Consider the following 144,179-nt stretch of genomic DNA (forward strand, 5'->3'; position numbering starts at 1 on the left):
TCTCTTGAAGCTGACAAATCAGTAAGCATATGGCCTGCCTATTAAGTTATTATAAGTGAAGCTTCTTGAAAAATGTTTTGCCCCGGTATAACATGACATGGATTGCCATCTTTTCTGCTTCTGCTAACAGTTTCCTTTCTTCCCACAAGTGGTTTGCCAAGTCAGTGCCAAGTCAGTGGCTTAACAAATAAACACATTAATATAGTTCAGTTCTCATTCCATAGTGCAATACAAGAATGAGGGTGGAGCGGGGCAACTCTCCTTCCTGTAGTCAAGAAGCATCTAAGCTCACAGAAATTCCATTATGTTCAATAGATAACTTCCAATGTTTCCCTCAGCATCAACATCCATCCAGCTAGGAGGACAAAATATAGATGATCACAAAGGATGTTTTAGGAGCCAGGCCTGTTTCAGTCACTTTCTTGTTGCTAGCATAGACTTATCTAACACCTACCACTTAAAGAAGGAGAGGTTTATTTGGCTCACAGTTTCCAGGGAGCTTAGTCTAAAGTTGGCTGGCTTCTAAGGCAGAAATGGCATGGTGTAAGGGTATGGTGGAGGACAGCTGCTTACTCTATAGTAGCCAGGAAGCAGACAGAGAAGGGAAGAAGACAGGGACAAAACTATGCTTTTCCAGCTCAAGCCCACAGAGACCCACCTCCAACCAGGTCCTACCTCCCAAGAGCATATTCACCTACTGAACTCAACAATGGGTGAATCCACTGACGAAGATAGCACCTCAGTGAGCCAATCAACCTCCAAACATATGAGACATTTGGGGGACATTTTAGAGCTAAGTCATAACAAGGTCTATGAGTAGCATGTCATTTCTGCACACATTTTTGTTTGTTTGTTTGTTTTGGTACCGGGGATCAAACTCGGGTCCTTGCGCTTGCACAGCAGGCGGGGAAACCACTGAGCTAAAATCCCCGGCCCTCTGCACACACTTTTTTTTGCCAGAAGTCAATTAAGGCAATACTAATCTCAGAGGACAATGTGAAATTTAGTTTTATATTTAAGAAGGAAATGAAATGGGTTTAATGAAAACCCAGCACCATTTGTCCCAACATGGATACTATTAACTGGGTATATTTATTTTTTACCATTTAGCCAGTAATAACTGCAGGTAAGAATCATCATCAATGGATGTTAAAATTGGTAGGACAAAGAATAATAAGGAACAAGATACTGTATAAGTTTTCAAAGTATCTCCACACAAGACACTTAACTACCAATTAAAAAGAGAGTAAGAGTAACTCTATATTGGAGAAACCAGGTGCCACCATAATCAAGCAGTCAAAGTTAAAATCACTGGTAATGAGATGTATCAGTCATGTGATCCCTCAAATGATGTACTTAGGGCACAGTGCATCACTTCTGAGGTATTTTATATGAAACACACAACCTGAATTTAGTCTTGAGAACATCAGCTATGCCACTTTAAAAATATAAAGTTTTTATATTAGTTAAGATACAAAGTTAATTTCCTATTTTCATAATTGTACTATTTGTATGTAAGATGTGAACAGTTGGGAAGTTGGTGAAGGATACACAAGAACTGGTTTTTGTTTTGTGTTGATGGAGTTTTTTATATCTTTTTTATAGGTCTGAAGTTATTTTAAATGAAAAGTTAAAAAAGCTTATCTCCTAGTTTATTAAAGTTGCTTACATATTAAAATACTGTCTGAATTTCAAAAATAGATGGAGTCTAAGTACCTCTCCACCAGCTTTCTCATCTGCTCTGCATTCCCTCTTCTGCTTCTCTGTAGTAGGCTGCCATGTTCCTCTGTCCTTAGTGCCAGGCTCAACAGCAACCAGATTTGAACTGGAGAGCTATTTATACCTTAAATAGCATACATTTATATATTCATTATGAAAATTTCTGGCAAATAAAAGAAAAATGTTTTGTGCTAATAACATCATTGTATTTTGATAGTTTATGAAAGTAAAATCCCCCGCCTCCCACTATACCAGGGAACTAACTCAGGACCTTGTGCTTGCAAGACAGGCGAGGCACAACTGAGCTAAATCCCTGGCCCTGAAAGTAAAATCTCTTGAGGAGAGGCTTTTAAAAAACATTCACAGCAATCTTGATTGAAATCCCAACAGTATATTTCACAGAACCAGAGAAAACAATCCAAAAATTCATTTGGAACTAGAAGAGACCTAGAATAGCAAAAGCAATTCTGGGCAACAGAGACATGGCAAGGGGTGTCACAATCCACAACTTGAAACTATACTACAAAGCCACTGTGATAAAAACAGCATGGTACTGGCAAAGAAACAGACCCAAGGATCAGTGGAATGGATTAGAAGTTGCAGAAACAACTCCAGACATACTCAGCTACGTCATCTTTAACAAAGGAGCCAACCATCCTCACTGGAGGAAAGATAGCCTATTTAATAAAAGGTGTTGGAAAAACTGGATTTCAATTTGCCAAATATTAAAACTAGACCTCTATCTTTCACCATGCACTAAACTAAAATTGAAGTGGATTAAAGATCTAAATATTAAAACAGAAACACTAAACTTGCTGGAAGATAAGTCAGGTAGAACTCTCAAAGACATTGGCATAGGAAAAGACTTTCTGAACAAATCTGCAGTAGCATGGGAACTAACACAAAGAATCAACAACTAGGATCTCATCTTATTAAAAACCTTCTGCACTGCAAGAGAAACCAACAGCAGAGCTAAGAGACAACCTACAATGTGGGAAAAAAATTTTTCCCAGCTGTTCCTCAAAGGTCTAATATCTAGAATATATAAAGAACTAAAAAAAAATCAGACCCCCCCCCCAAATATAAAGACCCAATTCAAAACTGGCATCTGAAATGAACAGAGATTTCTCAGACAAAGGAGTATAAGTAGCAAATAAAGATATGAAAAAATGTTCAACATAACTGGTCATTGGAGAGATGCAGATAAAAACAACACTGAGATTCCACCTCACCCCAGAAAGAATGGCTGCTATCAAGAAATCAACCAGTAACAAATGCTGGCAGGATTGTTGGGAGAAAGGAATCCTTTCTTTATTGTTGGTGGAAGTGCAGACTGGTGCAACCACTGTGGAAATCAATACGGAGACACCTCAAACAACTAGGATTAAAAGTCCCATTTAACCCAGCTATTCCCCTGCTGGGTATCTTCCCAAAAGAACTAAAAGAATTGGGCAGGGGATTTAGCTCAGTGGTTCCAATGCCCGCCTTGAAAGTGCAAGGTCCTGAGTTTGATCCCCAGTAACAACAACAACAACAAAAAGGAATCATACCACAGTGATATATGCTCACCCATGTTTATAGCAGCACGGTTTATAATAGCTAAAACTTGGAAACACCCCAATTGCCCATCAACTGGAGACTGGATAAAGAAGATGTGGGTTTTTTTTTTTTTAATAAAATGAAGTACTACTCAGTCATGAAGCATGAGAAACTAGAGATATTTATAGCTAAATGGATGCATATTGAGGCCATACTCTTAAGTGAAATAAATAGGACACACATGTGTAAATACTAAATAGTTTCTCTGGTGTGAAAAACTAAAAGTGTAAATAAGGATCAAAATGTATAATGGATATTGTGAAATAGGAAGAAAAGGTTTAAGGGAGTAGGGGAAGTGGGAGGGGTAGGGAAAAGGAAAGAAGGGAAAAGGAAAAATACGAGAAAAGGAAAAAAGTGGAAACAAAGTCTTTGTAAATAGGGAAGGGTGGAGGGGGTAAAGGGAGAGCAGGGGAATGGGAAAAAAAAAAAGAACCAAGATATATCATGTACAGGTACAAGATCCCAATGATGAATGTAACTGTACTGTATACCTAAAATGTACCAATAAACTTAATGGAAAAAAAAAAACATTCACATAGGGCTGGGGATTTAGCTCAGCAGCACCTCACCTGCCTGGCAAGTGTGAGGTCCTGAGTTTGATCCCTGGAACCAAAAAACAAAGAAACAAAAAACATTCACAGAAGACAACTGTGTGTGGGCTGACAGTAGTCCTACATTCCATCCCCTCCAAAGCCACCACTGAGATATAACCGCTTATTCTTTTAGATTAGATGTAGTCACAGGCTATCTCCTGGCAAGAAAGGATAACTTCTTTACCCATTCCTCTTTCAGCAAAGGAATGGAAGACTTCTCTCAGATTTTTACAATATCCTGAGGAGTAATATTCCCACATTGGTTGTGGGATATTGACCAGCCAATGTTTATAAAGCAACATAGCAGTAGCTGTTGTTAGACCTCAGAGTTGTTAAAGAGACCCAAGTTCTCACACTTTAACCAAAGTTTCCTGAACAGAAAAGGAGAATTATATCAGATAGGATGGTTTGGGCTATAAATTATAAAATTCAGCTCAAGTTAGTTTAAATAATGAAATTTGTTAACAGACCGTCCAGACTTTAGAAGGTTCTAGGCTTAATGGTATAAAGGCTTCACTGTATTTCTTCGATATTCTCTTGGTGTGGTCATCTTTTAAGTGTACCAGCTTCATCTCCAGACTAAGGAGCTGTTAAGAAATGGGTTTCAGTAGCAAATGGGATACATTTACTTATTCATGGTATACAAGAAAACTTCCATATAACCATACACAGAAAACTTTCCCTTCAGTCTGATGGCCAGCTTAGGTCACATGCCAGCTCCTCTACTAGTAACACTCCTCAGGGGAAAGGCATACATGAATGAAGTACGAATTCTGACAGCATTCACTGACAAGGTGGGGGGATTACTGCAAGTTGTGTAGAGTAAGCAATTTATACTCCCGAAGCTGGAGGTGAGTTTCAATTCTTTCGAGTCATAAGCTCTCTGAAGAAGAGTGGACACCTATAGAAAACGAGCTTTATCAGGGAAAGGAATGGGAGCAATATAAGTTGAGAAAGTAAATTCCTTTCCTTCTGATATAGTGTTGGTCCAACATAACCCCCTACAAGCAGGATATTTCTTTGACATCTCTTTCTCTCTCTTTTTAAAAAGTATGTTATATTATTACTGAAAACAGTATATAAGTTCTTTAAAAAACTGAAAATAAAACTGTATGATAGAACAATTCTACTTCTGAGTATATTTCCAAAATAATTGAAAAGAAGTTCTTAAAGAGGTATTTGTCCCACACATGATCATCATGGTTTGCTATTCACAATAGCAAAGAAGTAGAAGCAATCCAACTATCCATTAACAGGTGAACAGATAAACCACATGTGGAACATATATACGATGGGATAGTATAAAAGGAAGGAAGTCCTGCCACATGCTAAAAAATCCTGAGGACACTGTGCTAAATGGAGTAAGTTAGTTATAAGGAGACAAATAGTGTCTAGTTCCACTTACATGAAGTACTTATATGAATAGTTGCTCATCTGAGGAGGACATCTTCTAAGACTCTCAATAGATGTTTAAAACTACAGATAATATTTGTTTGGGTTTAGAACGTAAGTGTTCCCCAAAGGCCCATATGCTAAAGGCTTGGTTGCCAGCCTGTGGCACTACTGAGAGATGGTGGAATCTTTAAGAGATAGGAGGGGAACTGTGGAGTTAGATCACTGAGGGCATGTCCTTGAAGTGGATATTGGGACCCTGACTTCTTCCTCTTTGCTTCCTGGCTGCCATGAAGTGCATGGACCTTCCCTGGTACCTGCTCTTCCACGATGTACTGTGCCACCACAAGCCCAAAGTAATAGAAAGCTAACTAACACAGTACTGAACCCATAAAACATAAACAAAGGATACACATAATTAAATAGAGCATGTGAATAAATATGCAGTCCTAGAAATTCACAGTGAAAGCAAGACAAGGTTTAATTTGTTATATATTCATAGACATTGCTTTCTTATGTGTACATACAAAAAATGTAAAATAAGTATTACAAATGATCACTGCATAGTTTTACCAATATAAGTAACATCTATATTTCACAACTATATCAACAAAATCACATTCTTTTCTGTCAGGAACAATTCTACATAAATTTTTGGGAAAAATCATTTCACAATTATGATTAGGCCTAGTTTTCCTGCCTTCAGGCCAGATATAATATGCCAAAACATAACTTCAATTTTGCTTCCGTCACAGCTAAAACCTCAGTGGTCCCATGATGCTGTGACACTCTAAGGCAAGATTATATCAGCTGAAGACATCCTGGTTCCTTGAGAACCAAGTAGTAAGAGAAATGTTTCACCTGGGAAGGGACAAATTCCTAATCAACATAAGTTCTTCATCAACCTAGGATCTTCATCAGCATAAGTTCCTCACCATCCTAGGATTATCACCACCCTCTGAGTCATCTGTTATCCCCCATGAACTGAATTAAAGTGTGGCAAGCTCGGGGTGCCTTTGTCTTTGCTGCCCAGAGCGGCACTGGTCAGGCCCAAAGCTTAGCTTCTCTAAAACTCATTTCCTGTCTTGATTCATTAATTTGCCTTCCGCTGTTGTGGCTTACAGGAGACCAGGATTCACTGTAGGGGTTCTGGTAACATCTCCTTTTCCTGTTCACTACACTTTTCAATCACATTTCAGCTTTAAAAATACTTTTCTGGCCAAATAAAAATTCATGTACATTTCTTTTCAAATAAATCGTGTAATTTCTAATTCTATATGATGATATGTCTAGGTTGGATTTATTTCAGAAGGAATCTCTTCTTTTAATTTTCTGGAAAATTGATCACTCTAAAATAGATAGCCTATAGAATGCAGAAATTCTTCGCACTTAGCCATATACACAATATCAAATGGAAAGGCAGGGTACAGGAATCAAAAAATCCTTTTGTTTCTAATAACAGAGGATTAATTAGTGAATAATGAAGATATATGATTTAAAAGGATCATGAAGAGTTAATTTTTAAAATAGTAAAGTACTTATTTTACAATACTAAGTAAAAAGGAAAACAATGCCTATAAATACTGACTATAAGTATAAAAGAAACAGGCAACAACAATAATAGTGAAAATTTGGAATATGTGTGTATGTACGAAAATTCTTCAAAAGAAATCAATCAAAATATTAACGCAAGCCTTAAGGTGATAAATCTGGAAAATTTTTCTTTGCACTTTCAATTTTCCTTGTTTTCATATTTTCTGTGATCTGGCTTGTCGGGAGCAATGCTACATAATTTTAGGGAAAAACCATTTGATTAGGCCTAGTTCTCCTGCCTACAGGCCAGCTATGGCATTTTGAGACATAATTCCATTTTGGCCTCTGATCACAACTGAGACCTCAATGATCCGGTGATGCTGTGATGCACCAGGACAAGATAACAACAGCTGAAGACATCCTGGGAGGAACAAAATCTTCATCTACTCAGTTCCTCATTGTTCTTGGATCGTTACACTTTGTTCATGCTGATGTACTGAACTCTCTGCAAGTCATTTGTTACATCTTGTTTATCCCTATGTACTGAACTCTCGGCAAATCATTTGTTACATTTGTTTCTCCCCATGTACTGCGGTAAACTGGGAGCTTTCCTTTTTGCTGCCCAGAGCAGCACTGATCAGACCCAAAGTTCAGCTTCTTCTCAAAGTCTCATTTTTTCTACCTTTCCTGTATAATAAATTAATTCGCCTTGTGCTGCTGTGGCTTGCAGACTGGGAATTACTGCAGAGGTCCTAGTAACATCCCCTTTCCCTGTTCCCTACACTGGCTGAAGGGTTTACTACAGGAAAAGTGAAGTGAGTAAACAAAATGCACGTGAGTCCAAAAATCTGAATTTTATAACCCCTTATTTTGGTTTTTCAGGGGATTCATTCTATCTTCTCCATTTTTTTTCCAAATAATGTGTATCTTTAACAGGTCAATATAAAAATACTTTTATAAACATAAAAATAAAGATGGCTCCAAAACTAAGTTTTCCCACTGGTTTAACTCCTTAGCTATTTAAAATTTTATTACTAAGTAATCAAATCAATACTGGCATTATAATAAACTAATTTAGAGCAAAAGGAAGCTCTTAGTTGTTGGAAATAAGGTTTTTTTTTTGTTTTTGTTTTTTAGGATTTTTAAGAGCTTTCAGCCAGGCCTGGTAGTAAATGGCTGTAATCTCAGCTCTTGGGAGGCTGAGGCAGGAGGACTGCTGCAAGTTAAAGGCCAAACTAGGTTACATAGTGAATTCAAGGCCAGTTTGAACTGCATAGCAAGACCTTGCCCCAAAATAGAAAAGAAAAGCTTTCTATCTGGAAATGTGAAATTAGGCTTAAAAAGGATAAAATTCAAAATTCTCCTGAAACTATACCTATGTGAAAAAGTCACTTCATTTTACCTCTACTTTACTTTTATTGCAATGAGATGGTGCCTGATTTTTCCCTTTCAACACTCTTTAATAATGTTGTCCTTCTGTTTCTGGCAAATACAGCTTTACATAACCATAAATCATATGGACATTCCAGGATTAGATTTTTGTCCTTGGGACACACTGTATGTATCTAGTATAAGATGATGGAATGTCTTGCTGTAGATTGCTGTGGGCCAAGCCTGAAGATGGTCCTTCACCCCCTCCCTATTCCCTTCTCCTCCATAGACAAGTCAAGATTGTAGATCCTGGATGGCACAGGCCCAGGAGATACTTACATTATGTATCCTTCTTCCTTGTTCCCTTTCTGCGCATGCCCTGATTATGAGACAATCACTACTTTCAGCCTAGGCCATGTAGGCCATGTTGCACTAGTTGCCCCGCCTTCTCTTCCTGTTTGTCTTACACTATAAATAAAGAGCGCACTGGACTCCAGGCAGCCATTAGCTCCCAAAAGCCTATGGGTCCACCCAGCTTTCAAGCATAATCTTGGTATATATCCTTCTTTCTCGTTTTTCAATTTTTCTTCATCTCCCACCGCTCTCCCCGGCTTTGAACTCTGCACCACACAGGTCATGGCAGTAGGTGAGTGAGACAGTTCTGTCTTTGGACTACAAACCTTGGTAAGGCTCAAGTCCCTGAGTCCCACCCATAGAATTTGTAATCCCTGCTAGTGTGTGCACAGAGCAAATCATCTAAAATGTACAGCTGCTGCTCTCTACAGCCTAAGAGCACCTGTCCTGCAACAACTAGAGCTTGATCTGCACATTAATTTCTATTTAGGCGGTGTGAATAATAGGAATAGTGTTTGTGAATCCTATCTTTCCTGCTTATTGAAGCACTGGATCAGTTATTGTACTTAATTTTTGTGGCAGGAAAACTTTTTGAGATATTATTTTATATTCTCCATAGTTGTTGCTCATTCACTACTGCTTTTCTAAAAATTTCATATTTTTCTTGCCTCGTGTGTGTGTGTGTGTGTTTGTGTTGTTGGGGATCAAACCCTGGGTCTCACACATGCTGACATATTCCCTACTACTCACTGCATTACACCCTCACCCCCATGTTTCAGGGATTTTGAAAAAAGAGGGCAGTAAGTGCTATGAACTGTTTTTATTCTAAAAAAGCTCAAAATGATTTTAGTAGGTATCCTGAGAAGAAGAGGAGAAAAGGAAACACACTGAGGGGAAAAAAGAAGTAAGAAACAAATCTTCACCACTAAAAAGTAGGTGACTAGGGTGAGAGTGAGGCAGGAGATTAGGGCATGGCAAGGAGGCTCCACAATAGGGTGTGACCGATCAATCACGGAGAATTGGAAAAAAGGCTGGCCAACAGGGTGTGACCGGCCATCACAAAGAGCTGTCAAATCCTGGTGCAGAACAATGCTGGGTTATCTGACATCAGAGGAGAAATATAAAAGACGGGGACCACTGTCTTCTTACACTTCCAGTGACCTGCTCTGCATTCAGGGTGTATTTTCTCTGTTCCTTCCTTCAGAGCTTTTCAGAGCACTTCTTTTCTTCTTTTTTATAGCACTTCTTTTTTTTCAAAACATTACTTCTCCCTACTTTTCTTCCTGTAATACCTCTAATGTCTGCAGTGAATGTTAAACTTTCATGTTCATTGGTTGTCTGATTCAATACTTTGAACAGACAGCAAGAGTCTGGAAAGAACTACTGGCCCCCAAACTGTCTGGCAACAAGAAGATTCCTGAGGTTTTGAGTGCGGTGGCCAGAAGTGGAAGCTAGTGCTCAGAGAGAATGTCTGTGTGTTGGGGTGTATCTTTCAAATTTTAGGGACTGGGACCCTAATCTCTCAAAGATCCTGCCATTACTATCTTACTGAAGCCATGGAGTGGCTCTGTTTAGAGTATGCTTTCCTGGACATTGGCAGAATTGTGTAGATGGAAGAGAGATGACAGGATAGGCTCTTCTCATGCTTTAAGGCCCTAGGAAAGACCCCAAAACCTTGATTCAAGTCTTGGTAGGGAAGCCCCAGATGGCTGAGATGTAATGTTCTGCCATTTCAGTGGAATTGTGCCAGGACTTGGTTTTAATTAAAATTTAATTTTAATTAAATTTAAGGAACTAGAATAACTGGCTATTTCTTACTCATTTGAATTTGTGCATATTCTTTCTGGGCCTGTCTGAGCCTCTATTCTCTCCTTATATCCTGTATATCAAAACATTTACCTCTTAGGGTCATTGTGAGGATTAAGCAAGATGATATGTAGGGTCTGGTAGAGACCTTAGACATATTTAATAGTTGCTCTGTTGTCATTTGTTCTTCAAAACAAATTTTTTTTTAATTCCCTAAGGCATGACTGCCAGACTGGGTGGCAGAATTTGGAGTAAGGACTTAGGGAGACATAAAGCCTCATGTTTTAATAGTAATAAAGATAGCTGCTATTTACTAAAAACTTACTAGGGGTTGGGCATTTAGCCCAATGGTAGAGCCCTAGCCTAGCCCTGGGTTTGATCCCCAATGTTGGGAAAAAGAAAAGAAAAGAACCCATTAGAGTAGATACTCCTGAGCTGTATATCATGCCAGTGGTTCCTAAAACTAGTCCACAGCATTCTAATCTTCTGATTTGTAGTAGAAAGCAAAGAAGAGCACAAGCCCTTCATGCTCAGGGCTGCCTCCTCTACTCCGGCCAGATCACTTTATTCTTATCTGTTTACTATGGTGATCTTCTACACAATATTTTACCTGAGAAGTAATATGTACGTTAACAACATGTCTGTTGGATGCCTAGTAAAACACACACACACTCACACACTGGATTAAGATGGCAACATAAACACATGTTCATCTAGCCTTCCTCTGATTGAAACCATAAACTAAATTAAAAGAGCTATCTCTATAGATACACATACACACAAACACACAGATTTTTGAAAATCACGCTGATTTACAAGATGAGTTGTTTTAATTGGATCAGAAATTCTGGGGAAACAGCTGAAAGACAGAAAACAGAATTGGTATAATGATGAAGAAAGAAATCATTGCTTAAAATTCATGAAGTGGGGGCCTGAAAAAATTATGAGATAAGCTTCAGTATTGTTCCAAACTTTGGGGAAAATGGATATGGGGACCAAGAGGCAGCCTTGAATCAATGTCAGTTGATTTTGTAGTATTGCAGTAGCAGAAAACAACTAAGCAGTTCCTCCTTTATCCTTCCACTGTGCTATACAACAAACAGCACAAACAATTCCAATGAACGGTAACACTTGGGCATTACAAGCAGGGTAGTATTGAAGAAGGTGTGTGAACACCAAAAGGAAATGAGAGTTCCCATGCCCAGATATGCTACTGACCCACTCAGCCTGGTAATGTGTCTGACTCCCCTACTCCCCCACCCCCCCAGAACCACAGGAAATGGAATACAACAAGTAAATAAGCACTAACAGACAGATTAACGGGAAACTGAAAATGTAAACATAAGGACACAATCAAGAATCACTAAACATTTGAGAAAAATTGAAGACTTCCAGAAAAAGAGAATAGTGGATATGGAAGTTATGGAATATTCAAAGAACAGGATAAAATAAATCTCATGGCCAATTAAAAACATGAAACTTGCAGTGAAAGACTCCATGAATATTACTTAGAATGAGTTGAAAACAAATTTTAAAAAGTCAGATCACAGGCCAGGGATTAACTCAGTGGTGCTGCACCTGCCTTGCAAGCTCAAGGCCCTGAGTTTGATCCTGGTACCAAAAAAAAACAAGAAACAAAAAACAAAAAAAGTCAGATCACACCTAGACAATTGCTTGTAAAATTTCAGAAAACTAAGGATAAAGAGAAAATATCTAATATTTCTAAAACAAAACAAAGTAAAAATAGATTACTTAACAAAGAAATGAAAACTCTGAAGATGGTGCAACAATATTCTCAAAATAAAAACATAAAATGAAGACAGTTTGAGACATGCCAACATCTGGAGAGTTAACACCCACAAACACCACTGAAAGAAAACTAAATAGGATCAAAGGATCTTTGATCTTTACAACCTTGAGTGTAAGACAGAAAATAAAAGTTATTTAAAACTCATACCTGAGGGCCAGGGAGCCAGCCTAAGATTTAAAATTGTGAGTTGATCCCCCTTACCAAAAAAACCAAACCAAAACAAACCAAAAACAACTCATACCTAGGCTTGGTGGTGCATGCCTATAATCCCAGAACTTGGGAGGCTGAGCTAGGAAGATTGCCCTTGAGTTCAAGGCCAGCCTGAGCTACACAGTGAGACACGGTCTCAAAAAACCACATCAAACCAAACCAAACCAAAACTAGAAACCTCCTACAGTTACACTGAATTCCAAAGGTGGTGGTGATATAATATACATCAATAAGAAATCAATCTTTATTCTGATCTTCTGTTCTCAGGGCCTGGAGAATGGAGAAAAGACTAAAATTATGAAGGCTCTGCTGGTTCCACTGGGCTGCCAAAGGGAGGGACCAGGAAGAGAGTACAACCTTTGTTTCAACATTAATAAGTTTTTTGAGGGACAAAGGTAGGTCCCCAGTTAATATGTAGAACGACAAATTACTCTGTATAAACTGAGAAGTATGAGCATGGGGAAGGATGGAGGGAAGATGAGAAGCTTGGAGTGAAATGGGTCTGTGTACCATGGCTGGAGCTTTGGGCCTGTAGAGAACAGAGGCTAGGAAGGAGTGATTCCTTTTAGATAGGGTGGCTGAAAGGTATGTCATTAAAACAAATCAAAACAAAATTTCTTAACTTTTTATCTTGAGCAAACTTTAGGTGTATGGAAAAGATGCAAAAATATTATAGTTTCCATATTTCTTTTACCCAGCTTCCCTATAATGTTAACATCTTTTATAACCATAGTAGTGTTACTAGAACCAGGAAATTGGCACTGGTATAATACTATTTACTACAGACTTGCTGTGTCATCAGTTTTTCCACTTATGTTCTTTTTCTGCTCTAGAATTCTATTCAGGATCCTAAATTGCATTTAGTTTTTCATTCTTCTTAATTTCCTAGAATTTACAATAGTTCCTAAGTTCATCCTTCTTTCATGACCTTGATACCTTTAAAGGTATCAAGTACCTGATCAGTTATTTGTTGAATTTCTCTCAAAGTGGATTTTCTCATGATTCAATCAAGTATGCACATTTAGCAAGAATACTACAAAAATGATAATGTGTCCCTCTTAGTGCATCACATAATGGAATTCATGATGATTTTTATTACTGGTGATGTCGAACTATTACTTAAGGAAGTTTCTGCTATTTTCCTCTGTAAAGTTATTTTTTTCTTTTGATAGTTATATATCTATGGGAGATAATTTTATATGCAGTGTTTCTCCATAAATTTTAGCTAATTTAGCATACCTAAATATATTCTGTTTGCTGCAGTTATCACTATATTTACTTAATGATGATTTTCTATTTGTTTCTCTCCTACACTGATTAATTACAACTCTACTATAAGGAAGAGCTCCCCTCCTCTTATTTACTAAATCAATTATTTTTAACTACATGGTCTCAGGGATATTTCTTTTCCCATATGGGTTATAATCCAAGATGACCATTATTCATTTTGCTGCTCAGATTGTTCTAGGTTCTGCCATTAGGAGGCTCTTTATGTTGAATCCTATGTATCTTTTACAAATCTCATGTTTTTTCCCTCACCACAAGATATTCAGGCTCGGGCTGGGGATTTAGCTCAGTGGTTTCACCGCCTGCTGCGCAACTGCAAGGACCCGAGTTCGATCCCCGGTACCAAAAAAAAGAAGATATTCAGGCTCATCTTCTTCTCTTCCTGCTCTTCTTGAGATTAATCACTTTTATTAGGAATCCTGGCACCTTATATTGGAGAATGGTAATTAGAAAACAAAACTTGAATCTAAGTATGCTTATTACTATTGAGGATCTTGCTTCTAAGCTGTCTCAAACATATATGAATATACACTGACTCATGCATGTATACTCATTGATATTTCTGTATCTACCCACATACAGATGTTATAAGACACTGAGTTCATACTAATACATTGGATTCCAAATCCAACATCACAGGGTTCATTTCAACTGGACTCTTAAAGACAGTAATGTCTAAAGCTAAGTGCCTGGTCTATGTACTCTCTCCATCATCACAGTCTTTTCACTGCAACTGCTATACAAATGGCTGGTGTGTGAGTATGTAAAGAAAAAGGGGTCCTGCCTGGTGCAACACAATGCAGAAAAAGGATTCAAGATTATGACATCACCTGTAAACTAAACTAATTCAGCAAAAGCAGCAGGTCTGAACTAAAGATGAGTGGGAGCATCTGACTCCACTGGGGCTAGATACTGTTTTGTCATTTCGACTGTACTTTCTGCACCAATGGCAGACATCAACAGGTGATTACCACACACTGACTGACTAAGCCAGGACATGGATCCAAATTCTCAAACTTGCATTCAGGCAGCCCCTGCCTATCAACTAGAATTCAAATCCTAGGTAATACTTATCCCCAAGTAAAGAAATGAACAGCTGACATAAAGCATATTATATGGGGAAGGAAGAGCATCATCAGAATTTTGTAAAAAGTACAGAAAAAAACCTGATATAACATGGTAAATGAGGACCAAAAATTACATTATGTAAGACCAATTTGTAGGGTCCAGTTTACCATACAAAATTTAGTATCACCTGGTGGTTTATTGTTCATTTTGGCTTAAATATCAGGCAGACTTTTAATTGCCTGGCTGAGATTTCTATGGCAGTACAGTGATTCTAGGCATCTCCACTAATTGGCACTTGGCTCAATCACTCATTCCATGGGATTGGACAGAATAATATTGAGGACACAGGACTAACCTCCACATTTCTACTTACCAACATGGAGTTGTTGCTGTTTCCCTCCCTGCTGAGATTCCCCCTTCCATATCAAGCCTCTTTCTGTCCAATTTTAGCTCACCCCAACTGAAGAACAGTACTGAGTGGAGACAGGGAGCTAATCACCAGTTAGATTATTTATGAATTCACATGATGGTGACAGCTTCCTATACTTTATGAGAATAGCCAGCAGACAGCTAGAGCATGAACAAAAGAGATATAACAGGGACAATTATAATGGATGAATAGAGAGGATAATAGAAAAGGCTCGTCTTGGGCCGGGGATTCAGCTCAGTGGTTCTGGTGCCTGCCTTGAAAGTGAAAGGACCTGAGTTCCATCCCCGGTACCAAAATAAATAAATAAATAAATAAATAAATAAATAAATAAATAAATAAATTTAAAAAAAAGAAAAGGCTGGTCTTGTGGAGGGGCTGCAAGAATAATGTTCACTCCAGGGTCTGCAAGTAACAAGTTCAGAAAGAAGATAAGTTGAATGCAATGTAGAGATCTGTTTTTTTAAAATCAGATCAAACAGCTTTGATAAGAAAAAAAATCTCACAATATGGTATTAAGTACAAGTAATCTGGCCAAAAAAAAAAATCTGTGCATATAGTTTGGTCCTTAAATGCATGTGTGTTCTCTTTCATGTTGTATGCCTGCTGCTATGCAATGGTGAGGACACAGTAAAGAACAGGAATAAATACATGCTTTCTGCCATCAAAGGGCTTACTGTGTAACACAACAGACAGTTGAAACCAAAACAAAGATGAGCCTACAGGGAATCAATTTACATTCATGAGCAATAGTCTTATTTATAAAACAGAACTATCAATTTATTTAGCTATATTCAAGGTCTTAAGACAGTAGGAATTATAGATTGCAAGGGATACTGAATGATTTATGTGGTGTTTGTAGCAGAGAAAGTTGAGGAAATGGTTAGTTGACAGACGAATAACTATATTTCTTTGATGAATAAAATAAGGGCTAACTATAGGTTTTATTAACAAACGATGTAATTCAATGTGGCATAATACTTTCTATCTTTTGATTTGGGAAATGTTTCTATTTCTTAGATAAAGATTCAGGAGACACGCACATATGTATTATCATGTGCACATTGCCAAAGCATCTCTTAGAGCAATAAAATTTGAAGAGTGCTTATCTTAGTATCAATATTAGGTCAATTTACTATCTTCAGAGTCAGAAAGATCTCGTCCATCCTATATTTTAAATGAGTAATGAAATAACAGTGACTATACATAAAGAGTATTTATTTTGTGCCAGGCACTTTACATTTACTATCTCATTATATCTGCAAACAAATTTTTAAGGTAAGTATTACAGACACAATCTCTTCTCCAAACTTTGGGGAACTAAATGTGTTTTCAAGAGGAAAATTTTTCTAAAGTTAGAAAGGAACTGGAATTCTTTGGAATATAATACATATATATTTTGTAATACTCCAAGTGAGTATGAGATTGTACCCTGTAATGAAACATATTAGCATTTCTAGAAAGAAGTGTATAAAAATTCACACATAAAGATCATACATAATACTACAATTTATTTACATAAATAAATTAGCAGATTTATCAGTAAGTGAAATTTGTTGGTATATATTTATTGGTAAATGGAATAATATAAACATAGACCAAACATACTTAAAGTTTATTTCTTCTACTACTTTGATAAAGCTTCTCATTTTCAAGGAAATTTTTATGTAAAAAATTGCTCATGAAAACTGACCCACAACACATATACATGCAATAAATATCAATTCTGGTTGCTTGAGAATCTTGGAGGAATGATTACATTGATATCATCATTTTTTACAAAACTAGGTTGAAGCTGAACATATGTAGATGAACCAGAAAGAGGTTTCTCAAGTAATGAAGAGGCATTAATACTGAGAGCCTTTTAAAACTTTTCCCAGTCTCATTTGTCTCCTTAACATAGGTGTCCGTCTAAGCAGTTTCTCTTTGATTGAGTAAATGGCCATGATCTCTTGTTTACTGATAAATGCACATCGTTCAAGGCCAGCAATTAACTGGTCACACATTTTCACCATATTGTCTATAGAGATTTTTTCAGCTGTGCTCACAGTGTCATCATCATTACTGCTACTATCTTCATGCTGATCTGTGCATAGGCCCATCTTAGCAATTTCCCTGTCACTCAAAGGATGTACAACAGGTGCATCATTGTCAATGTTCAGTATTTCTTCAATGTCAGCTTCTTCTAACTTATTTACACTTTCTGCTGATAAACTTTTGGCATAAGTAATTAGTTTTGATATCATCATCTTCTCATTAGAGTCCTTAAATCCTTCAAAATCTTCATCAGCAAGATCATTTTCAAACATCATTGTAGCCCAAAGTCTGTGCCAAGCATTTGTTAATGTTGACTTATCAATCTCATTCCAAGCATTAGCGACTGCATAGATGGCATCCTTAAGACTAAACTGTTTAAGGAAATCCTGGATTTTCAAGCCCCTGTTAACTGAAGAAAGCATGCTGTTCAAAAAAAAATGTTTATATTTGCTCTTCATGGAACGTAAAATTCCTTGGTCACAAGGCTGTATTACAGATGTTACATTAGAGGGAAGGTAAATGCTGAAAACATTACTTTTCACAAGAAGTTCTGGAGGAGGATGTGCAGAACAATTGTCTAGAAATAATAAAATTTTGCAGTTGTCTTCCAGTCCTGCTTGTTTGCAATGAGCTCGTGCTGCTGGCACAAAGTGCTTACTGAGCCAGTCAGAAAAGATTTCTCTTGTTACTGACGCTTTCTTGTTTGCATAGTAATGCACAGGTAAACTGCCTACATCTTTCAAACACTTTGGATTTAGGCTTTTTCCAATCACTGCCAATTTTATCTTGTGTGTGCCTGCAGCATTAGCACACCCAAGAACAGTTAATCTTTGCTTGGTATCCTTGAAGTCTTTTGGTACCCTTTCATTAGCCATTGTTAAGGTTTTTCTAGGAACATAACACCAATACAGAGCTGTTTCATCAGCATTGTAAATTTGTTCGGGACTAAGGTTTTCATCAGATATTATCTTAGCAAATTCATCAATGTAGTTTTCAGAAGTTTCATGATCAGAAGATTTTTTACCACACATTTTAAGATATTTGATACCATGACGCTTTTTAAATTTCTGCAGCCAGCCTTCTGAATACTCACACTCACTTTCAATGTTCAGTTCCTCGTGGTATATTCTAGCTTGTTTCATGACCAACAAACCAGTCAGTGGCATATCTTTACTTCTTTGTTGTCGAATCCATTCAATCAGCACACGGTCAAGATCTTCATTTTTGGCCCTATGCAGTGTTTTTCTATTTTTCATTAGCTCTTGATTATCACTGGCACTATAAAATTTCAGCAATTTACTTTTCTGTTTCTTTAAGTCATATATGGTGGTGGTTCCCACACCATACTCTTCAGTAAGATGTCTCACAGACACACCAGCATCAAGCTTCTGCAATAACTCCACTTTCTGAGCTATTGACAAAGATAGGTGCTTCCTTTTCTTCCTTTCACTGTTACCCATAGGTATATCTTTAACTCTTTTGGACATTTTCCAATACAATTAATCCTCAAGTCACAAAATGTCAGCAAATAACAGAGTCATGTGTGATGGATGGATCTGAGTGCTGAGAAAACAGAGGCTCCATGTTTGTTCATGCTAGGTTTTGTTGCCAAATAGTCCTGGTGCCAAATGTGCAAAATACTTTTGGGTTTCAGAGTGCTTTCTGTTTCTGTCTTATTTTGGAATGGCAGAGCAGAGATTGTGGACCTGTATTAAAAATATCATTTTAATGATAAAAAGACTGAGGCTCAATTAGTGCTCAAGATTATTCAACTATTACATATCTTCTGCTTATATTCAATCTCATAAAATTTGGTCACTTCACTGGACAGAATTGTTTTTTGCATTATCTGCCAAGATGATATGAGTTGAATAGTTTTTTAGCAAAGGAATCTGACACTCTTGGCTGTGTGACTGACATAGTAGGTGAACCCCTAAGCTGCATAACGTGGAGATGTCTTGGCAAGATGTCAGAGATCTTAAATTTATAGTCATTGAATACAGATTTCCCTTTCTACATCAACTCATCTGGTTGGAAATTATTTGGATGGCTATTTATTACTCCTTCATGAACAATAAAAAATAAAAAGAGCTTTTCAGATATGTGCCTAAAACTCCCAGAAATTTTCACTCATTTGAAAGGATTTTGTTTGCTTGCTTTTTAACTGTGACTCAGAATTATTGTCAATCAAGTTCAGAATTCAAACACATTTTAGATATTCTAGTAAGATATTTCCTTTTACTTAATTTGCTGTTTGGGCCTTATTTCACATACTGCGTTAAAAATCCCTATTGGGAGCCAGCTTTTCTCCCTCATTTTCATCATCCTTTTTTTTTTAGACCTTCAACAAATGCCTGATATGATCTATTACAAAACTCTAAAGACTTTTCATTTAGTCCCAAGTCTCTGTATTTTCTCATTAGGTGCAAGACCAGTCCTTTGGGTTGGGAGATCTATAAAAATAAGTCAAGCACAGTTCTCAATTATCCAGAAGATTTTAAAATCCAGTAAATAAATACGAGAAATGTATACAAACCAACAAGAGAGGAAGATATCATATTTGTTTGGTGGGTTAGAATACACATTATTTTTTCTACATTATCCTTTCCCATTAGATTGTAATAATAAAGTACTACCCTTTATTCAGTACATTTTGTGTGCCACAGTGCCACATAGAGAAGCTAACATTAAGAAGCATCATATTCAAGAGTTAACCTCACCTTGCCCAGTATCCAGACTTCTATATGACAAAGCTTGGAAGCCATAAAATCCTACTTGTTTCTTATCCTTACTTCAATATTCTTTCTTTTACTTCTAGAAAACATCCTCCATTCCTATCTCTCCCTTCATTATAGTCCTTTCTCCTATATAAAAGAAAAGCAGAAAAGAAAAGGATCTTCATTTCTCTGCCCATTAAAGAGATAATTCAAATTGTTGGTTTTGGGGAAACTTCCTTCAGTAATTAATCAAAGCACATAAAACCCCTTAATGAGTAACCAAGAGATGGAGGGAGGGGGATGAAGAGGAAAAGAAAAGAATTAAGCTGTGTTATGCACATGTACCAGCTCCCCACAAGGAATGTGATCATTATGTACTGCAAACATGTACTAATAAAAAAAAAGTTGAAAAAATGCTGAGTGCTTGTCTTTCTTATACATTTCTGTAAATGGTGAAATGTTGCTTTAGGTATTTTGGCCCATGTTGGGTTATTATGAATTAGAATAGGCAGTAGAGATGACTCTGATTCTTCCTTTTTTAGCTATGCAATTTGCTTTACAGAGTGCCCCATAATAGCAATCCAAAGTTTAAAAAATGAAAAACATTTTTAAAAGAAACAGTTCTTTTTGGCCATTTTAAAAAAATACTACTCATCCTAGGACTTGTCATTAGCTGGAAAGAAAAGTACCTCCAAATGGCCTAAACAGTAGTAATAGCAATGCTGATTTATTTTTTAGTGTGACCATGTTTTAGGAATGGCTAATTGTTCAAGGGACACTGGTGAATACTCATCGATAAAATATTTGTAAGATTTCTTTCATGGGAGCTGGGAATATAGTTCAGTAGGAAACCACTTGCCTAGCAAGTGTGAAGCCCTGGGTTCGATACCTAGCACAGGAAAAACAACTGGTTATATTCTGTGTGTTCATATTCTGCTTCTGCTACTAATGATGAGTATTTGAACATGTCAATTAATTTTTCAAGGTCTTCATTTTCCTCCCCTATTAAATAAGAAAGTTCAACCAGATCATTTATAGGCTGCTTTATATTCCTAATATGCTCTACCTTTGTGACTTAGACTTAGGAGTCATAGATGTTTGAAAGAAAATACCTAAAAATACATTTTTTTTCTTCCTTCTCATTTTCTTTCTGCCCTTCTTCCCTCATCATTTCCTTCCTTCTTCTAATATTATGGAAGACTTGTGTGCATACAGCAGAGAATATATTTTTATAGGATTTATTGAAATTGGTCTCATTATTTTATAATTCATTACAGTGACTCATGGCTTTCCTTAACCAAAAATAATGACACTATTCATGAGACCATTATTTCTCCATGTAATCTCAAAAGCAAACACTAAAAATTGTATTTCCTAAAATAAAAAAAGATGATATTAACATGATTATAATTCTTCCTTGTGAGGAAGTTAGAATGCTGAAATAGTTAATCAGATATAAAATTCCAGAATCACATGGATTCACTGGAAGTCTGTGATGGTTGTTGAATAATGCGTATGTGAAGTCCACTTGCACCATCTTGTGCTATTTCCAAGTCAGTGCAATCCATGATCTATAAATAGTGCCATTTGGATTTAAAGTAGTTCTATTTTGGTCATTCTGAATGGGCACAGATTTTATATCTGCAATATTATGTACAGTGAGGAAAAGTTTCAAAATCTTAATGCTGTGATTTTCTTTCTTACCTCCAATGTTGCTGCAGAGGCATTTGTACTGACTTGTGGAGAACTGAGATTGTTATATCAGTGATACAAAGGCAAAAAAATAGTATTTATATGAATGGCTTCCTAAAAAGAGAAGAGTAAGATAGGGAACCTGGTGAGGAGATGGTTGTTGGCCAGTTGTGGAGAACTATCTGTAAGCCAAGTCACCTCTTACCATTGGAGTGAATATGCCACTTTGGGTAGAGGAGCCACAGGAGCTGTTGTCATCACTGTCAGGTCATTATAGTCATCTATAGTAGGCCTCTTGACCTACCAGATGAAGGATGTCCATTTGTACCCTAAGGCTTTGCTAAGCTTCTACCTGAATTGTTCTCTGTAAATAGTCCAGGATGCTCATGATCGTTTTAAAAATAGTGTGAGTTCTGTCACTATTAGAGGATGCCAAAGATGAATTAGAAAGGTGTCGCGTTCGCCTTTGACCAGCAATGACGACGCAACACCAACGCTCTTCTTCTAGCAGTTTATTCAGGAAAACTTAACATTCTTTTTCTTCTACCCCTGGGGAGCACCCGTCCCTAGAATAAGTACCCCTGAACCAACCAATCACGGATAGTCATGTGGCGAATGCGGATAGGTACACGTAAGAGGGGGCAGAGCATCAGACACATCACAGCCAAATAAGGAGTTGTTTATCATAAAGAGCTCTCGCCGTCGGGATGGCGGAAGGCGGAAACCAGCGCCATCTTTAAGGCGCGGCACACGCAGCTCTCCACAGAAAGGAAAACCACAGTTATGGCACTTATAAGGGTCTGGATGGTGGAAAACCTCTACTTGATTTGTACATATGTGAAAACACATGTACACTAAAAAAAAAATACCAAGGTGTTAAGATTAAATAAAGTGATATACAAGAAAACCCATAGTAGAAATTATTCATATATTTGAGCAATGAACTTTTATTGAATATCTGACATAAACTGTAGATATTTAGCTCATATTTTGAAACCAGAGAGTGTGTTGGGTACTGGGGATGAAAAAGAAAAAAGAGGGAGAGAGAGAGATATTTTCACTGTTCACAAGGAGTTACAAAGATGCTGAGGTGCTATGATACCTGTAAGACTTTATTCACAGAACATGTATTAATTGAGCACCTACTATGTGCTAGGTACAGTTTTATATTGTAGAGATCTAGTAATGAACAAATTGGATTAAGGTCTTTATTTTATTGTGATGAGGAAGACATAGTATAAATAAGATACTTTCAGTTACCTTAAGTGTTATGAAGAAAGTAAAATAGGTCAATTTGATAGAAAGTAGCTGGCTGGGGAGTAAAGGGAACAACTTTAGGAAAGGCTGGTAAATGGCCTCTTTGAGGATAGTGTAATTAAGAATAACGGGAAGAAGTTAGTCATGCAAAAACATTTTGAAACAAAAAGTACAGAAGCTCTCAGACAAGTACCAATTTATAGAAATATGTGCTATAGGGCTGGGGATTTAGCTCAGTGGTTCTGCCACCTGCCTTGCAAGCCCAAGTTCCAAAGTTCAATCCTCAGTTCCAAAAAAAGAAAAAAAAAGAAAAAGAAAAGAAATACGTGTTCCAGAAATATGGCTAATGATGCAGTCTGTGCAGGCTCAGGACTGGGGAGTGTCCTTCACTGAGGATGTGATGGGATTTCACAGCCTGACAGAGTAAATGCTTAATAAATGAATACTCCTCTCTGACACAGTAAATTTTTTTAAATGTTCACTACAAATTTAAAAAGAGCTCATAATAAAAAGACCTCACCTTTTGCACATCCAGTACTACTTCCCAGAAGCAACCAATTTTATAATTTTGTGTTTAGTTTTTTTGGCAGTTACTATAGATATCTTTAAATAAAACACCCTTAATGTTATTTCTTCATGTATTAAGTATAGACTATTATCAATTTACTTTGTACAATGACAGATACACATTTATTTCAAGACAGTTACTTTTTCCCCCTCTATTGGTCACCTTTACATCTTTAAGTATTAAACTTCGAGATTCTGTTTCTTCATTTCTACTAGCTCTGTATGTGTTTTTATGTGTATGTGCCTGTATGGTGTTGTCAGGAATGGAACCCAAGGCTAGGCAAACACTCTACCACAGAGCTATACCCAAGCTCTTCTTACTTTGACTCCTATTTTATAAGACTGAGATTTTATAGACTTAGCCCTTCTTGTTGGCTATCTTTTTCCACTTTCCATTTATACCTCTGCAGGGCACAATCTCTGATCTTATAGAATTGAATTCCAACTTTTATTTTAGAATATTGTAGAGATTCCTTTATGATCTAATCCCTGTGTATTTTCTTTATCTGCCATTAAGCTGTAGCTAGTCATACTGAACTATGTATGTATTTACAGTTTTTGGAAGCTTTTGTGCGTTCTTGCCTTTTCTTCATGGCTTCTTATCTTTCAATTGCTTGCAGTGCTTCCTCCCATACTTTACTGGCAAGTCTCATTGTTCATTTTAGCCTACTATTTAAAAACCATTTTTCCTGGTAGGTGTTATTTATTAAATAAAAATACTAATTAAATATCTGTTATGTGTAAGGCATAGCTTTAACGTATGAGGGCCATAGTGGTCTAAGACAGACAATCAGGTTGCATTCTAGTGACTTAATCAAAAAATTTAATAAAAATGATCACCACTGATGGGTCTGGTGGTGCACACCTGTAATCCCAGTATTTGAGAGGCTGAGACAGGAGGATTGCCATGAATCTGAGGTCAGCCTCAGCTATATAGTAAGTTCAAGAACAGCCTGAACTACGTAGTGAGACCCTGTCTCAAAAAAAAAAAAAGCAAATAACCACCATTATGAAACCTACTGTGCCAGAGATTGTACTAAATGACTTAGATGTGTTATTTTAATCCTCCCAAGAACTTTATGAGACTTGGAGAAATTAAATGTCCTTCTAGGGTCACTCCCTGGAGCTGAGGGAGCTGAGCTTATATTCAAACTCAAGTCTGTGACTTTACAGCAACTACTGGTTGGGGGTTTTTATTTGTTTGGTTTTTTTTTTTTGAGACACTGCTATGTAGTCCAGTCTGATCTTGAATTCACTATGTAGCCCAGACTGGCCTCAAAGTTGAGGTGATCCTCCTGCTCCAGGCTCCCAAGTGCTGGATTATGGATGTGCACCACCATACCCAACTTAGTGCCAGTACTTCTATGCTATACTCACTCTGCTCCAAGTACTCTTTGTATACTTCTATTACAGCATTTGTCATATTATTTCAAAATTGTGTTTGTCTCAATTTTTTCAAGATGGTGTAGAACTAGTACCATTCTAGATGTATAGGAGAGAAGTTAATATGTTATATACAAGGATTCCTTAAGGCATTAGGAATTAAGTCTGTCTTGAAACCCCAGATTGAGAAAGGTTGTTTTTGACTTCTTAAGGGTAAAGACATTTGATACATGGTGGTTATTTGATAAATTTTTTTGAACCTGTATGCAAAACTTGGTAATCAATAACATACAGTTTTGGGGATGAAAAACAAATGGCTTTAGTCCTACTGTTGGAGGTGGCTTTCCAGCAGGAGTTAAGCACTCAAGTCTTTCCTTAATAGAATTCCAGTGGTGTTGGATCTAAACTTTGAGAAGCAGCAGAATGCAGTGTTTAATTGTACAGACACTGGAACCAAACTACTCAAATTAGTACTCCAGTTCCACTGTTTACTAATTAAGCAAATTTAAGCAGGTTATTATTTAATAAGTGCCAGGTTAATCTTCTTAACAGCTTTATGAAGTACATACCTTTATTATTCCTCATTTTTTCCCTGTTAAGTGGGAATAACAACAACAAATCACTTCCTAGAGTTATTGTTAGAATTAAAATGGCTATAAATTCCATAGGATAATATCTGGTACACAGAAAGTTAGCTATTAAAGTATACCTTATTGTACTATGCTTTGTATTACTGCACTTTGCAGATATTGTGTTTTTTACAAATTGAAGGTTTGTGGAATGCTGTGTCAAACAAGTCTATTGGTGGCATTTTTCCGTCATTTAAAAATTTTTTCATTATTGTATGTTATGGTAATCTGTGATCAATGATCTTGATGTTACTATGTAATTGGTTCTGGGCACCATGAATCTCACCCATATCAATGAACTTAAATTGATAAATGTTGTTTGTATTCTGGGTACTCTAATGACTGGTTGTTTTCTGTCTTTCTCTCTTCAAGCTTCCTTATTCTCTGAGACACAACAATAATGAAATTAGGCCTTGTTTTTTTGGGGTTTTTTTGGTACTGGGATCAAACTCAGGACCTTGAGCTTGTGAGGCAGGAGTGGCGCCACTAAGCTACATCCCCAGCCTTAGGCCAATTTTAATAATCCTACAGTGGCCCCTAAATTTTCAAGTGAAAAGAAGAACAGCACCATCTTTCACTTTAACTCAAAAGCTAGAAATGCCTAAGTATAGTGAGGAAGACATGTCACAAAATGAGATAGGCTGATACTAGGCCTCCTGCACCAGTTAGCCAAGATATGAATGCAAGGGGAAAATTCTTGAAGGAAGTTAAAATTGCCACTTTAGTGAACACGTAAGTGAAACAGTCTTATTGTGAATATGGAAAAAGATTCAGGGGTCTGGAGAGATGAAAGCAGCCACAATATTCCTTATTTAAAGCCTAACTCACAGGAAGTCCCTAAAGTTCTTCAATTCTATGAATGCTGAGAGAAGTAAGGAATGGCTGAAGACTCAGAAAATAGTAAAGGCTGAATTATAAGGTTTCAGGAAAGATGCCATCTCCAAAACATAAAGTGCAAAGTAAAATAGCAATTGCTGATGTAGAAGCTAGAGAAAGTTATCTAGATCTGGCTAAGATCTTGGGTGAAACTGGCTACATTACACAAATCATTCTCAATGTAGACAAAACAGCCTTTGCATTGGAAGATGCTGAAGTCTTTTATAACCAGAGAGAGGTGAATGCCTGGCTTCAAAACTTCAAAGGACAGGTTGACTCTCTCCTAAGGGCTCACGTAACTGGTGACTTTTAAGTTAAAGCCAATACTTATTTGCCATTCTGAAAACCTTAGGATTCTTAAGAATTATACTAAATCTACTCTGCTTGAACAACAAAGTCTAAATGACAGTACATCTGCTTATAACATGGTCTACTGAGTATTTTAAGCTAACTATAGAGACTTACTGCTCAGAAAGAAATAAAAAAGATGTCTTTCCAGAAAAGATGAAGGATATTTTTTAAAGGGAGGGGGTCCTTTCCAAATATTATTGTTCACTGACAATGTACCTGGCCACCCAACAGTTCTGAGACATACATTAATGTTGTTTCCATGTCTGCTGATATAACATGTAGCCCAAGGATCAAGGAGTAATTTCATCTTCCAAATTCTTACTATTTAAGAAATACATTTTGTAAGGTTATAGCTGCCATAGATAGTGATTTCTTTGATGATCTGTACAAAACAAACTGAAAACCTTCTGGAAAGGATTCATGATTCTAGATGCTTTTAACAGCATTTATGACTTGCTGTAGGAGGTCAAAACATCTTAACAGAAGTCTGGAAGAAGCTGATTCCAATTCTTGATTTTGAGGGACTCAAGATTTCAGTGGAGAAAGTCACTACAGATGTGGCAGAAATAGCAAGAGAACTAGAATTAGAAGCGGTAGCTGGATTGCCTGGCATGGTGGTGCATGCCTGTAATCCCAGCACTTGGTACGCAGAGGTAGGAGGATCACCATGAGTTAGAGACCAGCCTGAGCTACATAGTGAGTTCAAGGCCAGCCTGAACAACATAGCAAGACCCTGTCTCAAAAAAACAAAAACCAAAAACCAAAAAGTGGAGCCTAAAGATGTGACTGAATTGCTGAAATCACATGGTAAAACTTTAAAGAAGATGCTTTTTAGGGATGAGCAAGGAAAATGGTTTTTTGAGATAAAATTTACTCCTAGTGAAGATGTTGTGAATGTTGTTGAAATGACAACCAAGGAATTAGAATATTACATAAATTTATTTCATAAAGTATTGGCAGAGTATGAGAGAATTGTCTAATTTTGAAAGACGTTCTACTATGAGTAAAGTTCTATGAAATGTATGCTACAAAGAAGTCGTTTGTGAAACAAAGAGTCAATTGATATAGTAATTTTCATTTGTCTTATTTTATAGTCACTTCATACAGTGGCCACCACCCTGATTAGTCAGCAGTCATCAATATTATTGAGATAAGACCCTCCACCAGCAAAAATATTACCACTCACCAAAGTCTCAGCTGATTATTAGCACTTTTTAGTCATAAAGTATTTTTTAAAATTAAGGTATATACATTTTTAAAGACAATGGTATTGCATACTTAGCAGATGACAGTATAGTATAAACTTTTATACTCACCAGGAAATCAAAAATTTCATGCAGCATTTTATTGTGGTATTTGCTTTATTGTGGTGGTCTGGAATCAAATCCACAATACCTATGAGGGATACTTGTACTATACCGCTAGAGGCTGTGACCAGCATAGGAAATCAACTTGATATAACTTAGAAAATGTTCATTTCAAAGACAAAGAATTCTTTGAAATCAAGAATAAATCATAAGTATTTTCTAGGCACATTGGCTTTGTGTCTCTAAGGCAAAACCTAGTAATTGATGCTGAAATGGGAAATGTAGGAGAAAATACCTCTGAAGTCGGTCCTCTGTTCTGCAGATACTTGTCATCTCCCAAGTCTGAATCATCATGTCTTGCTGGTATGACTCTAGTAGGCTCCTAACTGGTCAAGCAGCATCCTCATTGGTAGCTTCTATTCTCTTCTCCAGGAGATTAATCTTTTAAAAAGAGAGATGCAAATTGGATTCTACCGTGCTTATCCTTAAAACAATCCAGTAGTATTTCATAAAATCATAATTAATAATTTGGCTAAGGGTGAGGGTCTGGCCTTGGTGACTCCTTCCAAATGTACTCCTCAGTCTCCCCTGCAGCCTCATCAGCTTTCATTTACTGATCAATAAATATCTATTTGCTTGCCGTGTAGTTGTATTTATAGTCACTGGGGATACATCAGAGGCCAAGAGAAACACAGTTCTTGTACTTACAGCACTTATACTTTATGAGGAGGAAGAACAACCAAAAAAGTATAGTAATTATTGGTTGTAATAAGTATAAAAGTGGAATTAAAAATCTGCAAATAAATGTGAGGATCCACTTGAGATAGATCTATCAGGAAAGTTTTCTCTTATAAGGCAATATTTTAGGTGATTTCCAAGGGAGGAAGAGAAAAAAGCAATCTAATGAATGCGGAAGAGAAAATTCACATAAAGAGAAGAACCCATGCAAAGCTTCATACCTGCTGGAAAGAATGTGGTGTTTGGGGTACCCAGTGAAGTCCTGACATGCAGGACTTGGTAAGCCAAGACAGATGAAAAATTTATTCCCTTTCCCCTTTCCTCTTGTTGTAGAAAATTTCCAAGTTACTTTTTAAAATTTGAAAGAATGTATAGCATTATATTTGTCTCCTAGATGCTTTATTTATTTATCTGTGATAGTGGGGATGGAATCCACTGAGTGCTGTGCTACATCTCCAGCCCTTTTTAAATTTTGAGAGAGTCTTGTCAAGTTGCTCAGGTTGGCCTTGGACTTGGTATTCTCCAGCCTCAGTCTCCAAATATGTAGCTGGGATTAGATATGTGTTACTATACCTGGCTTCTATTTTTTGTCAGATCCTTTGAAGGTAAATTGTTGCTGAATAAATCAGCAAGTACATTCTAAAAATAAAGAAATTCTACACAGTCACAAATTCACTGTTACATGCAAACAATTTAAAATTGATTCAGTACCATTTAATGGGGTCCATATTTAAATTTCTTCAATTATCTATCAAATGCCTTTTGCAGTTTTTTTTAAAAAAATCTATAAACCAATTAAGATTCATTAATTTCAGCCAGGTGTGGTGGCACATGCCTGTAATCCCAGCATTTGGGAGGCTGAAGCAGGATTGCTTCCAGTTTGAGGCCAGTCTAGATTACACAGTGAGTTCAAAGCAGGCATAAACTACATAGGAAGACACTGCCTCAAAAGAAAAAAAAAAAAATTTCTCGATTTTCATTTAGCATTTTTCTCTTGATTAAAGCTGTCTTCTACCTTGTTTTGTTTTTCAGGTCATAACACTGACAATTTTGAAGGGCTTACACTTTTTTTTTCCTAACAATACAGGAATTGAATGAACACAGGCCCTTTGGACTGAGCTACAACCCTCGACCTTTTTGTTTTTTATTTTGAGACAGGGTTTGGCTAAATTGCTAAATTGGCCAGGTTAGGGTCAAACTTCTGATCCTTCTGCTTCAATGCACCCTTTTAAAATTTTGTGCTGGGATTAGAGGTGTGTGTTGCCATGCCTAACTGTGGGGGTTTACGTGGTCTCTGTTTCCTCATGATTAGGTTCCTACTAAACATTTGTGGAACAAATATCCTCACATGGTTAAGATATGTCTAATAAATACCTTCATTGTAAAATTACTTTCCTTTGACAATTAAAAAATAATCTGTGGCGTGATTCTTTGACATAGTGTTAATGTCACGTTCTCCAACTACCTTTCAGTCAATACGTATTACATCTTTTCTTTTATATGCTAAGTAGAAAAAACAAACTCTGACTGTTTCTTCTACCATGTGCTCACAACATGGATTACTTCTGGGATCCTGGAATTTGTGGGGATTTTGCTTCACCAGCAAGCAAGCAAAAAATTCTGCAGTGGACACCAGATGGGTGTCCTCTAATTGAATTCTGACACTGTCTTGTGGTAAGAGCATCGGCTCAAACAAGTTGAGAACTGTCCTGTAAGACTACCTCCACTTCAGACCCAGGTGCAAGTCTAGGTTCCCTGAACTTCTGAATGACCAGGTACAATTAGGGTTCCTAAGACACTCTTTTTGGGTTTGATTAATTTTGCAAGAGTGATTCACAGAACTCAGGGAAACATAATACTTAAATTTATTAGTTTATTATAAAGGATATTTTAAAGGATACAAATAAGCAGCCAAATGAAGAGACACATGGGGTAAGGTCAGGAAGAGCCCCAAGCTCAGGAGCTTCTGTCCCCATGGAGATGGAATATGCCAACCTCCTGCCATAAGGTGAGTTCTTGTTCACCTTCCTACAAGCTTCCATGTGTTCAACTGTCTAAAAATTCTCTGAACTTTGTCCTTTCAGGTTTTTATGGAGACTTCATTGCACAGGAATGACTGAGCTTAGACAACCATGGCGAAATGTGGATTGCACAAAAAGGGTATGATCTAATGATGATGGATGGAGTGAGGAAGTTCACCAAGGCCTGCCAAGATTCTTCTTGGACTCTCTGTGTAATATCCCTTCCTCCTGGGCATTCCTCCATTTGAAATAAGGGTCTTATGACTTACTATTAGAGAAGGTAGATCAGAGAATTTCTTTATAACCAGCACTAAGACAGAACACTGGGAGAGAAGATTAGTTCCTATAAGCTATCTTGGGGGAAGAGAAATTCAGTTTGTATGGCTTGCCATGGAGAGGGACTTATAAGCCTGGAGCCATGGATTAGAAATCCAAATATATGGGCTGGGGATTTAGCTCAGTGGTTTCGCCACCTGCTGTGCAAGCACAAGGACCCAAGTTCGATCCCCGGTACCAAAAAAAAAAAAAAGAAAAAAGAAATCCAAATATATACATTATGTTACAGCATATACATACCTACGATTAACTTTAATCTATAAATTAGACACAGTAAGAGATTAACAATAACAATGAAATAGAATCTTAACAACATACTGTATAAGTTAATGTGAATGTGCTCTCTCTCAAAATATATTGCACTCTACTCACTCTTGTAATAATGTGAGATACAATGCTGACATGATGAAATGAAGCAAGGTGAATGACACAGGCATTAGGTTATTACTGACATTCTGACAATACTTATTTTGAGCACAGCTGACCACGGACAATTGAAACTTTTGGAAAGTGAATAAGGTGGGACTACTGTATTCTTTTGCAGCTTTTTTTTTTTTGGTCAATTAACAATACAAACAAGATTTATTTCTAAAAAGTCACTGGAAGGCTTTAAGCAAGCACTTAATAATCTTTACTCTGGGTTGGTTTGGTAGCCCTATGATGAATAGTGTGGAGGTGTAGGACCTGCATCACGAAGACCAGGGGGAGGCTATGGTGGTCTGAACAATGAAATGAGAAAGGAGTATTTAGTATTTAGTTCACTTAAAATTTGAAAATAACACACACTGACACCCCCTTCCCACACCCACACCCACATGAAACTAGAAAGTTAGGGGAAGGGGAATTCTGGGGATAGGAGTATAAAAATGGCCAAAGTATGTTATGTGCATACGCAAATCTGCCAAAATAAAACCCATTAATCTGTATAACCAACATAAAAATGGAAAAAAAAAAGAGGGGAAAAAACCCCCTGAAAGTAAAAGAGATGCACTTGTTTATGAACTGGATGAGAATGGTGAGGTAAAGGAAGACAACTGCTTCTTTGTCTTGAAAAATGACATAATGATTCTTTGTCTTGAAAAAACTGAGTAAATACTTAGTAGTGCCATTTACTGAGCTGTAGAAGAGTAAGGCTTGGGTTTTGTAGTGGAAAAACTAGAGTCCTACACTTGAACATTTTAAATTAGAGCTACCACATATTCAGTTGGAGATATAAATGGGTTCTAGGATATTCCATCTAGTTGGAGATCTGAGGGCAGGTTGGGAAAAAAGGAATTCAGGTGTCAGATTTTATAAAGATGCTATTTAAACTCTTAAGAGTTGATAAGATTGTCAAGAGGAAAACTATGGAGGAAAGAGTTAAAGGCAGAGGTTGGGGTGGGGAGGATTGAAGATTCCTACAATTTAAAGTTTGAGTAGAAGAGACAGAAAGGGAGATTAAAACGAGTTGCTAATGAGGTTCTGAGTACAAAAGGAGTGGGAACCCAGCAGCCAAATGAAGAGTTTCAAGGTGGACAAAAAACTAAAAATAAATAAATAATGCCAGGCATTGTGGCACCCACCTGTAATGGAGCACTGAGGAGGCTGAGGCAGGAGGATCACTGAAAGTTTGAGGCCCACCTGGGCTACATAGTGAGTTCAAGCCCAGCCTGAACTAATAGGGAGACCCTGTCTCAAAACACTAAAAATCAAGGTGGAAACATTTGTGTGGATGAAACATTCTGCTGTGGAATGTTGCTAGGAGCTGGAGTAAGATGACAGAAAATCCATTTGACTTTTGGTTCCTCCCTTCTCCCTTGGCTGGTATGGTGTTCCCTCTGCGTGGAGTGTCCACTTCTCTTTCTTACTTGGTTGACTTCTAAAGATCCTCAAAGATCCAGATTAAACATTTTCCTCTGGGAAAAATCTTACAGCTATAAGAACATTTCCTTCAAGCCACTCAGTATAGTTATAATTTCTCAATTACTTGTATTCTAAATTGATTATCTCCCTCATTAGAATGTAAGCCCCTTGATGGTTGGTATCTTTATGCTCACCCTTTTCTATATCTCTAAGCCTGAGCATATAGCAGGTTTTCAACAAGTATTTCCCAAACAATAAATGAGCAGAGGAATCAAGAACTGGGACTCAGTGACAACTAGTAAAAACAGTAAGATATTGTGAGGTGTGAAAGAAAATATAACTCAGGCCTGAAGGAGCAACTGAGCCCACTAAAGAATTCTGTGCCAGATCTGGGCTGAAAAAAATTTCTATTTTATTTTTTCTTTCTTCTCATTTTATATCTACGTTTCTTTGTTCCTTTTTCCGTCCTCATCCTGAATTCTCTTTTCCACTCCAAACTGGTTCACCTCAAATTTGATTATTTTGTGGGGAAAGACAAATCGAGTATACAGTGGCAAGTTAGTGAGGAAATGGTAGGTGATTGGAGATGTAAATACAGCATGACAAAGGTAGGAAGATAGGAAGCTCATCAAACTAGGTGTTTCAAAAACGCTAATCAAGTAAAATAGTTGAAAATAAGACCGACCATATGTAAGGCGGTGGGTCCTGATATCCTTTGGCTGAATTTAAATCCCAGCTCTATTTGCCTTTAAGCCCACTACTTAATATTGTGAACTTAGTTTCCTCAGAATTTATAAAATGGGATAATAATAACACCTACCTCAAAGGGTTGTTCCCAGGATCAGTGAGACAATCCATTTTACAAGTTTAGCATGAGAGGCATAAGGAAAACGCTCAATTTTTGTTAGCAATTGTTTTTCTTTAAAATGAAGTACAGCGAGGAGACATCCTATGTAGCAAATTGTTATATGATTTTAACAGTAAGAAGTACTACACTCTAAGAAGCAGAGATGATGCACTGGCACTTACATTTCGGGCACAGCAAAGACTGCCTATGACAAGACTGTCACAGTACAACGCCTTGCAGCGGTAGCTGCTTTATACCTTCAGAAAGGAAAAAAGAAAAAAAATGCTCATATAAATCTAATCTAGGAAAAATTTGTTTCGCTCATGAGGGCCACTTTCGACGACAGATAGGTTCAAACAGCGAGGAAGGCAACCCCGGATCCGGTGAAGAGAAGTCTTCTGGCCCTGATGGGACAGGACCCAGAGGTGACTAGCCCGCCATTGCTCTCCCCGTCTCTGAGGGTGACCGGCCCTAAATGCGACGGCAGTGACCTCACCTCGGCGGCTAGCTGTATCTTGTCACAAGAACGGAATCGAAGACCTGCATCCCAGCCAACTACAGGTGATAGCTACGGCCAACACGCAGAGCCATCCGAGAAACTGGAACCCCCGCTCCAGGACCGCCCAGGAGCCCGTCTCTGCCCATTGGTTGCTTGACATTCCAATACCCGCCCCCAGATTTGAAAGCTTCTTCCGGGAGCCGGTGGAGAGCCTGCAGTGGAAGCCGGCGCTCCCGAGTGCCCTCCGGAGCCCCTCCCCCCACTCCCAGCATTCAGTGCGGTGCTCTAGCCGCCACCGTTTGAATTTGAAAACGAAAACATCGCGGTGCTGATTGCGGTTCGCAAGCCGGCGGTGTTGTAGGTGAGGGGGTGACTGGTGAGGGTGAGGAAGAGGAGGAGGAGGAGCAGGAGGAGGAAGAGGACATGGGTGACTGGGTGTGTAGCAAGCCTAAGGCAGAGAAACAGCTGTAGCAATGTTCACATTTTCTGTCGTGGTTCAAAATGCCCGTCTGAAATGAATTTTAGAGCGGTGGGGCGCGGCGAGGATTGAGTCATCTTACTCGGGTTATGGTTTAAATCTCGTTTCAACCGGATATCAGCTGATTGACGAAAGATAATTTATTAATCTCCTTGGGTCTCGGTTTCTTCATCTATTAAAAAGAGGTAATGATAGTACCTACTTAGGGCTCTTATGACTCTTGGTAATGTGTAAATTACCAGCAATAATGTATACAGTTGTGAAAACATTGCTTGCGCGTAAGAAGACACTGCGTGTTTGCAGTCACTGATCTTTTACTGTCGAGGTAGCTTCTGTTAAGAATACGCTTATGTGCCACACCTACATTCCTGAATCTGTGAGGTGGGCAGATTGTACAGCCGGTGACTTGGCCTCTTTCTCGGGAAGCCCAGTGTGAAATACCAGGCGGGCTCTAAATGATTAAAAATAGGCTTATTCGGGATACACAGAAATCCAGGGGATGCATACAGATTTAAGTTGGAATTATTAATTAAGTCTGCTAGTTCATGAATTAAGGACTTTTGTTCTGAGGTTCCCCGTGCTGCGTAGAAGTAAACTCTGAGTGCCCATTTACTAGCTTCTTAGGCCAGGAATCCTAGTTCAGCAATCACTGCTCTGCTTGTTTATAAATTTATCTAAGAACAGAACTGAGATTGATATTGTACACCTAGTAAGTAGATTCTCAGTATTTGAATGTTATTTTTTCAGTAAAAATTACTTTTAAGTTTAGTTTGATGATTTGATGTTTAATTCATTAGTAATAATTTACTGATGAATTATTCGGCTTAAGACCTGTGATGTGTCAGGTTGTTTTATATATGTACCTATGTATTTTTGTGGTACTGAGTATTGAACCCATGTGTCACTGATGCTAGGCATGCCCACTACCACTGAGCTACACATACAGCTCAAGTACTGTTTTAAATGTATTCAAACACATTATTTCACTTTTTACTTGCACTTCGAAGAATTAAATGTAAAATATTTTTCCAGATAACTGAGTTTAATTTCTAAGTGTTAAAATAACATTCTTCAGAAGACGTTAAATAACTAAAATAACACAAGATCATTAAGTCAGTCTGTGATCTTTTTACTATTGGATTTCTGAAAGGATTTCAGGCAAAGAGTGAACATTGTCATACTTAACAGATCACCTTTATTTGGGAAATCTTTTTGGATGGATCTGCTGATAGGTTGGCCTGTATAAATATTAATAGGCAGTGTGCAATATTTGAATTTAGATTTTGTAAATTTGATTGTTCGTCTTTTGATAGGTCATTGTATAATAAATGAAGCACTCAATGTTTTTCTTCTATAAAGTCTAGTTATTTGGAGGGAAGTAGTGGGCTGGACTGTCGATTTTAAGTTGCCGGTAATTTATCTGCTGACTTACTAAGGTTGTCTAAAAATGTTGCCATTATTGTTGCAGAATGGAATCTAACTTGAATCAAGATGGGGTACCTAGACCATCCTATGTTTTTAGTGCTGACCCAGTTGAAAGGCCTTCAGAAATAAATTTTGATGGCATCAAGCTTGATCTTTCTCGTGAATTTTCCTTAGTTTCTTCAAACACTGGGGTAAATACAAGAGAAATATTATGTTGATTATCATAATTGAGAGGGAATGTGTGCATGTGACTACAGTAGAGATTCTCAAACTTTCTGGGTTTAAGGGAACTTAGTATCTTAAGAACTTTTTCATGGGCTTTTACAACAAAAGAAATAAAAGATTTCATATAATACATCTTTTTCTTTTTAAGTAGGTCTGACCAACTTAATAAGTATTCATACTCTAATCTGGTAACCATTTAAAATTAAATGAAAAAGCATTTTTAAGTTTCATTCTTTGATAATTATACTTAGTAACTAGTGGGATATTTGTGTGACCTGCTTTATTGTGACATTTGCTTTATTGTGATCTAGAACCAAATCTGAAATACTTTTGAGGTATTCTTGTCCTATCAGTAGGTCTTCCTGCCAGTAGGAAACTTTTAATTACTGTAATGTTCAAATAAGTCTCAGAGTCAGATAGTATTAGTCCTCCAAATTTCTTTTTTCAGAGTTTAGCTCTTCTACGCACTGTACATTTCTCAGTGAGTTTTTAAATGAATTTGTCAATTTAAAAAAGCTTGAGATTGCATTTAATCTAGATCAGTTATAAAAGAATCTATTTTACCAATATTGAATCTACCAAATAATGAACAAAGTGTAACTCCATTTAGCTTGGTCTCTTATTAATTTATCTGCAGTGTTTTGTGTGCAAGTCTTATGTCACATCTCTTTTAGCAATTTATCCCTCAGTATTTAAGAATTTTTGACACTTGTTAATATGTTGCTTTTTAAATTAGTTTCTTAGTGTTTCCAATATAGATAGAAAAAGTTGATTTGGCCTGCTGGTTTTTATCATGTTACATTTTTTTTTGTTTTTTTGTTTTTAGTCTCACCATGTAGTCCAGGCTGATCTGTTGTAGGCCCAGGCTGGCCTTGTTGTGCCAGTCCTTTTGCCTCAGCCTCCCAAGTGCTGGGATCACAGGCGTGGGCCACCATGCTGGGCTCAACGTTATTAAACTCATTTAGTAAACTCATTTAGAGTACCTTTTTATTTGTTATATTTTGTAGGTAGATGCTCATGTTGTCTGTGAATACACAATTTTATTTCTTATTTCCTAATTTGGATGTTTTCTATTTTATTTATTGGATTTTTCTTTTTAACTTATTGGACTGTCTAGAACTATTCAATATTGACTAAAAATGATGAGCAGAAATCTCTTGTCTAGTTTTGCATCTTACTACTCAGCCTTTCACAATTAAGTATGATATTAGCTATAGATTTTTTTTGTAAATACCCTTTATCAGGTTAGAGAAGTTTCCATTCCATTTTGTTAAGAATTCTTACTGTGAAGGATGTTGAATTTTTATCAATTGCTTATTTTATTTCAATAGAGATGAAAGTTTCTTTTCAATTACTTTTTTAACTAGGTGTGTTACCCTAATTGATTTAAGAGTGCTAAACTGACCTACTGTATTCCTGGGATAAACCATTTTTGATTGTGATGTATTATCCAGTTTTATATATTGGCTAGTATTTTGTTAGGGAAATTTTGCATTGATCTTAATGTGATATGTACTTCTATAATTTTTTTCTGAAGAGATCTTGGTCAGATTATGGTATCAAGGTATGTCAAACTTACTCATTGAGGTGTATTCATATGTTCTATTAAAGAGTTTATATGTGGTTTTTATGATTATTCCTTTAGATGTTTGTCAGAATTTGCTAGTAAACTTCTAGGGCCTGGACTTTTTGTGTGTGTGTGATTATTTTATTTGGGAATGCATTAAATTTCTTCAACAGATTTAGGGTTATTCAGATTTTTTTAGTTTTTGCATCAGTTTTGTAAGTTTTACTTTTCAAATAATTATTTCCTCTTCATCTTTTAAAAAACTTAAAACAGATTTGTTGAGGCTTTCTTTAAATATATAAAAGTATATCAAGTGGTTAAAAATAGAATAATGACTGCTTAGGTATTCTATATGTAACCCATCGGCCATGTTAAAGAATAATGATCAATAAACAGTCATTTTCTGTATTTTGAAAATACAGTTTTGTTCTTCTTTAGGCAGAAAGTTTGGAATCAAAAGATTATCTCCAAGTTTGTCTTCGAATAAGACCTTTTACACAAGCAGAAAAAGAACATGAGTCTGAGGTTTGTGTTGAATTTAATTGGATTTTAATACTTCCTCTTCATTAAATAGACAAAATACTATCATTTATTGTGGCAATATGTTGTAGGGCTGTGTGCATGTTGTAGATTCACAGACTGTTCTGCTGAAAGATCCTCAAATCACTGTTGGCCGGTTAAGTGAGAAAAGCTCTGGGCAGATGGCACAGAAATTCACTTTTTCCAAAGTAAGTACCCTATGAAATGGAACTTTTTTTGTGGGGGCAGTACAGCATAGGGGGTGGCACTAGGGGTTGAACCCGGTGCATTATGCATACACAGCATATGTTCTACTACTGAGCTATACCCCTACCTCCTTACTCTTCCCCTCCTTTTTATAATGAACTATTTCTTTTGTGCTCATAGAATTTAGACCTCTGGCACTTGTATTTTTACCTAAGAATAAGATTAAAATTTCAGGTCTATAAATATATAATGGAGATTGAGAAAATCAATGTAATCTTAATTTTTATTTTTATTTATTTTATTTTTTTAGTACGAGGGATCGAACGCGGGTCTTTCCGCTTGCTTGGGCAGCAGGTGGCGAAACCACTGAGCTAAATCCCTGTCCCGTAATCTTAATTTTTAAAAAAATTACAGAAATGTTCTTTCTAAAACTAAGATGAAAACATGACTGGCTGTGTGAGTTAAATTTCTTATCATGAAAACTTGCTGATATAAGTTAAACTTTTGGTAGTGGGGATATAGAGCCTGTTTTGAGAAAAATCTTACAAAGCTAATCTTTTACATTTTTTAGACATGAGAGACAGGGTGGAACTCCTTACAAATATTTGCTTGACTTTTCTAAAAAGATGTGTTAAAAATGCTTTCTTAGGTTTTTGGCCCAGAAGCTTCACAGAAAGAATTCTTTCAGGGTTGCATTTTGCAGCCAGTAAAAGATGTTTTGAATGGACAAAGTCGGCTGATTTTTACTTATGGTCTAACCAATTCAGGAAAGACATATACATTTCAAGGTAAATATTGTTTGTCTAGAAAGAAAAAGAAGCAATAATATTCTTGCAATACTTTTATAATTTACAGTAGTTATGTTTCTATCATCTAATATGTGTTTACTCCATTTTTTTATTATTGATTATTAGTCCTTTTTTTTTTTTCTGCTGCTGGAGATTAAACCCAGGGCTTTATGCATGTTAGGCAAGTGCTGTATCCCTGAGTTGCATCCTTGGCCCTATTGCTGATGGCTTTTATTTAATTTACTTGTAAAATCATTCATCCAATAGAGGATACAGTGATAAGAACTGAGAAGAAGGGTTGATGTGATATAGAGAATATTAAGCTTGGATCACCAGTGAGACCTTATTTCACTTTACTTTTATGTTTTGTGATTATAGATTATTGCAGATCTTAATATTATGGCCTGATCTGAATGTAAAGTTTTAGAATTTGCATTAGAATAGTCAATGAAATGTTAATAATACAATGAAGACCAAAGTGATGGAAAATTGAATAGTCTCTTAATTTCTCTCACTTTAGTTTTAGTTGTTTACTCTTGCTTATTGCTAGTATAAAAGGAAGTTTTATTAGCTCACTTTTCTTCTAGTCTGAGAGAGAATAATACAAAATTTATTTTCCAGGTACAGAAGAAAATATTGGCATTCTGCCTCGAACTTTGAATGTGTTATTTGATAGCCTTCAAGAAAGACTGTATACAAAGATGGACCTTAAGCCACATAGATCTAGAGAATTCTTACGGCTATCACCAGGCCAAGAGAAAGAAGAAGGTGCTGGCAAAAGTGCATTACTTCGACAAATTAAAGAGGTATGCAAGTATTTTAGTATGTAGAATATATGTCATGACTTTTTATAAACTAGATTGTTTCAACATATATTGTCAATTGCTTCATGGTTCTATTGGACTTTTTCTTTTTGAGAAAAATATTTTAAGCTTCTTTGAAAGTATTTCATGTGGAACAATAAAATGCTTAAACAGTGGGCTGGGGATTTAGCTCAGTGGCACTGCACCTGCCTTGCAAGTACAAGGTCCTGAGTTCAGTCCCCCCGGGACGGGTGGGTGGTGGGTGGGATATGCTTAAACATTACAAATGTAAATAATTGAGGAATCATTTTTGGTTATTTTAAAACCAGCATCCAAAGTTCTGTTAAGTGTAAAGGTAGTACATATACACAAAATTTAAATAAGAGAGTGTGAGAAACAAAAAGGTTCTTTTTGGGGGGGGCGGGTACGGGGATTAAACTCACAAACTTGCGCTTGTGAGGCAGGCGCAGCGCCACTGAGCTAAATCCCCAGCAAATAAAGGTTTTTCTATTATTGCATTTCCACTATTATTGAATTGGAAAGTATACATACATAACACAGTGATATATATATGGTTCCATGTGTCTTCATATCACCTCCTTACCCCCCTTATTGGGGATCTAACTCAGGACCTCATGCGTGCTAGGCAAGTACTGTACCATTGAGTGCTACATTACCCAGCCCTTCTTTTTTATTCATTTAATATTATATGTAGGATATAGTTCTTTTAAAAACACAAATGAAATATTATTATATTTATTTATGACATACTCTCTCATTTAACATATCTTAAGCCTCCTACCTACCTTAAATCATGTATCTCTTATCTATTAGGTTATATGTTTAGTTTATTTTCCTCTTTTTTAAAATCAAAATTTTAACCATGGTGTATATTTGTATTGTTTCCATCACTAACTATTTTAGACAGTATTTTAATAAGGAAACATTCTGTTGTAAATGGTTTATCTGCTTATTTCCCAAAACTCAGGTCAACAATGGATATTTAATAGTTTCTGTTCAGGCAGGTGAAAAATGTACTCACTTGGCCTTAATTTGTATTTTTTTTAACTATAAATGAAGTGATTAATTAGTTCATCTTAGAATTTTTCCTGTGAATTGTGAGATATGTTCTTGGCCCATTTTTCTATTTGACTTTTTCTTACTGAATTGTAAGACCTTTTTTTTTTTTAATAAAAAAAAGTCTCTGTCTGGAGTTACATAGCTCAGTAATAGAGTATTTGCATAGCATTCACAGGGCTTGGTTGTATTTGATCCGTGACTTGTATTTGGATAAGTAGAATTATATGTCTTTAAATGAACTTTAATTATATCTTGATTATTTAACCTTAACTAAAAATATTTAAAAACTTTTTTAAAAAATCTGTTTTCTAGGTTGCTATGCATAATGAAAGTTATGATAATATTCATGGTAAGAGTTCCTTTCTTTAATCTGTTCATCATATGAAATACAAAAAAGCTTTTTTTTTAAAATCACTCCAAGTGATTTAATTTCTTTAATGACATAGTAATACTTAGAAAGCGATGTGTAACTATGAGTTGTTTGTAACTGAAGTTCCATGTAGATTAAGCATCACACATAATGCTTTCACTGGTTATTACTTTAATATTGAATTCAAGAGATGCTCTTATTTTTCTTTGTTCTTTGCATTTAATTTCTATTTGGTTTGTTAGCATATTTTCCAAAAGAAAGAAAGGAAGAACAAAAAAAAGCCAAACCTTGGTTATTCCAAATATTATTTGCTTCTTATTTTGCTTCAAAAAATGTTTAACATAGATTCAAAAGATTATGGATATTTGACTTTTCAAATCCAGGAATCATGTTCTATACTTCTCTTATTTTTAGACAGTTGCTTAATTTTGTACTTGTCCTTTTTTCTTTCTTCTTTAATTTTTTTTTTTTTTTTGTAGGAAGTTTAACAAACTCTTTGAATATCTTGGAGTTTGAAGAATCCATGAAAGATTGTGAACAAGCTTGCTTAAATATGGATAATAATATAAAATTTTCTGTGTGGGTATCTTTTTTTGAGATTTATAATGAATGTATTTATGACTTGTTTGTCCCTGTATCATCTAAGTTCCAAAAGAGGAAGATCCTGCGCCTTTCCCAAGATGTAAAGGGCTATTCTTTTATAAAAGGTATGCTAATGAATATTTTTATCTTATTTTAGTAAAGCTCCCTTCTAGGCTTTGTGATAGCTTTTGGAAAGTAAACAGGAAATTAATATACTTTATATTCATTATTAACATCAAGAGAATAAGAAATGCTTTGGAAGTTTGTTTTGATATGTTTGTTACACTTGAATATGAAAAGGTCTAGTTTGGGGTTTTTTTTAAAGTTTCGGGTGTCAGGTATTCTGTCCAATGGTGAGAAAAGTGACTTAGACACTTAGTTCTAAAGTCATTCATTATAGTTGAAAGGTTGTAGAAACTTGATAGAGATGATGATTCCCCCTGGAAGGGAGAATTTCCAAAATTAGGAAAAAGTATCTCTTGGAAATGCAATTCCAAGGTTAGGACACTTGTGGGGAGACAGACTTGTGGGGGTGAGGAGCACAAGACTTAGAATCACAGTCCTGGGTTCCAAACTGGATTTTCTTGCCAAGTAGGTAAAACTTCTTCTACTATGAGTGAGAGGAACCCAACCCAGATGGCCCATGCACAGAGGGGACTTGCTGGCACTGGCAGAGTGTCTCAAAGAGTGCCCTGTCCTTGGGTGACTGTTGTGAGGGGACGTTACTCCTTAGGGACAAGCCAGCCCCAGCCCCTCTATGTAGGGGACTTGCAAGGCTGATCTCGCTGCTGTCTTTGGCAAGCTGACTTCCTTCTTTTTCATTGCACACCTGATGTGTCATGAGGCCACTGACACCTCAAAGATTTAGAAGAATGTGTCTTCACTTCCTCAGGCCACTGGTAGGAAAGCTCAGGGATCTTCTGGTTAGCCTGGCTTCTGGCAGATTATCTGCTTGACCAAACTTGACTAAGTATCTTAAACCTTCTCCTAGTGCCTTCTGTGCACTGTGTTGTGAAATCCAGGTTTAACAGGGACCCCTCACCCCCATATCTAATCACCCTCGATATCAATCCTCCACTGATCAGCTCATGTCTGATCAGCCTGGCTGTCTCTAGTTTGGTATTGTGTTCACTTGAGAATCATTAATTGGATTCATAGTGATGAGAAAAGCTAAGTGTATTAAAATTTACATTTTCCTACTTTGAATCTGTCAAAATCTTGGAACTATGAAGTATTGTTCTTCCATTGTGATATTTTTCTTAACATTGTGATATTTTTCTTGAGTAAAACTATTACTCACAGGGGAAATACATATTAATAATGTCATAGCTGAGTGCGTATATGTGTATTTATATGTGTGCATAATGTTCACAATAAAAATCTAATTATCGCTTCTTGGCCTTTTTGGCTAGATCAAGTATAGTATCTGTTTTTATCAGTTTAATATCTGATATGTCCTCTATCCAAGGACAATACATTAAATGGATTTTTGGAGCTGAGAGACGGAATAGGCGCTTGCTCCATCCACTCAACATGTTGACCTGATATTGTAGTACCTCCAGGAACGGTACACATACACACACACACACAATCTCATTAATTATCTTACTATAGGAAGTACATTGTGATATTTTCTTTTTTTACTTGATTTTTATAAACTATTGATTATTACCAAAATTTTGTATGATTCCTTGATGCATTCCAATCTGCCATTTCTCATCCATAGCAAGGTAATTCTGTAGGTTGAATCAGTAGTATGTTCTTTTTTTCTCCCTGAGTGTCTAATTCTAAGGAATTTACCTGTCTTACTTTTCCCTTTGGCAGACTCTATTGAAGAACATTCACTTTGTGTGTTCATGTAACTTGAATACTCTAATGTCATAGTCCCTTCTGGAATATAGAATAGCTGAGTTGACTCCAATTTATGTGTTGTTAAAATAAAGATTTTTGAGCTGGGGATGTAGCTCAGTGGAGCCGCTCCTGCCTGGCAAGCTTGAGGCCCTGAGTTTGATTTCTGGTACCAAACAAAAAAAAAAAGACCAAAAAGAAATAAATAAAGAAAACTTTCATTATATGTCACTGGGAAAATAGATAGTGTAGAAAAAAATCCTTTTTAAAAATAAATTGATTTGTGTATGCTTTTTGTTTTAAGACCTACAATGGGTTCAAGTATCTGACTCCAAGGAAGCATATAGACTTCTAAAATTAGGAATAAAACACCAGAGTGTTGCCTTCACGAAACTGAACAATGCTTCCAGTAGAAGGTAAGGGGTAAATGCTATGATGTAACCCTGAAACATCCATAGTATTCTGTGCTAATTTAAATGGAGCTTATTTTACAATAAAGTAGACAGTAGGTTCTGTGTTAAATGGCTCATTTTTGCAGTTGCCTAGAATAGTGATCTTTCTTTTCTACTTCATGGATATTCTTTGTATATTGATTTAGGCCATAATCTCAAGAGGTTTAGGAAGGATGTTTTTGATGAATGGAATTGGAAAATGAGAGACAAAGAGAATAAGTTTCAGCAGTTAAATTCTAAACAGATTTTCTCCTAAGAGGGAAAAGAGCCCTGTCCTTCTGTTCTCTATTAAGTTAGCCATATATAATTTATGATCCAAATAAGTCTATATATAAATCAAGTGAATGCTTTGCTTTAGGTATATATTCAAAGAATATTGGTTCTACATAATATAATTTTAATTAATAATATGATATTTCCAAAGAAATTGGAAATAATAAATGATTTCATTAATAGATGTTAGAATGTCAAAAAGAGAAGGTTTGAGGGATTTGGGGCCAGCCAAAAGATAAGATTTTAGACAGTCTGGTATGATTTTAGACAGTGAAACAGTGGATTGACATATCTGACAGGTAGTTAGAAAATGCACTGACAGACTATAGCTAATATTAGATTATAAGTAGAGGTACATTTAGATGTTAGTATTTCCTATTTAGAATACAGAAATTAAAAATGGAAAAATAACATGGATCTTTGTTTCTTTTAGTCACAGCATATTCACTATTAGAATATTACAAATTGAAGATTCTGAAATATCTTGTGTACTTGGAGTCAGTGAGTAAGTTGCGTATTCTTTAAATTGTAATTTTAAATTGCTTTGAAGAATTTTGAAATAATTTTTTTGTTGTGGTTTGGTTGATTCAGATTGTCTTTATGTGATCTTGCTGGTTCAGAACGAAGCATGAAGACGCAGAATGAAGGTGAAAGGTTAAGAGAGACTGGGAACATCAACACTTCTTTATTGACTCTGGGAAAGTGTATTAATGTTTTAAAGAACAGTGAAAAGTCAAAGTAAGTGTTATTAGCATATGAAGTATTTAAACTTCCAATTTTGCTGGTTTTAGTAAAACTTTTGCTTTGTAATGGCTATGTGGATTATGATTGAAATACTTACATCTTGGATTTTAAAAACTACAGAAATAAAATAAATTTTTCAATGTCAGTGATTTTCAGGTAAACTCAGTATTTTCCATCGCAGATGTCTATTAACTAACACTTGAGACAGCAAGTTTCTCATGATGCTTGGCTTAGCATCTATAAAGCCACATTTTTCTTATTAAGGTACTACATGTATTCTAGATGGGAAAATATTTTTACATTAGTATTTTAGTTTAAGTAACTAGTAGACCAGCCTTTACCATCAGGTTGATGGTGTTTTATATCATCTTTTGGATAATTGTTCTATGCTAGGGTACACAGCCAGGTTAAATATAATCTTTACATTTTTGCTTAATGGGTTATCTTTAATGATACCAGCAGCAATATTTAAAGAAAAAAACCATAACTTTATACATGGGACTAATCACTAACTTATGATAGCTGGACTAATTATTTCTTTGTAGAATTGTTTGGCATCTTTACTTCATGAAAGTTGTTTTAACTTACAGTTTTTTGAAAATGTTTTTCATAGGTTTCAACAGCACGTGCCTTTCCGGGAAAGTAAGCTGACTCATTATTTTCAAAGTTTTTTTAATGGTAAAGGGAAAATATGTATGATTGTCAACATCAGCCAGTGTCTTTTTGCCTATGATGAAACACTCAATGTATTGAAATTTTCAGCCATTGCACAAAAGGTAAATATAATTCAAATTTATACTAAAATTTTAAAATTGCCTCTTATGAGAATATTAATATTCCTTGAAGTATTTTGTATTTGTTATTGTAAGCCTAGGAAATAATTGAAAATCAAATACTTAACTAAGTGTAAAGTCATGGGAAAATACTGAAAGTTGCTGGGAAAGGATTAAAATGACCTTTAGTATTAAGTGTTAAACATGTTACAAATTGACACATTCTCAGAATGAATTATCTACTCTTCATCAAATTCATTTATTCCTAGGAAATTGAAAGCCTGTTGCCTGGAATAATACTAAGAACTTTTATCTAAGAATGTAGATTTACTGCTATTTCATGTATAAGTAGCTTTTTCTTTTCAGAAGCTTCATTTAAGGGTGCTACTTTTTTGGGGGGGGGGTTCATAGTTTTAATACTTAGGTTGTCATTTTAGTTAAATTATAAAAGTAATTGGTCATAGTGGGCATTTCTTGCTTTTTCTGTTTTTAAATTCATGTTGGATATTTTAACAGGTTTGTGTCCCAGATAATTTAAATTCTTCTCAAGAGAAATCTCTTGGATCAGTCAAGTCATCTCAAGATGTATCAGATAATAATTTGGATAATAAAATTTTAAATGCAAAAAGAACAACAATTTCATGGGAAAATAGTCTAGAAGATTTAGTGGAAGATGAAGATTTGGCTGAGGATTTAGAAAAACCTGAAGAAAACCAAGAAAACCAAAGTGTGGAAACTGAACTTATTGATGAAGATCTAGATAAAACATTAGAGGAGGATAAGGCTTTCATTAGCCATGAGGAGAACAGAGTATGTATTAAACACTTACACTTCAGTGCCTGGCTTAATTTTCTGTATTAGGGTTACCAGTTGTTTTTTTTTTGAGGTGGGGTGTTGTTTTGTTTCGTTTTTGAAACAGGGTCTTGCTATGTAGTTCAGGCTGGACTTGAACTCACTATGTAGTCCAGCTGGCCTAGAACTACCAGCGATCTGCCTCAGCCTCTTGAATGGGATGGCAGGCATGAGCCACTGTGCCCAGCAGGGCTATCAATTCTTAATAGTCCCTCTCTTCCTTAAATTTGAGGTAGGGTCTTGTTTTGTGGTCCAGACTCTCAGCAAATTAGCAAACTCCCGAACTCCTTCCTGAACACCCCTCTTCCCCTCAGTAGCTGAGACTATAGGCATATCCCAGTCTCTTCCTTCTTTATTAAACAACACTAACATTTTTTTTGGTTCTGGAGATCGAACTCAGGACCTTGCGCTTGTGAGGCAGGCGCCAGAACCACTGAGCTAAATCCCCATCCCCCACACTGAAATTTTTTAATCTCAACTTTATTTTTTGAAAGATTTCAAACCTTCAGAAAGATGAATATAATGAACAGTCATTTATTTTTCATCTAGATTAGTTTATAAATATATGAATATACATTTTTTTGGGTTGTAATGTTGAAAACAAGCTGTGTATACAGTAAAACTAAATATTTCCACATTTCTTCAGAACATGTTCATTTTTACTCAGATCATAAATTCATTTTCATATCCAAGAAATTAAACAATATAATAAAATAATGTACTATACCATCCATATTGAAATTTTTCCAGTGATATGAATATACCCTTTATAGCCACTTTGTTTTCATCTGTGACTAAAGTTAACACATTACTTTTGAGTATCATATTTAGTAATTTCTAATCTATCATTGACCTTTTTTTAAAGTAAAGGTTATTGTTTTATAGATTATCCCCAATCTAGATTCATTTGATTACTTCAGGCATGCATATTATATAGGTGAAGTTGTTAATTTCCTTTTGCATTACCACAGGAGACACATATCGTCTGATTTCTCTAGTCTTAGAAATGCTAAATTTTGCTTACTTGGTTAGGGGATAGCCTACCAGCTCTCCCTCTATTGTAAAAGCATATAGTCTGTAGAATGATACTTTGAAACTATCCAAATGTCCTGTACCTCAGTATCTTTTCACCCTATGATTTTAGCATATTCCACCATATTTTCAGTTTGCAATCTGAAGTACAGTGCTCCAAACATATACCCAAACCCAGTTATTCTGTTTCTTCAAAAACATTTTATTACTGAGGTAATATTAGTGGCTCTTTCAGCGTCTATTTAAATATAGTTCGTATGTTTAAGATATATTAATCCTGAGATTTAGGTCATATTCATATTATGTGTTCCTCTCGTAATATTAATTCATCATAACTATATATGTATACTTGAGTTCTTCCCTCACAGTTTTTTTTTTTTTTTTTTTTTTTCTTGCATGTAGTGCTTAGGATCAAACCCTGGGCTTTACACATGGTCTACTACTACTACTGATCTACATTCCCAGCCCAAAAAAGTCCCCTTAACAATGTCCTAGAAACACTGGAAAACCTATGTTCATAGGCCCATTTTAATGATGTTGACATCTCATATTTTACAACAGTCTTATGGAAGGACAAGTATATGAATGGTGTATTGAATTAAAATATTCTCATTTTAATTTACATCAGTGTTCTGGAAAGTCATTCCTGTTCTTACATTATTTGGAAACAAAAATGAAAACTTCAAATGCTGTACTGTCTTAGTTACCTGGTCACTGTGGTTGGACCTTCCTAATTTGGCCTTTGTAATGTGGTACCTACCTCAGTGACAAAGGAGCTAAATCCCTGGCCACAAAGGAGCTATTAAAAGTCCTGTTTTAGTTTATTCTGATCTGTTCATCATTGTTTTTATATAATGTTGGTTAAACTTGAAATATTATTGAAATTTGTGAATATTCTAGGGAAAATACTTTTATTTTTAGAGAATTTTTTTTTCTTTTTCTTTTTGGTACAGGGAATTGAACTCATGACCTTGTGCTTGTGAGGCAGGTGCAGTGCCACTGAGCTAAATCCCCGGCCCAGGGAAAATATTAAATTCTGCAATTTATATTGGATTATATAGTAAATACACATAGCATTACTAGATATTTGTAATTGAGAAATTCACATTTTTGTCTAATGCTCAACTTTTTTTTTTTTTTTTTTGCATTGATGGGGATCAAACCCTGGGCTTATGGATGCTAGGCAGAGTACATACTGTTGAGCTATATCCCCAGTACTTGGGGATAATGTTTGATTTTAAAAAATAGAAATGATTAGGCATTACATGCTTTATTAACATTTTAATTAGATTTGGATTATTAAAATTTATAACAAAGTATTGATATGAGCACACTTAGAATGCATACAATTAGAATAGAATCTTTTCATCACTGACTTTATCAAATGTTAACAATGATAAAAACTTGAAAATTACTAAAGTAAACCAATTTCCCCATGGTATTACTACATTCATGCAGATTCCTAAGTCTTCAACATTTTAATAGTTACTGTTTATTGTTTTAAACAATAGGAAACTGATTGTTTAAAATTATATAAGTAGTATATATTCATGGTATAATGTTAAAAGAAAAAAATTTAAACATAAAGACCTCTTGATCACTCATCCTAATAAATTGTTTATAACCTGATTTTTTTCAGTTAAAAATAGAGAAAAATATGTAGTATTAATATAGGTCATCATTATTAATTGTAGTATATTGTGTGTCAATACTGTAATTGAACCAATTCTGTAAGTTTGACTCTTGAATTGGGTTTCACTTTTTCTTTATTTAAATACAGTTGCTACCACTAACAACATCACTGTGATGATTATTCTTACAGCCACAATGTTATACAATTATTTGCTCAGTATAAGTTCTTAATAGTGGAATTTCAAATTCAGGATATTTGTAGAAATATTTTCAAATACAAAGTTGAAACATTGAAAGGTAAGTCTTGAGAGAGCTTACTGATTAATTTGTTGCTGAGAAACTTTAATCAGAAACCTTAAAAAGGGCCGGGGATTTAGCTCAGTGGTTCCGCTGCCTGCCCCGCAAGCGAAATAGTGCTGTAACTTACTGTGCATTTATACTGGCCATGTTAAATATTAGGTGCTCTACTTATTCATTGTTTATATTACACAATCATATATGTTTTCAAAGGATATAGAGTTGTTACTTACATCTGGATGATTATAAAAGTTAATACAAAGAGTTCATGTAACATCTTTCTGGCATTCTGGTTGAATGTTAGGGTTTTTTTTTTTTTTTTTAGCAATTTCTCTGCTCTGTACTGCTTTAGTCTTTGATAGGCTGCTTTAAAACCTAAGCATTAGCAATTCCCATGGATCTGATCTTTACTTTCCCCAAGTATGAAATGTGGATGCTGCCAACCTCACAGAAGATTGTACATATTAAATGAAACAAAATATGGACTTCTCCAAAATAATTCCTGGTGGATAATAAATGCTTACATATTACCTTTTTTTCTTAGTGTAGCTAGTCAGTAACTGTCTTTTTTCTTTTTTTCTGTAAGTCTATTTCTAAAATGTGGAGAGATTCTCTTGCTTTTACAGATTAATGAATCCTTATGAAATGCATAATTTTCAGTGAGAATATTAGTACTATAAAAATGATACATATTTATAATTGACTAGATGAAAACAGTTTGATCTTTAAACATTTTCACAGTCTTTCTCTTGGGATGTACTTGTGCTTTTCTAAGAATTTTAATATTTACATATTTTAGAAACTGTTGGATTTAATAGAAGACTTGAAAACAAGACTAATAAATGAAAAAAAAGAAAAGTTAACACTGGAATTTAAAATTCGAGAAGAAGTTACACAGGAGTTTACTCAGTATTGGGCTCAACGGGAAGCTGATTTTAAGTAAGTTATTTCTTTCATAGCTTGGTGAAAATTGACAGTATTGTTTACTTGTTCTTTTTTTTTTAACGTATGTTTTTGTTTCATATTAAGTGACTTCTTTATCCTGACAGCTTCTTTATACAAGCCTCAAAATAGTTGTTACTCATTCCCACACATGATTATTTAAATTTGCGTTTAGCCTATTATATACTTAATCTTAGAAATTTAAAGCAAAACACAAAGTATTGCCTTTTCCTTTCTTGATCAGATTAATTTGTTTTATGAAGGGAAACACTTCTCCAGGAACGAGAAATATTAGAAGAAAATGCTGAATGTCGTTTGGCTATCTTCAAGGATTTGTTTGACAAATGTAACACCCAAGATGAGCCAACAAATGGAATTTGTGCCACAGAAGTTGACAATGAAGTATGTTCACTGAAATATTAGAAATATTTAGTGAGATTTTGGTACCAGAATATAGTATACCTCCACATCAATGATGAGAAATGCTAATATAGTTTAGAATTAAAATAATAGTTACTGCAATGTAGCTTTATTGTAATTAGTATGCTTTGTTAGGAATATAAGCACAAATAGATTAAATATAACTTTTAGACTTGGAAAAATTTATTTTGTTAAAGTTATTTTCCATTTTGATATTGTTTGAGTCACCGTATTGATTATAGGGAGATAGAGTCCTTGATTTTAGGGAGATAGTCTTCTTTTTTTAAAATTTAATTTTATTTATTTTGTGTGTGTGTGAGGCAGGGTCTCACTATGCACCCCAGGCTGGCCTCAAACTCACTGTAATCCTCTTGCCTCAGCCTCCTGAATCCTGGGATTACAGGCATGTGCCACCATGCCCGGCTGAGTCTTTTTTGCCTAAATATGGGATATCTTTCTCAGATCTGTGTAAAACTTTTTTCACTTAAAAGTTTTAAGGTTTAAGGAACCTATAAAAGTCATTTACTTACTGCTCAGATTAAAAAAGTATATTTTACATAATAAAGAATAACTAACATTCCTTAAGATAAACTAACATTTATCTTAAAGTAAATTTATCCTTTTCTGATGCTTCCACTCATACTGAAATTGCTCATGTTTTTTGTGGGATGGGGGAGATCTCTTCTTTTTGTTTTTCAGTCACTCAACTCAGGGGCTTGGGACAATGATGTCCAGGCTTTTGCTGTGAAGCCACTATCATGTGTCCTGGACAGGGTTTGGAACATGGACTGAGTTGTGAAAATGGAGACTTATTTCCTGAGTTATTCTAAAAAGCCATTTAAGAATCATGTACCCGAGCTTACTAATCATAATAATTATATAATAGTTTATGATGTTTTTATGAGGGAATATGCCTCATGGTACATAAAATAGAAAATAAATAATGAAGCAAAATTGTTTTGTAGTTGAGGGTGCTTCTATGTATGGTTCTGTGTAACTTAAAGAATTTTGAGTTTTTTCCTGTTTTTAAAACTATATCAGGTGGTACCATATGTAAGGGTAAAACTCACGTTAATGTTAGACATGGTTTTTGCTGTTTTTAGGATCCACATAATTATGTAGGATTCGAAGATATTATTGGTTCTCTTCAACATGATGTCACTGATATTAAGAAACAGGCTGAAATTGTTCACTCATATATTGCGTCTCTTGCTGATCCCCAGGAAGCTATTGCTTGTTTGCAACTAATTAAAACTGAATTAGCTAAAACCAAAGAAGAATTAATCAAAACCAAAGAAGAGTTAAAAAAAAGAGAAAATGGTAAGTATTTTATCCTTAATTAGTTAAGATAAATACATAAAAAGTTCGGTTGCTAAGTATAAGAGATTTATGTAGTTTATTTACCACAGTGACCAGAAAATTCTTTGATCTAGGTATAACATTTTAGTAATTTAACATTTGTATTACTGTAGTAATTTACTGCTAAAATTTTTAACCTTCATTTATTTTTAGACCAATATTATTAGAAAAACTACTTTAAAAACATGAATATTAATTTTATAAGTAAATATAAGAAATTCCTTAGGGAATTGTAAAGGTGTAGATTTTGTTTCATCTAGTTTTTTATGAATTCTTACAGTGTAGATTCTCTTCCTGGGCTTGTAAGATTTGGGAGAGAGTAACTCTTTGGGAGTGGCTTAAAACAGTGTGTCAGAATGCAAATGTATTTGTGGGTTTTAAGAGAAATGGAATACTCTGCCTTTTCCTTGTAAAATAAGATGAATAGGAAATAGCAGGTGAATGGTGCATCTACATTATGAGGTGGACTAGAGGGCACTAGCTCCCTTTCTCTTCTGACGTTAATGCCTCTTTTTTACTAGTTAGAATATATTACTGAATTTTGAATGTGGCTTTTTCTGAAACAGTACTCCCTTGTGGTTGAATTAGCAGGTGAGCATTGTGCCTTTTTTAAGGTGTCAAAATCCTGTTTCCTCTGTTAACACTTTACAGTAATTTATGTTTTAGTTCTTTATTGATCTAGTTTTAGATACTTAGCTATTTATTTTCTTTTCTTATTTTTTCAGTCATTAATTTTATTGGTGCATTTTAAGTATACAATATATGCTGATATTTTTGGGAATCTGTGCCCTTACATAATCTCTCTTGGTTCTTATTTTTGCCCCGTTCCCTTGCCCTCCCTTCAACCCCTCCACACCTCCCTATTTACAAAGACTTTGTTTCCATTTCTTCATTTTCTCATATTTATTCCTTTCCCTTCTTTCTGTTCCCCTTATTTTCAATATTCTTTATGTTTTTCAGAATCATTGGTTCAAGAGCTCAAGATGTCTAATAAGGTAATATTTTAAGATTTATTTTCTTTTGGTAAGAAATTTAAGTTAATGGAAAACCATGAATTATAACTACATATGTTTAAGTAATTTTTAAAAGGTAATAAATGAAGACTGATTCGGGAAATTGAAAAATGTAAGTATCATAATTTTACCTCTTTTCAGGGACAACCAGTGGAAAGTTTCTTTAAATTTTCCAGGACACTCAGGCATATATAGAACATTCATATATCTTTTAAAAAGTTTCAGCAAGTGGGATTATAGTTCTGTTGCTTGCTTTTTCTTCTGAAAGATCATCTTGGAAACAATTCTATATCAGCACATAGCAGATTTCTTATTCTTTTACTAGGTTTCATGCTGATGATTAGGTATATTTAAATAATGTTTTATATAAGTTATGAAGCATTTTAAAACATGGGATATGGCCTGAGCAGATTACAGCATATGAACAAAGGCTACTTTCTGGAGGATCCCAGCACTTTGTCACTTCTAATCATATATTCACCCCACGTAGTTGTAGATGAATTTGACATTTATAAGTCTAAAAATAAAAGTGTACATGAGATTAAAGTAAATTTAAAGCTTTAAGCTTGTTATTTTTTTCTGTCTTCAGCCGGCATGGGTCTTCTTATTTTAATTCTTTTTGTTTTGTTTTGTTTTTTGGTACCGGGGATCGAACTCGGGACCTTGCGCTTTCGAGGCAGGCGGCATCTTCTTATTTTAATTCAATGTATTCTTCTGAAGAACTGACTGTTGTAAGATACGATTAGATAGAAATAACTCAAGATCTAACATCTAGTATTTAAAAAGTAATCCAAATAAAATACTTAAAGATTTAACACCTATTTAAACAATTCCTATCTTTTTCTTTATTTTTTCTAGTTATGAAAACAGAATAGTAGTTGCACAAACTGAATTACATTGAACTATGTAAAATGGAAAATAAAGTTCCCATAATCTTATATCTAAATTTAAAAAAACAAAAATCAACCAATGAGTCAGTTGTAGCACTTTTCTTTTTTGTTTTTTCGATACTGGGATTGAACTCAAGACCTCATGTTTGCCAGGCAGCTCAGTTGTATGTAGCACTTCTAGATTTTTGCTTTATTTATACTTATATTTTCAGAATATTTAATATTTTCCAGATACTTTTAATTTATATATATATTCATTTCAATCTCAGAACAATTTTATGATGGACATGTATTACTACTTTTTATTTTTATAGAGATGTTAAGTGACTTGTTTAAGGGATGCAACTGAAGAGGATACAAACCCAGGCAGTCTGGTTCCAATTTCTTCTTTCCTAATGTACTATATTGCTTCTGTTCCCCTTGTATATATAGACTTATTTTTTTACAGGAAAAATGAGATTATGCTGTGCATAGCGTGTTAATTATTTTTATTTAATCATAAAATTGAAAGGAATTCTAAAACTACGATGTTTGCATTCTATTTATCATAAAGTACATTTATTAAACATTAATATTTTTCTTTCTAAAAATAATTGTACAGCATCAAAGAATTCAAGAATTGATAGAACTAACCAAAAAAAGATACTATCAGTAAATTTCAGAATCTAAAGCCTCATATGGAAACACATTTAAAATCAGTATAAGAATTCAACTTTGAAAAAAACCTTATTTATGTCTTGGTTCAAAGTATAATAATTTAAAATAACTTATATAACCAAGACTAATTTACTAGAAATGTGGAATTGCTTATCCTGACATTAAGTTTGGTTTATTCTTAAACAAATCTTAAGTTTTGAGAACTTAGGAGAATTTAACCTCTTTGAAAATAGAATCTCACAAACTATGTGCCTTTCACATAAGAGAGAGAATTGTCTTAGTTATTTTTCTTGTTGCTGAGACAAAATACCCAACACCCCAAGTTGAAGGAGGAAAGATTTATTTCAGCTTACAGGTTGTAGAGGTTTTAGTCCATAGTCAGTTACCTCCAAGGCAGGGTGGCATGGGAGAGGAACATTGCAGAGGAGAAACAGTCTGTGACAAAGTAGGGTAGGCAGAAGGCAGCAAGCCTGTCTCTCCCTTTTATCCCTTCCAGACTATCCGCCTTTTGGACAGTGCCACTCACACCCAGGGTGGCCACTCTTATTCCCAGCATCACATTCTTTATCACACACCCTAGATCCCGCTACCTCCAAAAAGCCCTACCTATGACTGCATGAAGCTCTGGGGGGACATCTAGATACCAGCGATAATAAGAATATGTAGCCCTTGGAAGTTTAACCCGCAGCTAGTTGGAAGGGCAACTCTGAGGTGCAAAGAAGTTGGATGTACTAACAACAGATCATAATCAGAAGAATTAGTTTTTTTCTTAAAACATTTTTATTATATGCACTGTTTATATGCTTAATAGTAAGGATATTTTCTTTAAGAACTTATGTGCTGTGACGTAAAGCTTTTAAGGGTGTTTAGCTTTTTATAAAGACAAATTTAGATAATTTCATATTCATTTGGTTCAAGCCAAGATGATCAACTTGTCTAGTAATACTTTTTGAAAAATAATCTTTCCTTTTTTCTTTCTTTTTCTTTCCTTCCTAATTATAAGTTCCTTCAATTTTTTTATGTAGATATTGTAAGATATATGGTAATAACGTAGTAGGCTGTGTAAGAACATCTCTGCTTTAAAAGTCCTTTTGTATGTCTTTTCTGTGATCGGAAGAGGCAAAAGTCTCTAATACTAACCAGCATTCCCTGAATTTTCTGAACATTAGATGGGATGTGTTTGGTTTTCTTCATGGTGCTGGGGATTGCACCCAGAGGTTTACATGTGCTAGGTAAATGCTCTACCTGTGAGCTATATATCCAACACAGATGGGCTTTTGATACTGCAGAGGTAAAAGTGGAACATTCCAGATGAGTATCTTGTTCTCTGCCTTATCTCTAGTAGCAGTTCTTTCTTTTGGTATTTAAATATGCTGTTTAATCTTCCTGACTTTTCTGAACCTGAAGTGGGAGAAATATCTCTTTCATTGAAGTAGAGGAGTAAGGATGAGAAACAAGAAATAATTTGTTTCAGGCAAGAAGCAATTATTGTCTGTTGTTTACCAAGTATTGTGCAAGATTATGGCAGATACACTGATCAATAAAAATTAATCCTCTTTACAATCCAGTCCACCCCCTGCCTCCAGTGAGAGAAATAGGATAAACCCAATTATAATGCAGTGTGTAGTGGTAGTCAGTAAGTGGAAGATGAGACTGAATAGGGGTTTAGGAAATATTTTGTGGAGATGAAAATGATCTATGTTTGTTACAGTTGAGTGGGCCAAAATATAGTACAGGTTCTTGTGTGCTACAAGGAAAGAATTGCCTAGCATATACCTCATAGTATGTAGTAAGTAGCTACATCTTTTGAGGATCATAGGACAGTAGCAGGAACAAGGAGAAAGACAAGGGAAAAAGGGACTCAAGTGTGAAAGAAAAGAAGGGACCCGATAACTCAGGCTTCCAGTATTTATGGTGTCAGACACCACTGTTCTAAGGTGCTTCTCACTGTCAGCTCACTGATGTCAGCAATCTATAGGACTTCCTAAGCTTAAACCCAGATAATCTTTAGGGTGATCCTGAATTTAAGCCCAGGTATCATTAGGGTGGTTCTAAGTTTAAGCCTGGGTGCTCAATAGGGTGGTACGGTTTTACAGTTGAAGGAAAGGAAGGGAGTGACTCACTCAGCTCCTTTGTTTCTAACTGTACTAAATTGAGCCTTAAAGAGTAAGTAAAACTTTGCCAGATGAAAGTTGGGGGAATAGGCATTTGGTAGAAACGATGGACAAGAAGGCAAACTAGCCTTCTAGTTATAGAGATCAAAGCCAACTGGGGATATAGCTCAGTGTAAAGCATTTGCCTAATGTGCACCAGTTCCTGGGTTTGATCTCCAGCACCACATTTTTAAAAACAAAAAAATCAAAGTTATGGAAGTGAGAAATCTTCCAGTTATTGCATGAAAATACAATTTATTATTCAGGAAGTAAGTTTAGAGCAAAGATGATAAAGAAGCTGGGAGTTTTAAAAAAGGATAAGGTAGAGAAAGTGTAAGACAATACAGTTTATCTTTAAGAGATTTTAGTTACAAAACAAAACAATTGCTGAGATTCTGGAGTAGAACCTTGAACATTTTTGGTCAATGCTTTCACATTTTTCTTTTGAAAGCACAATTTGAATGTGACTTGAATATGATTTTAGGAATGAGTGTGCTCCAATTGTCCCCACTCATTTGCCAGAGCCATCAGTTATTTTAGGGTAAAACTTAAGAAATAACTTATAAAATGTTTTAATTTAGAAATGTTTCAATTTAAAAGTAAAAATTCTATAGTGTACTATGAAGTTATTTATGTAGTTTGTATATTTATTGTAACTTTTTATATGTATTAATTAATTTTGCTTTAGGGCAAGGCTGTTACATCTTCTTTAATGAACAGTAAATCAACTTGTAATGAAACAGCTGAAATTCCTAAGGGCAGCAAAACTAAAACCTATTTAGAAAGGAAGAGAGTAAATGAAAATGAACTCCAGAGAGATGAACCACCAGCAAAGAAAGGTAATAATACTTCAGCTCCTAGCAGGAGTCTTTTAAGAAAGCTAATTCCTAGACCAGTAAATAGGAAAGTTGCAAATATGAAATTATTTATCTAAGGAAAAATCTTGGGAAAAATTGTCATAAGTTTTTATGTTAACTGTCTGGAGGATGGGTATATTTAAAACTTTTAAATTTAAATATTTTTAGATATTGTGCTTTTATCAGTTTCCTTTGCATGCCTACTTTCACTCTGTATTTATATAATTGTTAAAATCACTTTCATAGCCAGGCATGGTGGCACACGCCTGTAATCTCAGCACTCAAGAGGCTGAGGTAGGGGGATCGCTGTGAATTTGAGGCCAGCTTGGGCTACATAGTGAGTTCAAGGCCAGTCTGAACTACATAGTGAGACTCCGTAATGTCTCACAAATTTTTTTTTAATCTCTTTCATAAATACAGTGCCTATTTTGCCAAAATCTCACCCTATTATTTTCTTTTCTTTGCATTTTTTATTCATTTGAAGAAAAAGATACTTGACAGTAAGACATTTGGTTTAATATTACTAACAAATTTATCTGAGTTGTAATTAAGAAGTTAAGAGACAGTCTGATAAATAATGTATACATTGAAAATTATTTTTTAAAAATTCAAGTTAGTGGGCAGATTTGTGTAAAAATAAAGGGGAAAATCATTGAGATTTCTAGAGTTTAAATAATGCTGAAAGTTATAAAAAGTAAGTAGAAATAGGTAGTCGTACAGTCACTGGGTGGGTTATGAGAAGGTCCCCCAGAGGGACAGAGATGGGTATGTCAACTCACTTCACCTATGAGGTAGGTTGTAGGTTTACTGATTTTCGTCACAGAAGAAGAGTTTTCAAGACATGTCAGTGAGAGGCATAAAAAAGCTTAAAGAGGACTTTAAAAAGTACACACAATAGAGTATAGGGCTTCAAGAGAAACGTGTATTTACTTAGGGGCTGGGGTTTTTATGTTTACTTGGCATCTTCAAGATGGGTGATCTAGAATGTGTATTCTTAGCGTCTGTTAGACTACACATTGGTGGTCTGTGTTAGAATGCAGACCATTTACATGTGTTTGTAGCAGAGATATCCTGCTGTTTTCTATGGAAAAACAGTATAATTTATAGGTGAAATGTAAGAGCCCAGGTTTATTGTGTCTTTAAGACCCTAGGAAGCCATTAGGAAACCAAGCATGGTGGTGCACTCTTGAGCCTGGCATCTTACCACTTTGCAAGACTGAGGCTAGAGGGATCACAAGTTTCATCCCAGCCTGGGCAACTTTGAGATTTAGTGAGACCTTATCTCAAAACAAAAACTAAAAAAAGGCTGAGAATGTAGCTCAGTGTGAAGGCCCTAGCTTCAGCACCCAGCATCTTTACAAAAAAAAAAAAATATATATATATATATATATATATAGACTGACCCTTACTTTTTTTGTTTTTGTTGAGTGAATTTCTTGGAAGGGAAACATTTCTTAGTATCTTTTGTGTCCTGAAATTGCAGTTTTTCCTAAAAGTAGAATTTTAAAATTACCGTTTTCCTTATCTTCTTCCTACCTGTTTGTTTATTTCTTCTGTGCTAGCTTAATACTACTCAGGTAGCTACCATCATTTTGCTGTGCCATTTGCTAACTCTGTTATTAACTTGTGGAACTATAGTTTTTATATGAATGGGCTTATAACACATTTTGCAACCTGTTTTTTTCTGTCAATAGCTAATTTTGGTTTTGCAATAAGTTTATTTTCATGTGTGAATATTGGCTTATAAGGTAATCTTTTGATTTTACTAAAGTTTGCTGGATTAATAACAATTTTCCTATTTTTTAAAGGATCTGTACTTGTTAACTCATTTATCACCAAAGACCAAAAGGAAAGTGAAGAAATACAACAGACCATTTCAGAAGATGAGGATAATATTAGAGTTTTACAAGAAAAGAATAGAGAGCTAAAAACACTTGTACTTATTGTTGAGAGTGAACTTAAAAATGAAAAGGAGGAGAAAGAAAAATTAAATGAACAAATTGTTTGTTTGCAGCAGCAACTTTCCTGTTCTGAAGAAAAGAGTTTAACTTTAAGTATAGAGGTCCAACAAATTCAGGCAAATTATGACAGCATAATTGCTTTACTAAGTGTACAGAAAAATAAAAATCAAGAACAGGAAGAAAAGATCATGAAATTATCAGAGGAAATAGAAGTTGCTACAAGAAACATCACAAGGAATGTTTCACAAATAAAATTAATACAAACAAAAATGGATGAACTACGTTCACTTGATTCAGTTTCTCAGATCTCAAACATAGATTTACTCAAGCTTAGTACTCAGTCAGATGGTCTTCAGGAAGAGAATTTGCCAGACACACAATTACACCTTTCAAGTAATAATTTTTTGGTAAGTAAGCAGGTTAAAGAATGTCATATTCAAGAACTCAGTAGGGAAAGTTCTTTCCACTCTAGTATTGAAGCCATTTGGGAAGAATGTAAGGAAATTGTGAAGGCCTCCTCCAAAAAAAGTCATAAGATCCAGGAACTACAACAACAAATTGAAAAATTACAGGCAGAAATGAAAGGTTATAGGGATGAAAACAATGTACTAAAAGTAAAGCACAGAGAACTTGAGAATCAAGATGATCTACAAAAAGAAAGAGAAAATCTTATACAGCAGCTGAAAGAAGAACTGCAAGAGAAAAATGTTAGTCTTAATGTTCAAGTGCAGCTTGTAGTTGAAGGACAGAAAGCACTTTCAGAGCTGACACAAGATGTTATTTGTTATAAGGCAAAGGTAAAGGAACTTGAAACAATCCTAGAGACTCAAAAAGATGAATGTAGTCATTTAACCAAGTTAGAGCAAGACATTTTGGTAAAAGAATCTGTCATCTTAAAGCTAGAAGAAAATCTGAAAGAATTTCAAGCAAATCTTAGTGAGTCTATCAAAAACACCAAAGATTTAAGTGAAAAGGAAGTTAAGTTGAAAGAAGAAATCACATGGTTAACAAGTAATTTGCAGGATCTGAAGCATTCACTTCAATTAAAGGAAGAAGAAAAAGAAGCCAACACACAAGAAACAGAAAAGTAAGCTCCATCTTATTTAAACTATTTTTAAAATATGCATGCCATTCATTTTTCTTCATAGTTCTTAAACAATTAGTTGGGTATAACTTAACTTGTTAAAATGTATGTATATTGAGTGAAGAACTTAAACTTTACTAATATAAACCTTTAGAAACTAATGTTACATGCAAAGATTTCCCATAAAAATAATCTCATGAAGTTCTATCTGAAGCATTCATTCCTAGTTTGCTTATTGAAAATTTGTGAAAAAAATGTAATTTTGTAAAGATTGCTACCAGTTCACAGAATGATCCTGAGTGGTTATTGGTGTATCACTATAGAAGAGTGTTTTATGTTTTTTAGATTGAAAGAGGAACTCTGTGCAAGCTCTGCTCTCACCCAAAGTCTGAAAGCAGATCTTCAGAGAAAAGAAGAAGATTATGCTGAGCTGAAAGAGAAACTATCTGATGCCAAAAAGCAGATTGAACAAGTACAGAAAGAGGTAGGTTATATGAAGAGTTGTGTGGCCCATCTCAGATGGTAAAGAGCATTTCTCTTATCTAGAAATTTTAGACACTAATTTTAGGACTGATCAGAGCATTTATCAACTTTGTAATATTTCTTAATGAGAATAGTTATTTCATAAAAGAAAATTTAGCCAGCACAAGCAAACTGGAGAAAGCCAACATTAAGAAAAATATGTGCCTTATGTGAGATTAGAATATTTCTCTCTTTTTTTCCTTTGGTTGTTTTTACTGGGTATTGAATTGAGAGCCTTCACACTGAGCTACATCCCCTAACCCTTTTTATTTTTTATTATGAGACAAGGTCTCCCTAAGTTGCCCAGGCTCAGCTCAAATTTGAGATCTTCCTGTCTCAGTCTCCCAGAGTGCTAAGATTACAAGTGTGTGCTCCCATGCCTGTTTGTTTGTTTATTGTCTCATAAATACTACTCAATTCACGTCCTTCAAAAATAATAAAAGCTTAGCTTCTGTTTGCAGATAGTATTTAGGACAATCTGCTGTATGACTTTTAACAAGGGTTTTTTTTTGAGACAAGATCTTGCTAAGTAGTACATGCTGGGCTTGAACTGTGTAGCCCAGGCTGGCATTTATCTTGCAGCAGTTCTGCTTCACCCTTCTGAGTGCTGTGATTACAGATGTGCACCACCACGCCTGGCTAAGTTTAATGGCTCTAAATTTTGAAATGTACAAAGTTACATTTAGGGAGAGAGGAATCCTCCCACTTTTCCCAGACATTGATGGAAATTTGAATATCCTTCTTAAGCATCAAATGTTACTATTTTCTTTCTCTATACTTCTCCCTCCTTCCCTCTATCATTTTTTGTTCTTTTATAAAAAAAAGTTTTATAAACTTTTTTTTACTTAATAGTATATATGATTTAAATTTTATCTATAATTTTCTCATGGGGCTCTAAAGGACATCTTTGAACAAGTGGCTATGAATTTTAAACAAAAAGCAGTTATTATGGAAAAATATTTTAATTTGCTTTATAAACATTTACTTTGTAGGTATCTGTAATGCGGGATGAGGAGAAATTACTGAGGACTAAAATAAATGAGCTAGAGAAAAAGAAAAACCAGTGTTCTCAGGAAATAGATATGAAACAGCGAACAATTCAGCAGCTCAAGGTAACAGTTTTGTTTTAAAAGATGGCTTAAGTGCATTCTCTTGGCATATTTTATTGTCTTATTAAATATTAGCTTTTAATAGCAATTTCTGTTTTGACCTTGTTTTTTCTTTTGTGGGGCTGTGGATAGAACCCAAGGCCTTGCCCGCAAATGCTGTACCACCAAAGTACAGCCCAAACCTTTTCTAAGATCAAAAAATAAATTACTGGGCCAAGGATTTAGTTCATTGGTGTTGCCGCCTCCTTCGCAAGCCACAAGGTCCTGAGTTCAATCCCTGGTACCAAAAAAATAAATAAATTGCTTAAAATTAAATAAGTCCATAGTGACTGACTTAATGAATAGAATGTGGAAAAGAAAAAATAGCAACTGTATAGTGAGAAACCTAGCAATTACTACCTAAATTAACATTACCAGTAGTAGTAGTAAGTTACATGGACACCATGTATACTTTCTGATTTAATATGACCAAAGCGCACATCCTCTTTGTGGTATTCGTTTCTCAAATTCATAACCTTAGTCTGTTCCTGAGTAAACATCACACAAACATAAGTTGAGAATGCTTTCCCTAATACTTAACTAATGTAAAGTGTCCGAGGGATTAAAGACAAAGAAAACTGAAAACTATCACAGAGTGCAGGAGACTAAAGAGAAATGGCTAGGCAGTGTTATGAGATTCCAGGACCAAAAAAGGACAGCAGTGAAAAACTGGTGAATTGTTAAGTCTGTAATTGAATTAATAGTATTGTACTAAAGTTAATTTTTGGATTTTTGACAAATGTATCAGGTGATATAACAGTAGGAAAAGCTGAATTAAGGTTTAAAATAAATTAATTTGCTATCTTCAAATTTTGTATACATTAAAATTTTTTCAAAGTAAAATGTAAAATAAAGTAGATATTATAACAAATTCTTTTAGAATTTGAAAAACATGTCCCCTTATTGCAAATAGTTATATTTTGCTTCACATCAGGTAAATGGATAAGGCAATAATATGGTATTCCTTCTTTTGCTTTCAAATGAAGCAAACTAATGAACATTCCGGTGTAAACGCATGGTTTTAATTCTTAAAGAAATATAATCCTCATAAAGCAACATGTACCTTCATAATAAGATGACTCAGATTTCCAGATTCTACCATGATTCATCCTAAGATTTATGAAGTTAGGAAATAGTGATGAGGTTAAATGAGATTGAGTGTGAAGTATGGATTATCTGATAGGTTAAAATTAGAAGTGTACGATTTCTAGTTCCATAATTTAGTCTTACCCATTAAGACTGTTGTTACTTTTTCTAAACCTTGTAAGTCCTTTATAGATAGAAGGAATGGAAGGCTCTTTTTTTTCCTGTACTTAGAGCTTACTGATAGGAAACTTTTTAATGGTTTTGTTTCTCCTAAATCAAGTATATAAGTAGATGTCTATTTGTTCTTGCATTTGCATTTTGTGATATGTGAGAAATCTTAACTAAAATTTTGTGAGAAAGTAAAATGACTGAGTCATAACTTAGATTAAAAGTATACATTGTTTTTGGTTTGTTTATTTTCTTCTATTTTTTCCCTGACTTTTCCCCCAAGGTAAAAGAAACTTGGAAGCTTGAGACTGCTTGTCAGCCTTATATGAGATTGATTTCAGACTTAATAAGCCCTGTTTTCAAGAGCCACTATTTAATATTAAGTGTTTAACCTATGTTTGTATTTAATTCGTATTCTTTTATTTTATAGGAGCAGTTAAGTAATCAGAAAGTGCAAGAAGCTGTACAGCAATATGAGAGAGTGTGCAAAGGTCAGGAAAAACTTTGAATATTTAGTACTAAAATTACTGCAAAATAGGTAGTTGTGATAACAATGAATATTTTCCTTTGAAAAGCCTTTATTTTTATTTTTTAATTTAAATTTTTATTTTTATTAGTACATGTTTGCAGTACATACTGTTTACATTTATCACAGAGAGTTGCTACATGTACATAACACATCTGAATTCTTTTTACCCTTTGCAAATCCTAAATTGAAGTAAGGGCAACAGAACATACAACTTTATTAAAAGAAAAAAGCATTAATTCTCACAAATAACTCAGCAACTTACTATAGTTTATTCTAAGTGGGGCTTCGGACTTCCCTCTGTAGTAGAGCAGTTACCTAACATTCACAAGACCTTGAATTTGATCCTTGGCACCACAAAATAAATGAGTAAAATTTATTTTGGGAAATAAAACAATAAGAAACAACATTGATTTCTTGGTAATGGCCAAGATTTTCTGAAAAAATCAAAGCTATATAGATCACAATGACTGGAGTAGATTTTTAGAAGGATAAGATTGTATAAAGAACATACTTCAGGTAAAATATCTTTAAAAGTTTGCCACTTAGTTTTTTTTAATTTTTAATTTCAGTAGCACATGTTTGTGGTACATAGAGATTAGTTCATTGTAGGGAATTGGTACATGAACGAAACAAATCTCAACCCCCCCCCCACCTTCCTTTTATTGTGCCAGCATTAAAATAAATTTCGTCTTGTTTATCTTATGTCATTTATTTATCTTATAAGTCATTGTAAAGTTAGTTGTCATATATACAGATTAACAGTGAAACTAATAGGCCAAAAACATACAAGACAATTATACTAAATCAAAGTGTACTTTTAGATGCATTGTTCATCCTGGATAACAGTACATTTTTCTGTGATTCAAATCTTAGGTGCTGAATTATGCTTTTTTAAAGCAAACTGTATTGATCTTTTATTTGAAGTCTAAAAATTACTTTTATAGATGATATTTACCTGTTTCTATTCTTAAATTATGCAGATTCTTCTCCTCCTCATCCCTCACCCTTTAACTTCTTAGTTATGTGAGTGGTAGAGATGGGATGTAAACCCAGATCTGTATCACTCTTAAGTCTCAGATTTTCCTCACTAATCTGTTTACTTGACCAATAAACAAGAGGTGAGACAACAAAATTATTGCTTATTTAGATAATTTGTACATTGGTGTGGCAAATGTGCATGAGTAACTTGGATGTGAAAATATATCTATATACTCCTGTTTTCTTTTGCCCTTCCTCACCCTTGTCTCTTAAAATCTATTTCTGTAATGTTTTTAAGGTTCTCCTTTACTTTGGCTTCTTTGTTATTGCTGGCAAATATGGATAGGTTTTGGCTGTTCTAAAATAGTCCCTTGGGCCAAGATCCCTTATAATTTTTATCATATTTTATTTTTCCTCTGATAAATATTGAGAATTGTGGCATGAGGTCTCTGTGACTACTTTAATCTGACTTCTCTTTTCTATGCTCTTAAAACTTGTTCCCCAGTCACTTGAAACCTAAATACTTTCAAATCTATTAACTTTTTGTAGTCTCTGCTTTGTTTTTCATGTTGTTGATGTTATTGACCACTTTCTTTTTCTTAACTTTTAAGTAGTACTATAGCTGCCAGCTATATGTTTTTAAAAGTAAAGGTAATATGTAGCTCCCCTCCAGTGAAGCCCCGTTTCCCCAGCTCTTGTGATCTGTCCTGTGCTAGTTCTCTACTCTCAGTGCGCCTCAGTAGCTCTGGCAGATTTTCCAATTACATATCATGTTCTTTTTCCTCCTAATCTTCTCCCTTAAGAGTTCATTTTCTCTCATGATTTCAATTGTGTATTAGACATTATTGTACAACCAAAGAAACAAAAACAGCATCTTCAGCTCTTAAACCTTTCTCTGGCCACTAAATTTCTATTTAAATATTGAATATATTTCATTTTGTTGTCCAGTTAAATTTTTAAAAATTAAGATATACGGTACCATAAAATTTACTCTTTAAAAAGTGTATATATGCTTTAAAAGTTTAGTGGGTTTTAGTATATTCAGAAGGTTGTACAGTCATCACCACTATCTTAATTACAGTTGAGAACATTTTTGTTGCTTCAGAAAGAAACCTTGTACCTGTTCTATCTTCCCTTGGTCCCTCCCTTCCAGCCTCTGGCAGCTGCTAATCTACTTTCTGTTTCTGTGGATTTGTCTGTTATAGGCATTTTATGGTAAGTGAATTCATACACTATATGGCCTTTAGTGTGTGACTTTTCATGTAACATAGTATTTCCAATTTTTATCCATATGTGTGTCCTTGTTTTTTTGTGACAATAATACTCCATTTTACTGAGATATCATATTTTATCAGTTGACAAACATTTGAATTGTTCTCACCTTTTCGCTTTTATGAACACTTGTATGCATTGCTTTTGGGTAAACATGTTTTCTGTTTCCTTGGGTTGGTATTATACCTGAGAGGGTAACTGTTTTCTACAGTAGTTGTACCGTTTTACATTTCTACTAGCAATAGGTGAGGGCTCCATTTTCTCTACATCATTACCATCAAATTTTTCATTTCTTAAAATATTGCTTTCATAAGGCTGCTGTCACAAAGTACCATACACTGGGTGACTTTAGATAGAAATGTATTTTCTTGCAGTTGCAGTTTGTAGAAGTAAAGATATTGACAGGACTATGTTCCCTCTGAAGACTTTAGAGAAGAGTCCTTTGCCTTTTCTAGCTTCTGGTAGTTGGTGGCAATTGTTAATACTTTTGGGCTTATGGCAGCATAATTGAACCTTATTCCTCTGTCTTTACATGAGGCTTTCCCTCTTTATGTCTGTCTTCTCTCTTTTAGTTGTATCTAAAATTTCCTTTTTTTTATAAGCACAGGAGTAATAATTCGATTTAGGGCTTACCACATTGCTGTGTGAGCTCATTCTTAATTTGATTACATTTTAAAATATGTGTTTCTAAATAAGATCACATGCATAATGTGTGGACATTAATTTTGAGGGACATTATTTAACCCAACCTCCTAGTGGATATAAAGTGGTATGTCATTATGGTTTTAATTTACATTTCCCTAATGACTATAATGCTATTGAGCATTTATTCATGTACTATTGACTATTTTCTTTGGAGTAATATATGTTCTCATCCTTTGCCTTCTTTGTGCTTTTATTTTGAAGTTGTATTTTTTATGTATTCTGAATATTTGACCCTTAACAGATTTGTATTTATTAGTAGTAATAGTTTAATTATATTGGAAATTGTGAATTTTATCTGAAAAGGTTCTTTATTATCAGTCCATCTTTGCCATCATTCAAGCATTGATTTGTATGTCAAATATATCTTAGTGCCTCATATATGCCAGGTAGTATTCTAGGCATTCAAAGATATAGCATGACAGTTTCTGACTGTATGGAATTTGTATTCTATTATAGTTAATAAAAATATATTTTAATTTTTGAAGAACTTAAGAAAAATTGGATCCACATGTTATTAATTTTTAAATGTTTTCCTCAAATGTTTAGATCTAAATGTTAAAGAGAAAATGATTAAAGACATGCGAATGACACTCGAGGAGCAAGAACAAACTCAAACAGAACAAGACCAAGTGCTTGAGGCTAAATTAGAGGAAGCAGAATGGTTGGCCACAGGTAAAACAAATTTGCTTATATCTTCTAGCTGGGCTTGATGGTACACACCTGTAATTTCAGTACTCAGGACACCAAGGCAGGAGGAGGATGGGTGCAAGTTTGAGGCCAGCCTGGACTACATAGCAAGATCCTGTTTCACCTTCCCTATTTCCCCCTCCCCCTCAAAAGAGATTGCTTATAGTATCTTAAAGCATAGTCTTTCATTTCTTTCTCTCATATTTTTGGCTTTCTTCCTTTCTTAAAGTAATACAGAATTTATAATAATTCATAATGCTAGCTTGGCTTAGTGGTGCACACATGTAATCCTAGCTCTTGGGAGGCCGAGGCAGGAGGATTGTCATGAGTTCAGGGGCTAGCCAGGCTACATAATGAGTTCGAGGCCCTCAAGAACTACAGAGTGAGACCATGTCTCAAAAAGAAAAAGAAAATCCTAATGCTAAAGTATTTGGTGTATTCTTTGAATGTCCAGCCACTTACCATTTTCCACTGTAATACAGATCTTTTTATTAAAGTAAAGTTATATGCAGTAAAGAAAGAAAACCGACATGTCATAATAACTTACAAATGTTAAGGTTGAAGTAACTTTCTGTGTTTTCAAACCTTGAAAATAAGCTTTCATCTGAGTTTTACATCGGTCAAATTTTTGGCAGTATCTTGTATTCATCTCAATAAATACTCTGATTCTATTACCTTCAGAATACTGTCAGAGCTTTTCCAGTGTATGTAGAAACATACAACAATTTTTAATAATTAAGCTATATGTTTTTCTTAAAAAATTAGCAAGAAATTTATTTAATTCTTTTGTAGTGCTGGGAATCAAACCCAGGGCCACGTGCATACCAGGCAAGTGGTCTATCACTGAGCTATACCACTAGCCTTAAAAATTTAAGAATTAGGAAATTACAGGGCCACGGATTTAGCTCAGTGGTTCTGGTGCCTGCCTCGCAAGCACAAGGTCCCGAGTTCAGTCCCTCGTACCAAAAAAAAAAAAAAGAGTTAGGAAATTACATATGCCATTTTATACATATATAGCTTTGGCAGGATATTTGTGCTTACTCACCCTAATTGTCCTCATCTGTAAAACGTTGTTGAAGATGATAATACCATGTATACAGTTGCAAATTATTATGCTTTTCAGATTTAGATTATAAGTACAAGAGCACTTTGTAAATCCTTAAACTGTATATTGGTAGACAAAACTGTAATGATAAATACATGTCACCTCATACTTTTATAGCCACTTTTATGGACATGGAGTAGCTTGTTTGTTTGTTTTTGAGAACCCCATGCGGTATCCTATATAATGAAGGTTAAAATAAATTTATACTATGTACTCTGAACACTAGTCAATTTCTGAAAAGCCTCTGTAGTTCTTCACTGAAAATTTGCTAAGAACTCTTAAAAATACAGCTTTTGAAATGTCTAGAGTTCCATTTTGGTCTATGTTCTGAGTCTTGCTGATTTTTCTCCATATTTCATGTCAGATATGTCTCTTCATGGTGTAATTTTTGCATATGCTTTTAAAAATAATTTTGTTTCTTCAAATCAGAATTGGAAAGATGGAAGGAAAAATGCAAAGATCTGGAAACCAAAAATAGTTGTAAGTCAAATAGAAAATTTGAGGATGACACAGACATACTTCATAGAAAGCTCAGTAAGCTTCAAGACGAATTGCAGGTATGATTTTATCTATCTATCATACTTTCAATGAAGGAATTCATATGTACTTTTTCAGTGCACACTGAAATGAAAAATTTTCACAATAAAAACTATTAAGTGTCAGTGAAAATGGAGTGATTGGGGTCTTAGTTTTATATTTGATGCATTTAATTTTTAAATTATAATTTCTAATATCTTTGTACCAACTTTTCTACTCCTTAAATTTCTAATTTAGCAAATACTGTTATGGAGAAGGTGATATCAGGTGAATTATTTTGATTACTGTTTGTCTTTTCAAGGTTTAATTATTAAATTGGAAAGGAATTGTATATCTGACCAATGAAACCATATTATATAGAACATATTCTGTTTTGTATCTACATATTTTTTCTTATTCCACTTTGGTATGCTATATGTAGAAAATGACATGGGGAAAATGTTTTTTCATGGGATTTATCAAGTATGCCATTTATTATGAAAAACAATATATCCACCATATCCAGAATGTGCACATTAAGAAGTGTTAGTATATTTTGCTTTATTCTGAGATGATGTAATCACATATCTTAGTTGTAAACTCTAAGCCTAGAATGAATTGCCGTAATTCATCTAAGAGTGCTGTTAGATCTTTTTAGAGTGATCGTATTGTTTGTGTTTTAAATGGTGTTTTAGTTGGATTTCTTTTTTTTTTGGTACCGGTGATCGAACTCGGGTCCTTTGCTTGCAAGGCAGGAGGCGGAACCACTGAGCTAAATCCCCAGCCCCTAGTTGGATTTTAAATGGTGTTGTAGTTTGAAATTATAAAATTAGATGCCTGTGAGCCCAAAAGATCTTTATAAACCAGTTTGAAAATTACGGATCTAGTATAATGTTTGTCCAGCTGATTTCAGTGTTTCTTTAATAATTACCCTAGTACACTAGTTATTGTTTACTTAGCATCCTATACACAGTATTTTTTTTTTTTTTTTTTGGAAACCATACAATTAGAAATGACCAAGCCTTCCCCGTACTTGGCATTTATTTAGGAAGACTTGAGTGACAGTAGCTCTTCCAAAAATTTAAACTTTTCATTTCTTCTTAACCTCACTGATAAAGGAAAATCCTTAAGTGGACTTATAGGAAAATAAAGTTTAAAGGAAAAGCTACTGTTTCTTTTTAAAATCTGAAATAAACTCTGATCTTGACATTACTTAAAAACACCTTTTTATAGTTTTTAAAAAGGTGGATAGTGATGGGTTGTATGAAAATGTTAAAAACAGGTTTATTTACCACTTGTGCGTACAGTAATAACTTGTACCATTTATAGGAATGTGAACAGAAATATAAAGCTGATAGAAGGAAATGGTTAGAAGAAAAAATGATGCTTATCACGCAAGCAAAAGAAGCTGAAAATCTACGAAACAAAGAGATGAAAAAATATGCTGAAGACAGGGAACGTTGTTTAAAGCAACAAAATGAAGTGGTTGGTAACAATTATTTTGTTGATGTATTTCAGTTGTTTTCCTTTGGTTTGCTACATTTATTCTTAGAATTTTTGTCAGTCACTCTGTAGTTGCCTTTTTTAAAACAAACTTTTTTAATGGCAGGTTTAGTATGATAATTTTCCCATCTCAGTTCATTTTAAGATTCTTTTATGTTTTTCTTAAGTTTTCTGAATTTCCTTAGCAATTTGGGAAAATAACTAATTGCTTCTCAATATCTAGCTACTAAATCTTTTTTTTTTTTTTTGACTGCTATAGAGTTTCCCTTACAGTATTTTATTTTTATTTATTTATTTTGTTTTTTGGTACCAAGGATTGAACTCAGGACCTTGCTCTTGCAGGGTAGGCAGCAGAACTACTGAGCTAAATCCCCAGCCCTTCTACAGTATTTTAAAACTTTTTACATTTTAAACTCTAGATTCTAACATGGCATGCTCATTTTTAAAAAATATTTTAATGGCCATTCTTTTAAGTCTTAGTCTCTGCTTTTTGGTATGTGCATTTTATCTCATAAGCCAATTTTATCAGAGCTTTAAAAAAAATTAACAATAGTTTCTAGAAGACTACATAGGTATAGGTAGAAATGATGTTCAGTTTTACATCGATTGGTTATAAATCTTATAAAGAATTCTATCTTAGCTTTTTATTCTCCTTTCGTTTGTCAATTTGTTATGCAGGGTTGCCAATAAGAAAAATAGTTAAAAGTCATCACTGATCCTAGTAAGACTATTGAACAGCAAACAAACATTATCTTTAATTGAAATACTAAGTTGGCAGTATCATATTGTTGTCTTTTGGAATATTCTTTGTTTATGATGGAATTTAATAGATAAACTTTTCTATAAAAACAAGAATGTTAATTATCAAATTAAGGATGGATTTTACCCCCTAAGTTTACTGATAGCGATTTTTAAAAATAAATTTTATTTTATCCCTTTGCCCCCCTCCCTATGTACAAAAGCTTTGTTTCCGTTTTTCCTTCTATTTTCACTTTTTTTTCTTGTCCCTTCCTTTCTCCCTCCCTCCTTCCTTGTTCCCGTTCCCATTTGAATACTTCCTTCCCATTTTCCAACATCTGTTATACATTTCAGTCCTTATTTCCACTTTGTTTCTCACACCAGAGAAACAATGTGGTTTTTAAACATGTGTGTCCAGTTTATTTCATTTTAGAGTATGGTCTCAAGGCCCATCCATTCAGCTATAAATATCTACAGCTCATTTTATGTCAGTAGTATAAAAAAACCCACATCTTTATCAACTCTTCAGTTGATGGCCATTTGGGCTGTTTGCAGGATTTAACTATTGTAAACTGTGCTGCTATAAACCTGGGCATGCATGTTTCACTGTAGTATGATGCTTTTAATTCTTTTGGGAAGATACCAAGAAGAGGTATATCTGGGTCAAATGGAACCTGTAGTTTCAGATCTTTGAGAAATCTCCACACTGATTTCCACAGTGTTTGCACCAGTCTACACTCCTACCAAGAGTGGAGAAGCGTTCCATAATACCCACAGCCCCTCCAACATTTGTTATTGGTTGATTTCTTTTTTTTTTTGTTAAAAGCTAACACATGATTTTTTTTTTTTCCCCATTAACTTTATTGGTACATTTTAGGTATAAAATACAGTTACATTCATCATTGGGATCTTGTACCATTACATGAGTCTCTTGGTTCTTATTTTTTTTCCCCTTCCCTTGACCTCCCTTCACCCCCTCCACCCTTCCCTATTTGCAAAGATCTTGTTTCCATTTTTTTCCTCTTATATTTTTTCCTTTCCCTTTTTTCCCTTCCCCTACCCCTCCCCATTCCCCTGCTCTTTTAGACCTTTTCTTCCTGTTCCACAATATCAGTTATACATTTTTTAAATTACAATATTAAGATCTAGGAGACATTACCACAGATTTTACAGAATTTAAAAGGATATAGAAAGCATATTTCAAAAATCTGTCTTGAAATAAACTTGACAACTTCTAAGAAGTAACTTAGAAGACAAATTAATGAAACTAACTCTAGAGGAAATATAACATTTGAATAGCACTTATTAAAGAAAGTATATTCCTAGCTAGAAAAGCTACCTATATGACAACAGCAGGCTCATAAACATTTGAACTGATAAATCATATCAAACAATTAAAGCAGAAAAAAGAAGGAACACTTCTCCCCTCATTTTAGGAAATTAACATTGTGCTAATCCTAAAACTGGGTAAAGATAATAGAAGAAAAAAGTATGAACATAGATAGAAATTTGTTTAACAAAACAAACTACTGGAAGTCAGATCTGGCAGGATGTAGAAAGTGGTTTTGTTATAGCGATGGCAGTGTTGGTTCAGCATTGGAAGATCCACCCCCAAAAGTCATCATTTAAACAGAGGAAAGGAAAAAGCCATATGATCCTGTCACTAGTTGGAGAAAAAATATTGGACCAAATTCTATAGCTGTTCATGATAAAAGCTATCAGGAGCCTAGAAGTAGAACAGAAACTTCTCAACAGATTAAAGACATGTACTCCATACTTCCAGCGAGAATGCCTTATATAAATGGAGAAGATACAATGCTTTCTCCTTAGGTGGGGAACAAGGGCAGATATGCTTACTCTTTATCTGTCCATTAAAGTTTGAAACCTAGGCCCCACCAAAATAGTCTGGCAATAAAATGATACAACTAGGATAGGATTGGCAAGGCAGAAGCAAAATCTTTATATGTAACTGAAATGATCATCTGCAGAGAAAATACTAAGAAATCTCTAGAGTAGCTCCTAGAACTTGTACTTGAATTTAGCAGGATTAGAAAACACAAGGTATATAAAAATTCAGGTCCGTGTATACTTACTATAAATGAATTGGATATTGAAATTTAAAAGTTATGTAGGAGTACAAAGGACCTAGAAAAGTTTTTTTAAAAAAAAAACAGTGTTGAGCCAGGGATTTAGCTCAGTGGTTCTGACGCCTGCTTTGCAAGCGCAAGGTCCCGAGTTCGATCCCTGGTACCAAAAAAAAAAAATAGTGTTGGAAGACGTTTAGTACCTAATTTTAAGACTTCTTCTAAAGCTACAGTAATCAAGGCAGTGTTGGTGAAGGAAAGACGTATAGATCATTGGAATAAAACAGAGAATCTAGAAATAGAACCACACATATATGGTTCACTGAGTTTTGAAAGGTTATTTAACATTAGCATTTTATAGAATATAAACTCAATTCAAGAGCCGAAGAAGAGATAGTGTTTTCAGCAAATGGCACTAGAACGCCTGATATCCGTATATAAAAAAATTAACCTCAACCCTTTTTTTCCATACATGAAAATAACTTGAAGGGATCTATGAACCTAAATAAGAAAGCCTAAAAGTATAAAACTTTAAGAAGAAATTATAAGGGAAAATATTTATGAATTCAGGGCAGGCAAGAACTACCTAGGATACAAAAAACATAATGTATAAAAGAAAAAAATTGATAAATGAGATTCCATCAAAATTTAGAACTTGAAATGACATCATTAAAATGAAAAGTAGTCCTTAAACAGACCATATTTACAATGCATATAACCTATGAGCAGAATATATAAAGAATTCTTAGAGCTCATTAATAGATAACCCAATTAAAATGTAGACATAAGAAGATGATAAATAGCCAGTATAGCACAAGGAATGGTGTGCAACTCTAGAATCAGAAAAATACTACTTAGTACAATAATAAGATTGAATTATACACTCATTAGGGAGATGAAGTAAAAAGTTTTAAAAGCCTTGTCATGACTTTCTTTTTGTTGGATTCTCCCCCTTTGCATTTAATTTGTCACGCCCAATGGATTCATTCTGCTGGGTTTCCTGGGGTTGTGATCCTCATTGTCTTTTCCTAGGGTATTGTCTCAAATTTTTTGGAGTGCCGGTTTGGTATTCATGAAGTTCCTGAGGTGCTCTTTGTCATGAAAGTATCTTATTTCTCCATCCATTTTGAAAGATAGGTTTGCAGGGTACATCAGTCTGGGTTGGAGGCTGTTTTCTTTTGAGGCTTGAAATACATCACTCCAAGCTCTTCTTGCCTTGAGGGTTTGCATTGAGGAGTCTGCTGTGATTCTGATGGGCTTTCCTTTGTATGTGATTTGTTTCTCTTCTCTCACTGTCTGTAGAATTTTGTTCTTCTGTTGGATTTCTGGAATCCTAACTATTATATGCCTATGTGTAGATTTTTTTTTTATTAAGGCTAGCTGGAGTCCTATAATGCCTCACTTATCTGTATGTCAAGTTCTTTTCCCCTCCTTGGGAAGTTTTCTGCCATCACTTCTGTGAACAGTTTTTTTATGTCATCTGCACTCTCTCCTCTTTCTTCATTGACTCCAATCAGTCTTATGTTATTCTTCTTTGCATCATCTAGCAGCTGCTGGATTGATTTCTCATGTTCTCTTACAATTTTAAAGCAATTTTTCTTTTCCTGATCACTAATTGCAATCTTATCTTCTGTATGTGAAATTCTATCCTCACATTGGTTCATTCTGCTGCACAGACTTTTGATGGAGTTTTTAATCTCTTGGAAATCTGTTTGTATCTGTTTTATGGATTCCATTTGTTTCCTATGTTGGGATTCCATCATGTTCATCATATCCTCTATTTTTTTATCTGTGTCCTCTCTAGATTTATTAATCATGTCTTGCACCATGAGCAAAATCTTTGCTGTTATCTGAGTAATTATTTCTGATTTCATTTTTCCCAGATCCTCTTTTGTTGCCAGTTCAGAGAATCCAGGTGGTTGAGTATCAGATTGTTCCATCTCGTTTCCCTTTGGGGTTGCTGTAGGTGATCTGGAAGTCTGTTTTTGAGGCTTGTTTATGTGTCTTCTCATTTCCACGGGGGTTGGGGGGGGTGGCGGTGCTTGTGGTGCCCACGTGGCTCACCTTCTCTGCCCTAGGAGCTTGGGGTGGCAGTGGGGTAGCTTCCTTCCGGGTGCTGGGACCAGCTGAGCTTCACTGCCCTAGGATCCTGGGATGGAGTTGGGGAGCTTCCTTCCAGGTGCTGGGAACAGCTGAGCTTCATTGCCCTAGGAGCCTGGGATGGAGGCAGGGAGAGTCCTTCTGGGTGCTGGGACCGGCTGAGGTTCTCTGCCCGAGGAGCCTGGGATGGAGGCGGGGTAGCTTCCTTCTAGGTGCTGGGACCGGCTCACCTTCTTGGCCCTAGGAGCCTGGGATGGAGGTGGGGAGCTTCCTTCTGGGTGCTGGGACTGGCTGAGCTTCTCTGCCCGAGGAGCCTGGGATGGAGGTGGGGAGCTTCCTTCCGGGTGCTGGGACTGGCTGAGCTTCACTGACCTAGGAGCCTGGGATGGAGGCAGGGAGCTTCCTTCCGGGTGCTAGGTTGACAGCCATTCTTTCTGGAGTGAGGTGGAATCTCAGCATTGTTTTAATTTGCATTTCATGAATGACCAGTGATGTTGAAAATTTTTTCATATATTTATTTGCCATTTCTAATTCTTCGAGAATTCTTTTTTATTTCAGATGCTCATTTTTGCATTGATTTTCCCCTAACTTTAAAACTACTCTAAATATTTAATATTGGATAGAGATGGCCAATTTATATGCCAATGAGTCTTATGGATAAAACTTTACAGTTTACTTACTGAGCTCTAGTCTAGACCATGCCTGTAGTCTACTCCAGAAATGATGCCTTTTCTTTAACATACTAAATTTTTCCCTACCAAATACCCTAAATACTCTGACTTCAACACTAGATTAAAAGACATTTAGTGCTCTGATGACACAGGGTCAAAAACAAGTTTTTATGAGGAAAATGCAGAAGCACAATAAAAATTATTTTATTCATTAAAAAATGGCCGGGGATTTAGCTCAGTGGTTTCTCCACCTGCTGTGCAAGCAAAAGGACCCAAGTTCAATCTCCGGTACACCCCCCAAATAAATAAATACTTTGACCTTCAGAAACCAATAGCACTTCATCTCTGATAGTATAAGATACTGAGGAAAAGTTTGTTTCCTTTGTAGTTCTTTTGTTTCTCCCCTGAAAGGAAGTGGAGGGAAGCAAGAGCAGTGCCCTATGTCCTGGGGCCAGTGAATATATCTAGAAGAGTAAAAGTGTGGCAACAACCCTCAGGCCCTTAATGGTATATCTGTGCAAGGCTCCATTTAATTATGTGCTATGTGTAGCCTTGGAAAAAGCCACATCTCAAGAAAAGCCCTTGGCTTAAGTATCTATCCTGTCTAAAATTTCAGGGTATATCTCTGAGTGCTCTGCTCTTGGGTTGCTTTGTGTAAATAAGGTTCCTTTGCTCTTATTTTTTAAAGTCTTTTTATTTTTAAATCATCTTATTTACAGAAAAGTTACAAAACTAGTAGAGAAAATTCTTATGTACATATCACCCAACTTTTCCTTACATAACATTTAATGCTAATAACCAACAAATTAATTAGGTTTGAAATCTTTCTGAAAATTCACCATTTTTCTCACTACTGCCTTTTTTTGGGTCCAAGATCTAATCTAGACTACTACATTCCATTAAGTTGTCATGTTTCTATAGAGTATTGACTCTTTAGGTTTTCTTGATGTTCCAAATTCTGTAAGACTAATACTGCAGCCCTGAGATGGTAATACTTTTCATTTTATGTGTCAACTCCATGTAATTGTAGATGCCTCTAGGAATGTGTTAGTTAGCTTTCCTTCATTGTAACCAATACCTGGGATAATCAACTTATAAAAAGAACAAGTTTATTTTGGTTTGCAGTTTCAGAGGTTTCAGCCCATGACGCATTGACCAATTGCTTTGTGCCTGTGGTAGGTAGCACATCACCGTGGGAACACGTGTCAGAGGCAAACCTTTTACCTCACCGAAAGGAAGCAAAAGATCATGGTCCTACAGTCTCCTTTGAGGGCATGTCCCCAGTGACCTAAAACCTCCCACTAGCCCCATGTCTTAAAGATTGCACAATCTCCCAACGGCACCAAGCTGGGGACCAAACCCTCAACATATGGGCCTTTGGGGGACATTCTAGATCCAAATTATAGCAAAGAAGTATTGAGTTGAATAGAATTCTGATGTTCCAGGGGTTGCTTCTGGCTTTTTATTCCTATCCTGCAGTCCATTGAACCATCCTGGCCATTAGTAAGAGGCAGGAAGTGAAAATCTGTTGGCTTTCATAGTTGCACCCATTCTAAACCAGGAAGGATGCCACTTTTTTCCTAGTCATTTATTCCTCTGGAAGCGATGTCAGCAAGTATACCCACTTGAATTCATATTCTCTGTCTCTCTCTCTCTCTCTCTCTCTCTCTCTCTCTCTTTCTGTCTCTCTCATCTCTACTTCAGCTTCTTTGGAACCTGGGATTATAGACATACTACTGTACCTGACTTACTTTGAGTTTCAAGTGCTAGGGAAAGCTGGCTTGCTTTTTTTCACTATGTTTCTTTATAATCATTACTCCAGGGGCCCCATGTTCTCCCTCTTTCCTGATGAGAATAACTGTTATATCTTTTAATATTATATTTTAGTTTTGTTCATTTTTTAATTTTATATAAATAGGAATGCATTTGTTTGTATCTGACTTCTTTGATTCAGTATTGTTTTTGTGAGTTATGCATGTTGCATGTAGCCAAAGTTAGTCTGTTTTCTTTGCTAAATATTTGTGTATGAACATACCTAATATTGACAATATTTGGGTTTTCTGTGTTTTGCTATTAGTAAATTCTCCACAAATGTTTTTTGTATTTTTCTTGGTGCACATGTGCATATATTTCTGTTGCATGTGTATCTAAGAGTAGAATTTCCTTGATGATAGTGTATGTATGTTACCTTGTGTTAGTTTTGATGTGGATTACCAACTGACCTCATAATATTTATTGAAGAGACTCTTTGTTCCCTGCTGTTGAGTCACTTTTGTCTTAAATCATTTGTCCAATGAATACTTTTTGTATATGGTGTATGAGTACGGTTGGAATTAATTTTTTTAATTTGATTATTCGGTTCTTTTAGCACCATTTGTTAAAAAGAATGTCTTTTCTTTGTAGAATTTCTTTGACATTTTTGTAGAATGTTAATTGACCATACGTTTGTGGACCCTCTTCTGCTTCATTGATTTCTTTTTTTTTTGGGTACCGGGGATCGAACTTGGGTCCTTCCGCTTGCACGGCAGCCGGCGGAACCACTGAGCTAAATCCCCGGCCCTTCATTGATGTCTTTATCTTTATACTGTATTCACACTGTCTTGATTATTAAACAGTAGTATGGTTGAAATGACATAGTTGATTGCTTTTACTTTGTTCTTCATTTTCAAAATAATTTCAGCTATTTTAGACATTTACATTCCTATATAACTTTTTGAATTAGTTCTTCTATACCTGTACACATGCACATGTTCCTGAGTTCTGATTTTTAATTGCCTTGACTGTATAGTTTATTTCTGAGAAATGATATCTTAACAATGTTGAGTCTTTTGCTCATTGAACACAGATTATCTCTCTACTTATTTAGGTGTCTTTAATCTTTCAGCAGTGTTTTGTAGCTTTTCAAAATTTTATATGTATCTTCTTTAATTTACTAGTAAGTATTATGATTTTTGAACCCATGATACTGGTTTTTCTTTTTTTTTATTTATTACTATTAGGTTTGCCATTTATTTCACTAGAGTTTTGTCCTCTCATTTCCCAAATATTGATGGAAATGCTGGTGTTAATTTAAAAGGTATAGCTGTAATTGTTTATTGAAAGAAATGTCCAGTAAGCTAATTTTTTTTTTGAGTGAGGTAGTATAGGAATAAATATAGCATGTGAACATTTAACGTATGTAATGGTATTATGTGTTTTCCTTAATAGGGAAATACTTTATCTGTACTTGAATACATAGTTTGTTATGTATCTTGTTCATAGTTACATTTGTGGTATTATGTGTAATAAATATTTGTAAATATTCTAGATTCATCACTTTAGGGTTTATTCTAATATTTTCTCTATTGGTTAGGAAGTACTGACAGCACAGCTAGCAGAGAAAAATAGTGACCTTCAGAAGTGGAGAGAAGAACGAGATCAGTTGGTTGCTGCTTTAGAAATACAACTGAAAACACTGATCTCCAGTAATATACAGAAAGATAATGAAATTGAACAGTTAAAGAAGAGCACATCAGAGGATTCTGAAACAGTAAGTAGAGATTTTTTTCTTTCTATGCTATTTATTGAACATAGGATTTTTCAAAATTAGTTGACATTCAATTCAGTTAACTCAGTAGACCATAGAAGCATCAGAGTTTGAAAAATTTAAATACTGCTCATGAATTTTGAGTTTTCAGAGTTTGTTTCAGAATAACTATTCTGTCTTTTGTTTGTATTTATCATTTATTTATTATTATTTGTCATGACTGAGGCATATCACTTTCTCTAATATTTGGTCATACCTCCTAGGTCAGTGGTGGCAAACCTATGGCATGCATGCCACAACTGGCTGTTATCACTGAAAGATCTTTAGGTTTGCCATCACTGTCCTAAGTAGAGCAATTAGAAAATCAACAATTGATGACTTTTTCTCTAATCTGTCTTTAATGTGTGGGAATGTGATTTTATATGAATTCTTAGTAATACTTTAATATTTGGATTCACCCTTAAGTTTATTGTATGAAGGTACAGATTAATTTGAAAGTAAGTACAGTGGGGGAGATCATGAGTTGTTCGAGCAGTTACTTTTGTAATAGTACCTTGGCATTAGGAGTCCTGAATGAAGACAGGATTGACTTTCACAAATAGTTGCATCCCAGTGAATACAGTCAGAGTATATCTGAAGTTGGTCTTTATGGAATAAATGATCAGCACTTAACTATCTATTGTTCTAGAAATGTGACTAACAAGGGAAGAATGTGTGGGTGTGTTGGGGTGTGTATATATGAGGCATTAAAAGATTGAGTGGTTCTGAGAGAAATGTTTTTAAAAAGCACTGGGTGTCAACTACTGTCACCATGGTTTGGGACCTTTGAGGAAAATTACTTAACCTTTGAAACTCTTAACAATGTCTTCATAATAGAGTTAAGAAATTAATCAAGAGCATTTTTTAAATAATTAACAGTTTTTATTATAGTGAAATCCAGACATGCTAATTTCTTTTCCCATTATTTGGCAACAATGGGTAGGTGATAGGAAGGGTATATTTGACTTGATTTTGATGGCTATGATAAGAATATCTATGTTTGAATTTATCAAGTTTAAAATGTAGGCTGATATTTCTTTATAAATCACTTCAGTAGGATTTAGGAAGGGAACCTACAATATGGGAAAATAAGATGAAGATCATCTTTCAAGAGAAGATTTAGTCATCATTATGGTCTTATCATTATGGCCTTAAGGTCTTAAAGCCATAATGATAACCAAATTTTCCTGAAGGACACTCTCCATCCTATTTTCCCATAAGATAGATTCTATTCCTAAGCCTTACTTAAATGATTACATTCCTAGGAAATGTCTAGTTTTTCAAAATTGTATTATGAAAAGCAGTTGAGAATTTAAAGTTTCAATTCAGTACAGACTTGACCATGTCTCTTTTTCTTCATCTGAGAAGTAGGAATAATGACTTTTGTCAAATCTAATTTGAGAGTTACAAGGAAAAGAAAATAAGAGGTTGTATGTAAACACTTTGGATCTTGAAAGTAATCTTTCGGATTTCTTCTTTGATCAACTCAGAAGTGAAGAGTTGCCCAGCTTTTCCTAAGTCTGTGAGGGTGGAGCAGAAGTGGAGGGAGGTATACATAGTCATTGAAAACGTCTTTAATTATTTCTCCTGTTTGGTCTGTGTAAATCTTAATTTTATATTCTTTATTTGAGATGTTTTAATATATACCCAGGTTAAAATGACTTCTTCAATATTTTCTTATTTTAGGAAAAACAAAGCATAGTCATCAAACCCAGATACACTAGTTCAACAGATCCTGCCATGGTTGAAAATGAACCTCAATCAACAAGTTTTGAAATTTCCAGGAGTGTAGTGGAGGTGAGTATTTGGTAACACACTTCACTTTTTTCTCCCTTTACACACTAAGTAGCACTTGCAAGTTTTATCAGTAGTTAGAGGTATCTCACTACATAATTAGCTAGATGTGCTTTTGGCGATGTGAAGGAAAACTGGAAGCTTTTGAGAAGTAGAATTTTTTTGGAAGATTAGATCCCCAAATGACGTTTGTCTCCTTTTAAAAATAGTGTGCCTGTTAATATAAACAAACTTGATGGTCAGAAATAGAAAATCCCACCAAAACAAAACGCTTAAAGCTGGAGTTTAATGTTCTGCTTTCAGACGCTGTCTCTTTATTAGTGAGTGATGATGGTTTGCTAATAATCAGTAGGTAATAGTTTTTGGTAACCCATCAAGTGGCTCTCTGTGTTCCTGCTCTTGTGACTGTGTTAATGTCTAACTGTTGTACCTTAAAGCCGAAATCAGTAACTATGCATACTGTAACCAAAGTATTGGGCTTACAGAGTTGTTTGTTATATAAAGAAAAATTTAAATGTTGCAAACTAACAAGTTACACCATTTTTAAATTTCTTTCCTCCCCCTTTCGTTACTCACAAATGGTATTATAATGCTTGCTTAGTCCAAGAAGAGACTAAACAAGGGTAAAAATTTTAACAGTACAGAATTTGCCATCATTTCATTGCCTTAATTGTAACTGTTTGTGTCCTAAGATGCAAAAGAAGTCAGTGGCTTTTAACTGTTTACAAATAGAATGTGATTTGTAAAATGTACAGTTTGGTTGTGTTTAAATTATGAAATTTTCTTCAGATATAATAAACCATGACTTTTTGGCTGCTCAAAAGAAAAGAAAAGCCCACAAAAGAAAATGAGGATGATTATGGTTGATCTAGGATGATCTAGGTTTCTATGAATGACTTTGAATAATATAAGGGTTCTTAGATTGAATATGAAATAGTTTAAAATTCTATGTCACTTAAAAGGGTTTTCTTTTTGTTTGTTTGTTTGTTTGTTTGGTTTTTGGTTTTTTGAGGCAGGATCTCCCTTTGTAGTTCAGGCTGGCCCTGAACTCACTATGTAGCCCAGCCTGGCCTCGAATTTACGATGATCTTCCTGCCTCAGCCTCCCGAGTGCTGGAATTATAGGCATGTGCCACCACACCTGGCTCTGTCACTTAAAAGTTTTGAAAATAAAATTACTTTTTAAATTTATGTTTTAAACACATATATATTGGGAACATTCAGTGTTGGGAACTTTCCTAAGCACTGGTACTAAATATAGAAACAAATGAGATGTGATTGCTTTTCTCCAGGAGTAAGGAACCTAGTAAGACATACAAGTTATTAATTTGTTTGACCTCACCTTATGTGCTATGTAGTATAATAGAACCATGAATTGAGTGTTCCAAGGAAGACTAAGGATATGGGTAAGAGCAGCTAGTATCATACTGGAAGCTTGCCAATAAATGGGAAGGGAAAGGCATTTTAATCTGGGAAAATTATATGAACCATTCCTTTTATTTTTCACCTTTCCTTGCTGTTTCCTTTTTTTTTGGTACCGGGGATAGAACTCAGGTCCTTGCGCTTGCAGGGCAGGCAGCGGAACCTCTGAGCTAAATCCCTGGCCCTCCTTGCTGCTTCTTAATAGAATTTCATATAATTAGTATTTATTTTAGTGGCTAATACAAATCATAAAGTTTGTGGAAAGATTTAAAAATTGATCCGTAAACAAGGTTTAACTCTTGATTACATGGTTAGTCACATATGGTGAGCATTTCTTTCTCCATAAATGTATATGTGTTATCTTAAGACATAGATACAATTTCTTATTCTGGCAGTTACTGTGTATTTCACAATTTGAGGTAAATTATATGGTCATGCTCTTTTGTATACTTTTTTCATGCTTTCATGAAATTAACATGTTTAACTAGGCTGAAAGTCCAAAATGATTCATTTGCATAGCTATAGAGTTGATTCTTGGATTTCCACTGAACTTACACATGGCCTGTGTCTGTGGCCTTGGGTTCTCCGCACATTAGCTAGATTCTCCTAATAGATTTTAAGGAGCAGTATTTTGAAAGTTAGTGTTACTGGAGGATAGAATGAGGGATGCAGTTTTCTTATGATTGAGCCTTAGAGAAATATAATGTTACTGCTGCATCTTATTGGTCATGAAAGTCATTAAGGCCAACCCAGATTCAAGGAGAGGGAAGTGAGAGACACTTTTTCTCAATGAAAAAAAAAAGCAAAAAATTTAAAGCTAGCTTTAAATCTACTATTACTGGAGTACTTGTTAAAAATCCCAGACTCTTAGAGACTTCTGACACAATAAGTTCAGGTAAGATCTAGTAATCTTTTAAACAAATGGTATAGGTAATCTTGTCACATAAGTAGGGAAATGTTAATTTGTTTCCTCCAATTTTTTGTCAGTGCAAAAGATTGAACCCAAGACCTCATATATGCTATGCACACACTCAACTAAGCAACACCTCCAATTTTCCCCTAATTTTTACATGCCTTATATAAACCTGGAGATTCGTAGATGATAACCCAAGCTTGCTGTATTCGCTGTGGCCCATCACACTTCATCTTTTCAAGTTTATTGTCTATAGTAGGTGTTTGAGATAATTTGTAGTTTTTAAATTCATATTCTATAAATAATTCTTTTTTAATTTTGTTGTAGGATGGATCAGTAGTTCTTGATTCTTGTGAAGTGTCAACAGAAAATGAACAAAGTACTCGATTTCCAAAGCCTGAATTAGAGATTCAGTTTACACCTTTACAGCCAAACAAAATGGCAGTGAAACACCCTGGTTGTACCACTCCAGTGACAGTTAAGATTTCTAAGGCCCGGAAGAGGAAGAGTAGTGAAATGGAGGAGGTAAATTCTTAACTAATGAGTAAAGTTAACAAGCAAACCTTACTACCATTAAGCTCAGTTATAATATATATAGTTAAGCTCTGCTATACTGCTTTCCTATTAGTAAGGAGATTAAAGTCATTATTTGAGGCATATTTTATACCCTTTAAGAATGATACTATGGCTTAATAGTCCTCGGGCAAGAAGCTATGGGTATTAAAATAATACATTAATACATAGCTTATCCTTTGTTTCATTTAAATTATAATAAGTCAATTATAGTGAATTTTGCTGGAGAACTGTTTCTGTGTACTAGTGTAGTTCAAACACATTTTCATTTTCCCTCCAGTGGAAGATGAAAAAGATTGATAAAGAAATTATAGAAACTGAAATGACGAACTTGTTGAGTATATAGTTTTTGTCATTTAATTAAAGTTTTAGAACTCTATGACATAGAAAGTTTTGGAAAACAAAATGTTTTTCCATCAGCCAAATTTAAAATTTGGGCTTCAATGTAATGGTTGCCTAAAACCAATTTGCTCACTCTTTTTGTAGCCCCTTGATGGTAGGGATGCCAAACCTTTTACTCTGCCTTAGTCATGCAGATCTGGTATGTCAAATAAGCTTTCTGGTGAGTCATATATGCTTTTTATCAGCTATTGCTGTATAGGTGGTAAATAAATAATAAATGATAACATTTATTTTTAAAGTAACTTGTTTTAAATTTAATTATAATTTTTCTAGCAAAATAACTTTTTTCGACTTTCTTTTATTCCTTTAAAGAGTAGTATATTTTCAAGCTAGTGGAAGAACAGAAACAGTATTAACTATACTCCTGAGGTTCTCAGTAAGGTATTAAATTTGCTGATGAATATTATTGTAGCTTTCCTGCTACATGTACACCTTTAGAGATTGTTTTGTAATGTTTTATTAGCTGCTTTTGTTCTAGTTATTTAATTTATGTTTATTACAGTTTAAATGTCATTAAAACACTAATTACATCATCATCTATGTTAACTTGACTTTTCCTCTATCCATTTTTTTCTAAGAGAAAAGGGAAATTTGAGTATAGTACTAGAGTGTTAAAATACAAATATTTTATTAAATTTGCTACTGGTTTGTACCTTTCAGATGTATCTCAGGGAAGTTTTACAGATTCTTATAATATGTAGAAACTTAAATTTTTAAACTGATTTTTTTAACAGTCTTCACTGCTATAATAAGTTGCCTATGTGAAAGTTATTTATATAATGCTATATTTTAATCTAGTAAATCACATAAATCCAATGAATACTTCGAATTTGTGATGGCCTAGCCCTTAGTCTTTCTTCATTTGTCTCTCATGATTACTGTCAGTCTTTCCCCTTTCATGGGGTCTGCTTCTTATGACCTTTATGCCTTCTACTTTGTAACTTAGATTCTGACTGTTCAGTCATGATTTCTCTGCCTGTCTTCCTCCCCCTTCCTTCCCCCACTGCCTATGCTTGTATTCTTTGGTACAACTAGGATTCACATCAATTAAATTTAGTGAGTATACATGCAAAAAGGTTTTATCCTGTGTGAGATTATATGGGAAAATGAAGAATAAGATGCCATGCCTATTTAGTAAAGAAGAAAGATTATAATTAATTTTCACATTTTTCTTTTGTGAAGTTTGTTTTGTTTTTGATGTCGCCAGATTTCAGTGAGAGGTCCTGTATGATTTGAGAGTTAGAAAAGGATATGCTTTATTATAAAGATGAGATTGAAATAAAACCTATTACTCTTCTAGGTTTTTCATTTAGCTTATATTACTTCATTATTTATGATGTGTGTGAAAAATTCATACCTGCAGTCAGAATTTGTCAACCTTAGCACCATTGACATTTTGGGGTGGATACTTCATTGTTGTGGGCTGTCTTGCAAATTTAGAGGTGTTTAGAAGCATTTTGGTTCTACCCTCTAGTTGCAAATAACATTCTCCTTTTTGGCAAAGACAACCAAAAATATCTCCAGACATTGCCAGTATCCCCTGAGGCCAGAATTATCCCCAGTTACAGGACCATGGTTACAAATGATACATAGCATTTTACAAATTTTTCTTTTTTCATTTTGAGGAAGTCTTATCCAAAAATTAACTCGTTCTGAAATTCATTATTTTTAGGACTTGGTGAAATGTGAAAATAAGAAGAATGCTACACCCAGAGCAAATTCTAAGTTCCCTATTTCAGAGACTGGACATTCTTCTGACAAAAAGGTTTGTCTTTTAATTTGTCCAAAATTGACCATTTCCATAACTTACATTTATAAAGTAGAAGCTGGAAATTAAGATGTCAAATCTGATTAGTAATTATCCAAAAATCCAGTTGTACCTGACTATAGCTTCCATTTCTCATTCATCTAATTTAGCTTAGAATATAACCTGTAATATTTGGCCATTAGAAGGCACTTCTTGTATTTACTTCTGGCTTTACTTTGGCTTAGGCTTAACACTTTCATCTCTTCTCTGCATATAGTTAGTCCTGAGTTCCTTATCGAATAATTCATACCTGTCTCTGGTCTCTTTAATTTAACCATGGCCATAACTATTTCCTTCTAATATTTCTCAACAATAACAAAAGATGTTTGTTTACTAGGTTTCTGCACATTTATCATCTAAGAAAACATACTCTTTGCGAAGTCAGGCACCCACAATTAGCGCAAACTTGGCCTCTAAGAAAAAAGAAGGGACGCTACAGAAATTTGGAGACTTTTTACAACATTCTCCAACAATTCTTCAATCAAAAGGTTTGTAGAAAATTAATCAAAGGACTTTTTATGCCAGATAGTAGGGTACTTTCTAAAACTTGATTGGTGCATAGACTCAGATGTTTAGTTCATTGAATATTAATTATGCTTTAAACAGGCATTGTCCTATATTAAATACTCTAAGAAGAAATAGATGAAAAGATGATGTGCCTAGGAATTGACTGCATATTAGAGGAGAAAAGTTTATATTTAAGTAATTTATCTAGATAGAGTAAGCTGCTTAATATAATATAGGTGTAAGCAAAGTGGTATGCTAATATTGCAGTGGAGAAAACTATTCTAATTAGAAGGCTTTGAGAAGATTGGAGGAAATAAAATTTATAATTTAGTGTTATATATTACTAATCACTGTTAATATTATGGTACATTTTTCTACTATTTGTATTCTGTGCATATGCATACATTACCTACCCATCTGTAATATTGAAAATATTATATATTTCTGTAAATGTCTGTTGAATTTGCAAATATGCTGTTTTTTCTTTTTTCTTTATAGTATAATGTTGACATATATCTATGTATATATTAAGATATATGACATGCACATACATACACGCATACACATCTACCAGAGGGAATGGTTTTAACACAGTTAAACAGAAAAGTTTATAGAATTTTTTTTTTTTTTTGGTACTGGGGATCAAACTCGGGTCCTTGCGCTTGTGCAGCAGGCAGCAAAACCACTGAGCTAAACCCCTGGCCCTTTAAAGAATTTTTATGCAATTCCAGATAGCAGTATAGTTCTGGCATGTAGATTATGGAGGGACAATTTGAGAAGAGTGGGTGGAGGAATGGGTTGTAGGAATTCATGAATGACAAAAAGATTATGAATTGGAGACCAAAAATGGGGAGACTGGGGAGAGAAAGAGACTAGAAGCAGAGGAACAGTTGAATCGTAGGTTGTATGAAAATACTTTCTGTGAAAACTTACTTCAGGAGTCTCCAAATTTTTTTGGTTCAGTGTCTCAGTAATTATTTTCATTGTGCCCCTGTACCCAAAGACTCCCCTAACAGCCTCATCCATTAGAACTTAAAACCAAATGACTACTAAAAATTCAGCTTCTGAAAATCTAGGTTGCAAAAATATGCCATCATCAAAAGGAAAGTAATGTGATGTAATTTTGAAACCATGAGCTACTTTGAACTATCAAGGGTGACTATTTCCCTTGAGGACTGAAAATATCCTGAGTTGCTCTTATAAGTTTGCTGCAGGATGCTTTAGTGCACAAGTTTGAACTTCAGACCTGTCAAATATCTGTTTTTAAAAGTATAGTTTGTATAAACATGGAAAATATCTGGAAGGACAAACAGCAAACTATTAAATTTGGAAAGAGAGGACTTCTTATTTTAGAAGATTATGTATTTAGATTATATTGATTATCATATATTAAATGTTTTCAAGGAAAGGAATGTTCCTATAAGGTAATGACTCCCTTACTTGATGGGTCAGTTTCTTGACAGGTTCCTCATTAATATACTTGGCATGGGTTTTGGGTTTTTAAGCTTATTTCTAGGAATATATGATATTTCCATTTTGGATTGTATGTGCAGTGCCTGTCTAATATGGTGGGCCACTTGGAAATGGATGGAAAAAAGACAAAATATGCTGGCTGTTCTCATAGCTGTCCCCTTATCTTTCAGCTTCCTTTCTTCATCATCCTATCACTAATCCTCATCACTAGTTTCACTTAATCTTTGTTATTCAGTCCTGTATTTTTTGTCTTAGCACTTATTTAAACTATAATTCTTTGTTTTATTGTCTTTCTCTCTAGAATATTATGCTCCTTAGGAATAAAATGTCCAGTTCTCTTAGTACATTGGCCTGCATATACTAGTGAGGAGTTTAGCTTTAGGTCAAAATCATATATGTGGCTTTTTTGAACCCCCACTGTAGATAATCACAAAGGATTATGTGAGAGACCTTATGGGAAAAGTTTCCCTGTATATACTAGACTTCGTGTAAAACCAATGCATTATAGTCTCTGAAAGGAGTTGTACTTGAGGGAGGACTCAGGTCTCCTTGCTAAATCATGTACTTACACATATCTGCATTTCTAGCTTGGGTGCCTCCTTTCAGAGCCTCTTTTTTGGGGGCTTCAGCAGAGGTCTTCTCCAGGTGTCACTGCCAAAGACTTTATTTTGGAGAGGAAATAGTACTTTGACATTTTCTGCACTGTGATTTAGTACTTTTCTACTCACAGCCTTTTGTCTCCTGTTCCTTGTATCCTGCTCCCCAACCTTCAGCCCTGAGGTCCATAAAACTCAAGAGCCTTTTTCTGGGACTGTCTAGGCAATGAGAAGGCACTATACTTCTGCGCTGATGTATCTCCTCATATCATGCACCCATTCTTTAGCGTAATACTAAAGTGGGGGTGGGTAGGAGTTGGTACTTTCTTAGTTCTGGCCTTGTGCTTATACTATTGCAGTAATTGTTTAAAAGTCTTGGGAATTGCTTTTATTTTGGCTTGTTGTCTTTGGCTACTCTAATACCTGGAGCTCAGCTCCTTCAAACTCAGCTCAGCCCTCTCAAGCCAAGCTAAGCTCTCGACAAGAAAACTCTGCATTTAGTATTTTCCTTAAAGTTTTTTTCTATTTAAAAAAGTATGTATTTGTGTATAAATACACACATAAGTATTTATATATATCATCAATATATGTATCTGAATTTTTTCCAGCCCAGATAGAAATATGTTTTCTATTAAAATCAGTGTCTTATCCATTAGAAAAATTAAGCAAATGTGCTAAGTATGAAATTTTAAAATTAAGTTTGGTTTCTATGGTTTATGTCAGTGTGTCTGTGTGTGAACTGTAAGTTAAGGATTCACAATTCTTGGAGTACATCTTTATGAACCAGTACTGAACTAACCCCACCACCTTATTTTTAATATGCACAACCTGCTATACATATATCTAGCTTTCTGGTTTAACATAATGTAAACATTTTCCAAGTCATTAAAGATACTGAAGTTTTACTGGTGATATTGTAATTTACTGGTTATACTATAAACCTTTCTACTTTGTTGAACATTTATACAAAGGATAGTTTATTTATTTATTTTACTTTTCCTCACTCTCGCTGTTGATCATTATTTCATGTGTTTCTTAGGCATTTAATTTTTTTTATCAATTGTCTATTTATGGCCTTTGTTGCATTGTTTTTCTTCTTAATTTGTGTATGTTCTTTATGAATGATTCCTAGCCTTTATAATCTGAAAATTATTTATTTTAGGAGTTAATTAACATTTTTATTTCTTAGCAAAGAAGATAATTGAAACAATGAGCCCTTCAAAGCATTCAAATCTAGAAGCAAGTAAAGAAAATGTGTCTCAACCAAAAAGAGCAAAAAGGAAATTATACACAAATGAAATTTCATCTCCTATTGATATATCTGGCCAAGTGGTAAGCTAGTATTTCACTTTTCATTAATGTTCTTTTTAATTCTGAAGTATTCCTAACAATATTACAAGATTTGAATTTCTGTTCTTTAGACCAGATCTCTTAAAACACATGCTTTAAATGTTATTGTACTTTGGGTCTCAGACATGTTAACCTTATAGTAATTAAATAGAAATACTATATTAATGTATATAAATGTCAAATATTTGTATTTGAAACCTCATCAGATAAATATATTTCCAACAATAGAATTACCACGATTTAGTAATTTATTTGCCTCTAACATCTGTTTTTACTTTTACAAATCTGGGTACAAATATACCTAGCAAAAATATAGAATTGACATGTAGCCATTTCCTCCCACCTTTCCTCTAAGTTTTCCAGATTGTATTAAGAAAAAATGGTAGCTGTCACCCTGACTCTATGACTCATTTTCCTCACTCAGAACAGTCAGTGCTATTACAGGGAAGGTTCTAATTTTCTATCATGCTTGCATTTGCCTAGTGGAGGACAGTGATGATAGAAAAGTAATTAAAGAGAAAAAAACTTCACTAATTGGCCAAGAAAAATTAGGAGAGACTTTTTTCTCAACAGCTATCAAATAAGAGATTGGCACTTGAAGGCAAATGGTAAAGAATTAGGGTTAATTAGGACACACTGTTAGTACTTACTTTTACCATTTTTATGATTAGTACATAAATTCCTCCCTTGGCTGAAGAATTTTTTATTTTCTTAGTATATAACTACTTCCTAAGTTATATACTTATTGCTGTAAAAGTTCATTTCTTAACATTGATTCGAGGCATTTTTTTTGGTCCAAATATTTTAATAGTTATTTCAAGCTTATTTTGTCCTTAATACAGAATGTAGGTTACTTTAATTCTAGAATGAAATAGTGTTGAATGAAGCTTGTACAAAATCTATTTTCTTTTGCATATATTTTTATAGAAGATAGAATACCTATAGTCTGAGAATAAAAAATGTACCTATTGTGTCAGTGAATGACATGAACATATATTATCACTCATTATAAACAAGCTTATATTTTTATTTTTACCTGTAATTTTTTAAGAACTATGAAATTGTTAATTTCAGATTTTAATGGACCAGAAAGTGAAGGAAAGTGATCACCAGATTCTCAAACGACGACTTCGATCACGGGTAGCCAAATAAATCACCTTTGGAGAATGTCTTAATGTAAATTTTATATTCATAATCATTGTGACTTGCATTTGACTTTTAAAGATAACTATACATTAAGATGCATTACATCCTTCTGTATAGAGATGGCTGTTTTATACATAGTATAATTTTGATTCAATAAATCAATAGATTTCTTTGTGTACTTTACACGGCTACTTTTCTATAACAGCTTTTTTTCAATTTGTATAATTCTCTTATCTGATTTATTGTATCAAGGAAGAGCCTAGGAAAGATGCTGTTACTTTTATGTTTTGTGCATAATGACATAGATCAAGTTTTTTGCTTATTTATATTTAATATAACCATATTTTGTGACTTTTTTCTTAAGCTATGTTAAGATATACAACTGATTTTCCATATCTGTTTGTGTTACATTTAGGATTTAGGAAGTGAGTATACAGGTCTTATATTTGCCAAAACATGTATGCACATTATTTAGACAGGATGTCAGTTCTTTAGTTAGAATGTATTTTATTTTATAAAATAATCTAATAAAATGAGATCTCTGATTTTCCCAGGGCACAGATTAGAAGTAAAGAATTAGGAAGCAAAATAAAAACAAAAAGAAAACACCTACAAGCCAGCACACAGGCCTTGGGGTTGGCAAAGTGTGTGCCAGATAGAATTTTAGATCTAAAATTAGAAATGCATTTTTTTCATTTTACAGATGAGAAAATGAAGGCCCATATTTATTTTTTTTCTTTCACTTTTTTTTGAGACAGGGTCTTACTATATAGTTCAGGCTGGATTCAAACTTGTGGCTATCTCCTGCCTCAACCTCCCTATGCTGGGATCATAAGTGTGTGCCACCATGCCCAGATAATGTTTACTTCTGCTAATTTATACAGCTAATAAGTATTATGGTTAAAAATACCAATAAGAGGGCCAGGGATTTAGCTCAGTGGTTCTGCCACCTGTCTTGTAAGTGCAAGGTCCTGAGTTCGATCCCCAGTACCCCCTAAAAAAATACCAGTAAAGGCAAAAACCACAAAGCAGAAATCTCAGGAATGATTGACAACTGGGGCTTTTAATCTAAAAAATACATCTGTACATCTAAACCTTAAAGGTTTTATTAGATTATAGTATTGCTTACTTTGTTATTATTTTATTTTTATTTTTTTATGCAGTGTTTTGCTATGTAGTTGAGACTAGCCTTGAGCTCACTGTGTAACCCAGGCTACCCTTGAACTCACAGCAATCTTTCTGCCTCAGCCTCCCAAGTGCTGGGATTATAGGTGTGCACCACCATGCCTGGCTTCTTACTTTATTATTATAATGATGACCCTGAACAGGTAAGAAAAATTATTCTTGCTTCTTTAGGAGACAAATCATATTTAGAGGAAATTTTCCACCAAAATAGTTACATTAAAACAACCACTTTGTGTCAGGCATAGTGGTGCATGCCCGTAATCCCAGCACTTGGTAGGCTGAGGCAGGAGGATTGCCAAGAGTTCGAGGCCAGCCTGTACTAGATAGTTCAAGGCAGCCTAAACTATGTAGTGAGATCCTGTCTCAAAAAGCAAAACAAGGCTGGGTGTGGTGCCACACACCTGTAATCCCAGCACTCTGGGAAGCTGAGGCAGGAGTGTCACAGCAAGTTCAAGGCCAGCCTGGATTTCATAGTTCAGGGCCAGCTTGAATTACAAAGGAAGACCCTACTGCAATCACTTTGAGCATTAAAATGTTTTCCTTATGTAGTTTTTAAACTATTGTTGATCTTTATTCACAGATTCCATTATTAAATTTGTCTACTTGCTAAAATTTACTTCTAACCTCAAAATTAGTACTCATAGCACTCATAGTTATGAAGATGCATAGAATTGCAAAAAATTTTGAGTAGCCTAACCCACATTTGCAGCTGAAGTTGAACAAAGCAACATTCTACCTTCTTGTTTCAACTCTCATGCTGTAAATAAATATTCAGTCCAGGTTAGAGATTAAAATCAAGCTTCAAGGATATCCTTAAGGGAAATGGAGTTTGGTAGGATGAGTCCTTCCAAACTCAAAGGGATTGAGAAATGATGTGCTTTCTACAGATCTCCACTAGCAAAGCATAAAACCAAACCTGCATAAATTGAAAGTAACCGGCCAGTAATCAAATGCCTACTGGAATAGGCAACATTATCATTCATAATTTGCAACATTATCTTTCAATAGTGCAAGGTATGCAGTGAAAGATAGCTAGATGTGGTGAGGAGAATTTAAAATGTCAGAGTAAAGACCAGTGATAAAATACAGTCTCTCTGGGACCTGGAATGAAGACATCTGGGAAATGAGAATTTAGCGAAGAAAAAAAGAAGTTGATCTCCACGAAGCAGGAGGGAGCTGACAGAAAAAGCAAAAACTACAGAAAAATTGGAGAAATAGAGTGACACAGAAAAGAACAAAGCAGGCTGGAAAATTAATCCTTGTTCTCAGCACAGGGACCTGTCACCACAAACACAAGATGAGCTCAGACTGAGTCAGCAGTTCCAGGGAGAAACAAAAGACCAGGCCCAAGAAAAGCCCACGGTTATTGTAAAATGCAAAACCAGCTTGGGGCTTTACTCTCAAAGTGACTCCACATGTCAGGGCTGAGTTGGAGAAATCCAGTGCCATCAATATTTGAGAGTGTTTGATAGAGCCATTTTGGGAAGGGGTTGTTTAGGGGTTGATTGTGTAAGATCAAGATGATATAGGGGGAATAGATATTGAAAGAAATAGAGCTGAAACAGGACCACCTGAGGCAGGGCTTTATTGCGGGAAGGAGCTGCTGGGCTGTCTTAAACAATGGAGAGAGAGTGAGAGACTAACCAGGTGAGGTTTATAAAGGGTTGTGTGGTGGGAGATGGTGGGGTTGAGAATTGGTTGTTTTGCTGGGGCAGGTGATGGAGTTTAAACTTACTCGAGGATGAGTAGCGGGGTGGAGTGATAAGTTCAGTTCCACTTTCCTGGGGGGGAAACAACCCGTTTACAAGAAGCGGGTGCCATTTTGTCTAATAGAACTCCCAAACCTGCTAGATAGCCAAAATGTTGAGTTCATGTTCTCTAAAATGGAAGAATGAATTTTAGGAATAACGGAGGTTAAGAGTAGGAAAAAGTTCTTGAGAGAAAGATAGCTTCTAAGAGAGACAGAAGGGAGATCCTGTTGCCCAGGGGGAGTTTATGAAGCAAAGCCATAAGATGAGGTGGGTTCAAGGTGGGACAAAACTATAGTCAACTAGTAAGATTACTGTGATAGCCAACCCAACTCCATCTTGAGGCTCAACACCACTTTGTACCTGGACTGGCACAAAGTGCTTGGGCTTGGACAAAGCACCCAAAACCCCCCTATCCTGCTTGGCAGAGAACTTGCTGCAGTTGCAGGATATTTTGCAGCTCACCTAGTGTGTGAAACTTCCTTGTGCCCCTACCCCCAACCTGGCATGGTTCTCCTTTGTAAGATTCCGCTTGCTCTCCCCTGAGCCCTCCCTAACTGAAAGCATGATTTAAAAGGAGAAATCAAACCACTTCCAGTTGCGGAGAGAACTTTCCAGGTACTAGTCCCCCTCAGGAGCCAGCTATAATAAACGAGCTCAAATCTGGCACAGAGTAGCGCATCTACTTGTTCTAACTCACATGTCCATAACAATTACAAGTACCATCACTTAGGTAATTTTCTTTTTTAACTTCAGATTTTTTTTTTTTTTTGGTACCAGAGATCGAACTCGGGACCTTGTGCTTGCAAGGCAGGCACCAGAACCACTGAGCTAAATCCCCAGCCCACTTAGGTAATATTGATCCAATGGGAAATCACAAGGTGGGTATGAGGTGGGACAAAATTATGATCAACCAATAAGGTTACAACAAGTATAGTCCCTTAGGTAATATTGATTAAATGGGGATCAAGGGGGAAGCAAGTCATATAGCAAGCATTCAAGGAATGAACAAAGATTTTCAGTAAAGGATGGATCAGGGACCTTTCCTGGAAAGGATAGGTTAAGGTCTTGGTCCCCCACCCAGGTGATTGATATCTGTTTAGAATATCAATCACTGCTGTTCATCCCTAGGGGAAGTACACTAGTGTAGTAGTTTCTATAATGCTAGCCAGTGAACGTGCTTCAATTGTTTTTCTGTGCTGAGGGCCCAGCTTTGTCTAACTGCCTTATAATAATTTCTAACTAACTTAGCTATCTCCAATAGAGATACAGAACAACTACAGGGTTCTTGGAGCCACCCTATCATAGTGACTGAGAGGGAGACAGTCACAGACGGCACAAACCCCCATGAGAAGTTTAAGCTCAGATAGAGAGGAGCATGGGAATTCCTACACTCAGTGAGAAGCCAGCCTGGGCATGTGTGGCTTTCTAAAGGAGGCTGGGTCTGAAAGTGCTACTGTTTAGTCCAGAGGCTGTTTGACTCCTGTCCAGCTGCCTATATCCACAGCTCAATTTTCCAATCTGCCAGTGTGGTCAGGGATACACTTTAGTTTGCGTGGTTGCCACAGCCTGTGGTATAGAGACAGAGGAAGCTCTGGAGGAGGGTAGGGGCACCTCACAAACCCACAGTCTGTAAAGCTAGGAAGAGAAAGTGTCAGGAACACAAATGGAATGGCTGGAGTGAATACAAGCCTAGAACAGACACCATTGACCTGTCACATCCAGTTGGAAAGCCTGGGTTAGAAATCATTCACATGCAAAAACTTGAGTGTGGGAACAACATAGATCTTAGTAGTAATTCAGTATCACTTCCCTTATCTGCTGGATTCCAATATTGCAGACCCTGGAAAGAAACTGCTCATTCAAAAAATACAGAGGAATCATAGGATCCTTTGTCTCATTTTTCTCTCCTCAACTTCCTTTTATTTTTCAAATCTTTCATTTTACTTTTCCTAATTCCTCCATTTAACTTTTACTATTAAGGCTTATTAATCTTTAGATACTTATTGACCCTTTGCTATTGTTGAATTCTATTGTTAGTGTGCTGCAGTTGTTGCACTTAGTAGATATTTGCTATATGTCAACATTTAGTCTTTGTGTCTGTTATTACTATCACAGATCTCACCTATTTTTAAGGGTAGTACAGTGGTATCTTTTATTGATTCTCATGGTATGTCAATATCCAGTTTCTTGCTGACTCTTTTATTCTTCCTTATTTTGTTGCTATTGCCAGCATGGCATAGTTATTGCTACTGATTTTTACTGTATGCCAATGCCTGGTTTGTCTTTGTGTCATCAACAATACTTCAGGTCATTTTGTGAGAACTAGATGCTGGGCCAATCACACTGCATCCTCTCCTCCCCAAATTAATGAAGGTTGTTGGATCTTGGGACAGAGGTAAAAGCCTATAGTTAGCCAATCCCAGAGTACATTTCTGAAAATTTGACACTAACTAAGGAATTTCCATACTAGCAGCAAAGTCCACTATAAAAATAAGCAGGAGTAGTCATCCTATTTTCAGACGAAGTGGACTTCGAGTCAAAACTGATCAAAAGACACAGTCACTCCATATTGGTTAAGGGAACAATTTAAGAGGAAGATATAATTATATATATTACATAACCCTTGCACACCCAACTTTATAAAACAAACACTACTAGACATAAAGATCAGGTAAGGATCAACATAATTGTAACAAAGGATCTCAATTCCCACTATCATAAATAGATCAGCTAAACCAAAAATATCAGAGTTGAACCACACCTTTGAGCAAATGGACTTAACAGATCCATAGTATTCCAACCCACAACAAAATATGCCTTCTCAGCACAACGTTTGGTCTATTTCTCCAAAACAGACCACATACTAGTCCATAAAGCATGCTTAAATAAAGACAAAGAATCAAAATTTTTCCTATGCATGTTATCAGATCATAATCCAATGAAACTATCAATCAGTGGTAATAGAAACCGTAGAAATCATGCAACACCTGGACATTAAATGATACACTATTGAAAAATGAATGGACCACAGAAGACATCAAAGAAGAAATTAGTTTATAGCTCAACTGAAAACAAAAAACTACAGACTGATCTCTAAAATGAACACAGATACAAAGATCCTCAACAAAATACTAGCAAACATAGGTATCTTCCTGAAAGAGTTAAAAACATCATACCACAGTGATATATGTATACCTATGTTTATAACAGCACAATTTATAATGGTTAAATCTTGAAAACAGCCCATATAGCCATCAAAAGATGAATGGATAAAGAAAATGTTAGGGGCCATGGATTTAGCTCAGTGGTGCTGCCACCTGCCTTGCAAGTGCAAGGTCCTGAGTTTGATCCCTGGTACCAAAATAAAGAAAGAAAGAAAATGTGATATTTATATACAATTTAGGGGTCCTTTTCTGTAACAGCTTTTCTTCAATCTATATAATCTTATCTGATTTATTGGATCAATGGAGATCCTAGGAGAGATGCTATTATTTTTGTTTATTTTTCTGTACATAATGACATACAACGGCATACTAGTCTGCCATAAAGAAAAATAAACTTGAATCATTTGTAGGAAAATGAGTGTATTAGAGACTATAATCTTAAGTGAAATAAATAGGACACACAAGTTTAAGTATTGCATTGTTTGTCTTGTGTGAGAAACCCAAAGGGTAAATAAGGAGCATGATGGAGGATAAGATATTGGGAAGTAGGAAGAGCATGTTCTTTTTTTTTTTTTGTTACCGGGGATCAAACTCAGAACCTTGTGGTTTCAAAGCAGGCAGCAGCACCACTGAGCTAAATCCCTGGCCCAAGAGCATGTTCTTGAAAACTGGAAATACCGTTTTAATAAATGAAGAAATAAGGAATCTTAGCAGTGAAATGGAAAGTATAAAGAGAAAACAAGTGGAATGATTACAACATAAAAGTGAAATAATTGAAATGAAAAATCCAGTGGATAAATTTTAGCAGCAGATTGGAATTGTCAAAAGAAATTTGTAAGTGAACTTGAACACAGGTCAATTTAAGTTATAAAATCTAAATAAAGGGATTTGAAAGGAAAAACTGAAAACTGACTTAGTGCCCTGTGAAACAATTCCAAAAGGATGAATAGCACAGGAGCTCGGGGATCCAGAGGATAAAATAATGGAAATAGGATAGGAAATAAAAAGAAATTTGAAGAAACAATTGCAAAATTTTTCAGCTTTTATAAAGAAATATTGACTTAGAAGTGCTCCCAATCCCAATTAGGATATGTGCCAAAAAATCTACACTTAGAAAGATTGTTGTCAAACTTCAGAGAATCGATCATAAAGAAAATCTTGAAAACACCATGTAAAGTATCAACATATTGCATTTAAACTGCTTTTGGAAGAATGTGTTTATAATATATTAATTCAGACAGAGGACGTTTTTATATTCATGTGTAGCTTAATTTATGGATTCATTCTGAGAAATATGTCATTTGGTGATTTTGTGATTTTATGAACATCATACAGTGTACTGACATAACCAAGGTGTTCTAGGTTAATCACTTGATGTGGGCTCTTATTGCAATCAATAGATGAAGTAAATAAGATATATTAGGCTGCTACTGGCATAATATGGCACAATGTTTTATAGTAATTTTTTAATACATAGGAGTATACCCTACTGGTAAAAACTACTATAATAGGGCCAGGGATTTAGCTCAGTGGTTTCACTGCCTGCTGCGTAAGTGCAAGGACTCAAGTTCGATCCCTGGTACCAAAAAAACCCAAACAACTACCGTAATAATTTATCATCACTATTAACTATACATAATTGTATATGCTATACTATTAAAAAGTTAATTTTATTGGTACATTTTAGATATACATAATGACCACATTCATCATAGAGAATCTGTACCTGTACATAACATACCTTGATTATTTTTCCGCAATCTCCTCTCCTCCTTTCAACCCCTCTTCCCCTCCTTATTTACAAAAGCTTTCTTTCCATTTTTTCTTCCTTTTCCTTCTTTTGCCCCTCTCCCCTCCCTTGTTCCACTTCCCATTTGATCATTTTCTTTCTATTTCCCAATATCTGTTATATATTTTGGTCCTTATTTACTTACCCTTTTAGTTTCTCACACCAGAGAAATAATATGATATTTAAAGATGTTTGTCTGATTTATTTCACTTAAGAGTATGGTCTCAAGGTGCATCCATTTACCTGGAAATGTCTCAAGTTTATTCTTCATGGTAGAATAGTTTTTCATTGTATTTAAAAAACCTGCATTTTTATCCATTTATCTGTTGATGGAGATTTTCAAGATTTAACTATTACAAACTATGCTGCTATAAACATAAATATGCAATGTCTCTATGGTAGGATGCATTTACTTCTTTGGGGAAGATACCTAAAAGGGGAATAGCAGAGTGAGATGGAACTTTTGGTTTTCATCTTTTGAGGGCTCTGGACACTGATTTTCACAGTGGTTGCACCAGTTTACACTCCTACCATCTGTGTAGAAGGGTTCCTTTTTCCTTACAGCCCCACCAGCATTTGTTATTGGCTGATTTTTTGATAATACCATTCTTTCTGGAGTGAGATGGAATCTCAGTATTGTATTAATTTGCATCTCTCTAATGACCAGTGATGTTGAACATTGTTTCAAATATTTATTTGCCATTTGTACTACTTTGTCTGAGAAGTGTCTATTCATTTCAGATTCCCATTTTTGGACTGGGTCTTTAAATTTGAGATGTCTGATTTTTTGTGTGTTCTTTATATATTCTAGATATTAGTCCTTTGTCTGAGGAACAGTTGGCAAAAAATTTTTCCCACTCTGTGGGTTGTCTCTTCACTCTGTTGGTGGTTTCTTTTGCTGTGCAGAAGCTTTTTAATAAGATTAAATTGCACTTGTTGATTCTTTGTAATATTTCCCATCCGATCAGAGTTTTGTTCATAAAGCCTTATAGCCTACACCTATGTTTTCAATAGTTCTACCTATTCTATCTTCTAGTAGATTTAGTGTTTCTGTTTTAATATTTAGATCTTTGATCCATTTTGATTTTAGTTTAGTGCATGATGAGAGCTATGGGTCTAACCTTACTCAGTTTTTCCAGCATCATCTAAAAAAAGGCTCTTTCTTTCAGTGAAAGTGTTTGGCACCCCCCCCTCCTTTTTTTCCACATTTGAGATTTTATTGGTTGTGTTGAAGATCAGTACAGACAGTTCACCTTGTACACAATTTGTAACACACGAATGGAAAATCTAAAAAACTATGTATTGTTTCTTTTTCAGTTATTCCAGTGACTTTTCAGCTTCAAATTTGGAGGCAAATTTTCCATCAGAGGATTAAGTACCAGTATCTTCAAATGCTGATGAAGTGTTACTTAAGTCTCACCAATTCACAATTTCTTATCATATACACTACATACTCAAATTTTTGATCTTTCACAGCACATTAACAAAATTAGGCAAACTGGACTAGCGCGACCAAAAAAGATGTTACAGAGCGCACACAATTCTGACAGGGCAACAATCAGGAAGTAGTTTCCTTTAGGAAACAATTCTACTAAAAACAACATGGGAATAGAAGTCATTTAAAATATCCAAGACATATTAAATGCTCGACTGTGACTCCAAATTACCATTTAGTATGCTTTATATTTCAAGATATAAAACTAACCCCCCACCTATGGAATGTTAAGCTGACACCCAAGACAGCCGAACCCTGCCGTAATTCAGTATCCCACTATTTTCTGGTTGTACCGAAAAAAACCCAGCAAATGATTTCACCTCTAAAAAAAATCATTTACACTTTAAAAATGCGATGAGGTGGGATTCCCTCCTTTTAAAAAATGTTTCTAGAGTTACTAAAAAACTTGCATTTACAAAATAGTTGATAAAAATATTCCTCTGGATGTACAAGAAGGGAGCCAGGAAGCACTGATAAGACCTGGTGTGTGCTTAGACAGACTTGGCTTCTTTCTCTTCAGTGTCATCGGAGGCTGCTCTCTCCTCGTTTTTAGTTTCTTCGTTTTCCGTGGGTAAATCTTCCTTAGTTTCTTGATTAGCCACTTTGCCCTGTTTTCCTTTTGGTCCCCTTTTCCCTTTTGCTTGCACTTTTTTTGTCGGAAGATTTATCCTTTTCTGCTGTCTTTTTTGGCTTCGTTTCCACTTTTGCGGGACCAGGTTTAGCCCACAACTTGCTGATCTCTTTGGTTCCTTCACCGTCCCTTCAGCGGAGCTGATCTTCCTTTGGCACCAGAGCCTTGAGCTATGCTGGGCCGCCGCCGATCCTCCCGCTACCAGAGATGCGGGGACCCCTGGCCCCTTTTTTAAAGATACAGTGGATGAGTGTGTTTAAGAGTTCTTTCTGAATCTTCTAATCTGTTCCATTGAGCCTCAGGTCTGTTTGTTTGTTTGTTTTTGCCAGTACTATGCTGTTTTCATCATGGTAGCTTTGTAGTACAATTTCACGTCAGGGATTGTGATGTCCCTTGCCTTGCCGTCGTTTCCCAGAATTGCTTTTGGTATTCTAGGTCTCTACTAGTTCAAAATGAATTTTAGGAGTCTTTTCTCTAGTTCTCTGAGCTATGCTATTGATATTTTGGTCAGGATTGTATTAAATCTGTATAACAATTTTGGAAGCATGGCCGTTTTCACTGTGTTGATTCTTCCTATACAAGAACAAAGGATATCTTTCTGTTTTCTGATATCCTCTTCAATCTTCTTTTTTTGGTTGCCGGAGATCGAATTCGAGTCTTTGCCCCTGTGAGGCAGGCGGCAGAACCACTGAGCTAAATCCCTGGCCCCTCCTCTTCAATCTCCTTTTGCAGAATACTGTAGTTTTCAATATAAAGCTCTTTGACTTCCTTCGTTAGATTGATTCCTTGGTTTTTCATTTTTTTGAATGCTATTTTTAAAGATGTGGTTTCCTTCATTTCTCTCTCAATGAGTTTGTAATTTGTATATAGAAATGCTATTGATTTTTAAGTATTGACTTTGCTATGCTACTGAATTTGGTTATTAAATCTAGAAGTCTTTTGGTGGAATTTTTGGAGTCTTCTATGTAACATATCATGCCATTCACAAATAATGATAATTTAACTTCTTTTCCTATCCTTATTCCTTTTGTTTCTTTCTCTTGTCTAAGCACTCTGGCTAATGTTTCCAGAAGTATATTGAATAAAAGTGGTGATAGTCGGCATCCTTTTCTTGTTCCCAATTTTAGAGTGAAAAATCTAAAAATCAGCTTCTGATTTTTCAGTTTTTGACCATTTAGTATGAGGTTGGCTGTTGCTTTGTCATAGATGACTTTTATCAGATTGAGATAAAGATCAAATTCCAATCTTCTGTAGGGTTTTTATCATGAATGAGTGTTGGACCTTGTCAAATGCTTCTATTTTCTGCATGTATTGAGATGATCATGTGATTTTTGTCCTTGGTTCTGTTAGTATGCTGTATAACATTTATTGATTTGCTTATATTGAACCATCTCTACATCCCTGGTCGTGGTGTATAATTTTTTTGATGATTTGCTGTATTCTGTTTGCCAGTGTCTTATTGAGGATTTTTGTGTCTATGGTCATTAGAGAGATTGGAGTGTAGTTCTCTTTTTTGGTTGGATCTTTCTTTGCTTTGTCTTGAGGGTAATGCTTGCTTCCAGGAATGAATTTCAGAGTATTGCTTCCCTTTCAATTTCATTAAAGGGTTTGAGGAGTAGTGGTATTAGATCTCCTCTAAATTTCTTGGCGAATTTAGCAGTGAATCCATCAGGATTTGGGTTTTTTGTTGGTAAGGTTTTTTTGTTTTGTTTTGTTTTTGTAATGGGGGTTGAACTCAGGACCATGTGCTTGCCAGGCAGGCATGGCACTGCTGAGCTACATCCCCTGCCCAGTTGGTAAGTTTTTAATTACATCTTCAATTTCACTGACTGATATTGGGTTATTTAGAATTTTTACATCTTAATTCAGCTTTGGTAATTCATCTGTATCTAGGAGTCTGTCCATTTCTTCTATGTTTCCTATCTTATTAGTGTATAGGTTTTTGAAGTAGGTATTGATGATCTTCTGAAATTCTATAAGATCTGTTGTGACTTCACCCTTTTCATTTCTAATTGCATGAATTTGAATCTTTTCTTTCCTTTTTTTTGATACGTTTGGCTAAGTGTTTATCAATTTTACTTAATCTTTCAAAGATCCAACTCTTCAATTCATTGATTCTTTGTATTGTTTTCTTAGTCTCAATTGCATCAATTCCTGCTTTGATCTTTATAATTTCCTCCCTTGCATGAACTTTGGGCTTGTTCTTCTTTTTCTAGATGTTTGAGGTTTAACAAATTGTTTATTTGAGCTCACTCTGTTTATCTGATGTGGGAACTCACCACTATAAATTTGCCTTGTAGGACTGCTTTCATTTCATCCTATACATTCTGGTATGTTGGACTGGCATTATTGCTTAAGTGTAAAAACTGTCTACTTTCTTCTTTAATTTCATCTGTGACTCATTGATTGTTCAGGAGGATGTTATTTCCTTTCCATTTGTTTATGCAGTTTTTGTGGTTTCTTTTGCCCTTGATTTCCAATTTCATTGTACAATGGTTGATAATATGCATGGGATAATTTCAGTTCCTTTGTATCTACTTAAGCATGTTTTATGAGCTACCATGTGGTCTGTTTTGGAGAACATCCCTTGTGCAGCTGAGAAATTTGTGCATTCTCTTGTGTCTATACTCTGTAGACATCCACTAAATCCATTTGTTCAAAGGTTTGGATTAGTTCTGATATTTCTTTGTTGATATTTTTGTCTAGTTGATCTATTTGTAGCAGTGGAGTATTGAGGCCCCCCATTAGAGTTGAATTAGTACTTGATTTTTCGTGTCTGTTAATATGAGTTTTATATAGTTGGGTGTGCTGGTATTTGGTGCATATGTATTTATGATTGTTATCTCTTCCTCTTTGATCACTTCCCTACCAAATTTTTAGTGACCTTCCTTTTTTTCCTTGATCAGTCTTGGCTTGAAATTCACTTTCAAATAAAATAGCTGCTTCTCCTTTTTCCCGGGTTCCTGTTATATAGGGTATTGCTTTTCGTCCTCTGACTTTCAGCCTATGCATTTTTTGTGTGTGTTTCTTTTGCACAGCATATTGTTGGATCATTTTACTAAACTGTTACTTTTGATTGGTGAATTCAGACCATTCATATTGATGATAATAACTGATATGCATTGAGTTATCCTTGTCAGATAATTTTCCTTTTGTTGGTTCCCTTTCTTTCCCCTTTGTTTAATTGCTTTCCTTGCCTGGTAAACTCATTCTTTTGGGGTCCATAGAATTGTAGTCCTCATTACATCTTTCTAGAATATAGTGGACCCTCAGGTAAAGACTGGCCTTACATTTGAACAACTTGGGTTACAACTGTAATTTTGGTTTTAACTTACAACCAAAGTCTTGAGTTATGACCTGAATGCCAGTCTTTCCTGTGTGGGGTTAAATAAGAAATCCTGGGCCAGTGTCACTCTAAGAACACTGAGATCTGCCTGGAAGAAAGTGTGGCCTAAAATTATACAGAAGAGAGACATTGAAGGCTGTGTTGAGGAGCCTGAGCCATCAATTGACCCTGTGGTTGATGACAGTGTCACTGTAGCAGAGTCCATAGGCTTGCAGGTAGACAGTGGTGATGTTGAGGATCTGGTGGAGGAACACTCAGAGGAATTGTCTAAAGAGGAACTTCAGTAACTTCTGGCTGAGCAACAGAGAATGGCAGATGAGAAGCTTTCTGAAGAGGAAGGGGAGTATCAACAATAAGTGCAGCAAAGTTCTTCTGAAATAAAGGAAATCCTGAAAAAATGGACAGAGCTACAATTATTTGTAGAGAAGACCCACTCAAACAGAAAAAAGGCCAATTGTTGCATTCATTTGCTTAATGACAATGTTATATCATACTACAGAACAGTGTTAAAGAAAACACAGAAATAGACAACTTTAGATCAGTTTTTAGTTCTGAAAATGTTGAGACCTAGTGTACCAGAAGCAGGTCCTAGTGGTCTACAGACTCTCCCAAGGAGAGAATGGACACCAGAGAGTCAGATTCCTGATGTTCTTATGGAAGGGGACTCTGCTTACAAACAATAACTGCATTCCATTTCATCTTTCCTTCCTCCAATCCAAAGATGTCAACTTGAATGGTGAGTACAGTATGAAATTGTTGTTTCTGGTAAACTAGGTGCATTATAAGTTTTTGATGAATACATTAGGAAAATTATTGGTGTTTCTGGTAAATTATGTACATTATACAACCCTTTTTATTAGGAAAAGGTTAGTTAAAGGGTGCTTTGGAAGGTTCAGAATGCATGGGTATTTCCATTTTATGGGTATTTCCATTATTTTTATGGGAAAAATAACTTACAACCAGCTTGGGTTACATCCAGCCCTGGTGAATGAATTGAGTCCATAAGTCAAGGGTTGACTGTATCCTTCAGAACATTTTGGAGTGTTGGTTTGATGGTCATGAATTTCTTCAGGTGCTCTTTGTCATGGAAGTATCTTATTTCTCAATCAATTTTGAAAGATAGTTTTGCAGGGTAATCAGTCTGGGTTGGAGGTTGTTTTCTTTTAGGGCTTGAAGTACTTCATTCTAAGCTCTCCTTGACTTAAGGGTTTGTGTTGAGAAGTTCCTGTGATTCTGATGGGCTTTCCTTTATAGGCATTTTTTTCCTCTAATAGCTTTTAATGTTCTGTTCTTGCATTAAATTTCTGGAATCTTGACTATTATATGCCTAGTTGTATTTTTCTATCATGGCTAATTGAAGTTGTATCTACCTTACTTATCTATATGTCAAATTCTTTTTTTATGCTTGGGAAGTTTTCTGCCATTACTTCCGTGAAAATTTTTTTTAATGTCATCTTCACTATCTCCTGCTTTTTCACTGACTCTGCTTAATCTTCTGTAACTCTTCTTTACATTATCTAGCAGCTGTTGCATTGATTTTTTTGTGAGCTTTTGCTATTTTAAAGAAATGTTTCTTTTCATGATTGCTGACCACAATCCTGTCTTCTAGATCTGAAATTCTGTCCTCACATTGTTTGATTCTATATACGTTCAATAGATTTTTTAATCTCCTGGTATCTGTTTGAATCTATTTCATGGACTCCATTTCTTTACTATGTTGGGCATTCATGCCTTCCATCATTTTCCTAAGATCCTCTACTTTTTAAATCTGTATCTATTCTAGGTTCACTAACCATGTCCTTCATTATGATCATCATCTCTTTAGTTATCTGAGAAATTGTTTCTAATTTGATTTTTTTCTAGAGCCTCATTCTCTGCTTTGTTACTTACACTGTTACCATTTCAGAGTTCAGGTGGGCAGCTTTTGAATTGTTCCACTTCATTGCCTCCTGAGTGTGCCTTGGGCAAGGTGGAAGCCTGGGGTTATATCTTGCTTCTGTATCTTCTCATTTTCTATTTTTTTTAGTTTAGTTTCTGCATTGGTGCTTATAAATTGGTTATGGTAGGTAGCTTTACTGCTAGTATTGATAACTCCTTAGGAAATAACTACCTTTTACAGATGTTTTCTAGGTGTAGCTGGCTTTTGGCTTTTGAATTTGTTGCAAGATCTTACCTCTTCAATTTATTGGGAATATGAAAATGCTGCCTATTTGACCTAGGCCCTGGTTCTTTGGTACTGGCCTATAGCATTGTTTTTGTTTTTTGTTTTTTTGTTTTTTTGGTACTGGGGATCGAACTCAGGATGTGCTTGCAAGGCAGGTGGCAGAACCACTGAGCTAAATCCCCGAACCTATAGTATTGTTTATCACCCTCAGGTAATTTTGCTCTTGGCATATAAGGAAGAATAACTGATTAGAACAACTATGTCACCTTGACTAAAGTAGTACAATCAGTAACAACTACATCATTGTTAGACAAATGAGACAGACAGAGCTCAGACCCATGTTGGTTGATCGTCATCAAGCATAGCCTAGAAGAAGACAAGACTGTGATAACTAATAATTCACCACCTTTAACAGTATGAACAAGATTTGTAGTTATATAACAAAACCTAAAACAAATCAGAAAATTATACAAACTAAACTATATAAAATAGAGCGATTTTTACCCTAAAGGGAGAAAATTTAAAAGGAGAAAGAGAAAAAATAGAGTAATAGAGGAGGAGAGAGTAGAAGCAACACTGAAAGACATAGGTTGATTACACTAGCTTTGTGAAACTGGTGAAAAAGACAGGCAGGAAAGAAAGAAGAAACAGAAAGAAGAACAGAACAAAACAAGAACAATGGAACCTAAAAAGAATATTCATACTCATATAAAAACAAAAACAAATAATTAAGAGAGAAAAGAAAAAAATCAAAGAAAGAAAGAAAAAAATGTCCTTTTCAGGGCATTTCTCTGCTATCACTGTTAGACAAATGGGACAGAAAGAGTTCAAACCCATGTTGATTGATCCCAGCAAGCATGCAGAAGAATCACCACAGGTTGCTGGATAATCCCAGCAAGGCTGCATTTTCAACTCTACCAAAGTTTGGGCTTATCCTGATTTCTGACTGTGAAGCTGGGACTGGAGTTGTTCAGTTCACAACACTCTAGGTGTCTCTTGCCAGCTTGAACTTGGAACTCTGACCTAAGGTGTTTCCCATAGCTGACACTGGGGGCCCTGAGATGAAGCTAACCCACTGCTGCTTTGAGTCCTGAGTTCAACTGCCCCCTTTCCAAAATGGTAACCAGCCAATTGCCCTCCCCTGGGGACATCTGAACCAGAATCACTCACCAGCCACTGCAGCCAGCATCATCCATTGCTCCATTCCACTAGTGCGTTTCTCCATGGAGGCTTCTGGGGTCACCCATAGTCCCTCTTCCTCTATAATTTCAAGCCACCTCTCACACTGTGAGCTGAGATTCATGGAGAAAGCACCATTTGCTACCTCATTTTTCTGTATTGAGATCACTTTTTTTTGTTCTCCCTGTGGCTTCCAGTTCTCCAGATCCTTATTGGGTACCGGGGACCCACTTCCACCCTCTTCTATTCCCCAAGTTGCTATATTCCAGCATCTGGACTCCTAATCTGGGAGAAGCTAATGTGCTGCTGTGCACGACTCCGTCATCTTCCCTTAAGTCTCTGTGGTTTTAAATGACTGGCAGAAACACAGAAGTTTGTTTACACTAACTTCACCACAAAAGTATTGAGTAATGCATTGTACTAAATGAAATAGCTAAAACACTACAAGGCAATAGGAATTTTTCAACTTTGTTATAATCTTATGGTACTACCACTGTATATGTTCTATCATTAAAACATCATTATGTGGCTCATAACTATAGAAGAATATAAAGAGATCCCAGTGAGAAGCCCATGTGGACCAGAGCAGCATGGGTACCCAGACCCCAGCCAGGGCCCTGCCCAGACACCAGCGGTTTGAGCCCAGACCCCAGCCAAAGGACTGCCTGGAAAACAGCTGCACAAGTGCACACAGAGAGAGGCCAACCCAGATATCATTGGTAAGTGTGTGCAGATCCAGCAAAAAGCTCAAGTGGACCAGAAAGGAATGGGTGCACAGGTCTCAGCCAGAGGCCCACCCAGATACCAGAAGCTTGGACCCAGGCCCCAGCCAAATGCCCACTTGGAAAACAGCTGAACAGGAGCACAGGCAAAAGCCAGAGGCCTGCCCAGATACCTTTGGTAACTGCTCCCAGTTCCCAGCCAGAAGGCTGCTCAGATACCAGGGACTTGGGTGCATAGCTCCCAGCCAAAGGCCATCTGAGACAACAGCTACACAGGTGAGCAGGCCTCAGTAAGAGGCAAGCCAAGATAGCATCTTAAGTGTGTGCAGACCCCAGCCAGAATGCCATGTGGACAACAGGGTGGTGCAGGGATCCAGAAAGCCACCATTCTGAACTCAGGAATTGGTGAAGTAGTAAGTAGCAGAGAGAAGGCCTCTCTGAGGCTTGCTGAGAAGAAGCCCACTGAGTGAGCAAAAAGTCACCACAACAAAGGTGCAGCAGACTGCATCAGTTGAAATAAGATGCATAAACAAGTCTCAAAACCAGACTTCCAGATCATCTAAGGGAACCCCAAGGGACAACGAGATGGAACAATCTGATACTCAACCACCTGGACTCCCTGAATGGGCAACAAAAGAGGATCTGAAAAAAATGAAATCAAATAATTTCTCAGATCACAACAGATTGTGTGCATAGTCCAAGACATGATTAATAACTCTACAGCACACACAGATAAAAAAATACAGGAGCTGAGGAACATGATGGAATACCATAATAGGAAACAAATGGAATCCATAAAACAGATGCAAACAGATATCCAGGAGATTAAAAAATCCGCTGAAAGTTTACACAGCAGAATGAGCCAATATGAGGACAGAATGTCAGATATAGAAAACAGGATTGAAATTAGTGACCAGGAAAAGAAAGATTTCTTAAAAATATCTACAGACCATGAGAAATCAATCCAGCAGCGACTAGACAATGCAAAGAAGAATAATATAAACTGATCAGAGTCAATGAAGAAACAGGAGAGTGTAAATGACATAAAAAACTGTTCACAGAAGTAATGACAGAAAGCCTTCCAAGCAGGGGAAAAGAACTTGACATACAGATAAGTGAGGCATATATAACTCCAACTAGCCATGATAAAAAGAAATACACCTAGGCATATAATAGTTAAGAGTCCAGAAACCCAACAGAAGAACAAAATTCTATAAGCAGTTAGAGAAAAGAAACAAATCACATACAAAGGAAAGCCCATCAGAATCACAGCAGTCTTCTCCATACAAGCCCTCAAGGCAAGAAGAGACTGGAGTGAAGTTTTTCAAGCCCTAACATGAAACAACCTCCAACCTAGATTGATGCAACCTGCAAAACTATCATTCAAAATTGATGGAGAAATAAGATATTTCATGACAAAGAGCACCTGAGTAACTTCATGAATACCAAATCAGCACTCCATAAATTTTAAAATAATACCCTGGGAAAAGACAATGAGGATCACAACCCCAGAAAGCTCAGCAGAATGAATCCATCAGGCATGACAACAAATTAAATGTAAAGTGGGAGAATCCAACAACAAGAAAAAGTCATGACAAGGATAAGGCAATACATATCAGATATAACCATCAATGTTAATGGTCTCAATTCACCAATCAAAAGAGGTAGACTGGCAGAATGGGTCAAGAAGCAAGATCCAACAATATGCTACATACAAGAAACACACTTAATTCAAAAAGAAACTCATAGATTGAAAGTTAAAGGGTGAAAAAACAATACTCCATGTGACAAGAACCTGAAAAAAAAAGTGGGAGTAGCTACCCTCTTTTCAGTTCAAACGGGTTTCAAACCAATACTAATTAAGGGAGACAAAGAAGGACACTATATCCTTGTAAAGGGAACAATCCAAGAGGAAGAGATAACAATCATAAATATATATGCACCAAATAATAGTGCACCCAACTATATTAAAAAAAAAACTAATGAATGAATTTGAAAAATCAAAGAAGCACTAATACAATAGCAGTGGAGAATATCAATGCCCCACTGACACAAATAGATAAACTAGACAAAAAATAAACAACAAAATATTAGAACTCAATCAAACTCTGGAACAAATGGACTTAACAAATGTTTACAGAGTGTTCCACCCCACAAAACCAGAATATACATTCTTTTCAGCTGCACGTGGATTGTTCTCCAAAATAGACCAAATACTTGCTCATAGAACATGTTTAAGTAAATGCAAAGGAATTGAAGTTATCCCCTGCATATTATCAGACCATAGTGTGATGAAATTGGAGATCAATAGCAAAAGAAACCACAATAATTTCATATACACATGGAAATTGAACAACACACTTCTCAACAACCAATGGGTCATAGAGGAAATTAAAGAAGAAATCAGACAATTTCTACAATTAAATGACAATGCCAGTACAACATATCAGAATCTATGGAACACAATGAAAGCAGTCTTACAAGGGAAATTCATAGCAGTGAATACTCGTATTAGGAAAACACAGCAAGCTCAATTACACAACCTGATGCTGAAGCTCAAGCTTCTAGAAAAAGAAGAGCAGGACAAACCCAAAGCTCATACAAGGGAGGAAATTATAACACTCAGGGCAAATTTTTTTCTTGCTATAGATTTAAGTGCATTTATTCTATATTATAACAAGAAATCATATTTTCAAAAAACATTGGTGATCTCCTTTTTGTTGGAACATTTTAAAAATAAACTTCAAAAGATTTAGGTTAGTTTAGTCATCCTTTTCCTTTAGTCTTCTGTTGTACATGACAGTTTTTTAGATTTCTTAGTTCTTCATAGCCTTGATAATTAATTTTTTTGGTGATGGCAAGTTATTTTCTACAATATCTCTCAATTTGGGTTTTGGCAATGTTTTCCTCTGGGTTTGGCCAGGATTATTCTAGTTTAGGAAGAATATGATAGCAGTAAAGTGCTCTTCACATAGCTTAATGAGAATACATGTTATTAACTTATCATGGACAATGGTCATCTGGACAAGGTAGTGCTTGCAGTACTTCTTCAGTGTAAATTAAATTTTTCTTTTTTTTCTTAAATTCTTTTATTGGTACATTCTAGGTATACAATACGTTTACATTTATCATTGGGTGCTTGTACCTGTACATGATGTATCTTGGTTCTTATTTTCTCCCCATTACCTGTGCACCCTTCACCCCCTCCACCCTTCTCTATTTACGTATTTTTTTACATACATTTTCTCTATTTACATATTTACATTTTTTTTCTTCTCTCATAATTTTCCTTTCCCTTCTTTCCTTTCCACTTCCCCTCCCACCATCCTTACCCATTTGGACCTTTTCTTCCTATAGCACATTATCAATTATTCATTTTAATCATTTTAACCTTTATTTACACTTTCAGTTTCTCACACTAGTGAAACTATTTGGTATTTACACATGTGTGTCCTATTTATTTCACTTAAGAGTATGGCCTCAATATGCATCCATTTAGCTATAAATGTCTCTAATTCATCATTTTTTATGGCTCAGTAGTACTTCATTTTATAAAAAAACCACATCTTTATCCAGTTTCCAGTTGATGGGCACTTGGGCTATTTCCAAGCTTTAGCTATTACAAACTGTGCCACTATAAATATGGGTGCATATATATCACTGTGGTATAATTCTTTTGATTCTTTTGGGAAGTTACCCAGCAGGGGAATATCTGGGTCAAATGGGACCTCTAGCCTTAGTTCTTTGAGGTATCTTCACACTGATTTCCACCGTGGATGCAGTAGTCCGCACTCCCACCAACAATGGAGAAGGGTTCCTTTCTCCCCACACCCTGCCAGCATTTGTTATTTGTTGATTTCTTGATAGCAGCAATTCTTTCTGGGGTGAGGTGGACTCTCAGTGTTGTTTTCATCTACATCTCTCGAATGACCAGTGATGTTGAACATTTTTTGATATATTCATTTGCTGCTTTTACTTCTTTGTCTGAGAAATGTCTGTTCATTTCAGATGCCCATGTTTGAATTGGGTCTTTGAATTTGGGGGATCTGATTTTTTTCAGTTCTTTATGTATTCTAGATAGTAGACTTTTGTCTGTGGTACAGCTGCTAAAAATGTTTTCCCACATTGTGGATTGTCTCTTAGCTCTGTTGTTGGTTTCTCTTGCAGTGCAGAAGCTTTTTAATAAGATGAGATCCCAGTTGTTGATTCTTGGTGCTAGTTCCCATGCTACTGAGGTTTTATTCATAAAGTCTTTTCCTATGCCAATGTCTTCAAGAGTTCTACCTAACTTATCTTCCAGAAAGTTTAATGTTTCTGTTTTAATATTTAGATCTTTAATCCACTTCAATCTTAGTTTAGTGCAAGGTGATAGATATGGGTCTAGTTTTAATCTTTGGCAGGTTGAAATCCAGTTTTTCCAACACCATTTATTAAAGAGGCTATCTTTACTGCCGTGAGAGTGGTTGGCTCCTTTGTCAAAGATGAGGTGGCTGAGTATGTCTGGAGTTATTTCTGCATCTTCTAATTTATTCCACTGATCCTTCATTTTGTTTCTTTGCCAGTACCATGCTGTTTTTATCACAATAGCTTTGTAGTATAGTTTCTAGTTGGGGTTTGTGATACTCACTGTCAAGTCTCTGTTGCCTAGAATTGCTTTTGCTATTCTAGGTCTCTTGTGGTTCCCAATGAATTTTTGGATTGTTTTCTCTAGTTCTGTGAAGTATATTGTTGGAATTTCAATTGACATTCCATTAAATCTATATAGTAGTTTTGGAAGTATGGCCATTTTCACTATATTAGTTCTTTCTACCCAGGAACAAGGGATGTCTTTCCATTTTCCTATATCCTCCTCGATCTCCTTTTTCAGAGTGCTGTAGTTTTCAGTGTAGAGGTCTTTTGCTTCCTTTGTTAGACTGATTCCTAGATATTTCATTTTTTTGGATGCTATTGTAAAAGGAATTGTTTCCCTAATTTCTCTCTCAGCGAGTCTTTTATTTGAGTATAAGAAGGTTTTGTTTTCTGAGTGTTGAACTTATATCCAGCTACTTTACTGAATCTGGCAATTAAGTCTAGAAGTCTTCTGGAGGTGTTTTTTTGGGTCTTCTATGTAAAATGTCATATCATCAGCAAATAGTGACAGTTTAATTTCTTCCTTTCCTATCTTTATTCCTTTTATTTCTTTCTCTTTTCTAATTGCTGTGGCTAATGTTTCCAGAACTACATTGAACAGGAGTAGTGATAGTGGGCATGCTTGTCTTGTTCCTGATTTTAGCATGAAAGTTTTCACTTTTTGACCATTTAGTATGATGTTGGCTATTGGTTTTTCTTAGATAGCCTTTATCAGGTTGAGATAAAGACCTTCTATTCCAAATTTCTGTAGGGTTTCTATCATAAATGGGTGTTGGATTTTGTTGAATGCCTTTTCTGCATCTACTGAGATGATCGTATGGTTTTTGTCCTTGACTCTGTTAATATATTGTATTACATTTATTGATTTACATATGTTGAACCATCCTTGCATCCCTGGGATAAATTTGACTTGGTCAGGGTGCATGATCTTCTTGATGACCCTCTGTATTCTGTTTGCCAGTATCTTGTTGAGGATTTTTGCATCTATGTTCATTAGGGAGATTGGCCTGTAGTTCTCTTTTTGGGTTGGGTCTTTCCCTGGTTTTGGAATCAAAGTAACACTTGCTTCCAGGAATAAATTTGGAAGCCTTGCTTCCCTTTCAATTTCCTTGATGAGTTTAAAGAGTAATGGCAATAGTTCTTCTTTAAATGTCTTATAGAATTAAGCAGTGAAGCCATCAGGACCTGGCCTTCTCTTTGTTGGAAAAATTTTTATTACATTTTCAATTTCACTCACTGTAATTGGGGTGTTTAGAATTTCCATATTTCCTTCATTTAACATTGGCAATTCGTATATGTGTAGGAATCTGTCCTTTTCTTCTGTGTTTTCCATTTTATTAGAGCACAGGTTCTTGAAGTAGGTATTGATGAACCTCTGGATTTCTCCTGGGTCTATTGTGACTTCACCTTTTTCATTCTTAATTGCATGGATTTGAGCCTTTCCTTTTTTTGATAAGGTTGGCTAAAGGTTCATCAATTTTTTTCATTCTTTCAAAAAACCAACTCTTCAATTCATTGATTTTTTTGTATCATTCTCTTAGTCTCCATTGCATTGATTTCTGCTCTGGTCTTTACAATTTCCTCTCTTGTATGAGCTTTGGGTTTGTATGAGCTTTTGGGTTTGTATGAACTCTTGTTTTTCTAGGAGTTGAGGTTCTGCATTAGGTTATTTATTTTTGTTCTCTCTGTTTTCCTAATATGGGCATTCACTGCTATGAATTTTCCTCTTAGAGCTGCTTTCATTGTGTCCCATAAATTACTGTATGTTGTACTGGCATTATCATTTACTTGTAGAAACTGTCTAATTTCTTCTTTAATTTCATCTGTGACCCATTGATTGTTAAGGAGGGTGTTATTCAGTTTCCATGTGTTTGTGGGGGTTTTGCGGTTTCTTATGTTATTGGTCTCCAATTTTATTGCACTATGGTCTGATATTATACAGGGGATAACTTCTATTCTTTTACATTTACTTAGACATGTCCTATGAGCTAGCAATGCTCTATTTTGGAGAATGACCTGTGTGTAGCTGAAAAGAATGTGTATTCTGATTTTGTGGGGCGGAACACTCTGTAAATATCTATTAAGTCCATTTGTTCAATAGCTTGGTTCACTTCTAGAATTTCATTGTTAATTTTTTGTCTAGATCATATGTCTATTTGTGAAAGTGGAGTATTGAGGTCCCCCACTACAATTGTATTAGTGCTTATTTGGTTTTTTCATGTTTGTTAATATTTGTTTTGTGTAGTTGGGGGCATTCATATTTGGTGCATATATATTTAAGATTGTCATCTCTTCCTCCTGGATTTTTCCCTTCACAAGGATATAGTGACCATCTTTTCTCTCTTAATTAGTTCTGGTTTGAAATCTACTTTGTCTGCAAATAAGATTGCTACCCCTGCTTTCTTCTGGGTTCCTGTGGTGTGGAGAACTGTTTTCCATCCTTTTGCTTTCAGTCTATGAATTTTTTTTTGAGTTAGGTGTGTTTCTTGTATACAGCATATTGTTGGATTTTGCTTCTTAATCCATTCTGCCAGTCTATTTCTTTTGATTGGTGAATTGAGGCCATTAACATTGAGGGTTATAATTGATAGATATTGACTCATTCTTGTCATGATGTTTTGCTGTTGTTGGCTCTTTTATTTCTTATTTTTCCCCCATTCCCTGTAATTTCTTACCTTGCCTGGTGGCTTCCCTCTGTTGGGCCTCATGGAGTTTTGACCTTCATTGTTTTTTTCTTAGATATTGTTTAGAATTGCTTGGAGGGATGGGTTGGTGTTTATGAAATTTCTTAGGTGTTCTTCGTCATGGAAGTATCTAATTTCCCCATCAATTTTGAAAGATAATTTTGCAGGATACAATAGTCTAGGTTGGAAGTTACTTTCTTTTAGGGGTTGAAATACTTCACTCCCAGCTCTCCTTGACTTGAGGTTTTGTGTTGAGAAGTCTGCTGTGATTCTGATGGGCTTTCCTTTGTAGGTGATTTGTTTCTTTTTTCTACTTGCTTGTAGTAGTTTGTTCTTCTGTTGGGTTTCTGGGATCTTGACTATTATATGTCTAGGTGTAGATTTTTTTTTTTATCTTGACTAGTTGAGTTCTATATGCCTCATTTATCTGTATGTCCAATTCTCTAACTGTCTGGGAAGTTTTCAATTGTTACTTCTGTGAATAGTTTTTTTTTTTTTTTGGTACTGGGGATCGAACTCGGGTCCTTGTGCTTGCAAGGCAAGCAACCGAACCACTGAGCTGAATCCCTGGCCCTGTGAATAGTTTTTTTTTTTAATGTCAATTGTACTTTGTCCTGTTTTTTTGTGGACTCCTGTCAGTCTTATGTTATTCTTCTTTGCATCATCTAGCAGCTACTGGATTGATTTCTTATGGTCCCTTACTATTTTTAAGAAATCTCTGTTTTCATGCTCCTTAGCCACTATCCTGTCTTCTATATCTGATATTCTATCTTCAGATTCCCTTAATTTACTGTGCATACTTTCAATGGGGTTTTTAATCTCCTGAATATCTGTTTGAGTCTGTTTCATGGATTCCATTTCTTTCTTATGTTAGGTGATCATGGTTTCCATTTCTTTCTTATTCTGGGCATTCATGGCTTCTAGCATTTCTGAGCTCATCTATTTTTTTTTATCTATTTCTGTTCTAGAGCCTCTAATTATGTCTTTCACTCTACTCACCATCTCTGTAGTTATCTGGGAGATTATTTCTGCTTTAAATTTTTCTAGTGCCTCATTCATCTCTTTTGTTTCTTCCTGTACTATCAGTTCAAGGTGTCCAGGTGGTTGATTATCAGAGTTTTCTACCTCGTCTCCCTCAGAATTTACCCTTGGTGGGGTGGAAGTCTGAGTTTGTGCCTTGCTTAAATGTCTTCTCATTTTTGTTTTTAGTACTGTCCTTGGTTTAATTCCTGGGTTGATACTTCAAAATTGCTTATTTTAAGTATCTTTGTTGCTTGTAATTAGCACCCTTATGGAATGATTGGCTCTCAGAGGTGTATTCCAGATATAGCTGGACTTTAGGTTTTGAGTCTCTAATGACTCTGGGGCTATCTCATTTTCATCATACTAGGAAGGACCACTGACTAGATCAATCACAACACCTTAGCCCAAGTGATACAATCAGCAGCACCATAACATCATGTACATCTTAGAAAATTACAATTTGTGAAAATTGTTAATCTATCACCTTTAACTGTGTGAATTAAATCAAAATCAAGGACCAACTCAACATATGTTTATAGTGAATAAACTCTTCAATATAGCAGCTTTACCCTTCAGGATGGGGAGTTAGAAGGAGTTGGAGAGGGAGGGATAGATAAGTAGAAGGATAGGGGAAGGTTAGCAGTGGGGCCAGAGGACACAGGCAAGAGAAGGAAAAAGAGAAGAAAAGAAAAATAAAGAAGAAATTCAAATTAGGGCCAGAACTGGAACAAAATGGAGATGAAGGACAATGTGGGACAGCAAGAGAGTGAGTGTGAGAGAAAGGAAAGAGAAAAGAAAGAAAAAAAGAAGATAAAAATAAAAATTTGAAAAGAGTAGGAAAAAAATTAAAAATAAGAGCCAAAATCCCCCAATAATAATAATTTTGGAAATAAAAAGTAAAAATGACAATGAAGTGCCTCCTTCAAGGTATGTCTCTTCTGTCACAATAGACAAAGTGGGCAGCAGTGTACAGACATAAGTCAGTGAGTCTCAGCAAGCCAGTCACAGACCCGTGGGATTCAGGCAGATTTCTGGCAGCAAGTCCCAAGTTGAGCTCCCTGTCCTCCTATAGGGTTGAACTCTGCAAGGTTGTACTGCAGGTTCCAGCTGTCCTTTCCCTGAAAATAGTCCAGGTTCTGATGGGTGGTGATGATCCCTCCAACTTACCCAGTATGGTGGTCTGGTGTCCCCTGTGTCTTTGTAGTGTGAAACCAGGTAGCGATATAGCCAGGAGGCCAGAGGCGAGGGTTAAGGGGTGGGAGGGTGTCCTGCAGGTACCCGTGCAGCTACGGGGATTGCCGCCATGGGTGTGGCCAGTGGTGAGGGGTCCTCACTTTCTGGCTGGTCCCTGTCGGTGTGCTTGGCATGGGCTGGATGTTGCAGGGCTCTCGGAGACCCAGGACATCTCTCTTCAGTGAGCTAAGCCTTAAATTTTTCTTTTTCTGCTCTTTAGAAGCAAGTGACTTTTAGTGCAGCTGACACTCAGGAGTGAGGGAAGTAGATAAAAAAACATTTTAAAGTGCATAATTGTCCTTGGTAAAAATTTTGAGTCTTTATTCTTCCTTTTGGTGCCAAATACATGGGGCAAGCAATATCATGTTTTGAGAAGAAACAGCAATTCAGATATTTATAGTTCAGATATTTTTACCTTCCTGCTAGTTGATGCTGTGTGTACATGACATGACATTATGATAAACCAAATACACATGTTTTTAGGCATATTTCAAAAAATGTATTTTAATGGTAAATTAAAAGGTATAGCACAGAAAATGGACATTAAAAATATGTTCTTCCATGTAGGACAACTCAAAAAAGTATAGTGAAAGGACAAAGTCTATGTTAAAAATGCTACTAACACCACTTAGTTCCAATTGGTAAGGAATTTATTGTATTTTTGAAAATCCAAATATTGACACTGTCCAGAAAAATTTAACAGCTTTATTTATAATTGTTATAAAATTGACTTCCTGAGCCTTTTCACTAAACTATCTTGACTTGCATTAATGCTTTACATCCTTTATATTAAAAGTTCACATCCAAATGAAAATGGAAAAACTTGGCAGTACCTGATGTGTGTCTTCTCTTTTTCCACTGACAAGCATATATAATTTTTTTTTTTTTTTTTTGGTATGGGTGATTGAACTCGGGACCTTGTGCTTGCAAGGCAGGCAGTGGAACCACTGAACTACATCCCCGGCCATATATACTTTTTGACTCAATGAGAAAGAATATATAATGTTCAGAGCTATCAATAACAGGAACAAGTGAATTATTATTATTGAGAATGAAAGCTTCCTCATCTGTATTACTCAGGTTTCTCATCATTGGTATAAAATACCTGACAGTTGCCACTTGAAAAAGGTGAAGTTTTATGCTGGGGCAGGAGGACTGCCATGAGTTTGAGGCCAGTCTGGGCTACATGGTGAGTTCAAGGCCACCCTGAATTATAGAATAGATCTTGTTTTAAAAAAAGAAAAAAAAAGATTTCACAAGTTTCACTCTATGGTTATTTAGCTCCAAGGTAGAAATATCATGAAGGAGGAGATCGTGGAGCAAAGCTATTCACTTCATAGTGGCTGGGAAGCAGAACACAGGGGAAGGGTACCAATGGAAAACATGCCCTTTATAGGCACACCCCCAGTGACCCGCCTCCTCCAACTGAACCCCACCTCCTAACAGCACATTCAACAGTGACCATCAGTGCATCAATCCCTTGATGAGCAAATTGCCACCACAATCTAATCACCTCTCCAGGAATCTCTTAATCCAGTCAAGTTGATAATTAACTGGCAGAACAGTCCATATGTCATTTATTTTGAAATTCTTGTTCTTAGATGGTCATTTAAAAAATTTACAATAAATAATCTTCAATCTACTAATGAACATTTTGATTTCTAGTTTTTTACTATTTAGAAATAATGCTACTATATAAACATTCCTTGCATATCTATGGGTATACCTAGGAATGAAAATTGCTAGGTCTTAGCATATAAATGTATGTATATTCAACTTCAAGAAAATACCACCAAACAGTTTCCAAAACTGTACCAAAATTACATTTTCACCAGCGAGGTATGAGAGTTACTGTTGCTCACTATAACTGGTATTGTTAATCTTTTCTTCTTCCCCTCCTCCTCAATCCACTCCCCCTCTCCCTTGTTCCACTCCTCCCACCTCCCCCTGTCCGTCCTCCTCCTCTTTTCTGTAGCACTGTGGATTAAACCCAGCGACTTTGTACTGAACTATAAACTTCTTTTTTCGTGTTTTTTTTGAAACTGGGTCTTACTGACTCACCCAGGTTGGGCTCTGACTTGTGATTGTCTTGTCCCAGCCTCCAAAATTGCTGGAATTATTGGCACATGCCAACACCCCTAGCCTTTGTTAGGTTGTTGTGTTTTTTTTTGTACCAGGGATTGACCTCAGGATCTTGCACTTGCCAGGCAGGTGCTGTGCCAATAAGCTACATCTCTGGCCCCTGTTTGTCTTTTTAATTTTAGCTATTCTGAAAAGTGTTGTAAGTGTATGTATTATGGTTATAATTTGCATTTCTTTGCTTACTAATGAAAGTGAGAGCCTTTTTCATATTAACTGGCTACTTGGATATTTCTTTTTTTCTGTCCTTGCACATTTTCAGATTGAATTGCCAATCTTTTTCTTACTGATTACTAGGAGTTCTATATATTCTGGATATGAGCTCTTTGTCATTTATATGTGTTACAAATATTTATCACTCTGACTTGTCTTTTCACTATTTAAATGATATATTTTTCATACAACTTTTCAAGTTATTCTCATTGAGAGAATTCAGAGATATCTAGTCTAATAATGCCAAGAGGAGAGCCATCTAGTCTAAAATGCCAAAAGCAAAACTTGTGCTCTCTCTCTCTCCATATATTATATATATATATATATGTATATATATATTTTGCATGAGTCATGATGAAGACTGAGCAATTATCAATGAAAATTCATTTTAGAAACTTGAGAAGCTAGGGACCAGTTTGAATCTATCTTTATTTTAAATGTTCTCCAGGCTATATAAAAAGTAATAAAATAGGTCATTCATACTACATGTATAATAAAAATTTCTACAATTGTTTATATGCCTTGGATATATTTTCTCCCTCAAGATTATCAAGTGTATATTTGACAAGTGAATATTAAATAAATCTTGGACAAATTGCTAGCAATTTCTTGATGATTTTCACTTTGGAAGGTATAAAAGGGCTTTTGGGAAGTTATATAACTTGCCTATATAGACTCCTTTTTAGTTAATTTAAAATTATTTTATTTTAGTGTATTAGTATGTGCGTGTAGCACATAACTTTTACATCCTTTGCGGGAAGTTGGTGCATGTACACAGCACATCTTCAGTCCTTTTTGATCCCCTTTCCCTCCCCTCCCTCCCTCTCCCTCCATCTCTCAATCCCCTTCCCCTTTGAGAAAGCTCTATCTCCCCACTTCCTGTGATCCGTCTTTTATTTTTCTCTTTGTTTTTACTCTGGGTTGTTTTTCTTTGGGTTTTTTTTGGTACAGGAGATTGAACTTGGGACCTTGAGCTTGCAAGGCAGGTGGCAGAACCTCTGAGCTAAATCCCCGGCCCTATTCTGAGTTTCTTATACAAGAGAAATCATGCAACAATTAAGCTGTGTGTCAAATTTACTTTACTTAACATTACGATCTCAAGTTGTATCCATTTTCCTACACACGATTCATATTTATCTTTCTAGCAGAGTAGTAAAGAAAATGTAGTACTTACAGAGTACTGCTCTTCCATAAAGAAAGATGAACTTGAGTCATTTGTAGAAAAATAGATCAGTCTTAAACTTTATGATAATCTTATAGGAGGAAGGATTGCTTAGTATTTATGACTGATTCAGAGTTCTAACTCCCTAATTTATAGCTTTAATTACATGATAAATTCGCTGCAAGTCTTTAAAAAATTTATAAACAAGACAAAATGTCATAGAAAAATAATAAGAGAATAACAATGGTTAATGGACTGTGTGTCAGTATCTTCAAAGTAGTTACTCAGAATACAAGACCAAAAAGATTCTTACAAAAAGGAAACAGATAATAATACAAAATTTTCTTTTCAATAATCTTTTTTAAAAATTCGAAAAACAATGAAAAGTGACTCTGGGTCCTATTTCAACCCTTCTGATTGAATTGGCCTCAACAGAAATGTGGCTACTAGATTGTTTACCAGTCGCACTACTTAAAATTCTAAGGCTGCACTACTGCTGACATTGCAATGTTAAAATTGTCCACCAGATGGAGACAAAGCACTTCTTGGTGAAAAAGGTTCCACAAAAAGGCCATTCTCTGACTTTACATTTGTATCAATTCTAATTTATGTAATATATCAAGCAGGACAAAAATATGGGAAGATAGGTAAAATTATCTTTGGTACTATTGCTTGCCAACTGAAAAATTTCTTGTCAGTACTGAAGAAAATTACAGGAATGAATTTAAAAACTAGTATGTGGCTAAAATTACATCTTGCTCACCTAGTTACCTCAACAAGTATCTAGAAATATGTTCTAGTTCATTTTGATAAAATAGGTGATCTAAAAATGAAGAGTGACATTGTTCCTAATACATTAGGAAACACATATGCAAAAAGAAATCAACATCAGAACAAATAAATTAGCTTAACATAACATTTACAGAGTCATAGGAAATATGCAATTCTAATAATGTGGCTTAGAATTTTTTTAAGTCTGAAGTGTTTGGTTGACAGTTTTCATTTTCACTTCTCCAATCTCTTTGCTAAGCTTTATGATAGAAGCTATAAAATCTATAGACCCCTTCTCCCTGTATCCTTACAGGGAAAATGGTCAGTGACATGTAGGTAGAAATTGCCGGGGAGGCTTCCCTAAAAATTTCTTTTTCCCTTGTCCCCTTTCCTTTCATTGCCCCCATCTTCCTGGGGACATGAAATGTGGAGCTAGAGCACATCATTGTCCATGAGATGACAAAACAAATGTAACAGTGGCAGAAGACAGGCAGAAACCCGGATCCCTCTTTAATATGACTCAGTAGCTACTATGCTAGTTCAGGACTGCCTACTTTTGAACTTGTTATGATTCAAGAAAGCCACTGTTGATCAGCCTTCCCATTCTTTGCAGATAAATTTAGTTTGAATCCATCACTGAAAAGTTACTATATTGCTAAATAGACCATAAATAAGTTTATAATGTTGACTATACATTATCCTTTCCAGCTCAACAAGCCCCATCACAGGCTTTAGGCAGAACTAAGACTTTGGAACTTAAGTTGCATTTTGTTGTTGTTGTTGTTATGATTAAAAAGTCAGTATTAATTACCTAATTATAAATACCAGGTAATCTACCAATTGTTCCTACCATTTTCTGAGCCAAAATGCATAATTTGACATATCATCAGATTATAGGGTGAATATCTTTAACAGAATTGTGCTAGGGAATCCAAACGACCCATTTCCCTACACAGCCTATGCTTTCTTCAGGGAAGGCACCAGGTCAAGGCACACAGATCATTGCTGTAGACAAGTGCACACAGACAATGGAACAGAAATAGTAAAACAAATAGCAACAGTCAATGATCCATATGGACAAGTTATATAACCTCCCAAAGAAGATCTAATTCATTTTTTATTCTTTACTTTTTTGGGTGCTGGAGATTAAACTTTGCTCTACCGCTGGCTTACCTACTCAAAGCCCAAGAAAGGCCTAATTTAACCTTAGAGGTAGATGACAAACAAAGATACTTAATTTGAAAAAAAAAATGGGTGAGAGTAAGATGTCCACCCATTTGATTAAGTAGAGTGGTGTTTCTTTAATGGTCATGATATTCTGGTAACTGCTCTCCTAGGTCTACTTAGCAAGGATTTGATTGAATAGGAGCATTTTATTAAAAGAATATCACTGAGTTGATGGGCTGTTTGAAGAAGCGAAGAGAACTAAGTTGGCAAATGGGAAAGATATTATTGGCATATGATGTCACTTTGGAAATTTCGTAAAGGCAAAACTGGAGCACAATGTAGACATATATGTCCCTTGAGATTGTATCAGATGCCAGGAAATAGTGATAGTATACCTGAAAAAGACAAAACTAATTGACTAAGTAGCAGGAGAAATAAAATCCCAGTAAATACTGAACTTCACTAGAGTATACTTGTAATACTCTTGTTACTTTCATGCTTTTGATTCATGTTGGTCAGTTCTCAAATATTTATACCCAAACATAAACTCTTTCCTGAGTTTCAAACTCATTCCCAGCTGCCCACTGATTATTTCCACCTGGAATCTGTGTTTATTTCTCTAACTCACCATATCCAAAAAGGAACTTACTAAAATGTCATTTCTTCTTGTAGATTCTTTTTTCGTTCTATACTTTGATAATTACTTATTGTATGTTTACTCTTCACTTATTCTGTTAGTGCTGGAGATTGAAGAATGAATGAATGAATGTATGAATGAATGGTTGTTCCCCACTGAGTTTTCTCTCTAGAGTAGACTAATACTAAGCAAACCACAAATATTCATGTATTTCAATCTGGAATGTTTAAAGAATTGACATGGGATGTTATGTGGGTGTAATGGGAAATTTTGTCTAATTTGGCAGAATTTTTACCCTCCTCATCACTCCTGCTAGAAAATTGGGCATCATCCTTTCCCTCTTTCTTGCCATTTGTATAAAACCAACCACTACATCTTGGCTATTTGACCTCAAATATTTCCCATCTCTTCTTTCCCTTTCTCATTACCTCAATTGAGACTACTATCATCTTCTATAATATACACCATACATTACTCTTTGATACTAGGTATTGTAAACTTTTCCTCTTCTGAGCTGTACTAAATCCTCATCCCTTTTTAAGCTCTCTGCAGATAATTTTTTTTTCCCTCCAAAACAGATCTGATCATGTGGCTTTCCAGCCTAAAGCTTTTCTATGGTTTCCTATTGTATGTTATCAGGTCAACTTGTTTCTAATTTAACCTTTTCTTCTTCCTCTTGAACTTTACACCTGACTATCAGCAAGTTATTCATAGTTCCCTGAGCATACTATGAGATTTATTTGACCATGCTGTCTTGTCCTTGTAAACCTACCTCATTCTCCAGGTCCCACTTTATTTCTGTCTCACATGCCTTTCCTGAGCTCATAGTGGTTTGTATTTACCTCATTACTGCATTCAGCAGACTACCTTGCCTCTTTTTATGAATGTGGACATTTCAAGAAGGGGACCTTAATTTATGCATCTCTGTGTCTAGCACTACCCTTGATGAATAGACTTTATAATGGAAATCATTACAGTAAAGAGATACTAGGTTACCTCAAAAGAAAAATAGTTTGTTGCCTAAGACAAGGAAGCAATTGATGATTTTTGCTTTGCTTGTCCAATTGACCCTAAAGATCAATAGCACAGATGTTACAAATGCTTTAAATGGACATGTATTCTCATCAGTTCCAATTGGGCACACCTACATGATCCACTAAATTGTGCACTTGTGCAAGGAATTATACTTAAGGCAACACAGACCAGTTATGCCTTCCACTTTCAAAAGGAAATCACTTTACTCGAATGAGTGGCCAGGATTGTTGTAGTAATGGCAATTTGATCTTGACTAAGTTTTTGATAGCACACTTGAGAGTAGGATTTATGAGCCACATTTTCGTGGTTCCAACTGACAGATGAAGAATGGTCTCTTGATAGCAATACATTGAAAACATAGATGCTGCTCCAAATTCTAAGAATTTTTGTGGACGTAGATGTTTGGACAGCTGGACCAGTGTAACTGTAGTTGAACTGTATCTATACTAAATATTTTTTCATTGTTTATCTGAAATTAAATTTAATTGCATATCAGGTGTTTATTTTATCTGGCAAATCTACTTTAAAGTGATGAAAAAAAATACCTCAAATTCAAAGCTGATTGATGTGTTAAGAAAATCTTTGGAAAAATATCAGAAAACCTATGTTTTAGTCACAGCTCTGGATCTCTTAGCTACTCTCTTCTTATCTATGACAAAGGATTTCAGATTCAATGGTTTTCAAAATTTCTTTTTTTATTTTTTATTTTTAAATTAATTTTATTGGTAGATTTTATTGGTACATTTTAGGTATACAATTCATTTACATTTATCATTGGGTGTTTGTACCTGTACATGATATATCTTGATTCTTATTTTTTTTCTTCCATTACCTGTGCACCCTTCACCCCCTCCGCCCTTCTCTAGTTACCTAGATTTCATTTCCATTTTTTTTCTTTTCTCATAGTTTTTCCTTTCCCTCTTTTCCTTTCCCCTTCCCCTCCCTTCACTCCTTCATCTTTGGACCTTTTTTCCTATTTCAAATTATCAATTATTCATTTTAATCATTTTAACTCTTTTTTACACTATCAGTTTCTCACACTAGTGAAACTATTCGGTATTTATACACATGTGTCCTATTTATTTCAATTGAGAGGATGGCCTTGACATGCATCCATTTAGCTACAAATGACTCTAGTTTTTCATTCTTTATGGCTGAGTAGTACTCCATTTTATAAAAAAACCACATTTTCTTTATCCAGTTTCCAGTTGATGGGCATTTGGGCTGCTTCCAAGCTTTAGCTATTAAAACCTGTGCCGCTATGAACATGGGTGCACATATATCACTGTGGTGTGATTCTTTTAATTCTTTTGGGAAGATACCCAACAGAGGAATAGCTGGGTCAAATGGGACCTCTAGTTCTAGTTCTTTGAGGTATCTCCATACTGACTTCCACAGTGATTCCACCAGTCTGCACTCCCACCAACAATGGAGAAGGGTTCCTTTCTCCCCACAACCCCGCCAGCATTTGTTATTTGTTGATTTCTTAATAGCAGCCATTCTTTCTGGGGTGAGGTGGAATCTCAGGGTTGTTTTCATCTGTATCACTCGAATGACAAGTGATGTTGAACATTTTTTCATGTATTCATTTGCTGCTTTTACTTCTTTGTCGGAGAAATGTCTGTTCATTTCATATGCCCATTTTTGAATTGGGTCTTTGAATTTGGGGGGGTCTGATTTTTTTCAATTCTTTATATATTCTAGATAGTAGTCCTTTGTCTGAGGTACAGCTGCTAAATTTTTTTCCCCATATTGTAGGTTGTCTGTTAGGTCTGTTGGTGCTTTCTTTTGCAGTGCAGAAGCTTTTTAATAAGATGAGATCCCAGTTGTTGATTCTTTCTGCTAGTTCCCATGCTGCTGAGGTTTTGTTCATGAAGTCTTTTCCTATGCCAATGTCTTCAAGAGTTGTACCTAACTTATCTTCCAGCAAGTTTAGTGTTTCTGTCTTAATATTTATATCTTTAATCCACCTCAATCTTAGTTTAGTGCATGGTGATAGGTGTGGGTCTAGTTTTAATCTTTGGTAGGTTGAAATCCAGTTTTTCCAACATCATTTATTAAATAGGCTATCTTTCCTGCATTGAGGGTGGTTGGCTCCTTTGTCAAAGATGAGGTGGCTGAGCATGTCTGGAGTTGTTTCTGCATCTTCTAATCTATTCCACTGATCCTCAGGTTTGTTCCTTTGCCAATACCATGCTGATTTTATCACAGTAGCTTTGTCGTATAGTTTCAAGTTGGGGATTGTGATGCCCCCAGCCATGTCTCTGTTGCTTAGAATTGCTTTAGCTATTCTAGGTTTTTTATGGTTCCAAATGAATTATTGGATTGTTTTCTCTAGTTCTGTGAAGTATATTGTTGGAATTTCAATTGGCATTGCATTGAATTTATATAGTAGTTTTGGAAGTATGGCCATTTTCACTATATTGGTTCTTCCTACCCAGGAGCAAGGGGTTTCTTTCCAATTTCTTGTATCCTCTTCAATCTCTTTTTTCAGAGTTCTGTAGTTTTCAGAGTAGAGGTCTTTTGCTTCCTTTGTTAGATTGATTCCTAGATATTTCATTTTCTTGGATGCTATTGTAAAAGGAATTGTTTCCCTAATTTCTCTCTCAGTGAGTCTGTTATTTGTGTACAAGAAGGCTATTGTTTTTTGAGTGTTGACCTTGTATCCAGCTACTGTACTGAATCTGTCAATTAAGTCTAGAAGTTTTCTGGCAGAGTTTTTTGGGTCTCCTATGTAAAGTATCATATTGTCAGCAAATAATGACAGTATAACTTCTTCTTTTCCTATCTTTATTCCTTTTATTTCTTTCTCTTTTCTAATTGCTGTGCCTAATGTTTCCAGAACTATATTGAACAGGAGTGGTGATAGTGGGCATCCTTGTCTTATTCCTGATTTTAGCATGCAAGTTTTCAGTTTTTGACCATTTAGTATGATGTTGGCTGTTGGTTTTTCATAGATAGCCTTAATCACGTTAAGATAAAGACCTTCTATGTCAATTTTCTGTAGGGTTTTTATCATGAATGGGTGCTGGATTTTGTCGAATGCTTTTTCTGCATGTATTGAGATGATCATATGGTTTTTGGCCTTGACTCTGTCAATATGGTGTATTACATTTATTGATTTATGAATGTTGAAATATCCTTGCATCCCTGGGATCAATCCGACTTGGTCAGGGTGTATTATCTTCTTGATTACCCTCTGTATTCTGTTTGCCAGTATCTTGTTGAGGATTTTTGCATCTCTGTTCATTAGGGAGATTGGCCTGTAGTTCTCTTTTTGGGTTGGGTCTTTTCCTGGTTTTGAAATCAAAGAAACACTTGCTTCCAGGAATGAATTTGGAAGCCTTGCTTCCCTTTCAATGTCCTTGATGAGTTTAAAGAGCAATGGCATTAGTTCTTCTTTAAATGTCTTGTAAAATTCAGCAGTGAATCCATCCAGACCTGGGCTTTTCTTTGTTGGTAAATATTTTATTACATTTTCAATTTCACTCATTGTAATTGGAGTGTTTAGAATTTCTATATCTTCTTCATTTAACTTTGGCAATTTGTATGTATCTAGGAAGCTGCCCATTTCTTCTGTGTTTTCCATTTTATTGGAGTAGAGGTTCTTGAAGTAGGTAGTGATGATCCTCTAGATTTCTGTTGGATCTGTTATGACTTCACCTTTTTCATTCTTAATCGCATGTATTTGTGCCTTTTCTTTCCTTTTTTTGATAAGGTTGGCTAAAGGTTTATTGATTTTTTTTATTCTTTCAAAAAACCAACTCTTTGATTCATTAATTTTTTGTATCATTCTCTTAGTCTCCATTGCATTGATTTCTGCCCTGATCTTTATAATTTCATCTCTTGTATGAGCGTTGGATTCATTATGCTTTTCTTTTTCTAGGAGCTTGACGTTCTGCAATAGGTTATTTATCTGAGTTTTCTCTTTTTTCCTAATATGGACATTCACTATGAATTTCCCGCACAGAACTGCTTTCATTGTGTCTCATAGATTCCTGTATGTTGTACTGGCATTTTCATTTACTTGTAGAAACTGTTTAATTTCTTCTTTAATTACTTCTGTGACCCATTGGTTGTTCAAGAGGGTGTTATTCAGTTTCCATGTGTTTGTGGGGTTTTGCAGTTTCTTATGTTATTGATCTCCAATTTTATTGCACTATGGTCTGATAATATATAGGGGTAACTTAAATTCTTTTACATTTATTAAACATGTCTTATAAGCTAGCATGTGGTCTATTCTGGAGAATGACCCATGTGCAGCCAAAAAGAATGTATATTCTGATTTTGTGGGGTGGAACACTCTATAAACATCTACTAAGTCCATTTGTTCAATAGCTTGGTTCACTTCTAGAATTTCATTATTAATTTTTTGTCTAGATGATCTATCTATTTGTGATAGTGAGGTATTGAGGTCCCCCACTACAATTGTGTTAGTGTTTCTTTGGTTTTTCATGTCTATTAATATTTGTTTTGTATAGTTGGGGGCATTCATATTTGGTGCATATATATTTATGATTGTCATCTCTTCCTCTTGGATTGTTCCCTTCACAGGGATGTAGTGACCATCTTTGTCTCTCTTAATTAGTTTTGGTTTGAAATCTACTTTGTCTGGAAATAAGATTGCTACCCCTGTTTTCTTCTGGGTTCCTGTGGTGTGGAGAACTGTTTTCCATCCTTTTACTTTTAGTCTATGAGTTTCTTTTTGAGTTAGGTGTGTTTCTTGTATACAGCATATTGTTGGATTTTCCTTTTTAATCTATTCTGTCAGTCTATTTCTTTTGATTGGTGAATTGAGGCCATTAACATTGAGGGTTATAATTGACAGATATTGACTCATTCTTGTCATGATGTTTTGCTGTTGTTGGCTCTTTTATTTCTTATTTTTTCCCCTGTTGGGAGCAATGTTACATAGTTCTAGGGAAAAGTTATTTGGTTGGCCTGGTTCTCTTGCCTACAGCCCAGCTACAGAATGACTTCGGTTTGGCCTCCGGTCACAGCTGAGACTTCAGTGATCCAGTGGTGCTGTGATTCTCCAGGGCAAGAAACATCCTGGGAGAACAAACATCTGCTCAGTTCCTCATTGTTCTTGGACTGTTAACATCTTGTTTACCCAAGATGTACTGAACTCTCTGCAAGCTTTTTGTTACACCTTGTTTATCCCAATGTGAACTATTGAACTCTCTGTAAGTCATTTGTTGCATTTGTTTCTCCAGATGTACTGAATTCTCTGCAAATAATTTGTTACGAGGTAATGAATAAAAGGTGTGGTGGGCTGGGGGCTTTGGTCTTTGCTGCCCAGAGAGAGCAGCACTGATTGGACCCAAAGCTCAGCTTCTTCTCAGTCTCATTTGTCTACCTTTTCTGTACTTCGCCGTGTGCTGCCACGGCTCGCAGGAGACCAGAACTCACTGCAGAAGTTCTGGTAACGTCCCCTTCCCCTGTTCCGTACATTTGGTGCCCAACGTGGATGTGAATTGGATCCCCGGGTGAACTCGCCTGTAAGACAAACTCGGAGTAAAAGAGACAGCACACGGATCTCCCAGGACGATTTCCGGACTCAGAGGAGGGACACCGGTGGTAAGTGTGTCCAGCTGGGGGTAATTTTCTATCTTTGCTGAGTTATAACTATGGGTCAGTCTTTGTCAACAGAACAGTGTAACTTTGGCAGAAGTTCTGGTAACGTCCCCTTCCCCTGTTCCCTACATTCCCCCTTTCCCTTTAGTGTCTTACCTTGCCTTGTGGCTTCCCTCTGTTGGGCCTCATGGAGTTGTGGCCTTCATTGCTTTTTTCTAGGATATTGTTTAGAATTGCTTGTAGTGCTGGTTTGGTGTTCATGAAATTTCTCAGGTGTTCTTTGTCGTGGAAGTATCTAATTTCCCCAATGATTTTGAAAGATAATTTTGCAGGATACAACAGTCTAGGCTGGAAGTTATTTTCTTTTAGGGGTTGAAATACTTCACTCCCGGCTCTCCTTGATTTGAAGGTTTGTATTGAGAAGTCTGCTGTGATTCTGATGGGCTTTCCTTTGTAGGTGATTTGTTTCTTTTCTCTAACTGCCTGTAGGATTTTGTTCTTCTGTTGGGTTTCTGGGATCTTGACTATTATATGTCTAGATGTAGATTTTTTTTTTATCATGGCTAGTTGGAGTTCTATATGTCTCACTTATCTGTATGTCCAATTGTCTATCTCTGTCTGGGAAGTTTTCCACTATTACTTCAGTGAACAGTTTTTTTTATGTCAATTGTGCTTTCTCCTGTTTTTTTATGGACTCCTATCAGTCTTAGGTTATTCTTCTTTGCATTGTCTAGCAGTTGTTTGATTCATTTCTTGTGGTCCCTTACTATTTCTAAGAAATCTCTATTTTCATGGTCTCTAACTGTGATCCTGTCTTCTATATCTGATATTCTATCTTCAGATTCCCTTAATCTGCTGTGGATACTTTCAATGGAGTTTTTGATCTCCTGAATATCTGTTTGAATCTGTTTCATGGATTCCATTTCTTTCTTATGCTGGGTATTCATGGCTTCCAGCATGTTTCTGAGCTCATCTATTTTTTTTTATCTGTTTCTGTTGTAGATCCTCTAATCATGTCTTTCACTTTGCTCACCATCTCTGAAGATATCTGGGAGATTATTTCTGCTTTGAATTTTTCTAGAGCCTCATTCATCTCTTTTGTTACTTCCTGTGCTATCAGTTCAGGGTATCCAGGTGGTTGGTTATGGGACTTTTCCATCTCATTTCCCCCAAGATTTATCCTTGGTGGTGTGGAAGTTTGAGTTTGTGCCTTGCTTAAATGTCTTGTCATTTTTGTTTTTGGTACTGTCCTTGGTTTAACTCCTGGGTTGATAGTTTGAAATTGCTTATTGTAGGTATCTTTGTTGCTTGTAATTAGAACCCTTATGGAATGATTGCTTCTCAGAGGTTTCTTCCAGATATAGCTGCTCTTTAAGTTTTGGTCTCTAATGACTCTAAGGATATCTCATTTTCCTTATACTAGGAAGGTTCATTGACTAGATCAATAACAACACCTTAGCCCAAGTGATACAATCAGCAACACCAATGCATCAAGTACATCTTTGAAAATGACGTTTTGTGGTAGTTATTAATCTATCACCTTTAGCTGTGTGACTTAAATCAAGATTGAGGACCAATCCAACAAATAGTGAGTAAACTCTTCAATATAACAACTTTACCCTTTGGGATGGGGAGTTACAAGAGGTTGGGGAGGGAGGGACAGATGGGAAGAAGGATAGGGAAAGGCTAGCAGTGTGGCCAGAGGACACAGGTGAGAAGGAAAAACAGAATAACAGTAAAATAAAGAAGAACTCCGAATGAGGACAAAACAGGGACAAAAAGGGAAGATGAACAATGTGAGAGAGCAAGAGAGTGAGTGTAAGAGAGAGAGAAAGGAAAGAGAAAAGAAAGAAGAAAAGAAAAGGAGAGAACAACAAATATTTGCAAAGAGTAGGAAAAAAATTAAAGATAAGAGGAGCAAAAGAAAAGAGAGAAAAACCAAACTAATAATACTAATTTTGGGACTAAAAGAAAACAATGAAGATGAAGGGCCTCTTTCAGGGTATGTCTCTGCTGTCACAATAGACAACGTGGGTAGCAGTGTGCAGTTATGAGTCAATGAGTCTCAGCAAGCTAGTCACAGACCCATGAGATTCAGGCAGATTTTTGGCTGCAAGTCCCAAGTTGAGCTCCCTGTCCTCCTGTAGGGTTGAACTCTGCAGAGTTGTATTGCAGGTTCCAGCTGCCCTTCCCCTGAAGATAGACCCGGTCCTGATGGGAGGTGAAGATGGCTCCAACTTACCCAGTACAGTGGTCTGGTGGTCTGGTGTCCTCTGCATCTTTGTAGTGTGGAACCAGGTGTCTGTACAGAGAAGAGGCCAGAGGAGCGGGGGGGGGGGGGGGGGGGAACGGGACAGTGTCTAGTGGATTGCTGCAGGGGCGCGGCTGATTCAGCACGTTCCTTGCGACTCGCGACCATGGTGCAGCGTCCGCAGACCTGCCTGTCTGCAGCGGGGTGATTCGGCATGTTCCGTGCGACTTGTGACCTCGGTAGGGCGTCTGCAGACCTGCCTGTCTGCAGCGGGCTGATTCAGCGTGTTCCGCATGACTTGCAACCTCTCAAAATTTCTTTTTAACTTCAAAAGTTTTGTGCAAATAACATCTTACTAGAAAGTCCAATAGGTAAAACAGAGGAGGGCTGAGTTCTTGTAGTTGAGACTGAGTGGGAGTTGACCCCCATTCTGTGGTGAAAGAATGGACACAATGTAAAGACCTATGGACATGGGGATTTCTAAAATGGCTTCTAACTGTAACAGTCTGTGAATCATTTTATGGGGTTAAACATAACTTACCCTTTCCCTTTTAAAGTAGAAAACACTGGAGAAATAAGGAAAGAAAGGTATTATTATCAGTAAAGTTGGCATTGGAGAGAATAAAATGTAACTGTTAATGACCTACATTTATTCCTTTAACAGATTTGTTGAGCACTTGTAGATAGGACAATATACTATGACTTTGGTGGGGGCACACTAAAACTGTAGAAGAAAGTCTAAATTTAGTAGGGGAGCTAAAACTTGTATACATGCTTATAGTTGCTGTTTATTTAGATTTACTATGTAATAGGCATTTAATTTTTTTACAACTTTAAAAATAATTGTATCAATATTGATCTAACGATTCTTGTTCCTTGCTCTTACTGCAATTTTGTTTTCTTTCAAAATTGCATTCTAAGACTTATAAGCAGATGTGTTTTTGTCTTTAAATTTATCTAGCTGATTTATTTTATTAGAAGTTCTACCTTTATTAGAAGCTCTATTTTTGTTTGACTTTAGTTTTGGGCTTTTTTTTTTTTTTAGTACTGGGGATTGAACTGGTGAACTGGTTGGGACCTTATGCTTTCAAGGCAGGTGTTGGAACTACTGAGCTAAATCCCCAGCTTGATTTTAGGATAACTAATGTTTTTCTCAAAATGATTTTCCAGAGACCAAGCTTCTAATAATGTGATGTGTTTATAGCTGTGAAATCCAAAAGGTCATTTTGGATCATTTTCATTTTCCCATTATTACCAAATCTTGGCATTTCTTGCTCTGCAGGGTTCTCTGGTTTTCTTTCTGCCATGCATAATTCTTCTGTGCTGCCTATTTTACAGCTCAGTACCTCATTGCTATTTCCCTTATTTATTCTCTTTCCCCCTTCCCTTAATATTTTGCAAGACACAAAAACAAGTTCTTAGACACTCCTACTCATGGCAAAGCTATTTGAAACTACTGATATTTCTTTGTGTTTCTGTTACTGACAATTCACTGTACACTTTTGAATAGTTTTTTTAGTTTTTATTTTTAATTAGTACATATTTGCATTACATAATGATTACACTCCTTGTGAGGCATTGATACATATGTATAACACATCTCAATTCTTTTTCCACCCCTTATCCTATCTTGATCCCCTTCCCATTTGAAGAAGATCTATCTCCCTACTTCCTATTACTTATCTTTTATTTTGTAGTTTATTTATATTTTGAGCCTCTTTAAGAGACACTATGTGATATCTAAGCTTGTGTGCCTGATTTATTTCACTTAACATTATGGTCTCAAAGTGTCTCTATTTTGTTACAAATCATTCAAGGTCATCATTCTTTATGACATACTAGTACTCATTGTACATAAATATCACATGTTCTTCATCTGTTCATTTGTTGATGGACATATAGGCTGCTTCCAATAGTTAGCTTTTATGAATTGTGCTTCTATAACATGAGTATGCATGTATCACCATAAAATGATGTTTTAAACACTTTTGGGAAGATTCCTAGAAGGAGAATTGTTGGGTCAAATGGATTTTCTATTTTTAGTTTCTGAGGAATCTCTATACTGATTTATATAGTGGTTGAACCAGTTTATATTCTTACCAACATTGTAGAAGTGTTCTTTTTCCCCACAGCCTTGCCAGCATTTGCGATTATTTAATTTCTTGATGATGGTCATTCTTTCTGGATTAAGATGAAATCACAGTGTTATTTTAATTTTCACTTTTGTAACGGCCAGTGATGTTGAACATTTTTTTCATGTATTTATTGGCCATTTGTATTTTTTCTTCTGAGAAGTATCTATTCATTTCACTTTCCCATTTTTGACTGGATCTTTCATTTGGGGGAGAATCTGAGTTTTCTGAGTTCTTTATATACTCTAGATATTAGCCCTCTGTTTAAGATGAAGCAGGCAAAATTTTTTTCCATTCTATAGGTCATCTTTTCACTCAGTTGGTTGTTTCCTTTGCTTTATAGAAGATTTTTAATTTGATATAGTCCCATTTGTTGACTATTGTTATTTCTTGCACAATTTGAGTTCTATTCAGAAAGTCCTTGCCTACAACTATGATTAGTTTTACTTATTTCATCTTCTAGTAGGTTGTGTTTCTGTTTTAACATTTAGATCTTTGATACATTTTGATTTTAGTTTAGTTTAGTGTAGTGGTGAGAGACATAGGTCTGTCTTCAATCTTCTACATGTGGAGAGCCAGTTATCTCAGCATCATTTGTTAAGGAGGCTATCTTTCCTCCACCATATTTTTTTTGGCTCCTTTGTGAAAAATCAGGTAGCTGAATGTTCTTGGAGTTGTGTCTGTATCCTCTATTTTGTTCTACTGATCCTCATGTCTGTTTTTGTGCCAAACCATGTTGCTTTTAACATTGTAGCTTTTGTAGTATAACTTGAAGTCAAGTATTGTGAAACCTCCTGCTTTATTCTTGTTGCCTAGGATTGCTTTTTCCAGTCCAGGTCTGTTCTGATTCCACATGAATTTCAGAATTGTTTTCTCAGTTATATGAGGAATACTGTTGGTATTTTATGAAGATTGTGTAAAATCTGCGTATCAGTTTTGGAAGTATGGACTATAGTATGACTATTGGGTCTCCCTATCCAGGAAAAGAGGTTTACTTTCCGTTTTTTGTTGTCTTCTTTAATGTCCTTTTCCAGAGTGCTATAGTTTTCATTGTAGAGAACTTTCACTTTCTTAGTTAGCTTAATTCCTAAGTATTTAAACTTTCTTGATGCTTTTGAGAATGGTGTTGTTTTCCTGATTTATTTCTCAGAATTCATTATTGGTATATAAGAATGCTATTGATTTTTGTGTTAATTTTATATACTGTTATATTGATGAATTTGGTTATTAAGTCTAGAAGCCTTTTGGTGGAATTTTTTGTGTCTTATATGTACAGGATCATGTCATTGAAAAATAATGATAATTTGGTTTCTTCCTTTCCTACGTATATTCTGTTTATCTCTTTTGACTTCCTAATCGCTCTGGCTACTGTTTTGAATAGGAATGGTTATGAATAGGAATGGTGATAGTGGACATCTTTGTCTTGTTCCCGAATTTAGAGGAAAAGCTTTCAGCTTCTCCCCATTTAATATGATGTTGGCCATTGGTTTGTTATAAATATCTTTTGTCAGATTGAGGTAAGTTCTTTCTATACCTATTTTCTTCAGGGTTTATTTTATCATAAATAGATGTAGAACTTTGTCAAAAGATTTTTCTGCCTCTATTGATATGATCATGTAATTTTTTTTCTTCTTTCAGTTTATGTGGCGTATTACATTTACTGACTTGCATATATTGAACCATCTTTACATCTGTGGGATGAAGCCTACTTTATCATGATGTATGATCTTTTTGATGATTTATTGCATTCTATTTGCTAGTATGTTGTTTAGGATTTTTGCCTCAATATTCATTAAAGAGATTGGTCTATAGTTCTCTTTTTTGCTTAGATCCTTATCTGGATGTGGAATCAAGGTAATGTTAGCTTCCAGGATAACTTTGGGAGTATTCCTTCTCTGTTTTAGTTACTTGACTCACTACTTGGACAAAATACCCAACACCCACAAGTTAAAGCAGGAAAGGTTTATTTTGGCTCACAGTTTGTAGAAGTTTCAGTCCAGAGTTGGTTGGCTCTAAGGCAGGGTGACATGGCAGAGGGGCATTGCAGAGGAGAAAGTGCATAGCAAGGCAGGCAGAAAGCTGTAGCAGTGAAGCAGCAGCAAGCTTCCCTCTCCATTTTACCCCATCCAGGCTACAAGCCTTCTGAGTGTGCCACCCATACCCCGGGTAGGCCTTCCAAATACCCACACCCAGAACTATGATAAACCAATTAGTGAGCTAACCTAATAGCACACATCCTTAATCCCAATATCATACACCCTAAATCCAGCCACCTCTTAAAAGCCCCACCTATGAGAACATGAGGCTTTGGGGTAACATCTAACACAAGCCATAATATCCCCTTTCATTTTCATTAAAAAAAGTATTGCTAGGGTCAGGTATTTAGCTCAGTGGTTTCACCACCTGCCTTGCAGGCTCGAGGTCTGGAGTTTGATCCCCCGGTATGAAAAAATCCCCAAACAAAAGAGTATTGGTGTTAGAAATTCCCTGATGTTTTTGTAGAATTCATCAGTGAAGCCATCTAGACCTGGGTTTTTCTTAGTTGGTAGGTTTTCTATTACTGCTTCAATTTTGTTGCCTGTTATTGGAATATCCAGGGTTTTTAAATCTTGTTGGTTTAGTTTTGCTAATTTGTGTGTTTATAGGAACCTATCCATTTTTTTCCTGAGTTCTCCAATTTATTGGTGTACTGGTTTATGAAGTAGTCATTAATCATCTTTTGGATTTTGGCAGTGTACATTGTAATTTCACATTTTAAATTTCCAATTGTACTGATTTGTTTTTTTTGTTTGTTTTCCTTTTTTGTTTAGATTGGGTAATGGTTTGTCTATTTTGTTGGTCATGATGCATGATCCTTTTGATGATTTGTTGAATTGTATTTGCCAATATTTTATGAGCATTATTGCAACTATGCTCATTTAGGAGACTGGGCTATATTCTTTTTTATTTGTGTCTTTGCTTTTGGGATCAGAGTGTTGCTGGCTTCCAGGAATGAGTTTGGAAGTACTCTTTCCCTTTCAGTTTCATTAAACAGTGTGCAGAGTATTGGTGTTATAACCTTCCTGAATGTCTTGCAGAATTCTGCAGTGAATCCATCAGGTCCTTGTCTTTTCATTAATTTTCACTGTAGGGTCTTTTACCTTCTTGATCAATTTGATCCTTAGGGATCTTTTTTTTTTAAATTAGCTGTTGTGAAAGGATTTTTTCCCCTAATTTCTTTTCCAGTGGGTTCATTTTTGGTGTATAATAATCTATTGATTTATCTATTTTTATTTTCTGTCCCAGTATTTTGTTGAATTTGTTTATCAGACCTAAAACTCTTTTGGTGGAGTCTTTAGGGTCTTCTAAGTATAGGATCATATTATCGTCAAATAAGGAAAAATTTGACTTCCCACTTGTATCCTTTTTATTTCTTTCTCTTGCTGACTAAAATTTCAGAAAAACAAAACATAATCAATGGGGAAAAAAACCCCATATTTCCAGTTGCCAACCAGAACAAAGGAGATCTGCAAATTTCCTCACGAAGAGTTAAAAATACTCATCTTAAGGAAGCTCAGTGAGTTACAGGAATACAGATAGATAACTAAATGAAATCATGAAAAAAATGTATGAACAAAATGAGAAGTTCAACAGATAGTAGAATAAATTTTTGTTTTTGTTGTTTTAAATTTGTTTATTTATTTTTACTCATCTGGCCTACCATAGGGCACATGCCCAGTATTAATATAATATGGAGTGTAGTAAGACTTAGGAGAGAGTCACAGAATTCAACAGGAATAAAGTAGGGAGAAAGATGACTTTGTACATTCTCTAGAGAATGTGATGTCTGTGTAGGGCCTCAATGAGGCTCACAGAGACAGAATATAAGGTTTGACATCCTAAAGAGACACAGTTATGTTAGCCAAAAAATGAGTGTGAAGCAGGGTTACTCCATGAAGGTACGTGTGTTGGGGGTAAGGGAATGTTGGGGAAAGTTTTGGAAAGGCAGGCTGGAAGGAAGACTTCAGAAGAGACCAGAATTTCATGTAGAGGTGGTAAATTTTATTCAAATGGGGAAGCTCTTGGATTTTTCTCTTTTTTTATTCATTAAGTTTCTTGGTACATTTTAGGTATACATTATGATCACATTCATCATGGGGATTTTGTACCTGTACATGATATATCTTGGTTCTTATTTTTTCCCATTCCCTTTCCTTCCCTTACACCCCTCCACCCCTCCCTATTTCTAAAAGCTTTGTTTCTGTTTTTTCCTTCTTTTCTCACATTTTTTCTTTCACTTCTTTCCTCCCTCCTCCCATGTCCTCCTTCCCCTTTGAATGTTTTTTTCCTATTTAATATTACCTATTGTACATTTTGGTCCTCATTTACACTTTCAGTTTCTCACACCAGAGAAATGATTCAGTATTTACACAAGTGTGTTCTATTTATTTCACTTAAGAGTATAACCTCAAGGTGCATTCATTTACTATAAATGTCTCTAGTTTATTATTCTTTATGGGTGCGTAGTACTCCATTTTGAAAACAAAAAGCAAACCACATTTTCTTTATCCAGTCATTAGTTAATGGGCATTTGGGCTGTTTCCAAGTGTTAGCTATTATAAACTATGCTGCTATAAACATGGGTGCACATATATCACTATGATATGATGCTTTAAATTCTTTTGGGAAGATAACCAGCAGGGGAATAGCTGGGCCAAATGGGACTTCTAATATTAGATTTTTGAAGAATCTCCACACTGATACAAAAAAATCAACAAAAGAAAGAGTTTGTTTTTTGAATGAATAAACAAAATTGACAAGCCCTTGCCCGTCTTATCAAAAAAAAGGAAAGAAAAGAACCAAATCCATGCAATTAGGAATGAAAAGGATAAAATTACAATAGGCCCATTAGAAATCTAGAAAATCATCAGTACCTACTTTGAGAACCTGTACTCCAATAAAATGGAAAACGCAGAAGAAACAGATACATATCAATAATAGATACATATGAATTACCAACGTTGAACAAAGAAGGTATAAAAATTCTAAGCAACCCAATATCAATTCAACAATAATTCAACCCAATATCAACAAAATTGAAAATATAATAAAAAAAACTTACCAAAAAAGAAACATCAGGTCCTGATGGTTTCACTGTTAAATTCTACAAGAAATTTAGAGGAGAGCTATTGTCACTACTGCTTAAACTCCTTGGTGAAATTGAAAGGGAAGCAAGACTCCCAAATTCATTCCTGGAAGCAAGCATCACCTTGATCCCAAACAAAAACTACAGGCCAATCTCCCTAGTGAACATAGACAAAAAATCCTCAATAAGATACTGAAAATCATAATGCAGAAGATCATCAAGAGGATCATACACTCTGACCAAGTATGATTCATCCCAGGCATGCAGGGATGGTTTATCATATGCAAAATAATAAATGTAATACACTATATTAACAGAACTAAGGACAAAAAACAAATGATCATCTCAATACATGAAGAAAAAGCATTCAACAAAAATCAACACACATTTAAGATAAAAACCCTACAGAAAATTGAAATAGATGGTCTTTATCGCAACCTGATAAAAGACATCTATGAAAAACAAACAGCCAACATCATACTAAATAGTTAAAAACTGAACTCCTTAACATTAAAATTAGGAACAAGACAAGGATGTCCACTATCACCACTCCTATGCAATATAGTTCTGGAAACATTAGCCACAGCAATTAGACAAGAAAGAAATAAAAGGAATAAAGATAGGAAATGAAGAAGTCAAATTGTCATTATTTGCAGATGACATGATACTCTATATAGAAGACCCCAAGAACTCCATCAAAAGGTTTTTACACTTAATAACCAAATTTAGTAGAGTAACTGGATCCAAGTTTAACACACAAAAATCAAAGCCTTCCTGTACATGAACAACAGACTCATTAAGAGAGGAACTGGAGAAACAACTCCTTTCACAATAGCATCCAAAAAAAGAAAAAAGAAAAAAGAAATACCTAGGAATCAATCTAACAGAGGAAGTAAAAAAACTCTACTCTCAAAATGACAGCACTCTGAAAAAAGAGATTGAAGATGATATCAGAAAATGGAAAGACATCCTTGCTTCTGACTAGGAAGAACCAATATAGTGAAAATGACCATACTTCCAAAACTGCTATATAGATTCAATGCAATCCCAATTGAAATTCCAACAGCATATTTCACAGACCTTGAGAAAACAATCCAAAAATTCATTTGGAACAAGGAGAGACCTAGAATAGCAAAAGCAATTGTAGGCAACAAAGACAAGGTAGAGGGTATCACAATCCCCAACTTGAAACTATACTACAAAGCTACTGTGATAAAACAGCATGGTACTGGCAAAGAAACAGACCAAGAATCAGTGGAACCAATTAGAAGATGCAGAAAAAACTACAAATGTGCTCAGCCACCTCATCTTTGACAAAGGAGCAAACACCCTCACTGGAGGAAAAGTAGCCTCTTTAGTAAGTGGTGCTGGAAAAACTGTTTTTCAACTTGCCAAAGATTAAAACTAGACCAATATCTCTCACTATGCACTAAATTAAAGTCAAAATGGATCAAAGATCTAAATATTAAAACAGAAATATTAAACCTCCTGGAATATAGTTTAGGTAGAACTCCTAAAGACATTGGTGTAAGAAATGACTTTATGGACAAAACCTCAGTTGCATGGGAACTAGCACAAAGAATTAACAAATGGGATCTCATCTTATTAAAAAGCTTCTTCACAGCAAGAGTAACCATCAACAGAGTGAAGAGACAACCTACAGTGTGGGAAAAAATTTACCAGCTGTTCCTCAGACAAAGGTCTACTATCTGGAATATGTAAAGAACTTAAAAAAAGTCAGACCTCCCAAATTTAAAGACCCAATCCAAAAATGGGTGTCTGAAATGAACAGATATTTCTCAGATGAAGAAGTAGAAGCAGCAAATAAACATATGAAAAGATGTTCAACAGCACTGGTCATTGGAGAGATGCAGATGAAGAAACTCTGGGATTTCACTTCACTCCAGAAAAAATGGCTGCTATCAAGAAATCAATTGAGGAGGGGCCGGGGATTTAGCTCAGTGGTTTCACTGCCTGCTGTGCAAGTGCAAGGACCTGAGTTTGATCCCTGGCACCAAAAATAATAATAATAATAATTTTTGGGCTGGGGATTTAGCTCAAGGGT

The 144,179-nt window shown here is 35.5% G+C and overlaps 1 protein-coding gene, 1 non-coding gene and 1 pseudogene across 4 annotated transcripts; 2 read left to right on the forward strand and 1 right to left on the reverse strand.

Moving 5' to 3' along the window:
• Nucleotides 1-34,475: 34,475 nt before the first annotated feature.
• Nucleotides 34,476-94,028, forward strand: Kif20b (kinesin family member 20B). 3 transcript variants are annotated; one of them, XM_013069828.3, is made up of 32 exons: nucleotides 34,476-34,629; nucleotides 36,215-36,362; nucleotides 38,402-38,488; nucleotides 38,575-38,691; nucleotides 39,339-39,477; nucleotides 40,099-40,283; nucleotides 41,673-41,709; nucleotides 42,210-42,437; nucleotides 44,465-44,576; nucleotides 45,319-45,390; nucleotides 45,477-45,623; nucleotides 46,243-46,405; nucleotides 46,919-47,212; nucleotides 51,015-51,154; nucleotides 51,421-51,559; nucleotides 52,681-52,897; nucleotides 53,897-53,931; nucleotides 58,338-58,488; nucleotides 60,315-61,554; nucleotides 61,897-62,035; nucleotides 63,066-63,185; nucleotides 64,906-64,966; nucleotides 68,506-68,631; nucleotides 70,181-70,308; nucleotides 71,597-71,752; nucleotides 80,716-80,892; nucleotides 82,615-82,725; nucleotides 85,384-85,581; nucleotides 87,704-87,796; nucleotides 88,176-88,326; nucleotides 91,604-91,746; nucleotides 92,839-94,028. In XM_013069828.3, the coding sequence occupies exons 2-32, from the start codon at nucleotides 36,216-36,218 to the stop codon at nucleotides 92,914-92,916; spliced, it is 5,331 nt and encodes a 1,776-aa protein (XP_012925282.2). In that variant the 5' UTR covers nucleotides 34,476-34,629; nucleotide 36,215; the 3' UTR covers nucleotides 92,917-94,028. The 3 variants fall into 3 exon arrangements, with proteins under 3 accessions (XP_012925282.2, XP_021108686.2, XP_087041012.1); XM_021253027.2 differs by having other exon boundaries at nucleotides 52,801-52,897; XM_087184886.1 differs by having other exon boundaries at nucleotides 34,608-34,931.
• On the forward strand, nucleotides 43,700-43,890 carry LOC147825649 (U2 spliceosomal RNA). Its single transcript, XR_015440636.1, has one exon. It is a non-coding gene; the product is annotated as a U2 spliceosomal RNA (small nuclear RNA).
• An 8,757-nt stretch (nucleotides 94,029-102,785) lies between the features above and the next one.
• LOC106008849 (non-histone chromosomal protein HMG-14 pseudogene) lies at nucleotides 102,786-109,738 on the reverse strand (annotated as a pseudogene).
• Between the last annotated feature and the right edge of the window lie 34,441 nt (nucleotides 109,739-144,179).

This window comes from Heterocephalus glaber, unplaced genomic scaffold (assembly GCF_053883595.1).
Source record: "Heterocephalus glaber isolate CG9 unplaced genomic scaffold, H.glaber_assembly_v1.0 deba00001497, whole genome shotgun sequence".
NCBI lineage: Eukaryota > Metazoa > Chordata > Mammalia > Rodentia > Bathyergidae > Heterocephalus > Heterocephalus glaber.

Coding starts and splice junctions, on each gene's coding strand:
- Kif20b (XM_013069828.3), top strand. CDS start 36,216: ATGGAATCTAACTTGAATCAAGATGGGGTACCTAGACCATCCTATGTT. Junction 45,624..46,242: donor AAGAACAGTGAAAAGTCAAA/GTAAGTGTTATT, acceptor TGTTTTTCATAG/GTTTCAACAGCACGTGCCTT. Junction 71,753..80,715: donor TAAAGCAACAAAATGAAGTG/GTTGGTAACAAT, acceptor TCTATTGGTTAG/GAAGTACTGACAGCACAGCT.